Source organism: Thermobia domestica, chromosome 11 (genome assembly GCF_964235325.1).
Source record: "Thermobia domestica chromosome 11, izTheDome1.hap1.1, whole genome shotgun sequence".
Lineage (NCBI taxonomy): Eukaryota > Metazoa > Arthropoda > Insecta > Zygentoma > Lepismatidae > Thermobia > Thermobia domestica.
In genome coordinates this window covers 220,554,172-220,693,800 of record NC_137464.1, presented here as the reverse complement: position 1 = coordinate 220,693,800, position 139,629 = coordinate 220,554,172, and the positions used below count along the sequence as shown (strand labels likewise).

Here is a 139,629-nt window from a genome sequence, read left to right as displayed (position 1 = left end):
CATAAACATTCCCCCCTTCTACAAGATCCACAAATAAATCACTGGGCATAACCGTGGAACGCTGAACTCAAGCAAACAAACAAACAATACTTACTCCCCCTCCACTCTTTATTCTACATGCCATCTCTCCATTTGTCGATACAGTCCCCTTAGTGCTATGAAACTCTCTTCTTCCATGGTGAAATGGAAAAAGATTATGTAATTGCCGCTGTTTTACAAGAATATAAACCAAAAAAGTCAGTAGGAAACACATTATAAAATTTACTTTTTGAAGCTCGTTTTGGCACCCCTCTGACTCTGGCGCCCCGGGCAGTCGCCCGGGTTGTCCGGCCCTTGGTCCGCATCTGAAAGTATGGACGCATAATTAAGGTCTGCGGTCGTGAGGTTAACCTTCATGTTATGCCAGTGGTTTGACGTGTTTGAAATGTTCAGTAACTGATCGGTTAGTGAAGTAATTTCGACGGTTACTGATATTTAAAGTTTAGCTAAAACAAAGTTACCTAATCAAATACATTTGATATCGCGATGTCACAATTTGATTTTTCCTCACATAAAAAAGAGGAAACAATAGTAATAATAAAAACCCTTGCTCGTACTGAGCTCGAATTAATAAACTAATTCGTTGAGACTAGTTTTTCTGACCAACTGAGTTTCGATTTCTTACGCGAAAGAAGTCTGTTATATTACGAGGCATGCTTTTCATTATGATCGTCCTGTTAATTTATTCTTTCGATAGGTAATTTCCACTGTTTGCTTTATCTATATAAATAAATATATAGATTCATATATTAAGAGTCTTTGGGTAATGTGTGTAATAATTTCGCGACAAATATACTTGCTTAAATGTATTGTATGCTATGATTTGCCCTGATTGTCTGTTCATGTGGTGGTTGGAAAACACACGTCAAAACTGTTCGAAGTAATACGAACACGGCTTAAGAACAGTGACTGAGCTGAGTTATCACTCGATTGACCTTGAGGGCAAAAGGCACCAAAGGCTAGCTATAAGCGAAAGTTTAGCATGCATTTCTGTGGAGCTGTGTTTAGTATCACGGTTCTCTGGCAGACACGTTTGTTCTTAGGAGTATATTTTACAAACCTAATCTTTCGATAGAGCGCAATGGCAGATAATCAAAGGGAAGGAATTCTTGCCCTTGTTAGGTGGGTACCACCATGTGCAATAAAAATTTCGCGTCTCCTTGAAGTGATACTTTATCGAAAATAACTCTTTTTCCTTTATATATTCGAAGTTTCTGAGGGTTTCAAAATAAGGAAACATTACTGACAAACAAGGACGCATTTAGGGGTGGGTTCAGGGGGTCCAGACCACCTCTGAAATCCCAACTTTTCTGTAAATTTAACCTAATTTGGGGGGTCATTTTTAAAAATTTTATTATAATTTATCCTAATATTGAAGTCGGACCCCCCAGATAGCTTTGAACCCCTCCCGAAATAAATTGCTGCATACGTGTCTGCTGACAAATATATTTTCAATATATTCGTTAAATAATAAAATAAAATAACTAAATTAGGAGCAAAAAGCTTCAACACGGTCTAACTTTTGTCCATTGCCAAAATTCTTAGAAGGGATATTAATAGCAAAAACTCCTAGTCAATGCTGAACCTTGGAACTTCATCCCGAACACAAGCATATTTTCGAAATATACTCAGCCCTAGCCAGAAGGCATTGTAAGCGAGTTACGTTTGGCAACATCGCACGGAAACAAATGAATGCTGAATTGCATTCTAACCCGTTCCTACTACTATTACTACTACTACTTTTGCTACTACTACTTTTGCTATGGATCTGTATAGTACAAGGACCAATTTATTTTAATGAAAGAAGTTTAATGAAAATTTTTAAAAAATAATCGCTAAATCACTTTTTGAATATTATTTTTAACCTTTTTTAAGAAAGAAGTGTTATAAACTTTTTTAAAATAATAAAAATAACTCTCCTTAGGCAGGGTTTGAACTCACGCCAAAACCATTCTTCCTTACTAGCATGTTGCGCTAGGTCACTCAGCTACGGGAGCCGACAGCATTTTGCGTTTACTTTGTGCTATATTTACGCCATGACTCGGGACTCTCCCCCGAGATTTGATCATTGTGTACTCGGACTGGAATTGCCATTTGGAACAAACACTTTAATATGAAGCCAAAAATTCCTTTAAAATAGACGAAAACTTCGAAAGTTTTAAAGAATTTTAATATTTTTGCCTTTTCCCATAAGGAGGTCATAGCCTCCACACCGAAGAGCCCCCCGAGATTTGATCATTGACCACTCGGACTGAAATTCTCATTTGGAATCAAAACTTTAATATGAAGTAATAAATTAAACTTTTACATCAATTTGAACTGACTGGGTTCCGGTTAACCACATTATTATGTTTAGTTTAGTTAAGTGGTAATTTGTGACAGCTTCACATCATCAAAAGAATCCTTCACTTCACCGCCCCCCTCCCGAGGAGTCCGTGCTGGATGAGTCACTAGAATCAATAGACCCTTTTCCTACTCTTTTTGTCACCCTTTGTTGTCTAGGAACTCCCTCGAACAAATAAAGAAGCGGTAATATTACAATCAAGGGGCGCTATGTATTAGATACCTCTTTGTTACCTACCCCTAACCGCACAGGGCCATCTTCGGTAGAATAAAAAATGCTACGTGATATTCCAATCATGAAGGGGGAGAGGATGCTATAAATATATTTCTTATTCATTTTGTCTGCCCTGCTTATCAGAAATTACGTAACATTTTCCATGTTTGTCAGTAACGTTGTCCTTGTCTGTTGGGAGGGTATTGAAATGAGAGGGGCAAAAAAACGTCGTGCCGCCTCCCACATGGTTGCTCAAATTATTACTAAAGAAAGCAGTTTAAACTAAGATGTCTAAGGTTACTACATTAGGTAAGGATGGCATATTCAGGATTATTATTATTATTATTATTATTATTATTATTATTATTATTATTATTATTATTAAATATGAATGTGTTTGGAGAGCCGAAAATATGTGACAAGAATCATTACATGTAGAGCTTTAAGATGAATGGTCATAGGGGAGGAAAAGACAGGATTTTTCTATCTGACTCTCTAACTTAAAGATTATGTGCTGAAGGTAAGAAGCATCATCAATCTATAATTGGTTGATTTTACGTAGAATATCAGCTACTTCAGTTATCCTCCTTCGGGCTACTTACCTCATGTGGTAAATTCAAAACAATTTTAATTTAAAACAAATACATTGTAAAACTTATCCGTAATTAAACATCTAGGGAAAATTAAACATTTAATAGGGAAATCTGTTATCAAAATGTCCAAACAAGTAGATAGAAAATAATTTAATGATAAACATTGTGAAACTTTATAAAATTCTCCAAATTAGAATTAACGTTTAGTGGAAAACATTCGTTATACACCAGCGAGCATGTTGTGAGTAGTGAGCACAGAGAAAATAATTACGAAACTGTTTGCAAACTAAAATTAGGGACAGTAATGAAAGTTCAACAACGACATTTTTTCTTTTTTTGGTATTGTCATGATTTTTACACATATGTTACAATTTGATTCTTTCCCACATAAAAAATAAATAAAATAACCATAGTAATAAAAGTGACAATTGCAATTCTATGGGGTTCGAACAAGCTACCTGAGGTTTACAGGCTTGTTGCTTTAACTAACTGAGCTATTTGTATTCTTACGTCAACTAACCCTGTTCTATGGTAAAAATTATTTTTCATTACGATCGTGCTACCAATTCGTCCTTTTCCATAGGTAATTTCAACTATTTGCTCTATCTATACGTTAATACTTGGCATAGATTCATATATTTGGAGTTTGCAGATAATGCACGTAATAATACATATTAAAAATGTTTCGTTAAAAGTTTCGTTTGTAGATCTAATCCACATTTCTCTCAATGGCATAGATGTCGCTGTTTCGTGTTGAACTGCAGAATTCCCTCGTGTTCTTGAAAATTTCCCACTTTAGCAGAGTTGGTAATTCTCGTAATTTCGGTCGATTTAATGTTTTTCGCTTCTAATTTATTTATTTTAAGCTAATATCAAATACAAATATTAAAAACGGGTTTGTTATTAACGTTTCCTGCTGGAGAAACCTTCCGAAATTTCGAACATATAAAGAAAACGGAGACATTTTCAAAAAACTTCAAAATAAAGAGACGCGTCATTTATTTTGCTCATAGTAGTACATACTTGCTAATCGTTAATTACAAAATATCAAATATTAACACAATTTAAAGTAATTATGACATTATCTACATTGTAGTATCGTTGTTACTACTAATTAAGGATGAGAGTTTCATTTCTGTCAAATATACAATCCATAGAGTAAGCACTGATTCTGCTAAACTTCTATTTCAAGCCCTTCAGTTCTCTTTCAACTTGAGATTCAGCATCCCAGAAACTAGGTAAGAGACATGTGAAGCACATGTGCTCCACAAACTACTTTTAATGACATATTTGAATTCAGCTTGTCATAATGAAGGGGGAACATGTATCACACTTGTTAGGGGGACTCTCCCTCCCACACACATGGATCCCCGACCCACAATTGTAGTATCTTTACGCAAATGAAGAAGAATGGCAACGATTGGCGACAACAATAAGTCAATTTTCAAATTAAAAGGCCGATTTTTACTACGAAAGCCGAAAATCGCAAATGAACCACTGCCCCACCCAAATGTGGGGCTCCGCCGAAATTTGTTGTGTCGATCTTTATTCCATGAGCCTCCCTAACGATCTGCACAAACATTTTTGAAATCTGAGATTTACACTTCGGATACCCTCCTTGTCAGACGGAAGGGTCTCCAAGTGTTTCCAACCTACTTTTTTCCCCCCCGAAAGAACCGAAATGTTGAAGTATGGACTTTATTTTCTAAGAAATCAAAGAAGAGATGAAGAAAATATATGGTAGAAAACAGGGTACGCCCGGCTTCAAAGCCTCATAGTACGCTTCGCCACTGCCAAATATATTAGTTTAAAACAAAGATATAATTCATGTTTTATAAAATAAATGTTTCAAAATTTCTTATATGAAATTTTCCAGCGTAAAATAAATTGTTTTATTGTTCAACTTCACTTCCGATACTTTGTGTGTTCAATTACGGGAATTTCCCGAGTACTTGTTGCAAGACGGTTCTTTCCCGAAAATTAATTTAAAACAATTAACGAAGATATAATTCATATTTTATAAAATAAGTTTTTCAAAATGTCTTAAATGAAATTAAATATCTTCCAGCTTAATATAAATAGTTTTATTGTTGAAGTATTCACTTCCGATGCTTCGTGCGTTCAATTACGGGAATTTCACGAGCACTTCTTTCACGATGGGGTTTTCCCGAAAATGCAGCTTTCTTTACTGTACATTGAAACTTCCACTAGTACGGAAGTTTGAATTCAGTACCTGAAATAGTAAGCGCTACAAAATCTGCGAAACTCCGAGCATTAAGCTTCTTAAATTTGACAAGAATTTTTACGCTATTGCTGGTGTTGATTCTACAGAATACTTATTTGAAGAGCAGCAACAAATGACGGAAATAAACTGTTACTGTTGGAAAACCAAATTTTGAGCTCCTTCGTAGCTATGCGGTTAGCGTACGCGCCTTTGGCGTGGGAGGCCCGGGTTTGATTCCCGGCTGGAGCTTATGTAGTTTGGATTCCACGTTAATCAGTAGGTCCACGTCTCATATGGCCTCACTGCTGAAAGGGACGTTAAACTGAAAATCAACTGAACTCAAAACCAAATTTTACTGAAGAATACTTGTGTTACCGCCAAAGGTAAGAAATAATACTAATAGTTTTACTAACGGATTTACTGGTAGGACCGGCACCTATGACCTTAAACCCGTCAAACGTATTAGGGATAACGTCCCTCGTCGTTGGCGAGCACACTATTTACGGAAAGTATCATCTAAAATATAAAATTGCATATTTTACTTTAAATAGGCTATAGGCATAATCCATACATACTATAATTATCTACATACATACTATAATTTGTACTATAATTATCTCAAGCTAAGTTAAAAAAAGAAAAAAAAAAAACATCCAGTGCATTTAGAATTTTATAAAGTTATTATGTTGAATGCCGTTGTATACCTTAACCTGAAAGCGTCTAACTCGCGCAAGGACAGTCCAAAATCTGATAAATATCACTTTCCATGTGATCATCTTAGTTGTACCAATAATATACTAACAAAAAGCTAAAAAAAAAACCAGGTGGGTTTTAAGGTGATTTTTTTCAGGTGGGTCCAACCCGAAAAAAAACGCTAGGTTTTTTTTGGCTGTGCTCACTTGGGCAAACCCTGCCAAATTCTGTGTAATTTATCAATACTAACACTTACAAGAAATAAAAAATTCTGATAACGTGCACAGGCTACAATAGTTCCAATGAAAGAGGCTTTTACAATGTTTTCATGTATTCGAAATGAAAGGTAATAATAATTGTAAAATTCGTTAAGAACAGAGTGCCTTTTTCAGTACACAAGGCTTTTAAATACAGTCTGGATTTTCAATAACGATTATTAATTTTCAATAGTGTCCACGTTTGTATTTTCATCGGGATTGATTTTCTCATAATAGGAATTGGTACAACCACTGGCATTACAATGTCTACACAATGAGGTACATATCAGTCCTGTTTTCCTGCACTTACATACGCGTTCACATCCCATCTTGCAGTAATAAAGTTTTAATAAAGAATCTGGAGCTGGAGATTTCAGTATCATGATAGATTCCAAACACGTTTCAATCATCTGCCAACCCCAGGAAGTAGGGAATAGCTTGTTACCCTTCCAGAGTTGTACCCGATGGTATATCTGATATAAGTGCTGATGAGCTGCTGCACTGGTAGATGGTTGGTGGTTCCAACTGAATCTCACTGTTGACTAGACATTTCGTGATAGCTTTCATGAATGCTCAATAACGCCACTGAATTATGGTAACCACTGACCTTTTAGCACCGTACAAAGTAACAAGAAACAATTCACCATCAGCAGTGACAGATTAAGGAGTCGTATTCTCATCGATGAAAATGATAACTTGTTCTTGTAGGTCTTTGCATTTCTTCAGCAAATGGTATGTTTTTTCTTTCCTCGGCGGTAAGGAGCTGATGTTGTATCGCAGCCTGTGACAGCACGTAAAAATGGTAAATGCGTCCTCATGTCTCCAAGATTTTGTTATAATATTCTTGAACTGAAAACCTTAGAATGGACTTTTCCCCACCCAGGTTTAATGAATGTAACATCTATTTCCATACTTGCTAATGTGGCTAAAAGGTGCAAGCAGATCAATAATTTCCCCAATAATTGATACAGGATCTGGCTGTTTGATATTCAGATTGTGTGTACCGCAGTTTTGTTGCTGTACGACAATTTGGATATCCGCATTTCTCCAGAGGCTTCAAGAACACTGATGGCAGCAGCCGTGAGATGTTCAGAAAGTATAAAGGTAACCAATAAAGTTCTGTAGCTTTTTCACCCACCATGTTCGAAGATCGATATGTCACCTAAGACGTACCTGGAAGATCAAAAATAGTACCCATCAACATTGACGACCTTCTCTCAACGTTCAGGAAGGCCATTGATACCATCGCGGTAGAACTTGGTGGGCTGTGAAGTGAAGAAGGTATCAAGTGCATTTTGTACCTCTACCTACGTACTAGGGATTTGAACTGGCGTCCTCTAAGGTGATTGTCCAAGGAATGGAACAGGTGATAATTGGATGGTGCAATGTCCGCGGAGTATGCAATAGTGTTTCCCATCCAAGGCGTAGAATGGGGTCCCGGGTCATCCTAGCCTTAGCTTAGCGTTGTTCTGTAACAGGAGGATCCCTTTGCGATTTAGAAGTGCTGGCTCCAAAGTTTTCAGTTTTTCTTGAACACGGCACAACTGCAAACAGTACACAGTTGCATTGATATTTTGACCAACTGGTAGCAGTTCCCTATGCACTATGTCGCGAGCAGTTTACCAAACACACAGGAGGACCTTCTTCTGGTGCAATGCTGGTTTCGGCAGTTTTGGAACCGGCTAATGGGATGCTAACCAATGATGACGGCGCCCTGGAGCTTCGTATAGGATCCATTTCTCATCACATGTTAACACCCTGTCCAGAAATGGCTTCTTCCTTAGACGAGACAGCAAAGAAACACAGGTGTCTGCTCGCGTTCCTTTCTGAACAGAAGTCAAATCATGTGGAACCCATCGACCAACTTGCGGTGCTTCCCAAGTAGTGATGAGCAAATACAAGACCAAGACGAAGACTCGGGTGGTCTTGGTCTTGGTTTTGGTGTTGCACATCCAGTCTTGGTCTTGGTCTTGCGCTGGAACTCTTGGTCTTGGTCTTGGTCTTGCACACCCAGTATTGGTCTTGCCTTCAAGAGTCTTGCAAATCTTGCTTTTAAGAAATTTTATGCTTTTCATAGGGAAATTTTACTCTGGATATAAGGAATAATAAATTCTACAATGCGTTAATAGTAACGGAAGTACAACATACATTTCTCAATGTAATATAGTTCACTAGTATGATGATGGTGTACAACATAGGCGATGACCTTTTTTTTTTTTTTTTTTTTTCAATGGATGCCCACACTTCACTACTTATAAATAATAACGTTTCGTAATCTTTTTATAACGATATTGTGTATTCTACAGTACATGTAATTTTAAATATGATTTCTTGTATTTACGGGCAATAGGTGCTATTGAAATATGCACAAGCTAGTTAGAAGAAGAAGATAATATGTAAAGAAATTAAATTGATTTCTTTCTGATATTATTATTGATATCTTGTCGACAAGATAAGCTGATGATATGTGTTATTGGTTGTCATAGAAACGAAAAATATATAACAGAAGATCCAAAGGGGAGGTAAGATGGCTTGTGTTTATAAAACAATGGAGCATTGTGCTATTTAATTATTTCAATTTTAATTTCGTAAACAGTTTTATTTCTAGACACAATTTAGTTTATTACAAACTTTATATTATTTTACTTGGATATAGTATACGTAAGACCGTCTGAGTTCCAGAAGAAGCTGGACGCTCATACTTTCAGGGATTATTCATTGAGTATCTACGAACTTAGAAAGGGGGTAACAAACCCACTTTCATTTACTTATCCACTGATACGAAAATAAAAAAGAACGTACCTATTTGCCCTTGTACTTTATATGCTATAGCGCATTACATTATATGCAACAAGGATTTTGGTCTGCATCATGATATAAATTTAAAAATATTTAACATTTTTCGAATCGAAATCAACAAAATTTATTCTAGAAAGTAAAAATAGAATGTTAAGCACATATAATGAAGACAACGCAGTGATTTAATTTGGTAACGTATAAATATATAATATGAAGTATCCTCGCGCACGGAAGACAGGGGGTTCTCATGTATACTATTACCTTTTACTTTTCTTTATATGTCCTGCGCCTCTGCCTTCCCTTTTCTTTTAACAAAATAGTATTGAAAGAGAACTACTTGGAACAGGCCAATTCGTCCATGTTTGGAACGGGCCATCTTATACTATTATAATTTTATCAAAACGTTTCAAAACAAAACTAGTAAAGCAGTCAACTGGGCCTTAGTGCTGTGACTTTTTATAAAATCCCCCGTAAGGGAGATGAATAGAATAGAAGATCCATTTTGTATAATCAACATGTACAATATTTAAAAGGTGTAAATGTTTAATTCTTATGTAGTATAATAAAAAAGGGTAATATCAAGATGGAGTGTTTAAGTGGATTTTAGTAAAAAGTAGTAGACTAGATTATAATTATTCGAACTGTGGGCTAAAGTGTAACACAGAAAGTACAGAATAAGAACAGCGTTTACATTTTATTTTTAACAGACCCAATACTCCACTGGTTCCCAAACTGGGAAGTCTACCCCTGAGACGCATGAAAGAAAATCAGGACGGCACAGATTACTGAAATACTATCAATGTCAAAATTATTTTTACCTCTAAAGGCGTCAGTTTTGTTTTGTTTTCAATCTCGATTAGCTAATCTTTTTTATTGAACAAACTTCCAATTAAATATTGAGATTTTGTTTTACTGATTCCAATACGAAGCAGAAACATCGACATTACGCAAAAGGGATGAAAGAAAATTGGAGGATATCGAAATGTGGGCATGGAGAAAAAAGGAGAGAGCTGGGTTGAACGGGAAAATAATGAGGTGTTAGAAATAGTAGCAGTAGGGAAGAAAGGAATTTTAGATGTAATTAAGAGGAGGAACAGGGACTGGTTGGGATTGGCTGAGGAGAAACTGTATTATGAGGGACGTGCTAGACAATATGGTGGAAGGAAAGAGAGGGAGAGGCGAAGGAGACTGTAGTTGAAGAAAGATATTAAAACAAAAAATTGCTACGTCAAGATGAAAATACGTACTAACTGAGGACCACTGTACATCGAAGCTTCTCAGTTGCAGCAAGTGACCTGCCAATAATGGTAGAATGGCTATGATGATGATGATGATGATGATATGTTTAGCAACGTTGGCCAAAAAAGCGAGAAAAAATTAAAATAATATTGATTATAATCAAACGAGGTTTAAAGAAACCTGCAATATTTTGAGTTTGCTGCTGCTTTAATGGAAATAGTTCCTGCGGTTCGTTCTTATGCACTGATAATATTTTTTCAGTCCTGAAGTGTTTCTGTTTTTCATTTTCATTGTCACTTTACTCTGTTTTTTTTTTTTAACATAATTTGCATTATAGCATCACATAGAGTTCCCCACTTCCCGCAACAACTTCGAAGTACACATGAAATTTACTTTTTGCGCTTGCCACTTGCGTTTTTTATTTTGCAAATTTCTTATTGGGCGTTTGCAACGTTTCGTCAGCAGACTGCCTCAGGCAAAGCAACTGAAGGGTGAAAAAAAAAAAAATCTCAGGACGAGCTGATAAACTTTACCAGCTCGAAAGTCAAAGGTTAAAAGTTTACTCCATATAACACACACCTGTAGAATAGTGTTGGATTTCCCGAATCCTCATTGTTTAACTTTTTGCTTCCCAAAGAATGAATTTATAAAGAGAAAGAAAACAACAAACTTTGAACGTCAATTGGCTACACAGTTTCACCGCGAATGAAAATCCTGGAAATAATTTAAGCTCCTGTCCCTAGATGCCTTGCAAACTTTATACTAACAGATGGTTTCCTTGTAAATCCAATATGCTGCAATTAGAAGATTTAAAACTGTGGTTTCACGGTGAAACAACTGGGCCGGAAAGGGTTAAAAACGCAGGAATGCATCGTAATCCAGCACCGATGACACATTTCTTTGTGTGCAACAAGCTTTGATTAGAATGACACCTGTGTGGCTTGAAAACGAGTAACAACTACAGAAAACGCGAACAACCGATTCAGAAAACTACATACTGTAGCTACGTATATGTTACAGGGGCAGATCGACTCATATGGATTGCATAAACTACTGGAAACACATTCGCTCCAGCGGCATTTTTACTGAAGCCAAGAATTCAACTGAAAGATGTAATGATTTTTCCCCTTTTTACATTCTATGAAAGAATTCAAGTAGTACCAGTACTTCTGCAAGAGCCTTGGTCTTGCAGGTATGGTCTAGGTCTTGCATTGGGAATACCGGTTTTGGTCTTGGTCTTGCATGCAAGACTCTTGCAAAACTGCAAGACCAAGACTCTTGTGCTCATCACTTTTCGCAAGTTGATGAAGGTGTTGCCGAATGGTTTATCCACTCACACTATCAAGCTATATCAAGATTAGGAGTGTGCGGTGGCTCAGTGGTAGAGCGTTCACCTCCGGTGTTTGGGGTCCCTGGTTCGATCCCAGCTCGCGCCGTGTGGACTTTGTGGTGGACAAACACCGTGCTCGTGGGTTTTCTCGGGATTCTCCCGTTTCCTCCCACTTTCTTCATTCCACCATTTCACTCATGTCTCATAATCACCGTCTCCTTTAGCCTAACCGGCATAACCGTGGGACGTAAAACTTAAAGATTTCATGCTATATCAAGATTTCTTATTCTATTTTTTAGTCTTAGTAGTATTTTGTATACAATATATTCGCCCATTCTTTCAAAATATGGATTGCACATTACATGTTATCCTTCATTTTACTTCTGATGGCATGAAAATGATATTTTATGGATTCCAAAAATATTTGTATATAACCTGCTATTTTTTTTTTTTTTTTCATATTGATTCTACAAGGTAGCTATAAGAATAACCTTGTGGTCAAATGGCTAACGGGCATGTTTTCTGTGCATGTTGTCATCAGTTCAATTTTCGGTAGGTGTTTGCGTTCAATACACACTGGAGTAGTGGTTTCAACCTAATTTTAAACAGTAGCCCCCAACTAATATAGTTTTGGTGTTGAAGAGAGTTAAATCATCCTTATATTACACATATAGTCCACTGCCCGTATTAATGAAGCCAGTGGTCAAACTTCTAATATCTTCCGTTGAATGTATTCGTTTCTATTAGTTGTGAACTATCCCGTGATTATAATTTTGTACCGCTGCAACCATCAGCTAGATAATCCTTTCAGCAATTGCCTTGGCAGTGCGCCCGCACGAGTCACCCATCAGCAGCAATTGAGTTAACTGCAAGAGTCGGTTGTCACCTCTCCAGAATGAGATGTGAATGAACTATCCAATTCCTTTAGCTTTGCCGCTCTTTTTCTTTTCATCTCCTGGCTGGCTAGAACACGTTCGGTGCCAAAGCTTCCGGCAATTCCAGTAGCGGTAACAAATTAACGCACAAACAAGCACTTGTCCACCTTTTAGAAGATAGAAAAGACAAGGTTCTTTATGGTTACTTTGCAACCAACTACTGACCTTTCTCGTGGCTAAGCAAGCGGTTAGCGTACGCGCTATTGGCGTGGAAGACCTGAGTGCAATTCCCGGAGGAAGCTCATATGATTCAGATCCCACGCTAAACTGTAAGTCCACGTCTCATATATATATATATATATATATATATATATATATATATATATATATATATATATATATATATATATATATATATATATATGACCTCTCTGCTGAAAGGGACACGAAACTCAAAATCAAATCAACCAAGTGATCATTGAACACTGATTAAGAACAGTTTTCCCTTGTTCGACTTACTTGCGCCACCTTTCTCGCAGGTCAAACCATATCGTAGGGTTCTGTTCAATTATACCAATCAAAATTCAATGCTGCTTGTGTACACATTGTCGTTATCGTTTAAATAAAATGTTCAGATTTCTACACATTACGTATCTTCTTCGGTTTCAGCGCAAGGGGAAATAAACATACAATCTATTTTTAAGAAAGAAAAACATATTTTTCCCAACGTGAGACATATATCAATTGAAAGATCTCATTAAGCTGAACAAGATGATATACGAGGGCCATCCAGAAAGTAAAGAACGATTATGCGATCGCGTGTGCGGCGCGGCAGTTAGCTCCTTTTCACTTCAGTATGAGATGAGTCTCAATGCTGTGCGGTCACGCTACTTATTTTTGCAGCGATTCAAAATGGCGGCGCCAATCGAAATTTCCGCCATATGTGAAGTGGGGAGTGTCATTCATTTTCTGAACGCGCAAAACGTTAAGCTTATTGAAATTTATTGACAAATAAAGAATGTTTATGTTGATAATACAATGAACGAGTCATCAATGAGAAAATGGTGCATTATGTTTAATCAAGGAAGGATAGTAGTGCATTCTGAAGATCGGAGTGAAAGGCCATCACTTATTACGGAAGAACTGAAGGGAGAAAATGAAGAAAAAAATCCAGGAAAATCGATGTTTCACTTTGAGCACGTTGAATCTTTTCCACAAATTTCACGATCGCAAACGATGAAGAACTCAAGTAAGCAGTTATCAGTCAGGTTCAAATCTTTGGCAGCAGATGACTGTAACATCGGTATTGTAAATCTGATCCCATGTTATAACAAGTGTCTTGACAACTATAGCGATTACATAGAAAAGTAGAGTAAAGGTCCTGTGGCTTTGTAAATAAAGTTTTGTGCGGCTATCTTTTGATTTTATTTAACCATGCGGAAATGTTTTTTTTTTTACTTTCTGGGCGACCCTCGTAAGTGAGTGTAAATCCTCATGAATAATTTTCGAGAAAATAAAGAAAAAGCTATTTTTCTTGTACATGTTATATATATATATATATATATATATATATATATATATATATATATATATATATATATATATATATATATATATATATATATATACTGCATGATGACCGAGCCACCTTATACGTTGCAGGGAACGCGGTGGCTCAGTGGTAGAGCGTTCACCTCCGGTGTTTGAGGTCCCTGGTTCGACCCCAGCTCGCGCCATGTAGACTTTGTGGTGGACAAACACTGTGCTTGTGGGTTTTTCTCGGGGTTCTCCTGTTTCCTCCCACTTTCTTCGTTCCACCGTCGTCTTCATTCATTTCTCATCATCACTGTCTCGTTTAGCCTAACCGGCATAACCATGGGACGTAAAACTTAAAGATTTCATTTCATTTTTTTAATACGTTGTGATTGATACTGAAGTATACATTATCAAGCTTGTCGACCATACGATTATTTATCGTGATAGACGATAATTTAAGCCTTAACGCTATATATATACAAAAATAATACCCTTACGATAATAGGTGAATATACGATAATTTTAGAACGAACACACTTTTTTTGTTGTTGCTGTTTTGAATGTGCAAATAAATTGTAAATGTGCATTAAATTATTATAAAACACACACTCTGAGTTTTTTAACAGTCGTACTAGCTAAAATAAATCAATAACGATTTCAGAATTGGCAAATTGCAACTCTACATCCATTCTTTAAATTCAATTACGTTTTAGGTTCGATCCCAGCCCCCGCCAAGTGAACTTTGTGGTGGACAAACACCGTGCTCGTGGGTTTTCTCGGGGTTCTCCCGTTTCCTCCCACTTTCTTCATTCCACCATTTCACTCATCTCTCATCATCACCGTCTCCTTTAGCCTAACCGGCATAACCGTGGGACGTACAACTCGTAGATTTCATTTCATTTTTTTCAATTTCGTTTTACGAGGAGATGAAAACTTTTACTGTTGTTCAGAGTACTGTTAATAAGAATATATATATTTTTAAATGATGAGGGCAGTGACGCCGATTCCAAAACTGAAAATCACTAGATAAATTTATTATATATTATTCCTATTATTATTAGTATTATACTTGTTCCTGCAATGATCACGTGCATAACGAATATACCATAAGTTTTTGTAATATATGACAATTTTAAAGACGAAAATCGATAATTTTATTCTCTTACGTTGGCAACTCTGTACAAATAAACAAACTTTTCGTTGTGACACTACTAAGACGACAATACACAGTACGATTAATGAGATATAGTCTAAAATTTTCATTAACTCTTACGTTTTAAGTTTTAATGATAATGCCCCGCAAAAAATGAGACATCGACGTGAACAAAATTACATATTTGAAAATTAACTTATATGCGTAGTTTTCGAAAAATATAAAAAAGAACAAATTTTATGGTATTAAAAACAATAGCGTTTGTTATCAATATTTCTAATAATTGATAGTATTTATTATGTTAGAACAGATTGTTTATTTATTTATGTATTTATTTATATATTATTTATTTATTTATTTATATTTAAAAATGCACTGTTTACTAGCAGATTGTACAGGATGGCCCAAAAGTAGGTATACAGTACTGTACTGATCAACTTATTGCATTTCATATAATTTCTTATTGTTATCCATCAGGTACACTTAGTTTCTTTATTATTTGTTCTTAATGTGTTTTTACTTACATCTTAAGCTCGGAAGAGCCGAAACAAATAAACCCATAAACTAGAATGTTATACTTGATCAATGCAGGGGTGTATACCTACTTTTGGGTCACCCTGTATTTATTGTTGTTTGATTTTTCTAACAATGATACACACATATTCCTGACAGTGACTCCACACATTGATTGTAAGATATTTCTAACATGCAAGATATGAATTAATGGTGCAATCAATCTATAGTTCAACTGCAGCATTGTACTGAATAAAGTAGATGTTTTGAAATTGTATTCTCTATGAATTTCTTGTCTATATTTGAACAGTGCCATGTCTAAGTCATGATTCAGAATAACTTCTGTAAATATGCTCACCTACATACGTACGTGACTCGTTCGACTTAGTTATTGGATATTGTAATCAAAGTGTGATTATAGTGTTATGTATGGACATAACGAACGTGAATGTTATTTGTCCTTGAAAACACGTTTCAATATCGACCTCGTTACACACGATTTCTACATAGGATAATGAATATTCAAACAATTGACTTGGCTTCAAAGTTTACAATTTATGATGTCTTAAATCACAACAGTTTACTAAGACGGGGTATGCTATCTAATATTCAAGGGTGACACTGGAGATTCGCGTTCGATTCCCGTTGGGAGTTAATATGGTTCGGATCCCACTTTTAACTGTAGGTCCACGTCTCATATAGCCTGGGTGGTGAACGTGGCGCTAAAATCAACTCAATCAATCAATCGTAGCTTGGACTTTTTTTTAAAAGACACATTAAAGGTGCAGACCTCTCCTATTAATAGCTGTGTGCACCAACAAAGTTTAAATGAGTGTTCACTCAAATGCGTTCAACATTAAACTTTCAAGTTTAAACGTGGCTCCAGAACTTTTTTGCACTATTGAAAGTCGAAGTTTAGTACATTTCCTTTAAGTAAACTTCGGTCAATTTGTAAAATCGACTCTGATTGGTTGTCGTCTTTTGTCTCTAATTTTCGTTTAACAAAGTAACAAATGAAGAAAGCATACGGCGTGTCGGTCTTTTCGACTTTCGAGATTGTGTTCATAGAGTTCTAATTTCAGTGATCGTAATTGTGATGGAAAAAATAATGAAACCACGAGCAAGAAATTTTTCCGAACACGAGAAATGTATCATAATTTCATTAGTGGAAAAATACAAAGACATTATTGAATGTAAATAGACTGACTTGGATCAACGAAGTTTAAACCCCCAAATTCGGCCGTTCAAACTAAAACCAAGTTTATCCACCATTTGACCGAGACTTAACCTTGAACGTTGGTGCAACAGGCATTTTTACCGAGCTTGGTTATGACCCTCGTTCAACAGTTGAACTTCGTTGGTGCACAGGACCATTACTTGGTCATTCAATTGTGATTGGTGAACGTAGCTTGCATCAGCTCAGAAGAGTTTTGTCATAGGAAGCTAGATATATATTCAATTCTTGGAGAAGGTTATATTCTTGTATATCGAGTAATTTCGACCTTCATTTAATTTTCTATTTTAAAGAATTAATTACAAGGATAGTTGTATGTCGCATGCATCAAGAGAATTCATCCCATCTTGACCAAATTTGGCATGGAGCTAGACTCTGAATTGCTTAGTAAGTACCACATAATTATATTTTCCTGTACAAACATCTTGTTTTTGAGTTATTAGCCACAAAGTTGGGATTTCGATTTAGTCAAGGAGCTTATGTGGTTCAGATTCCATGTTAAGATGTAGGTCCACGTCTCATATAGCCTCGCTGCTGAAAGGCATGCTAAAACTCAAAATCACTCCCTCACTACATTCTAATGAAATTTGTATGGGATCACTAAGAAAGTATACTTTTTCAAACAAACAAACAAAAAAAAAAAATCATTAGAACTATGATGACGTTATGCGTGAATATAGACAACGGGATACGGACAAAATCTCGCGTGGGCAAAACTTCGCCGCCCAAAATCTCGCTTGGCCAAAACCTTGCGAAATGAAACCTTTCCTTAAAATTTATCCAATGAGTTTCTGAATATGCAGTTCCGTATTACAAATAATAATAATAATAATAATAATAATAATAATAATAATAATAATAATAATAATAATAATAATAATAATAATAATAATAATAAACAAGAAGGAGGATATACAAAATATCGTGAGCGTGAACTTTCTCGGGGTATTCCCGTTTCCTCCCACTTTCTTAATTCCATCATTTCCTTTATCCTGATTATCTACGTCTCTTTTAACCTACAAAACATAATCGGGGGACGTAAAAACCTCAGATATTATTTCATACTTTCATAAATATTATTGGATTTTGTTAGAATTTCCTAAGGTCACTGTCAAAGTGAAATAAAACCATTCCAGGTTCAAACCCCATATATGCTGAAACTTTGATCGAGACTAATCGAGTGGTTCAAGAGTTATTAAGTCACAAACGCAGCCACTTTCATTTTTATGTATTTCTATATGTCTCCCCCTTCCCGTCAAAGTGAAATGATGAAAACCATCCCAGGCTCTAACCTGATCTCTGTGGTATATTAGATCGAGATCGGTCTCGTGGTTCAAGAGTTATTAAGTTTTATTTATTTTTAAATATCTCCCTCCTCCTCTTCGTTGTGCCGTCAAAATGAAATTATAAAATATATATCCGAGGATCGAACCTCATCTATGTTGCAAATTTCATCGAGACTGGTCGGGTGGCTCAAGAAGTATGATGTCACAAACATAGTCATTTTCATTTTATATAGGATAGATTTTCAAAGCACGCGTTAGAATTTTTTCTTCTCATTATTTTAATACAATTATGTGTTATTACCAAATATATACATATAGCAATATATAGAGCATTCCACATCGAAGAAATCGTAATAACGACGTTTTATACTCCTTACGTATAATTTCTTCCCAGGCGAGATTACGTCCCGCGTATTTTAGTCCAGGCGAGATTCTGTATCCCGAGATTAGGACAGGATTGCGAGGTTTTGGCCAGGCAAGATTTTGGGACTCGAGGTTTTGGCCCGGCGAGATTTTGGGCGGCCAGGTTTTGGTCGGTGAGGTTCTAGCCGCGAGGTTTTGTACCCAAACCAGACACAACACATACACACACGAGCGAATAGTGCAATGATGCTTAGAAAACGAACTGCTACCTTAAGCCATATAGAATTAGCACATGAACGGCTAGCATCATCCTCGTTTCCTAATACAATGGTTGTGGGTTTGAATCTGCTGGAATAATGTCTTGAAAATGAACTATGACCTTAAGTGTTAGCCTCACTGGATAATGTGTTAGTCAGCATATGAACGGTTAGCACCTTCACTTCCTAATTAAATGGTTCCAGGTTTGAATCTCGCTACCGACCATTATAGTAGGAATTTTTCTAATATTTTGCTCAGTAATTCAAAGGAATGATGGAAAGGTGCCTTGAGAATGGGCTCTGACCTATTTCTCCCAGTTTCGTATTATTACTTTTATTGTAAAATGACTTTAGCATGTGGAACTTCGTTCAATAAATAAACAAATAAACATTTAATAACTCATTTTCTTGGTTCTTAGATCTAAATATAAGTTTGTTACTTTCCAGACAACAGCAATGCAGTCCAATGCAATGCAGGCAACAGAAAGTTCCAACGTTAAACTTGATCCTGTTGTGCAGAAGAGCATAATCTCATTTTATCCCTTACGAAGCAACGTCAAGAAAGAGAGAGGAAAAAGAGTATTTATAGCAGTGTTGAACACGGTTAATTATGTCTAGGGAATTACCTTCAATTATCAAGCCGTTCCAAGATAATAACAAGAGGTGATGTAGTTCGCTTTTCTTCTTGCTTCCCGTAAAATCCATTTTCAGAGCTACCTTGGATCCAGCATGATAAACTGGCGCCTCGTAGGCAAAACTCTTCAGGCAATTGTGTTATCCGAAAATAATCCTCTCTCTCATCTTTGTGCACGCGTGTGTCTCTTTCTTTACCATGGAGGAATGATAAATGAGGAGACATCCGAAGATATATTTGTTGGCCTTCTAACTTCTGACAGATGGATTATTTTGACTCTTGTGTGTTCTCTGGGCTTACAGTAAGTGCTGTTTTCTGCTTTTTTAAAGTTTGTTTTTAATCTTCATTACGACGAACTGAGGTGAGAAACTCTTTAGTACACCATCTGTCATCCTGTCGTGGAAACTTCACACAATATTTCCTTGGTAAATAAACATCTGTTATGGTATTTAAGCTTAAGTTTCAACGTTCATTACCAAGGATAACAAACTATGGCTCCGAACAAACAAAAAAATTAACTGTAAGAAACTCGAGATAATACTTCTCAAGACGTAACTATCTGAATTGAAACTTTAGCATCTGTTGGCTCCAGCCCATTCTCTTTCGAATGGAACTCAACGTAGTCCAGTATAGCCGACAAGAAGAATTTCTGCACCTGTCTCACGTCAGTGGACACATTTTTTTAAAATTTTTTTTTGTAAAGAAGTTTCCTTCATTTTTGGGTGACAAAAGGTCGTTCACTAGCACTACCTTTTCCTCGGATACCAAAAGTAAATGGAAGTTATGCAAGTAATGCCAACCCTTTCTCCAATCGAAAATAGAATGGCCAATGAAGAATGCTAAAACACAAAATTACCCAATCAACAGTCTTGGGAAGTAACGTAACGGAAGCAACGCGTTACTTTTTAAGTAACGTTTCCTAGTAACGCGTTACATTTTTTCAAAAGTAACGGTAACGCGTTACAAAGTTTAAGTAACGTACCTAGTTTGCGTTACTTTTTTCGCGTTACATTTCGGATCAGTAACTACAAAATACGTATATATTTTTTTTCAGAAACAAATATTTCTTTCCTGTAAGTGAATTTCTCAGAATGGAACAATGGAACATGAACTACTTATGTCAGTGACCGACAGTCACCGACACACAGAGAAACAGATAAGATCGTAATGCAACTTGCTGTTTTTGGAACATGAGGACAGCCCTGGGAAACCACATGTACTGATTGCAAGCACCTGGAAAATTTTGTCATAGATTTTGACAGCTCCAAATCAATACATTCAATGAGTGAACTACGAGTGCAACTGTACCGGTAGTCTATTTTACTTTGATTAGTGTTGATTAGGTGGAGAACGAAAATATTTTACCGTTCGAACATTTGAAAGAATACTTTTTCTTAAAAGCTGAGGATGGTGGTAGACAGAATTTAATAGTAAAGTGCCTGAAGAGCCCCGGCGGGAAATATTTATCAACAACTAGAGTGCCATAATTAACGATATACTGTACAGTAACGGGTTAATATGAATAAACTGTGACTGATGAGCAGGCCTACTTTATTACTAGAAAATAGTTTGTTGATTGTATGTAATATTGAAGTTCTTTCAGACCAGTTTTGCGTATCCTATAGTCCCGTTGATTATAGAGTTTGGAACAACTAGCTTTAAAAAGCATGTATTGATTTTAGAGTTACTGGCAAATTTTGATTCGCCCCCAGTTCATGGGTTCTCATTTTATTAGTTGTAGTTTAATGCTTCTCTATATTCTGTATTTTTAATTTTACATAACAATATTGTTATTATGTAATTAGTTTAGCAGAATAATAATAACCAGCCATTTTTTTCCTAATGCATTGGGATGGGCATGACTCGAGCTAAAACTCGACTCGAATTCAAGTCGAGTTTTGAGTCGAGCCACTGTTTCTGACATCGAGTTTCGAGTCGAGTCAGTTTGATAAATGGCTCGCTCGTTCAGCTCGTTTTAACTCGTTTTTATATCATGGCCTGATTACACTGGAAAGTGAAAGCCATGAGAAATGTAAGCAGTAATATGGAATACTTTTAGTATTGCTCACGAAAGGGGACACTGCTCGCATCGATAAACGAGACCACAACAAATTTTTGTAACGAGCTCAGTTCGGCTTGGCTCAATTGAGGCAATGGCTCGAGCAGGCTCGCTTGGAGTGAACCATCGGCTTGAGCCAGCTTGGTTGGGATGAGTATCTGCTTGGTTCGGCTCAACTGAGCGAGGGCTCTAGCGGGCTTGGTTGGTGAGCTGTTGGCTCGCCTCATTTCTCGGTTCGGCTCAATAGTAAATGAACTGTGAGCCGAGGTACTCGAGTCGTTGACAATTCTAAACCCAGGCCGAGCAGTTTTGAACATATTTGGCCAACCCTTTATAACTTTTAACAATGTTTGGCTCGAGCCCGAATACTCAACCTAGACCCTCAACCCAAATTCAGAAGTTCGTGAACAATGTCCTTGACTCCTAGACTGCACGACTACCGAGGTTGGCAATCAACTAGTTTTTTAGTATTCAAATACAAACCGCCTATCTTTCATGTTTATAGACAGTGTTGTTATAATAAGTAAATATAATAATAATAATAATAATAATAATAATAATAATAATAATAATAATAATAATAATAATAATAATAATAATAATAATAATGGTAGTACTAGTAGTACGGAAAATTGAAGTAATAAGATTTTTGACATATTTCGGACCTAAAAGTAACGCGTTACTTTCGAAGTAGGGTAACAGTTACTTTTTTTGGGAAGTAACCGTTAGTAACGCGTTACATTTAAGAAAAAGTAAAGTAACTTGTAACTCTTTACATTTTTACAAGTAACTTACCCAACACTGCCAATCAAGATGTCCGAAACAATTCCCAGATTCCATCAAATATTACTTCTGGACTCTAGTGGAGTATGTGCGCCCCGCAGTTCGTTTAAAACATTGTGTCAATCATGGGCGGCGATTAGGGGGGCAAGAGGGGGCAGTCGCCCCCCCCCACTTTTTTGAAGTGACCACTTAACTCTTAAATTATATCATCTATTTTTCGGTGATAGGCTAGAATCTTCATTGTTCGATTTAAAAAAGTACCAAAAAAGCTTTTTACTTCTGTTTTTTTTTCTCAAGCCCGTAGGCATTGTAGAACACGTTGCATATGCGTTTACGCCTTTCTGTGTCGAGATGCAGAGTGTGATGACGTCATAACTAAAAAAAAAATTTATTACCTTTTTATTACTTTTTACAGGGCTTACTTTTGCACCTAGAAGATTGAAATTTTGCACACACATTCAGTGCACCCCTTAATATTTTCTAGATTCTTTTCAGATTTCTGCGATAAAACAGTAGGTCCAGAGAGGCAAAAAGGTAAATAATAATAATAATAATAATAATAATAAATAAATAAATAAATAAATAAATAAATAAATAAATCTTTTTAACAAAGATCCTTGTTTTCGCGATTTTCGCTCCTCAGATACATGGAGACATGTGAATGGTACCGTTTGAAAGGCTGTTCTGTTCTAAAAAGCATGATCCTAGTATAAATAGGGATGTCTCAGGGAATTTTTACCTGAGATCCTTTTTTATACAGGAATCTGGAGTATTGTAGAGATATTATTTTTGATGGGCTTACTTTTGCACCTAGAAGATTGAAATTTTGTACACACATTTAGTACAACCTTTAGTACTTTTCAGATTGGTTTCAGATCTCTGCGTTAAAACAGAGAGGCAAAAAAGTACAAAGAAGGAATATTTTTAAAATCCATTTTTTCATGATTTTCCCACCTCAGGTATGTACATGATGGAGACATGTGAGTGGTACCGTTTGAAAGTATGTTCTATTCTGAAGGGGATGATGTACGAACAATAATCATAGGATAAATAAGAATGTCTCAGGAAAATTTTATATTACATCCGGGTCATCTGGGGCATTGTGGGAATGTTCTTAGCTCATTGGTAAACATTTTCCCGCACTTAGTTTTCAAGATAGAAGCTTGAAATTTTTATACACATTTAGTACACCCCTTCGTATTTTTCAGTTGATTTTGAGATCTGTGTGTTAACAAAGGGGATCAAAGTTTGAAATAAATCAGAAAAAAATCCAGATTTCCCTCAAAATTTCTCGCCTTAGGGACATGATAGGAAAACATAAATAGAATCGTTTGAAATATTGTTTTATTCTGAAGAGAATGAGGTACTAACCATGCTCCTAGGATAAATAGGGATGATGCTGTAGCTGATTGACTGAAATTCAATAATTTACCTTTAAAAAGTCATAATTTAAAATGGTTAATGTATATAGTTTCATTTGGAAATGTAAAGTTTTTGCATATATTACTGGTTCATAGAAAAAAATGGCACCATATAATATTTGTCGTTGCATAAGTGTGTATTGGTTATTTGTCTTTCCGTGGAGTTAGGACAGCTACAGGAATTGCGTTTTAATTGCAATTCAAAGGAATTAATATTACTATTGCGTCGTAGCATATGCTTGTAGTATTTACTGTCTTTCATTTTCTAAGAGTAATAACATACATTTAATGGCAAGTGTGAAATTAAAAATATAAGTTGTTCATTAATCTCCAGTTTCAATATAACTCCTACAAAACAAACCTCATTATTCATTAGTTTCTATTTATTTGTTTTACAAATATGTTGTTAAATAATCCGATCACACAATTTTCCAGACAGAATTTTAAGATGTTCATGAGCAAGGAATCAAGCGTTAGTACCTATGTGTGTTGCTCTTGTCAATTTACTTAATTAAATATGAAACACGATATTCAGTATTTTAACTAAAAAATATAGTATCCTATTAGTTATAGAACCTTTCGTCAAACAAAGTGTTAGAGACAACCAGAAACACTAACATTGATATACACATATTCAGATCATATCTTGCCCCCCCCCCCCACTTTTAACGTCCAATCGCCGCCACTGATGTCAATATATCTCAGATGCTTGTGCAAAGGGGTGTTAAGTTACAAAACTTCATCTTTCACTCAGTTCCAGAAAAGTATCATTGGAAAGAGAAAAAAAGTTCTACTCGTGTGCATAAAAGTTTCAGTGAAAATTCAAAATTGGAAAACTGAATTGCAGAACATTACAAGTCCACCGGAGTACTTTTGTAATTTGAGAAGAAAGACAAGAAGATTATTCTTTGCATGCTATTCTGTATATAGCTGAAATTATTTTGTATTTTTTTAAAAAAGGTTTTGATTTGGATTTACGTATTATGCAAGTTAATAGCCATTAAAACACATATGCTAACAAAAAAAAAAAAAAAAAACGCAAAATACGAAAAAAAAAGAGTGGACTTGGAATGTTATGTAATTCGAACTTCAATTGTACCAAAGCTACAAACTTGTATATTTTGAGGCAGGGCAATGCCATGGGGAAAGGGGGAGCGAGCGGGGCGACGGCTCCGGGCGCCGAAGTAAGGGGGGCGAAAATTCGGGAGAAAAAGGGAAATGGAGGCGCTGATTTTCCACGGCACGGCCCTGTTTTGAGGTATCTCAAAAAATCATCAATATGCTAAAATTTTCAATTCAATTTTTCACAAAACGTTTATTTTTCACTTAACATCTTTTGGACAAGCACTCAATATATCTGGTGTATGCTGCCCTTCTTGATGTGACTTTATCGGCAGGGGCGGTGTACTCTAGAGCAAGAAATCCTGGGCAGATTAGATTAATTCACCCACTTTGGAATAAAATCCGCACAATATTTTTAGAATGAAAGTTTGCCCCAACTAATAAGTTACTGAGTGGTGAATAGACTAACACTTTTGCCAGAAGTTTGCAAATGAATTACAATAATGCATTCGTATGTACTTAATTAAAATGTATTTCATATGTACACTATATGTAACTAACGGGTAAACTTACTGCAAACTCGCCGCGGCCGTAATACTGCAAATTATGGATATATTAAAATATCACAGACAAGTGATCCCAGGCTTAAGCTAGAATGTATATACATTCATACACCTACATCCAGATATGTATGCAAGATTGAAGCCCATTTTATCCAGTGTATACCTGAGCGTCAAGAAGGGGTGGCTATAGCCAATATAGCCCCCTTGGATCCGCCCCTGTATATATATATATATAACAGTAGTACTATGCTAACATCGGAGACTCAATAAATAGCACTTTTGGAAAAGATCGATTAACGTTGCGTTCCAAAACCCGTAAACACCATTTTACATACTCAACAAACAGAATTAAAGATACTAAAATTAGCAAAGGATTAAAATTAGCATCTCCCAAAACTGAACTAATAGAGAAACACAAACAAAACTATTACTGTTTTCTACAAGTCCTGACGATGCACTATCCATTGCACTAGATTTTGTCGTTAGTGCTTTCTGGGGAACTATCGTGAAGTTAGCCCTCCTATTTTTTTTTCTTTTTGCTCCTAGCATCCAAACTATTGAAGCATTAACGTTCGGATTTGGCGCTCTAAGAAGTATTAACAATTGCACTAGAAGAGATCATTAGTGCTTTTGAATTTGGCGGAAGTTTAACTCAACGAAAAATTCCCAATGTTTTTCTTACGTGAGTTTTGTCACATACAATTTGCCATATCTACACTAATAATGAAGCACTAACGAAACTATTAGTGTTTACTAGAAGCACCAACAATGCTCTAGGTTTCATTGTTAGTGCTTTCTTGGGGGCTAACTTGACATTTGTCGTTTCAAAGTTTCTTGCTTCTAGCGTCCAAACTATTGCAGCACTAATGTTTTGAGTTAATGCTCAAGGAAGCACTAACGATTGCACTATAAGACATCGTTAGTGCTCTTGAATTTGGCCTGAATTTGTCAAAAAAAAATCCAAATATATTTGTATGGAGATTTCGTGACATATAATAGGACATATCTACACTAGTAATGATGCAATAACGAAAGTATTAGTATTTTCTAGAAGCACTAACGATACACTATCATACATTACGTTAGTTTTCATCGTTAGTGCTTCCTGGGGGGCTAACTTCACGTTTGTCTTTCAAAGTTTTTTGCTTCTGGTGTCCAAACTATTGCAGCACTAATGTTAAGAGTTACTGCTCTAGGAAGCACTAACGATTGTATTGAAGATATCATTAGCGCTTTTGAATTTGTCGGGAATTTGACCCAATGAAAAGTTCCCCATATATTTACGGGGGTTTCGTAACGAGAGGTGACCACTTTGACCTAACCTCATTTAACCTCACTCTCAAAAACTCATTTCCACCTCACGCTCACAAACTCATTTCGACCTCACGCTCACTTCACCGGTCTGACCTCACGCTCACATCACCAGTCTAACCTCACGCTTACATAACCAGTCTGACCTCACGCTCACATCACCAGTCTGACTTCACGCTGACTCAACCTCACGCACACATCACTAGTCTGACCTCACGCTCACTCAACCTCACGCTCATATACCAGCCTCACACCACGCTCACCACACCAGTCTGACCTCACGCTCACTTCGTGAGGTTAAGGTCGAGTGATCGTAAGTTTCGAACTCGTGAGCGCCGACCTCATGAGTTTGGACACCTTTGTTCGTGACATATAAGGGGCACATCTACACTAATAGTAAAGCACTAACGAAACTATTAGTATTTTCTGGAAGCACTAGTGATGCACTAACGATTGCATTAGGTTTAATCGTTAGTGCTTTCTGGGGGGGGGCTAAAGTGAAGTTGGCCTCCCCCAAAGTTTTTGGCTTCTAGCGTCCAAACTATTGCAGCACTAATGTTTCAACTTGGTATTCTAAGAAGCAGTAACGAAGCACTAACGATTGCATCAGAAGATATAATTAGCGCTTTTGAATTTGGCGGGAATTTTACCCAATGAAAATTCCTTACGTATTCCTTACGGGCTTTTCGTGACATGTAATTGGCGATAGGCACACTAATAGTGAAGCACTAACAAAACTATTAGTGTTTTCTGGAACCACTAACGATGCACTAACGATTGTACTAGGTTTAATCGTTAGTGCTTTCTGGGGAGGGGGCTAACGTGAAGTTGGCACCCTCCAAAGTTTTTTGCTTCTAGCGTCCAAACTATTGAAGCACTAATGTTGGGAGTTGGTGTTCTACGAAGCACTCACGAAGCGCTAACGATTGCACTAGAATATATAATTAGCACTTTTGAATTTGGCGGGAATTTGACAAAATGAAAAATTCCCCATGTATTCCTTATGGGCTTTTCATGACATGTAATTGGCCATAGGCACACTAATAGTGAAGCACTAACGAAACTATTAGTGTCTCGTGGAAGGCACTAACGATTGCACTAGGTTTAATCCTTAGTGCTTTCTGGGGGGCTAACGTGAAGTTGCCTCCCCCAAAGTTTTTTGATTCTAGCGTCCAAACTATTGAAACACTAATGTTGGGAGTTGGTGTTCTAAGAAGCACTAACGATCGCACTAGAAGATATAACTAGCGCTTTTGAATTTGGCGGGAATTTGACAAAATGAAAAATTCCCCATGTATTCCTTATGGGCTTTTCGTGACATGTAATTGGCCATAGGCACACTAATAGTGAAGCACTGACGAAACTATTAGTGTCTTGTGGAAGCACTAACGATTGGACTAGGTTCGGGGGGGGGTAACGTGAAGTTGGCCCCCAAAGTTTTTTGCTTCTAGCGTCCAAACTATTGAAGCACTAATGTTGGGAGTTGGTGTTCTAGGAAGCACTAACGAAGCACTAACGATTGCACTAGAAGATATAATTAGCACTTTTGAATTTGGCGGGAATTTGACAAAATGAAAAAATTGTCCATGTATTCCTTATGGTCTCTTCGTGACATGTAATTGGCCATAGGCACACTTATAGTAAAGCACTAACGAAACTATTAGTGTTTTCTGGAAGCACTAGTGATGCACTAAAGATTGCACTAGGTTTAATCCTTAATGCTTTCTGGAGGGGGGGGCTAATGTGAAGTTGCCCCCGGCAAAGTTTTTTTGGTTCTAACGTCCAAACTGTTGAAGCACTAATCCTGGGAGTTGGTGTTCTAGGAAGCACTAACGAAGCACTAACGATTGCACTAGAAGATATAATTAGCACTTTTGAATTTGGCGGGAATTTGAGAAAATGAAAAATTCCCCATGTATTCCTTATGGGCTCTTCGTGACATGTAATTGGCCATAGGGAAACTAATAGTGAAGCACTATCGAAACTATAAGTGTTCTCTGGAAGCACTAATGATGCACTAACGATTGCACTAGGTTTAATCGTTAGTGCTTTCTGTGGGGGGCTAACGTGAAGTTGGTCTCCCCAAAGTTTTTGCTTCTAGCGTCCAAACTATTGAAGCACTAATGTTGGAAGTTGGTGTTCTAAGAAGCACTGACGAAGCACTAACGATTGCACTAGAAGATATAATTAGCGCTTTTGAATTTCGCGGGAATTTGACAAAATGAAAAATTCCCCATGTATTCCTTATAGGCTCTTCGTGACATGTAATTGGCCATAGGGAAACTAATAGTGAAGCACTATCGAAACTATAAGTGTTCTCTGGAAGCACTAATGATGCACTAACGATTGGACTAGGTTTAATCGTTAGTGCTTTCTGCGGGGCTAACGTAAAGTTGCCCCCCCCAAAGTTTTTAGCTTCTAGCGTCCAAACTATTGAAACACTAATGTTGGAGGTTGGTGTTCTGAGAAGCACTAACCATTGCACTAAAGGAGATCATTAGCGCTTTTTAATTTGGCGGGAATTTGACCCAATTAAAAATTTCCCATGTATTCCTTATGGGAGTTTGGCCATATAACTGGCCATAACTACACTAATTGTGAAGCACTAACGAAACTACTCGTGTTTTCTGGAAGCACTAACGATGCACTAACGATTGCACTAGTTTTAATCGTTAGTGCTTTCTGGGGGGGCTAACGTGAAGTTGGCCGCCCCCAAAGTTTTTTGCTTCTAGCGTCCAAACTATTGAAGCACTAATTGGGGGTTGGTTTTCTAAGAAGCACTAACGATTGCACTAGGAGAGATCATTAGTGCTCCAATGGGTGGGGGGGGGGGTAAACTTCTCGGACGTTCGTCACTGGAAGTGTGGTAAGAGGATAGCCAATCACCGCGCTCAGCCAATACCATCTAGATTTGAGATCTCAAATCTAGGTGGTGTTGGCTCAGCGAGCCACAAATAACCAAGCTGCCAACTCCCCATAAACGTCACTACAACTTTTCGCGGGAAGCCAACGACGTTATACCTTCTGACTATAGTACGTATAAATTAAAGAATCAGGGTGCATGATGGCTCAGAGAAAGAGTGCTCATCTCTGATGCGAGGAATCCTTGGTTCGATCCCAGGCATGCGAGTTTGTGGTAGTCACATCGTGCCCTTGTGTTTTCTGGAGTTCTCACGCAATTTCACATTCTCATTTCATTAATTCCTTTCACGATAATTCCCTTTCTTTATTCATCCGCGCAGTGGCGGATCTAGAAGGTAAAAACTGGGGGGGGGGGGCAGCCAGTACCGAGACTATGATAGGTATAAATAAACTTTCAAAAAACATATAAATAATAGCTTAAATTATTTTGTCACTGAAAAGACTGGGGGGATAGGTCCCCCGACCCTGGCCTAGATCCGCCACTGCATCCGCGTCCTTTAGGCTACAAGGCATAACCATGGGATCAGTTGCGTATTTCGGGGGTATCGGGCTCAAGCCCCTCCCTCCTCGAAATAAACTTGATAGTTTTTCGCATTCCATGTACAACATTAATCCTTCTTACCTTTTCTAAGAATTTCGCTGACTTTCCGTTTTGTTATGCTCGTTGTTCAGAAATAATACTGTATTTGTTAAATTTCATTCCAGGTAAGAACTGTGTTTTTTTTTTCTTTCTTTCGTCCATTCTACTCTTCTGTTTTTTTTTCTTTCTTAATTGTTACTTTCTTTCATTTCTCCTATTATACTTTCGACCGTTGTTAGCTGTGATTCAAGTCGGTTGTCATCAGCAACATCAAATCCAACAGCGCAAATCTGTCTTCAAAATTTGGGGGAGGGGGGACGGGTAAGACTGTTTCCATACATATATATAGTTATATATATATTAGCGATGTTCAAAATATTTATGAAATTGGAAAACAATGCTGTGGAGGATCTGGGGAGCAGAGTTGTCTTCAACAGTGGGTGGCGGACAGTTTGAGGCTTATTCTGGAGAGGGGGGGGGGAAAGATCAGACTCATATTACGGTAGATGAATCTGACTTCTGAGGTGAGCCTGTTGTATATTATATATCAGGCGATGGATGAAGTGACAGTCAGACACAAATCATCACATTTCTCCCCCCCCCAAAAAAAAAAACACATTTCAAATCGGATTATTGGGGGGACATTCCCCCTCATCTCCCCTGAGATTTGCGCCAGTGACCAAAACTAAGAGGGGCTGATAAACGAAACTGGTGTTGCATACCAACTTGCACGGGTATCAATATAACGGGGGTTCAGTTATTATAGCAAAGGAATATTTACATCATTTAGTTATAAAGAAAGATAAATGTTTGAATTAAAGAAAATCAAGAAGGGGGGGGATAAGTAGCCCGGAAAATTAGGTTGACCAAGAGGATGCTTCCTTTTTCTTCTATGAATGGAGTAAAAGGTTAGATTCACCGCTAAATTTTTGTGTATATCATATCGTCACATGAAAACCAGAGGAACGTAGCTCCGGAAATACGGTTTTTGTTTTCTTCATGTTTGGACATAATTTTGAAAGCCCCATTTGGTGTAAATGGAACGTAATGCCATCTGTTCTCCTTGTCGATTATCTGTTGTAATGTAGCTCAAGTACCATTTTATTAAAAGCACATCTTTGTAAGAAAATAATAGTTTTGTTCTTTCGCCTGTAAACCTACGAAAATGGAGTTACGTTCCTCTGGTTCCCATGCGACGATATCCATAAGATTCACTAGTCTGCAATTCTTGCCATTAAAACTTCAACTTATGTATAAATTAAAACATATTTAATTATCAAATTCAGGTGGGCAATTGTTCCCCTGCTTCCCCGTGTTGTGCATAACCCCCGAAACAAAATCCTAAATATGCTACTGCATGGGGTGCAAAACTAAAACATATAATTTTTAATTGAATTTAGCATTTAATTTAAATCTGATTAGCATTTTGGACAGTATCGAGTAGTTTTAAAGGCAAAGAATCCTGAGCGTTTTAACAAAGTTTTCATAAAGTGGATTTACTTTTTTTTTTTTTTAACTACACATAAAGGTGGAGATCTTGATGCTTTTTGTTACAATTTAAACTAAAAGGTAGAGTCGTTGATATAAAGTTGAATAGTAGTGGGAGATAAGGTCAGTCCGTCAGGTGCTTGTGTCGCTCTCAGCATGTGACCTTACCTAATGAAGATGTCAGTAAAGTGAGCGGTTTTCGTGCTGGTGCGGAAGTGAAAATCAACTAAATGAGAATGCCACTTGTTTTGACAGCTGCATTGCAGTGATCGTGATTACATTAAGGGAAACGATTTTCTGTGTTGTCAAAGGATGTGAATACACACATTCATTCCATTTATAGACTCTCAGGCAACAGAATTACTTAACAAGAATTCATTTTATGCATATCTATGCTCTTTACGAACGTCATTAAATCGAAAAAACGAAAGAAAGAGAGTGAGTTACAAAGCGTTCGTTTATCGCTAAAAGCCAGAATGGAATTTTCAGTGATAAATCAAGTTGAGTGAGTAATCTAAATGGCAGAGAATGTTTACTTTCGTGAATTTAACAATCCAAAACACTTTCAGAAATGTGATCTTCAGCGTACGTGATAGTTCGTAGCTGCTGATTGACACCCATGTATTTTTATATATTTTACAAATAGTAACATTTTAGCTTAGGAATCGGTGTCGGCATGCTACAAATATAAGGATAAGAAAAAAAAAAGTTAATATGTTATTGGTATGAAACAGTACCGGATCTAGAAATTTCGCCCCCCTTCCCGCGCAAGAAAATTTGAAAGGGCCCCTCTATATTCAATACTTTTTTTAATAGTACATTTTAATGAAATATTCCTAGTGTTCTATTTACTATGGAATAGAGATTCAAATATTTACGTTCTACAAGAAATTCTTCCTCCTCAACTTCATTTCCGCAAACTCCCGTATAAGATCTCTCTTTCAATGGCCGAAGCCCTTTCATGATTGATTGCCAATATTCTCAAGTCCTCAGTCTCTGCTGTGTCATTGAACACCTTAAATAACTCTTGATTCTCTTTAAGACTGAGAATGACTTTTCAGCGGAAGCCACAATCACGGGTAAAGTCAGGTATAAAGCAAGAATAGTCAAAACTTCAGGATAACTTGGAACAACAGTATTAAACGACAAATAGGAATACCGGCAATTCAAGAACAGTTTTGATCTATGAAATATGGTTTGTAAGTCCAGTGCGAAGGAAAAATTAATTCCAATGGGAGCGACAGACCAATGTCTTGCTGGTACTTCTTTTGTAGTTTTTCAGCCTTAACTAAAATTTCTTCTTCTGCACAAGTACTATCGAGAATATGATTGATAATTCATCAAGAATTGTCTGTAACGACGTAAAACGGTTCTCCATTTCACTGTACGCGATATCTAAAAGTCTATTGTAAACATTATCCCTGAAGCAAGCCTCTGCGTCCAAAAACCGATTATCTTTAACCGGTTCATCGAATTGTTTTTCAACTTTTGGGTTGCCTTTCTGCTACGAACACAGGGTTAGCCTTCCACTTCGCAGCAACAGCTATGGCCTTTTGTTTTATTTGATGACATTTTTCTCTCATCAAAGTGAGACAAGAATCAAACAAGAGTGCGTAAAGCTTTCTCAAGATCAATTTGTTTAGTTCGGAGAAGTTGTGATGCGATGTTCAGTTGTGAAAATATTTTGGACAGCACCACAATCAGAAACACAAAATCGAAGGAATCCATGAGTCTCGCCAATCGCTCTGCTTCTGATACCTCTTTAGCCTTCTTACTTGTCAGTGAAAGTTTTCACAGAGTTTTCATTACATCAGCATATCTCAAACTCATAGCTACAATGGACTGATATCGTGAGGCCCATCTGATTGGATTGAGTCTGATTCTCCTGTCAATAATGACAGAATATCACACCTATTTATACTTTGGCCAAAAACTACATACAAATCCTGGAGCGTTGTGAAGTAACTGGCAAGTCCTTTTGCACCTTTGACGGCATCATTATGACAAGGTCTAATGGTTATGTAACGCGCAGTGAATATACATAGCTGGTTCCTCAATTTCTTGGTCTTTTCTGAACACCTGAGTAAGCACCACTTATCACAGCAGCGCCATCATATCCCTACCCTCTGCATTATTATTATTATTATTATTATTATTATTATTATTATTATTATTATTATTATTATTATTATTATTATTATTTATTTATTTATTTATTTATTTACAGACAATCCCAATTCCTCAAAATGACAACACTAGAGTTACAAGTCCGGATGCAGTTGGATTTCTTACCAGTAAAAATTATAAAAACACTTTTTCAATCTCGACCTGTCTAGAAACTTCGTTTTCTAAGCTATCGTTTATTTCTGTAAAATTTACATAGCGAATAATGAAATTCATTTAGTCTTTGATAAATCTTGAGTCGTATCAATAATTAATAAGAAAAACGGCACTCTTTTAATTTCCTTCAACAAATTAGCTTCTAAGTTTGAAGACAGACAATGGATGATGTAATTTTGAATATCATGGCTGACAATAAGATACTTAATCAGGCCTTTGGGTAGATTGCCATTGTAGGATCATATTTAGCTAACAACTGTACGAGGGACAAAAAATTTCCATCGTAGCTTCCATCATGCTCTTTACTGCCTCTAAATGCTAATGTGTTTTTGCTAATGTGAGTGTAATATCGAAAAGCATCTCCAGAACCTGGGCCCAAAACTTTGCTTCAAATTTCCTTTCACTCTCCAGTGAATCATCAATGGTTTAATCCATTTTCCATTTACCAAAAACCAAACATGCTCAAATGTGATTTCGAAATTTACTGTTACTTTATTTTTATTTTATTTTTTATTTTTATTTATTTATTTTATAATCATTGTCAGTCTCTGTTCCCTGTTGCCCATCCACTTTTACTTTCACCACCAGAGAATAACCAACATGGCAAGCAATATGAATAAGCCAGTTTCTTTGAAAAATTCAGCCATTTTACCTGCAATGGTTGCCCCGCTTTTGTAATTGTTTTGTAAAACACAGAGGAAAATTTTTTATTCTTCTCATTTTTTGGAAATGGACCATTTGGATGACAGGATTCAGACTTGACAATATAATGCTTAATATTGTCAGATAAATTAACATTTTCATAATGACCTTTATCAGTTGGATTCTCTTGCTTCAGCAAATAGGCAATAAAATCTTCTTCAGAATTTGTAATTAAACTATTGTGTTAAAGTAATTAAACTGTTCTGAAAATATCATTCTTTTTTAAGTGTTTTAAAAATTAGTATTTACAGGAAAGATGCAGGGGAACCTTTAAAATCCTTTGGGCCTCATAGGGTCCGGGCCCCCTCGCACCGCGTGGTCTTGCGGTTTATAGATCCGGCACTGGTATGAAATATTATCATTTTGTTAGGTTGTTGTGAATGAAGTGTCCACTTTTGATGCCTAATGAGAAATCACCTCAGCAACACAGCACAGGGATGGAGTAAAGTCACGCATCTAATGTCACAAACTCAATACACATCTAGCAAACAGGCTGGGGTGCCTCAACTGGATCAGAAGAGCCAGTACATTATTCAACAGAAGCGTACAAATGTGCAGCATGGAAAACACAATTACAAGTGATTTTTCTTTACGAATTCAAACCAGGGGCGTAAATAAGGGCCACGCAGACCCCGCATTGCGGGAGGCCTCAAGTCATCAAGGGCCCCCAAATCGTGAAGTTGGATGTGGAGAAGGGGCCCCACTCCACGCTGTCTGCGGGGAGGCCCCCAAACCTTTAATTACGCCACTGTTTCAAACCGAAACATTTTATACAACAAACTGAAAAAAAACATTAACAGTGAATTAGGCCAAACATGCAAAATGAACGCATCATTTACCGTTGGGTTGCCAAATTTCGTTCCGGTGACAGCAATATGGAAAATGGGCACCGTGGGCACCGACTAACATGTTCGCTTGAGCTCCTCAGGAACACTGTTGAAGCGGGCCCTCGGAAACGTGTTAGTGCCATTGCAGACTCCTACTAGGCATACACCATACCCTCAGCGACGAAGGACGAAAGGTCAATGGGACGAGCGCGTCCCAACTCCCGGCTATACAAAAAAGATGTTGCCTGCTAAAAATGTCTCTGCTCCTTTTGTCACTGCATACTAGTGTCGTTCAGCGGCTGGTGAAAAAGATTCATGAATCGCACATAAATTGACATCGGCTAACAAGAATCGCTATCTGAAGGTGTTAGTTCACTAAGTAAGGAATAGACCTAAACAGAAGTTTCTTTTCTTTTTTCTTTTTCTTTTTCTTTTTGCATCGAATTGTCACTTCAGATGAAAAATGGATCTACTATGACAGTCATAAACAGTATGGACACCATCCAGGACAGTTTCTTAAACTACTTCTCTACGTAGATGGTGTTGCTGCTGGTGGTCTATGATTGGAATGATTCACAATGTCTTGCTCGGGCGAGGTGAAACCATTAATGCAGCTCGTTACAATGCTAAACTCTATGAAATGCACCACAAATGTTCCGCAAGCACCCAACAATGGTCAACAGACATGGTGTTCTCATGCTTAAAACCATATGTCTCTTAAAGGACATTGCAGTCTCTCCATGAATTGAAGTATGTCACCCACCGTATTCCGCCAAAATCTCTCTGACTGACTACTACTTCTTCTTGAAAGGAGATACATTCCTAGATGATCGGGTGGTGTAACGTATGGTCAGAAATTCATCGTACTCCCGATGTTTTTTTTTTTCTCGCCACGGGATCTAATCCTTGGCTGAGCGAAGGCAAAAGCATGTGGTTGAAGACGACACCTACCGGTATCTTGATTAACCAGGTATGTAGTATTTTATTTTTTTAGCGTTTGGAAGTGACGCACCTGGAGTGAATATTTCATTTGCATCAACCTATAGTCGTGTCGCTGTTTAAAGCGTCCTCCAATCACATAGCATTACCGTCTAAAGTAGAAGACAGCGTCAGACAGCTCGCGTGTTGTTGACTATTGATAACTTCATGTCCCTGAAACCATTTGACTGTTGCCATGTCACCCCAATAAGCCAAAGGCGTACAGCCATTACCCTAATAGCATGTTGGTTTGAATAAAGTCTTTTACTATATTTGATTTTAACATGCTAGACTTTCCGAACACTGTTCACCTGCTGCAGGCTTTTTGAAAGAGTTATCCACAAATGTCGTAATTTGATTTTCACTCGCTAGATTTTACTTGCCTCGGAGGCTTGCTGCAACTTTGTAGCAAGTGTGTCAGTTCTGATTTCTACCAACAGGTGGCATAAAAGTCTAATCTTAGAAATCTCCCCGCCAGGCCGCCATTTGTAGTAGGTGCGAAGTGTGTGAAGCATTAAAACAAGTGGATAATTAAGATAATTACGTAAGTATCCAGTATGTAGAGATAACTTATATTTTAAACGTGTATTGTTTGACAAAGTTGTTGAGAAAAATACTGTGTGTATGTTCGTATACAGTAAAGTGCTTGCTGCAGGCTAGCTATGATAACTTCCACACACTTGCAGTAGACTTGCAATGCAAGTACATACGTGTAGAAGACTTACTACACCCACTTGCTGAAGACTTGCTGTATACTTGCAATGTAAGTATATACTTGCAGAAGACTTACTACAGCTTGCTGCAGACTTGCAGTGGAAGTGCAATCCTTGCAGAGCAAGTGGTATCCTTGCAGAGACTTGGTTTCAACCTACACAAACTTGCTGCCAACTTGTTGTGCACTTACAGTGCAAGTGATATGCTTGCAGAGACCTGCTGTATACTTGCAATGTAAGTATATACTTGCAGAAGACTTACTACAGCTTGCTGTAGACTTGTTGGGGACTTGCAGTGGAAGTGCAATCCTTGCAGAGCAAGTGGTATCCTTGCAGAGACTTGCTTTCAACCTACACAAACTTGCTGCCAACTTGTTGTGCACTTACAGTGCAAGTGATATGTTTGCAGAGACTTGCATCAAACCTGCACTAACTTGCTGCCCACTTGCTGTAAACTTGTAGTGCAAGTGGAAACGTGCAGTACGCTTGCTGTGCAGGTAAATCCCTTGCAGAAACTTGCTTTGCAAACTTACCATATACTTGCACTGGAGGCGTGCTGCAAGTTCGAAGAGCGTCAACTAGGAAGTTTGCACTAAACTTGCAGACTTGTATCACAAGTCTGCTGCAAGTTTGCCAGACTTGAATTGCAAGTCATTTTTGCTATCTGGGTACTGATTTTTCAAGTTATGAAGTGTGCAATAAATGGCAACATAGCACTAATTCCACGAGCTTCCAACTCAACAAAGGTAAACAAATGGATTGGCCAGGCCGGGAGTAACAGCGACAAAAATATAACAACAATTCATGTAACACAAAGACATCCCTTGAACGTCCGAGAGATACCAGTCCCGAAATATTGGGATGTGCAGATGTCCTCTTATATCCCGGAAACGTCTTGTGGGAATTTCTGGGCTTTGTAGGCAGTTATGATTTCAGGAGGTGCCCCGGGGCGTTTCTTCGATCGTGCTCAACCTGGAATACCAGTATTTTCGCAATCTACTACTTTTAGACACCCACTTTCCTCGAAGATAAATGTTCTAGAACCATGAACATACCATGATCATATTTTGCTATGTGAGAAGAAAGGCGATGATTTTCGGTTGATACATACTCGGATTAATCTTTAAATCAAATTAATAAATTCTCTCGAAATGTATTCTATTTCACAAAAATTTTTTAAATATTACAGTGTTTCTCAACCAAGGCGAACATTTTGTAAGTTGGCAATTTTCAAAATTTGTGCTTTGAATTTTTATACCTCTTAAAATAACACTAGAATAGCCAGGTAAGATTTTAGAATCGTTACCGTCAATTGAAGAGATTATACCGGTATATAAATGATGAAACTTCTACTTACTTCTTACGGTTTTACAATAAATAAATAAATAAATGATATAACGTTCTACAGGTATGCTTTGTAGGCTAAAGGAGACGGATGATTAATAAAAAGTGAATGATCATGAAATAATTGGTAGAGTGAGAATGTGGGAGAACCCCAAAAAAACTCCAGATAAAATGTTCTTCACAACTTCGTGTGGACGGAAATCAGATAAGGGATCCATCACACCGGAGCTGCGCGCTCTGCTGTTTAGCGGCAGTTTCCCCCCTGCTTCTACAGAAGTTATGACCGAATTTTGAATCATATAAACCTTCTTTAATGCTTCAATTTTTAAGCGATGCTACGTCAGTGGAGATGACAAAGTTAGCCTTAAAAATAGTCTCACACCTTTGATTGATTGTTTTGAGTTTAATGTCCCTTTCCAGTACCGAGGCTACATGAAGAGTGGACCTACCGATTGTAGTGACATTCACATTCCCAATCTGTCATCCGCCATTTTCACCCCTGATTGCCGAGTAACCCGGTGACCCTCGAATCCTTACCGTGACCGAAGAATCGCGAATCCTCAACTTTTATTTCAAGAAGGAAGTCTACTTGGGATCAATACAATCTACCATCGCTTTCTTGTGCATAAACTTCGTGTCACTTCCGTGAATTCTTCTTAAGGAAGTTAATTTCCTGAAAAGCAAACCAAACACCTTTCCGTGGTGTACACTGTGACATTTCTTCTTCTTCTTCTTTTTATTATTATTATTATTTGAAAATACATGGATCAATGGTAGAGCGTTCACCTCTGGTGCGTGGGGTCTCTGGTTTGATCCCAGCTCGCCCCAAGTGGGCTTTGTGGTGGACAAACATCGTATTCGTGGGTTTTCTCGGGATTCTCCCGTTTCCTTCCACTTTATTTATTCCACCATTACATTTATTTCTCATTATTATCGTCTCCTTTAGCCTAGCCGGCATAACCGTCGGCCGTAAAGCTAGAAGATTTCATTTTATTTTGGAAAGGAGTTAATTTGGGGTATTAAGTCACGTAGAATAAAATGACAATAGTATTTGAAACTGAATATTTGCAATTATAATATGCAATCACAGGAATTTGTATGCATGTAGTAATTTTCTTTGCTTAAATGAATTTGATTTTGTTTATTACACTACTCGCATTAATGCTGTAAAGCTGATGTGATTTCGACTGCTTTCAGGTCAGACCAGGTCCCAGGTCAGGTCGGGTCTGAGAAGCAAGATCCAGACCCAGGTGAACCGTACAGAAAATCGTGATCCAAGTGACCTGGTGACCAGTGACATCACTAGTGAATACGAAAAGGTTGAAAATCGCTGGATTATGACACATGACTTGTTGAAAAATTACAAATAAAATCTACCAATGTTCTATCATGCCGAAACGATCAAATTCTCTCCTTGCATGTGGAAGACCAAGTTTTGATTCACAATGGTAATTTAGGTGATTCGATCTCACGTTAAATTGTAGATCCTCCATCTCAACTGAAAAGAAACTCTAATCTCCAGTTAATCAACAGAAATTCATATTCTAGAGGTGTACACGGTACCACGGTTATTTTAACGTTCAGCAGTCTATATACATTTTAAAAAAAATCACTTGTACAGTGTAGATGAGAGATGAGTATTTTGTATTGGGCTCATTAAGGCAGGGCCTACGAAATTTGCCGCCCCATTAAATGGTATCATTTGCTGTCCCCTTTCTTCAGAAAGAACAAATCTTAAAAGCTACGATTTTAAGCATGATACCCCATCATGAACAACGAAGGGGAGAGAAAGGCACTCGCACTCAGAAAGGCCTAAACACTACAAATATAATGTTTTTGTGTCTATTTTTTCTTTAAATAATAATCTATTATGTTAGTGAAACATAAAGTAAACACACCTGCAGAGGAAAGTTAATAGTCTTTTTATAGAATTCAATATCGAGATTTAATCTCAATATATCAGTTTGCAATTCCAGTACAACTAGCTCTTTTATCTTTATTTGTTGATTTTCCTTGTACATCTATTGAAAAGTTTTTTTTTTTTAATCAACTTGTTTCTGCCTTCAATGATAAGGAACTTCCCCATGCCGTAAACGTCGCCAACACCTAGTGGCCCACTTGCGGGTAAATATCGATCGTCGATATAGCGACGCGTCGAAGGATTGCCGCTTGTGTCCCCCTGGCAGCAGGGTTTCGTCGAGTCGAAACAGATATCTCGAGACGGGGTGTTGAAGTTATCACCGCGTAGCAGAGAGGACTTCGTTTTGGTCCGCGCTCCTTCGATTCGTCGCGGAGAATCGCGAAGGGACCAACACGAACTATCGCCAGTCATGTGCATACGGTTATTATTATATATTACTTTTTCCTGACGAATTGTTTTTAATGTGAGCTCCGGGGTCAAGAATAACCTCTGCCTCAACATCATGAAGTGAAAAATCTTGAGATAAGTGCGATAATTGTATAAATTTAGATGGCAACTGTCGTCGATCATTAGAGTTGTTGTTGAGTTGTTCTTGAGTTTAACGTCCCATTCAGCAGCGAGGCTATATGAGACGTGGACCTACTGATTAACGCTGAATCTGAACCACATGAGCTCCCGCCGGGAATCGAACCGTCGATCATTAGAAACTGAGTATGGGAGAACTATGAAATAAAGTAAATAGACACGAGTAATTTTGTTATAAAATTACATGGCGAACGCATTTTGTCTTATCCCAAACAGTTATCGTCTAATATACGTGGTTCAAGGAGCACTCTGATTGACCAAATTAAAAAGATCTCAACGATTTATCCCTTTACAAACGACGTTTCCTTCGTCGCCTCCATGGCGAAGTCGGAAGAACACCCGCCTAATAATCATAAGGTTGCTGGTTCGAGCCCCCTCCAGGGTACTTTTTTAAAAGTGGTTTTTAGACTCACCTTAATGTAAACAAATTACATATATAGGCGATTTAACGTATTTTGGGGGAGTAATTTTGTGGTTCATTGGCGTTTTGTCGCGTCTCTGCCGCTGATGGTACAATTTTCAAAACGGAAGAGGGGACACCGCGGATCGTTGCTGCGGGCCTGCCAATTTTTGGCGAGATATCGCTAGTTGCCCATCGGTGGTCCACCGACGCTTACGTCATGGGGTTGTTTGTTAACATAGGAACTTTCCGCCCCTCGAACATGTTGCACATATGATAGAGCCGGCCCTGCATTTGGGCTCACCAACTTTCTTGGGGCCGTAGCTAGAGGGTGACCGGAGAAGCTTATAACCCCCGAAATTTTCAGTTGTTTGTTAAGATAAGTATGTTTTTTTTGGGGGGGGGGTGATAAGCGATCAGGATGAACCTCCGATCCAAAATGATTTTAGCTCTCTGCTTTCTTAGTGTTTTGGCTAACGAACCTGGTTGGGACACGTGCTCACCTGGGATCGAAATCATTACCTCCAGTGGATGTTTACGTTTACTACCCTCTGGAGAGGACAGGCTCAGTCGGTCTTGCGAGTTTTGAGACCTTTGATAGGGATATGATTTTCTGGCCTCTTTACGCTTCATAAGTGCACCTCTTCAGTTTTTGTTGTTGAATTTCTGAATCTTTTGTTAGAGAATTAAGTGATATGAAACTTTTCAAAGCATATTCCGTTGTATTAGATTTCTTGTCGCCTCTCAAAGAACAAAGGAGGCGAGGACTAAGAAGGAGGGGGGGGGAGGTAATGATACAGGTGACTAAGACAGGCCATGAATTACTTCCGCTCTATCATGTTCATTCATCTTTATTATATTTCGACTTCCCGTCAACCACAGGCCGATCGTAATTTCCTTCATTCTGCTCTGGTCGTGGCGCCCTCTCTAATGCTCTTAAGTCTTCGGTGCGAGAACACGAGGTCCACGTGCTGGCTCTCCCATCACTTCCCAACCAACCACCGACAGTCAAAACCTTTTTTTTTTTTTAAAAAAAAAAAAAAGTTCTACTGGAACTTAATCAATAATATTATGAACCCTAGGCACGATTTGGATTGCATCTGGGTCGCTGAAGTTGAATTAACACAGATACAAACGGTATAATTATAAAAAGAAAGAAAGAAAAGGAAATGCTTTAACTCAACCATGATCTTAGGGAGCTGGGACATGTAAAATGACCTCTGTTATTTTACAATGAACTATACTGAACGATCAACACTGCTTTTAATATCTGAAATGAAGCAAAAACATGGTTCGCTTCCGAAACGTTATGCTGTACCCTAAATTTTCCTGCTTACTTCTGGCCTGAACTTAAACTCGTATCCCCAAAATTCTTATCGAAACTAGGCACGAAAGGAAGATATTTTAGACCAGTGTTTCTCAACCTTTTTTGACTGACGACACACTTGTTTGATATTATTATTATTTTAATAATAATATCTCTTATAATAGTGAAACAAATTAGTATTTTATAATGACTCGATATAGCGCTGAGCATTATTGCTACCGCTGGAGGTGGACTTTTACAATCTGTCCCGATTTTAACGGTCTTGATATATATATATATATATATATATATATATATATATATATATATATATATATATACAAGGTCTGTATGATAAGTAATGAGACTCGCCGCGCCGCGGCGCGCGTGTCGCTGGAGCGGGTTTGTCGGTGATGGAGGATGTAGGGGGGGTCCGAGCAAAGCAACGCACCGCGCGTCAGTTGGCTCCGAGCCTTAGTGGAGCGCGGACAAGCCTTGGACAAAGCCCTTGTGAACATTCTTGTCACGGCGGAAAATCAACAAACATGGAGGGTTCCATCGAACAGCGTTATGCGATCAAATTTTGCGTTCGCCTGGGGAAAACGGCTACTCAGACGCTTTCTCTCATCACGGAGGCCTACAAAGAGGAAGCCCTATCCAAAGCCCAGGTGTTTCGTTGGCACAGTGCGTTCCGGAACGGCCGGGAAAGCGTTGAGGATCTGGAGAGGGCTGGACGCCCGACAACAGTGACTACGGACGAAACTGTGGCAAAAGTGAGGGATCTCCTGAACTCAGACCGTCGATTATCGTTGAGATTGATTGCTGATGAACTCGATATGAACCACACAACAGTGCACAAGATTGTGACGGAACAATTGGGAATGAGAAAAATCTGTGCGAAACTGGTGCCGCGAGTGTTGACTGACGAACAAAAGCAACGACGTGTTGATTGTTGTCAGGAACTGTTGAACCTCATGAACAGTGACCCTAACTTTGAAGATGACGTCATAACAGGTGACGAGTCGTGGGTGTTCCAGTACGACCCTGAAACGAAACGTCAAAGCGCGGAGTGGCACACTCCTGCGTCCCCGCGCCCCAAGAAGGCCAGAATGTCAAAGTCAAAGGTGAAAACAATGTTGATTGTTTTTTTTGACAATGTGGGGGTGGTCCACAAGGAGTTTGTACCCCAAGGACAAGCCGTCAACGCCGCCTTCTACAAACAAGTCCTTGAGAGACTGCACAGGAGCGTCAAGCGGAAAAGACCGGCGATCGCTAGCCGGTGGAAGTTGCATCACGACAATGCCCCTGCCCACACCGCCTTCTTAGTGACCTCCTTTTTGACCCGGATTGGGGTGGAAGTCCTTCCACAACCACCCTACAGCCCAGATGTGAGCCCGGCCGACTTCTTCCTCTTCCCGAAGCTGAAGCCACGCTTGAAAGGAACCCGTTTTGCAGACGTCACAGCCATCCAAGCAGCCGTGACCACATTTCTAAAGGACATGCCGGCTGCTGACTTCCAGGGGGCGTTTGCAGCGTGGAAACATCGATTGCAGAAGTGCATCGACGCAAGAGGAGAGTACTTCGAAAGCTTTTAAGTCCCTGTACAGATCAGATCAATAAAACAATGTTTCCAGACCTGGTCTCATTACTTATCATACAAACCCTGTATATATATATATATATATATAACCTGTTTATACCTCTACTTTCAAATAGGAATTACTTATAGTTTTTCTCTCACATTACTGGGCTTTCTTTCTTTTTGTTTTTTTGAAGACATCAGTACAGTGGACCTCCCGGCAAGAGAATGCTCAGGTCCGTCTATAGAGGTCTATGTCCTTTCTAATGTTACATAGACTTCCAAAACACACATATTGTTATATCGAACTCAAATGTTTGTACACAGAACACACCGCACACGCAAATAATGATTTTTTTTTTCTGAACACAGTCTGCCTTCACTGTTTTGTTCACTTGCCACAACTCAAATGTCACTGCTGCAGTGTTGTCAGATTCCCGACTTCCATTCCGCGGATACGAAATTTCCCGATCTGGTTCAATATTTCCCGCCGAAAGGAAAATATATAGCCTGTAAAAGCAGACCGAACCGACTGTTATTTCTTTTTTTGTTCGCAGTGCTTCCTACCAGGCCCGTATCCAGGGAGGGTCTAGGGGGGTCCGGACCCCCCTAAATTTTTTCGGGCCCCCTAAAATTTTCACGGTAGGCTTGCAAATGAACTATAATATGGTGATGAACTATATTATTTTTGGATCGGCCCCCCCCTAACTTCAGCCGCCCCTACATTTTTGGGCTGGCTGCCGGCCTGCTTCCTACACGTTAAGCTTCCGATAGCCGAAAAAAGGTAAGGGTGGAAGAACATTGCCGACTAATACAAAACTGAAAAGCATGTTCATTCGACCTATTAGAAGGCCAGGGTGAAGGGCCCCCTTGGAAGTGTCGAGGCCACCCGCATTGCGGAGTTTCACGCCATAGTAGTTACACCGCTGCATCAGTAACAATGCTCACTTTTTAAAACAAGTAGCGGTGTCACAGTGTGCAACAAGGGAGATAATTTCGTTCATCACAGTGTACTCAGCTTGAAAATAAAAAAAATTGATTTTTCACTTTCCCTTACCCTTCATTCTCCACCTGGCGCCTATCCAGAAATTATTGGAAAGGGTCCAGTTTTTTTGGCGGGGGGGGGGGGCAGGCCGGTAGCCTGCCCAAAAATATAGGGAGGGGCGATCCAACCATATTATAGTTCATTTGCAAGCCTATCGTAAAAATTTTAGGGGGTTGTAATGCCCTTTGTCGTACCGGACTACACAGTATGGTAATTTATATAAAGATTTTATTATACAAACCTTTCTGAAACTATTCTGCTGTTGTATGCATTTTACAAATAGACGTCTAGTGATGTTATGTTGGATCCAGTTTCTTTGCAGTACAACAACACACAACACAGTTGTTAGATCTTATAGTTTTCACAATTTGATTCAGTTGTTCTAGTTGTAGGCTCGGTTCTACAATGGATCACGTTGAACGTTTCCTAGCATGAACTGAGCCGAAGTTTGGCCCATGGCAACGATCGCCATCCCACTTGCGGAAAAATTCCTAAAGGTCACAGTGATGAGAACTATTTCTTGGAGAAGTAAAATTTGAACAGAGTATTATATTATGCAAGACTAAACAGAAAATGAAATCTACGAATTAAATTTGACATATGTAAAGTAAGTATCATTTAGATTAAGTACATATACCAGGTAAGTACAATTTTCCTTATTTATTACCTGTTTCCAAATTATTACATTCAGCACATTACTATGGCCGATGAATACATAGATTACTAAAAAATGTTGATATATATATATATATATATATATATATATATATATATATATATATATATATATATATATATACAGTGTGCGAATTGAAAAATTTTCCCAGGGGGGGATGAATTTCACCCAGTCCTCCCACACACACACACACACACACACACACACACACACCCACACACACACATATATATATATATATATATATATATATATATATATATATATATATATATATATATATATATATATATATATATATATATATATATATATATATATATATACTAACAAGTACAAAACAGTTGAGATGTGAGATCTTTCATAAATTTTCACTCAAGTAATATTTAGGTTAGCTACGCAAAGTAAGAATTGTTCCCTTTTTCTATCTTATCTTTATGTCCATTTAAAAATACTCGAGAGGGGGAAAAAGTTATCCCTGCCAGGGATAAAATTTTTCTTCTGCAGGGTGGGAAAGATTTTTGTCGGGGGGGGGGGAAATCCCTGGCATCCCCCCCGCCAATTCGCACCCTGTATATATATATATATATATATATATATATATATATATATATATATATATATTAATGAATCTCTCCTCTTTATTTAGGTATGCCACGGTCTACATCTCTTCCCATCGGATCTAATGCAATATGAGGTGGTAAGTATATCATTTCTTTTCTCTCTTTCTTCTTTATAATATTTATATATTTTTCTTACCGTATTTTATTTATTTATTCATTCTTACTTATTTTACTTTATATCTATATTATTATTATTACCATTATCTATATATATTTCTTTTCCCATTCGTTGATTAATCTAATATATATATATATATATATATATATATATATATATATATATATATATATATATATATATATATATATATATTCTTTCTTTCAGATCCATAGCTTGCACCTTGACATATTTATATTCCGACCATAAACAAGAGATGCATATATATACCTACATTATTCAATTGGAGATAATTCCCAAAATAAATTGTTAATTGATGTTCCATGTCCATAGTTTGACTTAAATTATCAATCATTATACATATATATATCCATAGGTTAGCACTTGTCATGAAATCTATGTATAAGAATTACGAAATAGACACTGAATTTTATTTATACTTAAAATTTAGAAGAATTTGTTTTAAAGTTTGTAATATTGTTTACCTCATTGTTTACATGGTGATTGATATTGAGGGAGAGAAAGTCTCCCCGAATCTGCTTTTATTTATCGCTGCATTTCTCTGAGAACTTGTATATATAATTTCAACTATAAATTCGCACTTACTGCAAGCATGTCAGCGCAGAAACGAAAGAAAATAACTCAGCTGTTTACTTACGGCAGTGGTATGCCTGAAAACTATTACAACCCACTACAAAACATAGAGGAACATTGCACACTGAACACACATTGTTAGTGCGGCTTTCAATCTTTTCAAAAGAACAATTTACACAGTGCTTTGATCAAGCAGAACCCTAGTTCTTGTGGTGGAACTACACCTTCACATCTTCTTATATATTTACAGTTTTAGATAATGCCCTCTTCCTACTGGAATACTGGCCAATCAGTCCAAATGGAGTAAATATCACCTCTTTTCATGTCCTGGTCAGCTAGAAAGGTCTTGGGCATATTTCTCTTGCTCTTACGTAGTGTCCCACATCCTTTTACCTTCTTTTCTTGTAACATATATTGTGGAGCAGGTGAATTAAAGGAATTATCAACATTCCCTTTGCAACAAAAACCTCAGGCTGATTTTGTTACTTGCAGAACAACAGATTCACCAAGTCCTACCTCTGGATTACTATCATGTTTCTTCCCTGTGTACAGATCATATTCAAAGAGGTAACCAGTTTTAGAATCGCACCTACAATACATTTTGAAGCCCCTCTTTTAGGTTGTTTTTTACATATTGATTCATAATATTATGACCATGTGTTCATCTTTGGTCTGAGTTTTAGTTGGATTCATAGCATTTTGGCAACTTTTATTTTATTTAGATGAGTTATTATAGGACTGATTTAATTAGCACAATCATACGACGCTGTTTTCTGTTTTCTAGCTGAGTTTCGTTATTAGAAGAATGTTAATGTTTCCGAATTTCTTCAAATCGATGTAGTGGCATTACCTAAGCAACATATGGAATAAGCAAATCAGGCTTACTTGATCAATAGTTTCTAATTTTTGGCAGTGCATAATAATTCATTAAACGTTAATTCCAAGAAAGGCTTTCAACTCAGGACTGTTTATGATAAATGCCACATCGTGTTGTTGAGCGTATCCCACATTCTTCAGCCGTTTAACCAAAATATTAAAATTTATGACCGACAAGAAAATATCAATAAGTATGGGGACAGTGACTCTCTTCTACATCGAGAATTAAAATTTTTCCAAAATCGAAATTATTATCGGAGAAACGTCTAGGCTTATACTGACATTTCCACTTGAAATAAGGACAACCTAACTTTTAGCATCTGAGGTATTTGACCATTTCTCAGTTTCCTGCTCCGCTGGGGTAGGTAGGCTTGTTGCTTCCACATTCGAGCTTCGATTTGAGTGAGCGATAATAGGATTTTTTTATAATGTGTCACTCCTTCAATATATTCTGCCAGGAACAATCTATCCTCTTCGAGCAGGTGAAAATTTTATTCATTGTTACTATTCTTAGCATGTAAAACTTGAATGATTTCCCCATCCTTGACAACAAACTCACGTAATGTTAACATCCCTGAAAGGAGATAAAAAATGTGAGCTTGGGACATATTCAAGTTCAAACTGGAGATCTTGGAGAAATCCCTGTTTCAAGTAGTGTTTAGGACAAGATAAATATTTTGGGAAGAGCGATGATCCCTTTTTCAATAAATGGATTGTTTCAAAAGTAAATGACCTAAAAAGCCTAAAATATCACAGTGAGGTACCCTTGAAGTACATAGGGACACGGATGTCCAACATACTTTTTGCTCTATAGTTTGTACATTTTTTCATGAATTTGATGAAATGCCACATAAATATATTAAATAATTCTTAACCCTCGCAGGACCAAGCGTCAACCCGTTTCGCTGTGGACCAACGGGGGATTAAAAAATATCAACTGTATTATTGCACTTAAATGCGATTTTATTGTTGTGAAATTTAGTATAATTAACAAATACACCTTTTCATATAATATTTATGATTGTCCACATGGGTATTTAGGCTTATTTGTATGTAACGGTATGCTGAGTATTATTCAATAAAATTAATTGGAAGGATGATACCATACATAGCTTTCATATATTATTATGTGAAGCTAATACTAAATTTATAATCTTGGCAATGTTTACATCACACTAATTTTGAGTTCTTGAACAATCTACACCACTGTTCATATGCTATTGATGTAAGTAACTTTGTAGTGCGGGACTTTTCACGGAGTATTCAATCGGAGTTTTCAGTGTCGAGCTGACAATTCTCACAAATGTTTACTTTCTTACTATGTTTCCCACAAACCAATCTGATGCATTTGGTACACACGATTTTGTTTTAGGAAGCTTGTTTTGTTTTTCACGTTTCGTTCTCGCCTGGGAGTTGCATACATGACACCTACCTTTGACTGTTGTTGCAGACCGTGCAATGTCCTGACGATGTGTGGTGATTTTTCTCTTCAGTACGTTTTCCGTTGAGAAAACAATATTACGCTGCATACCCCTAACATTTTTGGTGCGTTCTTCAATGTTTGGCTTGATGAGTTCAATTCCCAGTTCTTGAAGAAACAAGCGCCTTCTATTACTTTTTGTTTTATTCCAATCAGGAAAGTTCATTGTGTACAAGGTATATGCGTTTATACAAGCGATGTCAATAAGCGTAAAAAAGACGGATAGTGGCCATCTCAGTGTACTTCTCTTGGTGCTGTATTTACGTGCCATTTGGTCGATTGTATCGACACCACCTTTTGTTGCGTTATAGAATAAATTTATGTCTGATTTGTTCTTTCCCTCAGTATCTGATATCTTGTCATCATTATGTTGAGTTGACAGTAGTAATAAGTTTTTTCGGTTTTTCCTTAGCTACATAGGACACTATTGTTACCGGAGGCTTTCCACTGTTGGGATCAGTGAATGCAAACATATTAGAATGTAGTTCCCTATTGTTGATGGATTTCAGTTCCTCAGGAATGTGTTTCCTATTGCTTTGTAATGTTCCTACTAATGTAAGACCATAGTCAATGTACAAATCTTCAGCCAATTCTACAGACGTGTAGTATCTGTCTGTATTGACATTCCTACCTGTATTCTTTATAGGAGTGACAAGTCGTTTCAGTACTTCTTTTGGTCCTCTTGAGGCAGTTGTTGTGCCCTCTTCCTTACCGGCATACACTTCCATATTATAAACGTATCGGTATCACAGTCAGCTAACATCCTGATGAGTATACCGTATTTGCCAGGTTTCTCTTTCATAAAAACTTTGAACTTACAATTACCGCGGAAAAGGGAAAGCATTTCATCAATAACTGTATTAGTTCCAAGTTTACAATACTTCGGAAACGTGTCGTTCAGAAGGTTGAACACTTTGCGTAAAGGTGCAAATTTGTCCTTAGCTTTCCTTTGCTCTCTCGTAGCCTTGTTATCAAACCGAAGAATTTTGAGGAGAGAACGAAATCTGTTCCGACTCATGCTTGCAATGTATACAGATCGTCCTAAATCCTCAGACCACAAATCGTAATAGTCTAAGTTAGTGTCATCATTTGCTCCCATCAGAATAAGCACTCCTATAAGTGCAAGCGCTTCACTTTCATTGGTGGGGTCAATATTTTCTCTAGATGCTTCTTCATTGGTATGTTTCACGATTTCTGATAGAATTTCGTCTGTGAAAAATTTCAGAAAAGATTCACGAATATTGTTTACAATACCGCCTGGCTTTAGTCCAGGTCGTTCACGTATAATATTTTGCTTTGTTCTTCGTATACAAGGTGGTGGTTTATCAACGTACACTCTACCAGATTTGCTTATGTACTTTGTAGAAACATACGTTCCCTTACTATCGTTCACATTCGGATTATCACTCCATTTTGATATTACCGATTCCGAGTCACTGGAATGGTAAACTTCATCGTCACAATCATAAATGTTTTCGATGTCACTTACATGGTTCTCGGTCTCACATCTTCTTCTAAACCACTTAACTCAGTTTCACTCACATCAGAAGAAAGTTCCTCCGCTATTTTTTTTCCGACAAATATCTACTCATTATTATTTTGTAAAAGAAACACAACGCACTGAAAATTATACAAAGACTGTTCACAGACTGTACAACTGTCTTCAAAGGAGTATCACCCTTGTACTGCTAATGGCGAAGATGTAGACAGTCATTTGTCTACTATATGAACACAGTAGCCAGCTAAAAGCAGAAATTAAAAAAAAAAAAAAAAATCAAAATTCAAGGTACTTAATTGGACCAAGCGGGGTTATTTTGTGTCCACCGTCGAATTTTGCTTTTATTATTAACCAACGAAACAGAGGCGAAAGATTTGTCCCATCGAAACAATTATTTTAGATACTTACTGACACAAAATAAAAATATGGAGAAGGGGCTCACAAATATTGAACATCAAAACAAAGATATTCAAAAGTGTGGACATTTTATAGCCCCCTTGGTCCTTTGAGGGTTAATAATCCTAAATCCACTTACCGTAGCTAGAAAAATCTACTGGAAACTAGAAATAAATTAGAGATACGAGGCCAGAAGAACACCATGAAAAGCTACTACTTTCCATTGTATCGAAAACGATGTAAAATTCAATGTTGGCTACACAATTCTTGCTATTTATCAGTTTCTCCTTGATAATTACAAAAATGTCGTTAGGAATGATCATTTAAGTATTATAAGAGACCTATAGTAAAAATTATAAATGGGACAAATATGTCCCATGTACGTCAAGGGGTTAGGAGAATAACGTAACCAATGGAGAAGTCGTCGTCATTAAACCGACATCTCTTGCGAGCTTTCATATTTCTAATTGATTAGTGTTCTCGCCCCTGATGTGGCAAATCTGGGTCTGGATTAATAGTAGTTCGGGTCTCAGCTTAAACTGAAGTTATATAAGTCATATATAGAAGGCTGATCGGGTTATATCTGACCGATTTCCAAAGTGGTGCTCTTCTGAAACCCGTGACGCCATCACCGGTTGTGTTTTATCAAGCCACCAGCATTATCGATTATCGCCCGGTATCACGATTTCCACAGCAACAAACTACACTGGAGCATAAGCATATAAAAACCATCCCATCCCATCCTTGTAGGTTTTTCATAGGTCAGTTGTTTCCATAGAGTATCGATATTGTAAGCGTTTTATCTGTTCAAATGTGCAGAAATACACTTGGTTAGCGTCAGGGTTTTTTACAGGAATGCCATGGAAGGGAATATACTGTCTCATGATTCATCGCTCATGTCATGATAAAACGAAGGAAAGATAATCTGATAGTATGACTGTTTTTTTTATTATTTTTTTTATTTTATTTTATTTATTATTATTATTATTTTTTTTTTTACGTGGATTTGCATCTGGTCCTTTCCGATAGACTGAGGTCATCTTCACATTTCTGTCCATCTTGTGTACCTCCAACTTCCCCCCTTACCGTATCAGACGACATACTCATGATTCCCTAAGGAAAACACCGGTACGTTTCTTGCCAGAAATGTGACGGTACCATTACGCGTGAGATAAAGGTCGGTCTCATCTAACGTGACACCCGCCGTCTTTCATTTCATTCCGCTAAATGCCTTTCGTACATTTGCGGAGATCTTCTTAGTTCAACAATGTGGTTTCGGGCAAGTTGTGAACCCGGCCCTTACGTATGCTCCGCACATCAAGACGGCGACGAATAAGATGGTAACTCTGAGAGTTAAATTATTTTCACGGCAACACTATTCAGTTGTACGAAAAATGTGCGTGGAAATGTGCCATGATGCCCATTTCCCCTAACGATTCATATCGGCGACATTTCATTAGCAGCAACACCTCACTTTTGCACCTGCAAGCTGAGACATCACACCTATAATGACGCCGGTTTCATGGTTCAGGTGCAAGTACACAAATGACAACAACATTGCCAAATCAGTCGGATATAAACAGATCAATCTTCTGTAGACTAAGTATTGGAAAGATTAGCTGAACTCTACTTGTCCCTTCCTTCCTCACAAAATGTCTTTTATCAATGATTATTAGCACTATAACTTGTTTATCTATGTTCTTTAATATAATGGGACTGTCTGTTAAACATTCATTTATACTTGACGAATGTTAATGAAACTGGCAGAAAGAGATGCGAAATTAGGAGACATATTTTCAGTCACCAATTAGATGAAAATACCTGCTTTACCTACACAATGAAAATGAAATTTTGGTCATAATCTTATATTTATCTCTAACATAAAGATAGCAATCACTTTAAAACTACGAATAACTCTTTTATGTTTTTATTGTCATTTAAAACAAATTATATTTTCATGCCAAACAGCTCAAAAAACAGCCGTCAGATGAAACTGATCTATGTCTATATGAATACATAACAAAATAAGTCTGTAATTTTATATGCGTCCTGTTTCATAACATAAAAATACTAATTATAATGATTTCACATATGAAAATGACGCATATAAAATATTAACATTGTAACAACCTTTGTCGTCAAACTTTAAAATAACATTTTACAATAAAAGTCGTAATAAAGAAAATACTAACTGGAGAAGACAATCTATTATAGTACTTTTAAACAATAAAGGGGAAATACAGAAGTAATATACTCCTCTGGTTTCATGGTAGATGTTCCCCTAGTTTCCAATGTGAATACACAAAACTTAGCTATATAATCGTTATCAAGATTTGGTCCATTATAAAGCCAATAAGAACGAAGTCCATTATTCGTTGATTCCATACAAAAATAATCTTTTCATTGTTTAACAGCGACAATCGTATCAAGCATGGTATTACTAGACTTAAAATAGTATATAGTTCATTTCGAAACACGAAGTCCTCATTACATATGGTAACTAACTTCCGAAGGAACTTTCTCATTGGGAAGAAAATTGTAATATATCAAATAATTCACACTTAAGAACCGTTCTTTATGTTTTAGTGCGTAAGTAGAGTATTAAGGAAATGCTGCCTGGTAAATATTAGGAATATCTCCTGGTATTGAAGACGTTATGTTTTGAAATGTACTATACATGTAGAATATTCATGGTTGAAAAATCAACTCATAAAACACAAAGCACAACATGACTATTACAAGACAATAATAATAATAATAAAATTGCACCATAATAATAAAGTAAATAACGAAATGTCACATTTATGGTAACCAACGAAACGTTTGACGTTACATTATGCGAAGTAACTTATATTTTCAACTATAGCAGGAAAAAAAATGATGAATTTAGGGAAGTTTTGTTTCATAAAGCTATCTTTGAAGAAAAAGAAAATCTCTTTTTGACTACTTGCATACTACATTTTAAATCTGTTCCACACGGCTACACAAACAAAAGAATTATGCAAAATTATGAATGAATTTTTACACCATTGTCGCAAAGAAATGCCCAACAAGCAACCTCGACTTTGAAACAATTATACACGTGTATGCTCGTACTAATTACATTCCAAAGAATACATCCAAATTCCATAGGTAAGATAGAAAAAAAACTAAATTATCAAGTTCACATCTAGAGAGAAAAAGAAAGAAAAAAAATACTATCTGAGCACGTGATGTGTAATCCGCACATTTATTTTTATCTAACTTAAAAAATGCGGCCACTTTTCAATACAAGTATTGTGCCCTTCCACGTGTATACTGGATCAATAACGAGTATCTATTCCCACCCCTGATTGGAATAGAGTTTGGGCCTTTATGCACACAAAAGGAACACGTTAATCATTCAATAACCTAAGGGCACGAAAACCATTGTTACATCTGAAAGGTTGACTAAGAGACAGACCTTATTTACCATTAAAAAAAAAAAAAAAAAAAAAATGAATTTCATTAACTTCTGAATATCTTATTAGACAAATTACAACGTTTGTATACAAATATACAAAATATCCTCATATCAAATGCAACACAAAACAAAAGATGTAGAGATTAAAGTTTTGTGGATATATTAAGCAATAAATAAATTAAGCACTAAAAATAAAAATATATCGTAACCATTTCATAACGTGAAGAGAAAAAAAAATAAACGAAAAAGTAATTTAAAAAAATAAAAAAGACCTATTTCTACCAGGCCTTGTTTTCATATTGTTAAACTACACACAACAACACACTGAGCAAGGCTGTGTGATAATATACGCATATATAAAAACACACAATCCCGTAAGTTTCAACACAATAACTGTGTCTTCTTCACACTTCCACAGAGAAGGAGTGGAAATCTGATGAAGACAGAGTTATTGTGTTGAAACTATCATGTGATTGTGTGTTCATATATATATATATATATATTATCACATAGCTTTGCTCAGTGTGTTGTTGTGTATAGTTCAAAAAATATATATTCCTAGCTTATTCTAAATTAGAGCTATAAATTTGTTGTTGTTATATTAGAACTGTGGTTTAGATCAGTGCTATTCAACGGGGAATACGCGAAGATGTTTTCTTGGGTACGTAATGCTGCTTTTGGGGGTCTGCTGGAAATGTCTGTTGACAGTTCACTGTAAATAAAATTCGATAACCTGTCAATTTGTGACTTTTGTATTTATGCTCGAAAAGAATACAATGAAATTAGTGACAGTGCTATCTCACAACTTCTTCCATTTCCATCAACATACTTGTGTGAACAGGGTTTCTCCGTTTTAACATCAATAAAAACGAAGCACAAAAATCGTTTGAATCCAGAATCAGCTCTGATTCTGGCATTCTCGAAGATTTGACCAAGAATCGAGGAGTTGGCGTCGCCGGAAACAATTCAGTCATCTCATTAACAGGTTAGTTCTAAAGTTACTTTTGGTTTTTGAATTTCTAATATTGTCCTCAGTGTATGAATTATCGAGGAGGATGAGGGGAAAATCCTTCTCAGTAGAACCGGATGTCTCCCATATGTTTTGAAATTTCCCATGTTCATTTTTTTCGGATGTGCATTTTACCCAGGGGCAGATCCAGGACGGACTTCTAGTGTGTGTGTGTGTGTGGGGGGGTTGTAATACTGCTACTTAAAACTACTTTTAAGAACTCCAATATCTGGGATGGGTTATATTTATATATAACATAAGAAAGTTTCCTCTTCTGGGGGGGGGGGGGCGATCGTCCCCTGGATCTGCCACTGATTTTAGCCCCCTGTCTTTTGATTGGTACATTGATTGTCCTTTTGTTGAATCTCTATTTGATTCCCTTTTTAATCAACAGAACATGTGTATTAAGTTTAAGAAGTAATTTGGCTTAAATTTCTTTTAAACAGTTTCAGGGGTACATAATTGGATGGCGAACTGTGTCTAGGGGTACGCGAGAAAAAAAAGTTTGAATAGCACTGGTTTAGATAAGTATAATTTCAATAGACGAAATTCACAAAGTGAATTATATCTCTTGACAAGTTCAACTGAACTACTGATTCACTGTATCAATGTATATATAAATAATGTAATATTAAAGACATTGGGAGAATTACTGAACAAAGATATTGAGTTTCAATTCCATACCGAAGTTACCGTTTAGGTATTCAAGTATAGACTTGGTAGTGCAGATTTCTGTAGTTTAACACTATAGATGCAATCTTGTTTAAGCAGTTTTAGTTACTAAAAAAAACCCCATGTTAAACTAAGAAAAATAAAGATGTACATGTGCAGAGACATGTATGTGGTAAATTTCATGTCGAAAGAGCTGTAAATAAAAATAAAATAACGAAAAAAAACTTTCCTCGTCCATTTAGCAACATTTTGCTGTACTCATTCTAATTTTCGTATTTATATTTTTTTTTTCTATGAAAGTTACCACACATATACATTTCCCGATTATACTCATAGTAACAGTATTAAAAGTATCCTGCGATATCATTATCCAATTATATTCGCACAACAAGACTTATAGATATGCGACAATCATTTTGGACATGAATGTACATATAAAAAAAAAAAAAAAAAAAAAAAAAAAAAAAAAAAAAAAAAAAAAAAAAAAACTCACTGGCTTTAAGACTCGGTCAATGTCCCTCAAAAAGTCCCCTAGAACCCGCAGGTAAAATAATTGAAATACCTGGAAAACCTCAGTCATAATGGTCAACTTGAGTAAGATTCGAAATTACGTTGCCTTTCTCATTAACGACTTATATGCAAACAATGTTAGGTATATCCCTATGCAAACTGGAGGTCACAATTTTATAGCGTTATTACAAACATAAATGATTCAGGAGTTTAAGTATAATTGAATCAGTAGTTTTGAAAAGTCATGAGTCAGAAAATGACGATTTTGCTTTAGTCCAACTTTTTATTTATTTATTTTGTAACATCAATTGTTCACAACACGTTGATCATTTTGTACAGTGACACGAAAACTCTACTTTCTCAAACAGAGGTCTATCATTTTATATCTATCAGAATTTTCAAAAATTAAAGTTTTTTTTTTTTTTTTTTCCGGTGTTCTCATAACTTTACTTATCTGACTCATGACCTTTTCAAAACTACTGAGTCGGTTCTTCTCCGGATCTCAATATAGTTTTCCCACTATTTTTATTTTATGAAGTAAATACAATTTCAATAAACACTCTACATTACTTAATGTGATTAAAAAGAAATAAAATTTATAAACTTCGGTTCTGCGTTGCAACTTAACAGAGGCGGATGAGATTAAGAAAAACTTTAGAAAAATATGAGAAAGAAGAATGAAAAATAAAACGATTTAATGGTGCTAAATATCTGCATCATTTTTATTTCTTAGCTCATTGACTTATGTGGGAAATAATTTTTCTGTTTTCTTTGAAAGGGATTGGAATTTTAACGGTTTGATTTTATTGATTTCTTCTACAAATGTATGTAAACGTCTCTTACTTAGTGAAAACTAAATTATATTACATACATATAATTTTAATACTTAATAATCAAATTTACTGAAAATAATGCCTGGTGGTCTGCAATATTAATGCCATTTGCCTGAAATTGATATCACTCATAGAGCAAATCTTCATACAGAAATTGCAATTGTTTATTTTAGATCAATTAGAAAGGATAGTGCATCAACAAAGGAGAGTCTAAAGAGGGATGCACAGCTGCAAATATCCATGGTCGGCTCCGAAACGTGTATCGGGAGGCCGTACTGGACGAAGACAATGGTCGAAGGTGGGTAAATAAGTTTAAATAAGGTGAAATACTAATAGAAAACAAAACACGTAGTGGAAGGCTAGAGAATGTACTGACTGATGACAACCATCAATGATTTCAGGACATGATTCGTATAGACCGCCGAATCACGATCCACAACAATGATGCGACCCTGAACTACGGATATACTATCGTGCAGAAAGGTGGAAGCTTGTCTAAAACACTTCGTCATATTTATCACAGATATTTTTTGTCTTGTGACTGAGATGAAGCTCGGGCATGCTAATACGACCCAACATTAAGAAGAGGCAATTTATGGATTGTTCATACGACAAGTCACCTAGGGCTAAAATGCTCACTTCAGAGGTACTCCGCCAAGGTTATGACTGTTTTCTGGGATGCATGCTGAGTGCAATGGTGATTCTTTTAAATAAAACTATTTTGCAAGCAAAAGACCAGTGTACGTATATGTGTAGTTTGATCGTTTTACTCCTGTTAATGAAAGCATAATGAACAAACAGGCATTGCTTTCAGTACAGTTCTAGTAATTTAAGTAATATTAATTTACATGTAATACAAATCAATTTTCAAAGAGAAAAATACTTTTAACGAAACTTGAACAATAAATTATTACAGTTCCAGTTCATTTCAAAGAAAATAGAAAAATAATTCTCAAACTAAATCAATGGGTTAAAAGACAACGATGGAATAGGTACTAAGCATCACTGGTAACCACGTTTATGCCTTAGAGACTAAAAGACAATGGATGCTAAATGAAAATAAATGAATTGGAGGGACGAGAACATAAGACAGGACGGAAAAATAAAGAAACCCCAAAAATGTGATGTTCACTGCACAACTCATTTCACCTGAAAGATACATGATCCTTCACTACTGAGATATCAGGTCATTATTCTTGAATTAAATATATGTCCAGTGCGATTCGTATGGGCTTCTGTATCTGGAATAAACTCGAACACTTTGGGCAGAACCCTCAGAAGTAAATTAAAATTTAATCAATAACAAACTTTAGTTACTTGTACCTAAAAAGATATTCTCGATTTTAATGACTAACCTCAAAATTAAGTATTTCACAAAATGTAAATCAAGGTAATGCTACGTCAAAGAATATGGTTCATTCAATTCGTTACAACTGTACATTCAAAAAAAAAAACGATAATTTGGATTCAACCTGTACAGAAACAATGGTTAAAGATACTAATTGTAACCATAAAGCGTTACAGTACAATACTATTCCCATTTTCAATACGGATCCCTTCAGAAAACTAACGTTGATGGAAAAATGCACACTTACAATCTTACGTTTCATCATTACCTTTAGTCCATAGAAACTGAACGCTTAATGTTTTAAGTGTGCGCAGATTTTAAACTTGCAGGTCAGAAGATACCAAGGTTTTCAAGGCACATCATCAATATTTCCTGTCATTTTGTCAAGTGAGACCTGTATCAATGTTTCATTACTTATTACTTACCAAGTTTACAAGATACTTATTAGTACACCGGAATAGGAGTTATAGAAGTACAAGGAAAATATTGTTGAATCATTGATACTGGAGATGCATAAGTTACAGTGTACGGAAAAGGCTAAGAGACAGTTTGTCCAGCAACGTTCGTTTTTTGAAAGGATCCGTGAGGAGGATGGCAATAACGTTTTGTCGAAACATTTATGGGTAGAATTGTAATCTGGGTGTTTTAGGGAACCAAAACTTTAGTAAGTATATTTCATATTAATCTTTTCAAATCATTTAGGAATGGCTGAAAGTTGCTCGGATGTTCGCACGTATCTGCAATACAGTATATGCGTATCTTATATATTATACAAAATAATTTCAGTTTGTCCGTCACGCTACTTCCTACAATGTTATACAAACTGCAAAACATTTACGTTACGGGATGCATAAACATCTAGGAGAAATATTTAGATATTTTAAATACAAAAGCCGAAGCCTTGGGGAAAGAAGAACTACAAATACAGTATATATATAAAGGTTCCAAATATTGCAAGTAGCTGCCTTCATGCACAGATTGGTAATATTTTAGAAAAAGCCTTTTATCATTGTTTTAACCGAAAATTGATATAATACTATGTAGATGTAAAGGAGTACTATTTTTTAATAAATATATTATGGCTAAATATTCAGTTTGTTCGTTTTATACAATTATATTATTTTAATGATGTATTTTTCCCTCACAAAAGAGATCCATGTAACACTAATTAATGATTCTATAGATCATGATTGGAGTAAATAACTAATAGTGAGAATTCTCAATAACATACATTAATTAACCCGATTCTTTTTTACGCAACAATAAGCAAATGCATTTGATGAATCCATTACGAAACCATTTACAGGGTACGTTGCGAATAAATATAACCCCACAAAATATACGTGTTAAACCCCACTGAGAAAACTCACTAATATATTCCGCTGCAGATAAACGACCAAACTAGGACCATTTTATAGGACCAAACTAGGGATTATATATCTCCCTTAGTGTGCACGGCAGGTACTTACTTTATGATTTCCGGTTTCTCTTTCATGTTAACTTCACAAAAAGAATGACATTTTACTCAAAAAAACAGAAAATTCATCCAAAGTTCGCAATATGTACATTCCATCTGTGGATGTTATTAAATCTCTTAGCAGTACTATATGAAAAACACAGCCTCTATTATTCTGATCACTTACACAAACCTTCAGTCAACTCGATTTTTTTATCACAATTATTTCGCCAATTTGGCGTTAACTCATTCATAGCTTCCAACACAAGTATACTGGCACACGGTATTAGTTTTATTTCTGTTTACACTTAATATCACAAAGATCAATTATCACCAAAAACAGGGAAAGTGTTCATTGCATGCTCCCGTATTTTCTGTTTCTGGAGTCACTCCTCGAAGACCATACACTGTCTTCTTCAATGTTCATAGGAGCTCCTTTGAAGGCGTTTCCCACTGCTTCCCTTAACCTTTCATAAAATGTCTTTTGTTCTAGTTCACTATCTTGGCCAAAGTCAAAATCAGCTACTTCAACAGTAAACCTTAAAATAACACAATAATAATATTAATAGTAAAATAAAATAAAATAACATTTTAGTATTCAACTCACAACGTGATCTATCAAAAATACTGATCTGTTTTTACATAGTGTGAAAAATTTCGTGGAAGACTTACTTTTTCTCTAGAAAGAGTGTGTGTGCCACCTGTTAACCCCTACACAAAATTGTATATTCGGCATTTAATTTAGAAGCTCTTCAACTGAATTTTGAAACAACTGGAAGCTTCCGGATTATCGACTGACTTATTAGTTAATGTATTTAACTTCCTTTTCTCCAACTGACTTACAGTAATTTTGTTAGTTTTATGCATTCCTCTTCAGAAGTTCGAACTTGCAGCATACATGTAAAATCAAGTGAAACACAGCGAAACTTATACAGCTGAACTTATTAAAATTGATTGCATCAAAATTAATTAAAGAACGCAACGAACATCTAAACTATCAAGAGTATTCCCATTATATATCATTTCACTAAGATATACTACTTTCTATCTTTAGTTTAATGTCCCACCATTATGCCCTTTAGACTCAGGGAGATGGGTGATTAAGGCAAGTGAATGATAACGGAAGATTTGGTGAAATGAGACTGTGGGAGGAAACGGAAGTATCTTGAGAAAACACACAGAGATAATGACGTCCACCACAAACTTACTCAGTCGGGGATCGAACCAGAGACCCCACGCACCAGGAGTAAGCGCCCTGGCACTGAATCGCCTACCTGCTACTTTCTAGAGAACAATATTAAAGGATGGACAGCAGTTTTACGTTAAAAAAAAATAGGACAATTATTAGGTTACAAATATAGTTTGACAATAATGATAAAAGAAAACAAGTGGTTACACATTTGAAATTACTTCGATTACAATTCTATCACAATTTACTTTTCTAATTCACAAACTAGCCAATATTTTTTCTTATTGCATTGTACCCTTTCTCAGCTCAGAACCGAGAAGGAAGCAGTTCTTATATTAATAATTTAGCTACCTAAATTAATAAAATGAAGTATAAATACTGGAATACCGTACTTCCCATACTTCAGTCACTTTAAATACATCAGTTTACTGCAGATCAAATAGAATTGATCAATGTCACATTTTTACTCCTCCACTACCACCACCACCACCACCACCATTATTATTATTATTATTATTATTATTATTATTATTATTATTATTATTATTATTATTATTATTATTATTATTATTATTATTATTATTATTATTTTTATTATTATTATTAATATTAATAATAATAATAATAATAATAATAATCCGGTATTAGTATTCGAAATTTCTATGACGAAAGGTGTTTCTACATATAAATGCCATGGCAAGATGTTCAAACACGGAAGGTTCATTATTAAGAGGAACTTAGCATGAGACAAAACAGTGTTACGTGAAGCTAACCTAAGTAGGCCAACTCTGGTGCAAAGGAAAACGTAAGGAATCGATTAACATTGGCATCTTTAAATTGGAAGTGTGCAATACCAAGAAGAGTTACAAAATTTCAAATGTAAACTAAGCTCACAAAAGAAGTATTAAGTTTATGACAAGGAACTACCTGCATATCTTTGATACTATTTAGAAGTAGTATGTGCGTCACTATTAGGAATATGCGTGTGACTTGGAAATATGCGCGTCACTGTTAGGAGTATGTGTCACTGTTAGGAGTATGTGTGTCACTGTTAGGAGAATGTGTGAACTGTTAGGAGTATGTCTGTCACTGTTACAACTACGTGTATGATAGGAATATGCGTGTCACTGTTAGGAGTATGTGTGAACTGTTAGGAATATGTCTGTCACTGTTTGGAGCATGTGTGAACTGTTAGGAGTATGCCTGTCACTGTTACAACTACGCGTACGATAGGAGTATGTCTGACACTGTTAGGAGTATGTGTATGTCACTGTTATGAGTAATCAAACAACAATAGATACAATCTACTGCTTAATAATGCTTATTTTCATATACAAGAAATAAAGAAAGAAGACCTATTAACTTCATTAGACTGACAACGAATGACACAATTGTTTAGAGCCGTAAAATTAGTTTTTTCGATTTTCTCGAAATTTACGCATGAGAGTTTATCATCAAGCATGTCGTTTTCTTCAGCTTGATATGATCCTTCGATAACTATGTGTATTATCTTTGGATAATATTATGGTTAAGCAAAACATTTAAGAACAGATTACAGTTTCGGACTATGTATCATTACCACACTATATATTGTATTTTGCTAGTGTCGTAATTAAAAGCTTGATTAGTGTACACTTAAATACAAGTTTCATCTCATTATCACGTGGGCACAGTACAATACAAATTTTCAGATTTAAACAATATTCGATTATCCAACGATTTTCTTGAATACCATGCATAAGCATTTACTCTCACCCATATAATTTTGTTCAGCTTAACAGAATCTATAAATCAGTTTTATCATTTCTGTTAATTATGTTGTACAATTTATCTATCTTATTTTAGCTTGGCGAGTTGAAATCTGAAGTTTGACTATTGTCTTTTAAATGAAACTTTAATTAAGCTATTTGAAAAATTGTAACGTATTTTAAGGAACTGACTGTTTTCATTTGAGTCTTGATTTTAAGTTATTTTAAATTTAACAACTTTATATATTTTAAAATTCTGATAAGGGCTTCTACACTTGACAACTTTAATACAATTAGGAACTGAAATAAAAATTTATTATTATTATTATTATTATTGTACATGTTAATCTATTGTAACAGGTTATATATTGATATTTTACGAAGTACTGTAATCTCCGGTCGTCCAAGAGCGTCTCACAGCATTCAAATAAAGCTATATTGTTTAAGAACGCCTTTCGTTTTTCACTATTCAAAGTTAGCAATGTCTGTAATGAACAGAGGTTGATTCACTTATATTGAGCAGAATTTGAATGTGCCACTTACCTACGAAATGCCATATTTCCATCACCGGTTGTGTTCGATTTGTAAGCCACCTCTACTGATTACTGCCTGGTATCAGAGTTTCCATTGTAGGAGAATGTTTGCAGCTACGGGTATTACATCCCACTCATTTTTAGAGTTTTAAAAGACAGGAGACGGTGCAGACTCGACGATGGGACAGCCACAGCTTGAGGAGCCCAAAAGCACAACAGTCCACTGAGCTGATATCTGGACTCTTGATAGGGATGTCAGAGAAGGAAACTGCCGAAATTCCAGTTTCTTGTTCCATACGGCGATAGAATTTCAGAGATATTTTTCAACATGTGGCTACATGCCTTGTCTTGGTGCAGTTCAACCCAAATCACTTCTTCTCTGTTCAACACTTACATTTTAGACAGGATATGAGTTTGGCAGTATACAGCATTGATTCTGATGTTTCGCTCCACCTTCGGAGACGTCGTTTTCCCTTGTACGGGAAAGCAACCACAATCATGAATCCTTTTGGGAAATTCTCTGTGCACTGGAAGAAGAGCGTGCTTCGGTCCTTGGCGTCAACAGTTCTGAACGTAATAGCATGAATTTTACCATAGTAAATCCATGCCTCATCAAGGATAAAACAAACTCCCACCGTTCACAAGTGAGACGAGGTTCATACAGCCTCCTGTAATCCCTTTTTCGCTCAGCCTTATGATAAGGTTTCAAGGTGAGGCGTAAATTCCTGTGAATGGCGTGGTTGATTGTCGCCTACGATATGGGATTTGCTGGCCGCTATATGTGTGGGATTTTCGGAGATTGCCATACACCGAATCACACACAACAGCGGCGGGGCTCTCTTTACAGGAAGCCTGTTTCCCACTGCTCGCATTGGTATGGTGGGCACAGAACTCTGTGCTCCATATTTTCATATAATACGATTGACAGTGGCACGACATACACGAAAATTAATGCACTTTACACATTTCTAGGATGCGTGACGCCGTGAGTCGGAAAGGGTCATAATGAACTCCTTCCAGCATCTATTCAGTTTCGGCGACATCAGACTAAGATCGACCACACTGCTCTACTGTGTTACTAATGAGATGCTGTTGCTTGCCTCATGACAATCTCACGGCAATGGGTTGCGCACGCGCGGTACGATTGCACAAGAACTTCGGCTCAACATAAATATCAAATCAACCTTTGTAATAAGTCAATTTTGATACTTACCTCTTTCTGCTCTGAATATAATAAGCCATTCCAAATACTATTGAAATAACAGCAAAAGCACTGCACGTAACTGGGACTACAATGACCGACAATTGCGGTTTCTTCACGACTGCAAAAAAAGAAATAAGAATATTTAAAAAGATCAAGAGAAAAGCATAAATTATCATCTGACCTTGTATTTTATTTATCTTTGAAGAAACTACAGCGACCGATAGCGGTAGCGATTTTCGTACTTTAGAAAAAACGTGCTCCCATCAAGGATCTTATAAAATAGAGGATCTGCCCTTACAACAAAATATTGAAGCCATACGTCACAGTTTCGCCACCCCTACTCTGCCCACTCCGCCCAATAGGATCGCAATGTTTTGAGCCAACAATCATTGCAGAAACGAGAGTAGCCAATCAAACGTGCCGATGCTCAGTTGCTTTTTGGCTTTACCGATTTAATACGATGAAGATACATACGGGCAGATCCTCTATTTATAACATCCTTGGCTCCCACCTTCTTCTGTTCCGTGCATGGTACATTTGTACTACTACATCCACATCTGAAGTTACATTCATATGAACACCCACAAATAAAATGCGACAGGACCTCATTAAAGAGTTTGGTTTATCAAAATCCCTTATACATTTACCCTTGTCAGTGTGCCCGCCCGGGAGGAAAAAAAAAAGTTTCTAGAACCATTTCATGAATCTCCAGTAAATTCGGTCAGGTTAGAAACCGAATTCACGAATGGAGGCGATATGCAAATCGGTACATTGATCACTATGCAGCAAAAACGACAAGAGGTAGAGATAAGAGAATTTCTGCAATCGATTAAACGTCCAAAGAATATACTTTTTCTCCATCCTAAACTTTCTACTAAAACCAGAAGTAGTAGAAATTTTCTACAACTTCCGGTTTTAATATTGACCTACTTAGAGAAAAAAAAATGATAAGAGAAAGTAGTGTTTTGATATCGATTTAGCATTCTAGGAATAGGTACCATTTCTTCTAACCTCCTATTCAAACCGGGAGTGGTAAATCCACTACTTTCGGTTTTCTCCAATCCATTAAGCGTCCCCAGAAAATACATTTAATTTCCATCCTTAAGTTTCTACTAAAACTGGAAGTGGTACAAATCAACTACAACTTCTGGTTTCAGAGAGAGAGACGAGATATCAAGAAGCACTAGATTTTTAGAATCGATTTAAAGTTCTAAGAATATATACCACCTTCTTTCTTAGCCCCAACTTAAATCGGAAGTGGCAGAAATAAACCATTTCCGGTTTGTGCACTGATCGCTACAGAATAAAAAATGTAATAGATAGAACGGTTTTCTGTAATCAATTAAGTGTTTCAAAAACATATTCCATCTCACCTCTGATCTCTCTAAGATGAGATGTGGCAGAAGATCAACTACTTCCAGCTATGGTGATCTCTATACAGTAAACACAGTAGTAGATGACGAAAGCGGTTTGTCTCAAAAGTATATTCCATCTATAGTATAATATATCTACTAAAACCGGAAGTGGTAGAAACCTTGTACTTCTGGTTTCACTAGTAATTTAAAAAAAATCACGCCATATAAACCAAACTCCTTCATGTGGTGTACACGTGATATTGCTACTTGGTCGTTGAAACTAATCATATTTTCTGCACATGTTTATCATGCTGCGGCAGGATTTCTCCTACCTGTCGTTGGAAAAGTTTTGGAAAAAATTATGTATAACAGGGTAATTAAATTTTTATTGAAAGAAAATGTTATCTCAACAAAACAACATGGCTTCCTTAAAGGTCGATCTGCAAACACGGCAATATTTAATTTCATTGAGAAAGTAAGAAATATTGTAGATAAAGAAAACTGTATAGGAATCTTTCTTGATTTGTCTAAAGCTTTCGATACAGTACAACACAGTTTACTTTTGAACAAACTGGATAACTGTGGAATACGTGGTAAAGCAAAGGACTGGTTTGGTTCGTACTTAAAAAATCGTAGGCAGGTCGTAGAAATAACACATAAGAATAATAACATTGTAGAAAGCTATTTATCAGATGAATTATATAAAACACGGAATTCCACACGGATCTCTTCTAGGGCCATTGCTCTTCCTTTTATATATTAATGATTTTGAAAAAAGCATATCTTCGGCAGATGTTACCCTTTTCGCTGACGATACCATTCTGCTAGTAAGTGGAAAAAATGAAAAATTATTGGAACAGAATGCTAGGCAAACACTAAATGAAGTATCTCTTTGGATGAAGAACAATAATCTTTTTGTTAATGTTGAAAAATCCATTGCTATAAATTTTCATAACAAGTGCAGTAAACCAACATACCCTAACGTATATCTGAACCAAAATAAAATTAACTATACAACACTCTGTTCGTTTTTAGGTCTTACTATAGATCATAACCTGATATGGGAATTTCATATAGAGTCAGTTATTAATAAATTAAATAGAATATGTTATGCACTAAGGATTATTAGAAAGAAGGTAAATTTAAAATTGGCTAAAACCTTGTACCATTCGTGTTTTAACTCTATCTTGCAATATGGTATCATGTTCTGGGGAAATTCAAGTCAGAGATTTAATGTTTTCAAAATTCAGAAGAAAGCCACAAGAATACTTTGTGATAAGAAGCCAAACTTTTCTTGTAGACATTTGTTTAAGGAGGTCAATATACTTCCTCTGGATAGTTTATATTTGTATCGTCTCTTTTTGTATTTGAAAGAACACTCATCAGCATTCGTAACAAATAAGGATGTACATAATCATAATACGCGAAATAAGAATGATTTTCATTTGTTTAATCACCGGTCAGCAATGTATCAAAAAAGTGTAAGTTATGGTGGTGTTAAGTTGTACAATTCGCGGCAAAAAACCTGCAACATGAGGATGTAAGTTTATTGTGAAACTACGCCTAACATCACAGGGAATGAATATAACGTCTAAGTGGAACGAATCACGCCAGGATAAACCTCGGTCTCCTCCCGTGCACACTTATTTTGGAGCAAAAGATTTTGTCATTTCACAATAAACTTATATGCTCATGTTGCAGGTTTTTTGCCGCGGATTGTACAACATATTGCCTATTGATATAAAGTATGAAGAAAATACGAAAAGGTTCAGACAAAAGTTAAAATTATTTCTATTAGAAAATTCTTGTTATACGATTGAGGAGTACGTAAATATCATGACAAGGTAATATTACTTTTACTCATGTAAATTTTTTGTACATATGACGCATGTTACACTTACTTGAGGACATTCCTCGTACTTGTAAGTTCATGCAAAAGAAATAAATACAATACAATACAATACAATATGGTTTGCGAGAGGAATAAATGGGAGTCGCGAAAGGAGGCGGAAAAACAAATAAAAATAATTACGATTTAGTAGCGGAAAAAATATTTTAAAGATTATTTTGAACTTCTTAAGTGTTATTTCTATTCCTACAACACAGGCTTACACACAAATACAAATATAAGCAAGCAATAAGCAGCAGCAGTCAAAAAGCTTATTATCTAGTTATATCATAAATACTGTTACAAAGTTTGGAGTGGCGCTGTAGGCATCCGGAGTGGCAGTGCTGCCTTCTGTGTATAAGGAAGATGCATGTAGTGTGTGTTTGACTGTTCATGACATATGTTGATATTGTACTGAGTTCTGATGGAGTGGGGCGATTACGAAAATCATGTGGCAGTAGTTGCACTACACAAGGTCGGGAAGACAGAAGGTGAGATTTTCAACCTCCTGAAACCCCTGCAAATCAGCAAGAGATTCATGTATCGCGCCATACAGCGATACACCGAGACTGGAACGGCAGCTCACCGCACAAGGAGTGGCAGACCACGAACGGTGCGAACCCCACAGGTCCAGAAAGCAATCGCAGCAAGAATTCGAAGAAATCCTGTTCGAACACAAAGTGTGATGGCTGCTGAGATGAACATCAGCAGAAACCCCATGTCTCGTGTGCTCAGGAGTGACCTACATCTACGAGCGTATAAGAGGCGGACTGGTCACTTTCTCACCCAAACATTAATGTCGCAGAGGGTCCTTAAATCAAAGAGACTGTTGCGGCGTTACGCCAACAATCTGCACAGAAAGATTCTGTTTACTGACGAAAAGGTGTTCACAATTGAGCAGGCCTACAACGCCCAAAATGACCGTGCGTATGCCACGTCATCTATTGCAGCTGCTGAGGCAGCTCCAAGGTTTCAGAGGGCACATCATCCTGCCTCAGTGATGGTTTGGTGGGGAGTGAGCTACTCAGGCACAACTCAGCTTCATTTTTGCGAACAAGGTGTTACAGGACACAGTGCTAACACCTATAGTGAAACCACTGTCTGCTACCATGTTCCCTTCCATGGAGAAAGGTGGGCCTTCCAGTAGGATTCTGCTCCAGTCCACAAAGCGAAAACAACCCAGGACTGGCTGGCACAGAACGTCCCCGACTTCATTTCTACCGCTGATTGGCCTTCTAGCAGCCCGGACCTTAACCCGTTAGACTACAAACTTTGGGCAGTCCTTCAGGCAAAGGTCTGCCATAAACGGCATCCATCTGTCGACAGTCTGAAACAATCCTTGACCCGAGCAGCGAACAATTTTCCCATGGACGTGGTGCGTAATGCCATTGACCAGTGGCCGGACAGACTTCGTGCCTGCATCAAGATCAAGGGGGGACATTTCGAAACATAATTCGTGCGTCAGGTGTACAACATATCAATATAAAACATGACCAAAATAAATTGCTTTGGTGTTAATACTCTCTGTACTATTCACATTCAAACTTGTGACAGTATCTATGATATAACTAGGTACAAAATCGACATTACTTATGGAGGTTGTGGCAAGCGGATGCGATAAAAAAAGTGTGTGTATGTGTGTGTGGAGGGGTGGGTGGGGGGGTCGTGTTATGAAACATGTTGACAAACCTTGCTCTACGGGTTAATATTTTAAAAATAAAATTCTACAGTTAACTTTGTACTGGTTTCTTTATAGTCATGTAACATATTTACGACGTTAAACAATAATCTTACTTTAATTAACATGAAAAAGGTAGTATTTTTCTGGCATTTTATTTCCATACCGATATATACGCCAAACAACATAAAACAATTTCGAACATTATCAACAAAACTATTTTCAACGTGAGCAACTATACTATAATTATTTCTGCTACGTTTCTTAGCTTGCTTATTTAGTTTTGTACATCGCTTAGAGTCTACTGTCCTAGTACAGAGATTCTCAAATTGCATCGTTGAAGATGTGTTTAGAGCCAATGTCTACTAGTTGGCAGGAACTTATTGAGAACAGGTGATTACTTGAGCTCTTCATAGTTTTACTGAAATACTCTACTGCATTCTACTCTATTGCATGATACTGACAGACAATGAAAATCTAATTGAGAACACACTCCGAAAAAACTGTTTTACAATTATGCTTATGATTAATATTATGTTTATTGTATATTATATAGTACTAACACAGGAATGTAATAATATAACATTATTTAGGAATATATGTTGTAAATTAATGGAAAGTTGTGAAAGGTAAAAGAGAGGAATACGGTTATCAACGTTTGTTTGTTGAAGTCTAGCAGATCTTTTCAGCACCGAAGTTACGTAGGACGTAACTCTACAGTTTAAGGTAGAATCCAAACCCAAGTAATATTTCAAATTTCAGTGCTATCCCACCGAAAATCGAACCTGAGATTGCGTATACCAAAGACGCGCACGCTAATAACTAAACCAGCAGGAAGGCCACATAGAGTTATAGAGTTTGCTAACTTCTGAGCTAGGAGAATGCCAGAAAGCATGAGTCCATGTGTGTCTTCAGGGTTAATGTTATTGCTAATCATAAGAAGAAGAAAGGGACGTTACAGTTACTGATTTATCGTTAGGTAATACTTTTGGTAGTTATATTATGGTGTAGCTGTATGAAAAAGCCAAAAATATTGTAATTATGGTGGGTAAATTCCTAACTTCTAAGTGTAATATTAACAGATGCTCATGTATAGGAAATAAAGTGGCTCTTGGAAACTTGTACATTTCCTTTTGGCCTAAGTTCAGTATAACTACTGGTCTGCTAATTATACTGTTTAACAAACAGTTACACGACATTGGTTACTTGAAGATCTCGATACATCATCCTATTATTATGTTCAGTATCTCATTGTTATTCAATAACTAACAATGGCAGCCGAATCCAAGGATTACTATTTCCAGAATTATTGCGGTGCAGCCATTAGAATTTTAAATTGAAAGGAATTTGTCACACGACAGTTTTGTATCTAGAATTTAGAAAAAGAATCTGTATGCTGAAGTACATACTAACAATAATATATTATAATCAGTTTTCAAGCACGTCGATCAAAATGTTCGACAAATGTACGAATTGTTTCAGACAACGTGACAAAGGTTTCTGTCTTTCTGGCTACCGTCATTGTTACAGGTATAAGGTCCGAGATTACTATGCACGTGTTTGTGTTAAGACAAACCATAATAACACATTGTTCATAAACAGGATAAGAAGTGATTGTCAGTGAGCAAACTTCACATCGCATGGGAAACTTTTGGAGATTTCTATTTGGAAAACGAACTCTTTCTCAAATGGATATGACTAATTATGGACCTGAGCTTCAACAAGAACCTCAACATGTTCAGTTTACTCTCGTGGAGGTAAGACTTCTGAAAATAATGGGACATACGAACAACTCTGTAGCCAGTGTTGGTCGAAAATGGTGTAAGAGAACAAAATGGAAGTACTGTGGGACAGTGGAAACCTGAATGAAGGGAAATATGCCAACAGCGTAAAAACTACCTTACCGATGGTTACTAGAACAACACTGTTCAACAAATCTTGGCCAACCACCTAGCTTCAAAAGGTCATATTCTTACAAGCGTACATAGAACATTTTAATGCTTTGGTTCAAAATAAAGACCCTAACCTTTTGTCTTCCAAGTAACATTATTCTGTTACTTTCATGTAAGTCAAATGTCTCCAAGTATCAATTTTTTTTTTTTTTTTTTTTTTTTTTTTTTTTTTTTTAATCTTGAAGTTAATTTGTAGATATCTTATTATTTTCCATTTCATGCTTTGCAAGGCCACGTTTCTGGTTTCTTCTAAATACATGCCTAAATACAAACCACATAACGCTTTTATTTCATTGCTCTTTCTTTGTCTCATTGTTCAAGGGAGAAAATGTTGCTTGTTCATCCTGACACTAAAATTTTCCAATGCTCCTATATTTATTCTTTTGGCGGCAGAATGTATTTTTTGTGAGTAAACTCATCCCGTACCAAAACGAGTGTTATCAGCTTTGTCAATCAGCCTCGGTGTATCATTCGCTGTAGGAGTGGAAGTGTCGCCTCAGAGGGGCTGAGAAATTTAAAAAAAAATCAATTGTTTAATACAAAAAAAAAAAAAAAAAAAAAAAAAAAAGGATTTGCTCTTTTGTCTCTAAAATACTATGCAGACGACACACACGAAATATCCACGAAAATGTTCCTTGTGAAGTTCCCGTAAGATTCTATTTGTATTACTGTCATATGATCAGTACAGTTTGACTACAGGCTTATAGCCCTGAAATCTCGTAAAACGATACGCCACTGACTTAAGCCAGATTTTCAGCAAATTGTGTATTATTTTCAAACGCGTGTCAGTTAGTCCTGAACTGGCATTTGAAACAAAAAGCAGGATACGCAAAATAGAAAAGATATGACAATTTTTATAATGAACATTTTCGTGTGTGTCGGCTGTAAAGTCTCATGGGAATATGAGGGAAAATTCTATCTTTTTAAATAAAGAAAGTTAATTTTTTTTAAAATTTAGCAATCTCTCTGAGGAGAACACATCTTCTGAAAGTCTGTTCTATTTTGTGTGCATCATGCTTCTTGTTTCAAATGTCTTCGCCAATTAGGGACTGACTTACAGACGTCTGAAAGTAACTACGCAATTTGGCAAAAATAAGCCCTGCAGTGCCTGCCTTACATTCTGAAAGGGGGTAATTGTTCGAACAACAACAATATTAGTTTGATTTAACGATACACAAAAAGTGAAAATGTGGATGACTGGAACGGAAAACAAACCCCGGATCTTCCATCTAACATACCGATGCGTTAACCACTACACCACACAGTCCGCTTCCCAGAACAGCCACACACTCTCTCATTCTTGAAGTCGGTGCTCTTTACTTAGACCACATGGTTTGTACAATCTAGATATTGTGCTTGGACAATTCAATGTCCCTATCCATCAATTTAATTTAATTCCGATTGTGGGTATGGCTGTCCAAAGAACGGTACTGTAGTGGTTAACGCATCAGTGCAGTACGTTGCAGACTATAGTTCGATTCTCAGATAAGTCGTCATCAATACATACATTAGTTTGAATCCAATTACATGAGAAAAAGGTTTCCTCAAAGTAACACAAATAACATCACTTTCTCTTTATCTGAAACAAACTTATTTTATGAAAAATGTTTTAATACGGAAAGTGGTTGAGGAGGAACAAAAATACACTACTTGATTAATCAAAATAGTCACCATATGCAATTACACACCTTTGTCATCGTTCAGCCAACAATGGGATTCCGCGGCAAAACAAGTCGGGACTCTGTAATGCGAAGACGACCTCAAAACTGCACCGCTCGTTATCAGGGAAGGTCTTCCTTTTCAAGAAGTGATCGAGGTACCGGAAGATGTGGTAGTCAAGAGGGAGAGACAATAACAGAATATGGTGAGTCACACTGTAACTCATGGGGAGTCTCAACCGTCCTTTGAGCGACATGTGGGCACGAATTGTCGCCCAACATGTGGACTCTTCGATTGATAGGATGCTTCCGGACCAGTTTAGGCTGCATTTTATGGAGTTCAAGACTGTAATGATCCACAGTGATGGATTTGTCTTGACGAAGAAAGATATGATGGATCCCAGCAATCATAACAGCAGCAACACATTCCGTGGATAGAGGAGTGGTTTGGAACACCTGTTCTGAACGTTGATCACAACCCAATACTGTCTTGACCATTTACAATTGTCGTAGGAGATACATATTTTTCAACAGAAGTAACAGTCTGATGCAGGAAATCTTTCAAGTAATTCCATGCACCCAACAAGCTGCACACCTCCAGACGGTGATACTTGTAGGTCGGTGTCAACTTATGTGTCCTACCTTTCCCCCTTTCCGATTGCACGGAGCCGCCGAACGACAGTTGTATGGTGTATGCGTAACTCATCTACAATTGCATGAAGCCACCGAACGACACTTGTATGTGGTGTATGTGTAATTCATCTACAATTGCACGAAACCGCCGAACGACAGTGGCATGGTGTATAACTTGTCTAACAATTGCACGAAGCCGCCAAACGACAGTAGTATGGTGTATGTGTAACTTATCTACAATTACACGGAGCTGACGAACGACAGGAGTATAGTTTATGTCTAACTCGTCTGTAATGGTATGAACACTTCCTTAAGGGTCGCTTCCTCGAGGAGCTCATTTGAACATGATATTGGTCAATCCCCACGGGGCTCGTTTTCCAATGCTGCGTTACCGGAACGAAATTTGACGAACAATGGTGAATGAAGCGTTCTCTCACCATTTCTCAAATGCATTTTTATTTATTATTACTTTTTCAGTTTGAATTCGTATAGAAAAATCACTCGCAACTGTATGTTCTCCATGATGCACTTTCATATGAATCTGTCCAATAACGCACTGCCTTCTGATTGTACAGATACTCCAGCCTATTTGATGAATGTGTACTGAGTTTGTGTCGTAAGACGCGTGACCTTAGTCCATTCCTATGTTGTGTTGCTGAGGTGAGTTTCCCTCACTAGACGTGAAAGCGGACATTTCATTCGCATAAACATATATTTTTTTTTTCGCACAAACTTATCTTATTATCTTTATTTACTTACCTTCATATACATTAATTACCACACTTTGAACTTTGGAGCTGACATCGTTCGTTAAAAAATATACGTAAGTGTATGTTGATGCTTCACGGAAGTACCACATGAAGGGGAATTCACAATCATTGGATACTATTGGCTCATTATTACACGTTTCATTACCTGAAAAAAGAAAGTTAATGTAAGGAAAATTATACTACAATCGCAGCACAGTCCATTTAACCAATACTAACATTCATGAACGAAATTAGTAAAATGTCCATCTCCATGACCAATGCGAAGCCGAATTGATTCATGGAAATAGTATGCTAATCTGTACTAGAGGGGGCCTATCGACTCAGCTCAAGGACGACTATTAAACCCTGCACGTACAAATATTAAAAACATTGCAATCCATTGACTAAAATAATTATGCAATTTTTCTTAAATGTAAAAACAAACACTGACTTATTACAAGTCAGTGAACTGAAGTTTTAATACATTCCGTTCACATGCTTTCCTAAAATGCATTGATTATTTGAAAATCGTTACTCATTGGAAAAAGAGCAATATTCACCACTATGCAGTGATTATTTCCTTTTACTATTATTTTCGCCCTAATCCTATAGTCTTCTATGGTGACAATTGATGTAAACCAGTATTGCATCATTTCCGATCCGTGAAAAGATGACAGTAGAAAAAAGCCTCAATCACAGTGAAGGAAAATAAAGAAACGCAGTGATGAGTATTCTTCTTCTTTTTACCGAAACGTAACGCACCAAATGCCAACTTCAACAACTCATTACATTTCTATTTACACACTGGCAAGTGTAATCACATAAGCAAGTTGGAACCCGTTTATTTATTTATTTATTATTATTATTATTATTATTTATGGCACAGACTAGAAGTGGAACTTTCTATTAATCTACGGAAAACGTCTTATTTGTCACTATAGCACACATACCTACAATTCTGGATAAATTCATGTTTAAAAATACATTCTATATAGTGAAACACTTAGCTAATGGTAATGGCAGAGCCACTCCTTTTGAACCAGTTGGCGAAATATAATAATATATTAGGGCGACTAATATGTTTGCCGAGTGAAATTTGTTTAAATTCCATATATATAAAAGCATTTTCTTTCTAAATTTATTTATTTATTTATTTTCAGTTTGGGTAGTTCCTGAAGTAATTTTGAAAGCAGATAATTTGTGGTAAATACGAGCAATTTGATTCCAATCTACGTGTACATATAAAATGGATCACTTGTCTTGAAATGCCGTTGTAACACTAAAACTAACAGACACAAAACTCTGCAATTTTGTAGGATGGAAATATCGAAAGGGGGACACTGTTTAACATACTTTGCGATACCACTGTATTAACAGTGTTGTCAACCAAACTTTTTTTCAAGTAACACTGCGTCAAATTATTACATATTTCAATCAACAAACCAAAAGCGCCACAATATCACAAACATCCACATTTTGGAGGTCTCTCCAGCACAAATAGCGCAACTGAGTCGGACGGGGCAATTTACATCCAAAGCATTAAAGATTCATCCTATAAATTGGGTTTAGAACATGTCACATTAAATAAAATGCGTATTCTAAGGGGAAGAGAGTTCATAATTTGTCAAAAACAGAGTAACCCAGGACCCACTCAAGTTAGGAAGACGAAACTCGCAAAACAAACTCATCAAGAATGAATGAGAAAACGTGTCCCAACGTTTATGAAAATTCCGTTTTTGAGGGGAGGGGCAATTTCTATATTTTTTTTCAACACACATACACACACAAAAAATGGTATTGAGGTTATTTTATCATCACGGAAAACAGTAGAATTGCTTGAAAAAAAAAAAATTTAAACATGGTTAGCACTTGCGTCAAGCCGGGTTTTTATTAAGTCACTTTCCTTAAAATATTCTGCTAATAGAAGGAAAATAGGCGGAGAATCGAACAGAGACGAAGAGGTGTGCTGTTTACTGCATTATTTCACTTCTTTTTATCAAAGAAATTATGACTCTCGTCTACTGGAAGAAAGTAAGTTTGTGTGTGTTTTCCTTCTCAGTTGGGACAGGGAGAGAGACAAAATTTGGTCGACTCTGAAAAATCTTACTCAAAATACAAATTCAAGACGGCTTACCTGTTATATTATATACTTCATGTTTCAACTCCTTACAAAAAGTAAATGGTGGTGATCCATCACAACTAATTTTTAGATCTAACATATCTCCATGTTTTAACCAGTTGGTTCCACTAACAGTAATATTACTCAGCGGCACTAGGGAACAAATGAAAGTAAATAGTTAGATTTGTAAACAACTAGGCTACTTAAATTAAATAAATAAAACTAATGTTCCATCAATGTTGTGTTTCATTTGAACTGACGTTTCAGAGACAACTGGCAGTCTTTATCATCAGAGTTGGACTATTGGAAAATGTTCTACAAATTGTACTATAATTTTAGTTGTTACATGCTATAATTTTGTTTCTCAATCGTACGAACTCAAAATTTCATGAACATGAATTTTCACTCACTCAGACTATCAATGCTATGAACTCGCCTACATACATGGTAACAAAATATCCGACTACGTGACAAAGTCCACTGGTCACCAATATAACAGATTATGAGAAAAAGCGGAAAGGCTATTACTCACAGCAAAAAATATGTATGAGTGATTCCATTTCAAATCGTCCAGGGTGGTCCACACGACTGTCTCAGATTTAGTTTATTTTTTAAAATAAGAAACTACATACAAAATTATTAGACCCATATTTTTTCTTTTTGCTGAAAAAAATTTTTTCTTCGATATACAGCCTTCCAAAATGGCTGCTCTCCTCCCGGATTGCTCGGAAAACTGAAAAACATGTCAAATTAAAAATTTTATTGTAGAAAAACGAGTGTACTTGGTAACATAATCGCAATAGCAGGAAGAGTATAAAGTTGTATGTTTCGGTGGAGGGCCAAAATTCGTCTATTGGTCCAATAGGAATCGCGTAATTCACTCGCAATGTTGCCAACTTTGGTGAAATTTTTGATAACTTTAAACATTTTTTCTGTCCTGACGAGCACTATCAACCATCTGCTTCTAGCATCGAAATCTACTCTATAAGGTCTCTTGAAAATGTAAAGGACTTATGTTTCTGATTATTACATCTCACGTTATAGCATGATGAAAAGCTGAAAATTTCATTAAGACGCCATGTCTGGACGCTATTTTCTCAAAAAAAAAAAAAAAAAAAAAAAAAAAAAAAAAAAAAAAAAAAAAAAAAAAAAAAAAAATGAATTTTTTACATGTATTGGAGAAGTACCTAATAATTTAATATCCGTTAACCGTTCATGCGGCTGCAGTCCCTAACATTCGCAATTAATTATTGAAATTTCGATTTTTGTACTTGAAATGTAAATATTTCCTATGGGCATTTAGATCCTATACACAAGGCGAATTGAAAAGGAGTATGAAAATTTTGAGAGATGAATCCTGACATTAAATCCAGTAGAAAAGTCCCTATAAACATGAGTCGAATTCCGCTTCGTTTTCGAGTTACAGGGTTTCCAACTCGGGACAATGGAAAATAAAATATATATTTCGCGTTAAATCAGAAACTGTGTGTTAAAGCTTTGATAAAGTTTAGAAAGTCGATTTGTATCAATATGAGGATTTTTACGTGCGTTGCAATTCGGTTGGCAGTGTTGCCAACTTGGTAGAACTTTTATTTGTTTCCAAATGACACTTCGCTAAAACAAGAAAAAAAAAAAAAAAGTTGGGATTCATACCATTCCCTTAACAATATACCTAATAAGTAGCTTATTGAATAACCATTATTTACATTCTACCTTTAGAGATTGGATAGATACTGCGCTCCGTGAAAGGAGATTGATTAGATATCGAAGGTAATTATTCAGTTCCATGTAAATGTGGCCTAATATACACTGGAGAAACGAGTCATATTACGAATATATAACATACATATGCTATTAAATCAACCCAAAAAATCAGCATTAGCACATTACGTATTAGAAGAAAAACAAAGTTTTGTTTGGAACGAGACAAAGGTTTTAAATTAAGTGAATTTTGAAAAACGTTATTACAATAAAAGACGAAGAAAAATAAATAAATAAATAAATAAATAATAATAATAATAATAATAATAATAATACGATAAGAAAACGATTATACATAACTGAAAAATAAAATTAAAACAATGAAAAATTAAAATTATACCATAACCTTCATTAAATTAGTGGAACTCTGATGATAAAGATGCTAAAGCTAACCTTTGAAACATCTGGATGGAACACGATGAATTTCTGGTAACAAAAACGAATTAACTTGAGCTGATTAAGAACGGTATTAAAATTACACGTTAATATGTAGTATTTGATTACATTAATATTTAAATGTTTATACTTTATATTGTATTTTATTTCTTTTTACGGCATCAGAAAATTATATAATCGATCTACATCAAAATTTAATACATTTGGAACATTATATTGATTTCTAAAATTTTTAAATTTCTACTGGGTCTAATTTTCTATTAACCCTAGGAACACCAAGGTATTTTTGGGTTACATGGAACACCAAAGGGGGGAGGGGGACTCTGAGGTCCACAGCATAAAGGTCATTATTTCTCACGGAAAATAATTTATCTTGTCTGATATGAACTTGGGATGTCTAAGACATCATATATTTTTATTCTCTATTATTAACTGGTTTCTAAGTACAATGTTGCCAACTATATGTGTGTAATTGTTTAAGTTACCATTTTTTATTTATGTCAGTAACTATGACCTATTTATTTTATTTGTTTGTGTAGAAAAACAGTCAAACAGATCAATAGCGACTTAGGACAGTGTAGTATGTGTACAAAGACGGCTTCTAAAATAATTTTGGTGATGGGGCAGTAAAGTGGGGTAAAATGGGGAAGAGTGGGGTATACTTCAGTATTCCAATGAATTCAGGATTAATCTTTTATAATTCCATCCCGTTTATCCTTGGAATGGCGAAATTCTTTTAAATTTTGCTTCCGCGAAAAGATAGACAGTGTGAGGGACATTCATTAGACACTATAGGGGATGTCACCAGAGAAGCAGTGTTGCCAACTCAACATAAGTTACAATTTTTCTAGTAGCACAATGTCAGGATTTTGCGCCTATGGAATGCACATGTAAAATGTAAGCAAACAAGCTTCGACCTGTCAGTCAGTTTTGTAAACTAACACCACTACAACATCATGAATATTATAAGGGATTCATTGCAAGAAACGTACCACTGCTTCCATTTGTTCCATTTGCTTTATGAAATAAAATGTTCAAATCACTATCTTTTGCATCCAAATCTGACAGGGTTATTTCCACCTTGCTGTATTCGAACTCACTACCTTCTATGTCAGATTCATTTAAAAGTTCTTTAAGTTCTTTCTCAATTGAACTTTGGCGAAGAGCATGATTTGCCATTGTTCCAATCCTGCTGCAGATTCCCACATACAGTCACAGAATAACGAACTGACAATTTCCTATGAAATATGTCTCTTCAGTTAGTGTTGCAGGATGCTGCTTGTAGATTCTATGATTAAAAATACCTGATAACACCAGAGGTGCAGCAGCATAGTTCTTTCCAATCACTATTGAAACTTGACACTCTCTCTCTTTATATATATATATATATATATATATATATATATATATATATATATATATATATATATATATATATATATATATATATATATATATATGTGTGTGTGTGTGTGTATGATTATAATATACAGTGTTAGCAGGTTACAAGGAATAAACTAATGTGCAGTTGGCGACACTGTACCAAAATAATACATCAGGATGACCCTGCATGTTGTAATACCAAGATTGTTTCAAAGGAAAATTAAATAAATAGCCAAAACATTGGAATGTAGTAGTAGCGTGTGCAGTGAAAACCCCTTAGTTCTACCAAGGAAGGGGGAAGGGGGGCTCTGAGGCCCACAGCACTTCATTTATAAATAGAGAAAACAAAACACTAAAAACTAAGCAAGTACGTTTTATGATGAATGGGATCAAGCTTGACAATACCAATTTTTTTTATGCAATTAGAAATGTTACAAAATGTAACAAAACTAATTTGTGGGCCTCCGAGCCCCCCCCCCCCCCCCGGTGTTCCTAGGGATAACAAAATGCCGTATACACTGTATACTACGTATACTACTGTTTCAATCAAAACAACAGGGTATTACTAACAGAAGGTCACCATAGGTAGGACCTCTTACGGTTAAAACTTCCATTGTTGGCAGAGAAAATATCAATTCAAGATTATTTTACACCACAGCTTTTCCTTAAGCTTACTCCTACTTTTTAATTTTAGTATATACAATGAAGATGATGAAAAATTCAGAGAGTACGACAGATATCATCTGGAAAGTGCTATCACATAAACTACATAGGTAATAAATATTTTCATGATCTTATCTTTGGTATAATCTTAAATTTGAGTGCCCAACAATTATGATGCCGTAGCCTGTGCACTCAAATTTCTAGCTTATAAGAAAAGGTTTAGAAAAAGTTATAGTTTATATAACAGCATTTTGTAGATACTATACGTGGCTCACTTTTTACATTTTGAATATTCTTCATTCTTTTAAATTATTTTCTGATTTTTTTTTTTTTTTTTTTTTTTTAAAGTGGGGCGAGCTTAGCGAAACGCTTCAAGTTTTCCGATATAAAGAGTTTCTTTTACCTTACTTTAAAATCTTTTTTTCCCTTCATGACTGTATATAAAACTACATGAACTGATTGACATAAAATAAAGAGGTACTTTGGTTGACGTGTAAAGTTGAAATTCGGCAGGATTGTAGCTTCTCGGGACTACCCAACAGAAAAATTGCCAAAAGTGAATATTTCTAACTTTTAGGAGGGTTTAAAGGGGGGATGAAGAAATTCCCCATGCTATTTAAATGGGTTTTAACTTATAACCTCATATTTTAGGTACTTGGAATTGGAACAACAACTTGAAATTCGGCATGCTTGTACATTTTCTATAGGATTATTTAACAAAATCATTAAAAATAAAATTTCCAACTTTAGAGTGTTTTTTCGCAGCACTGAAAAATCTTTCTCACGTAATTTATATGGGACATCATCTACGCCCCAAAATGTTCAGATACTTCAGGTAGGATTAAAATAATGAAATTTAGCATGATTGTAGCCTTCCGGGACTAACTCACAGGGAAATTGTCAAAAGTGAATATTTTTAGTTTTTAAGGGGTATAAAGGGAGGATGAAGAAATTCCCATGTTATTTAAATGGGCATTTCCTTGGGATACGAAATCTTATCTTTTAGGTAGTTAAAATAGGAAAAGAAACTTGAAAATCGGTACAATTGTGGGTTTAAGATGTGCGAGGCCGTAGGCAGAACAAAAGTGGTGTTCGGGGCTAAAGCCTCCAGGTGGCCAAATTCAAGAAATATTAACAGCAATTGCAAGAAATTCACTGTTGATGCAAATACTGGCACACAAGAGATGCGAGGTCGTACGCTGAGCAAACACTGATGTCTCGCGGCTCGCCCCCAGCCAGCAGAACGCTAGTCTTCTATATAAAACTACATGTTTTGAGACGTCTATTTCTTAAAATTTCTACACTACAAACACTAGTTCTAAGCTCCTAATACAGCGTACCTGGATAATTGATAGTTCACTGATTTCACAATTATCTTAAACAACATAGGTAAAGATTTGGAACTAAATTTACAACAAAGCGAGTGGTTACTGAGTTATGTTTTCAACGTACTTACCTCTTCCAGTAATTTTTTTAAAGAAATAACCATACGTTTTATTTGGATCCGCGGGAATAACACTGGAATTAAGGCATGGAGATGGGATATCAGTATAGGTATTACTGATCCTGTCAGGGTTATTCCACAAAGCATTCACGTCGTTCGACGGTTCTTCCGTAGAACTGGTGGTGGGAGTTTCTGGTGTAGTTCTAGTTCTGTTACTAGATATCGCAGTGACATTTAACGGAGCTTCCGTAGATTCTGAAGAGTTTCCAAAGGATGCCACCACCAGTGTCTCAACATCGTAGTCTTTGTCTTCTTTAGTGAAGTTGAAAAGAAAAGAATGATTTAAAGACTGTCCATAATACACGCAGTCAACAAACCAGTAGGATATAACTTGAGCACCACTACTCTGAAGGTACATTAAATCAGGCTTATGCAGTTCAATAAGTACTTCAGATTCCTCAGTGACAGATACATATGGTTTCTTTCTTTTCACACCACCTTGTTTTATTGCCAAATCACCATTCAATCGTTCTGCAATAAAAGAAACAGCCGGAGTCAGTATTTCAATTCAAAAAGAGTGTCTGGAATTCATAATTTTGAGAGTCTCTGTAGAAAATATACATATACTAGAAAGAATACCCGATAATGATACTAGTAAAAAAGTATTCATGCTTAGGTAAATTTCTAACTGCGCTTTTTATACTAATTTTATGATACTGATTCCAACGGAACTATTTTAAAACTTATCCGTACCATAGCGTTATGAGAGAATTGATCTCAAAGTTGGGGTCTCAACTGTTGAGAGCGTGAAATAAAAATGTCTTCGTTTATATTCATAGCCAGTACTAAACATTGAGGACTGCGCCCGTAGATACTCGGGACGTCCCGCTTCCACGGGAATAAACGTGTGTGTGCGTGGCAAAAACCTATTTCAACTGCCTACTGTGGTTTTTCTAAGATGCATACTTAATATTTAGCAAAGATAAAGGCATTTGAACTTAGCATTCCGGCATTATATATATATATTTATTTAATACAAATTAATTGAAAGGATTCTGTCTCCTCTTTCTTCGGTGTGTATTATTACGCTCTGCAGTTAAACTTATGACATGATGGAGGGATTTTCGCTCTGAAAAATTACATAACTCGAATAAAATATATTTTAAAATGAAAATCTATACCATTTCATTTCATACTTCGAGTTATGTATGAAAGAATATGCTAAAATGTTCCTCCCGAAAAATGTCCACCACAAATTCACGTATTCTGGGATCGAACCAGGGACCTTTCTCATCAAAAATAAGCGCTTTACTGCTTACGAGGAAGGCTTATAAACCGTGCTAGCTGAATTTTGATGAAAATTAGTGACAAGATTCAGTTTGAGTTGCTAAGTAACGTAGTAATAGTCACTCGATGCGCAAATGCTTCGTTGAGCTGCTACATCGACGCCATATTGAAATCCAGTAGGCAATGTGGAAGAATACCCTTTTACCACAAAAATTAAAAAAAAAAAAAAAAAAAAAAAAAAAAAAAAAAATTGGTAGATCTGACTTCACCACTGTAAACCGGGATAGAGCATCTATATGTGGGAATACTTCCAGTGCATGATCGCCATCTTGAAAGGCGCCATATTAAATCGTGGTCAAATATGATAAATGGCAAGGGGGTCATGTGGGGTATCAAATAGCACTGGAATTTACTCCTGAATCCATTTCCGTAACCAAAGTTTACATATCTGTTTTCACTTTAGAGTTAAGAGCTCTCTCACCCACAGAAACATATAAAAACTGTGTTATGAAATGCGGTCGTGCGAGCTGTTGCAAGGTTTCAATTAATGCAGAAGTAGTCATTTGATGTACAATAGCCACTATACCAATCAGATCTTGAGCCTAGTGAGAGAAATTGTTAATTAAATTGAAATGCCTGTAGTGCAAAATGGAATAGCAGCACTGTAACAAATTATACCTATTTCGAATCTCTCTCTCTCTCTCTAATGTGTGTGTGTTGCGATCATGCATAGCATTTAAATGCTGCAAAATAAGTTAGGTACAACGGCACATATGACTTACAAGCATATGTCTTGAAGTTGTTAGAAAATTAATAGAAAAATAATAGAAAATTTATTAGAAAAATAATATAAACTGGTGAACATAAGCAAATATTAGTCTAACCTACTAACCTTTTGCTCTTCAGTTGTGATGATGGAAATCTATAACGAAATGATTAGCATACAGCATCGTGGAGCAGTACGAATACTTAACGAATGCACTTTCGTCACATTCTTCATGACCACAGACTATTTTCTACTTGCAACATAGTCTCCAGAACATTTGTAAATGGACCAACTCTTGCTCCTATGACGTACCCACATTTCTGCTATGCATATGCAAGCATGTCCTTTAGAACTGGCGCACAAAATTGATGATACACAACAGAATGCATTTTCATTATGAAAATTCTGTCATATAACTTGTTCAGTGTACCACAAACAATGAATTTGTGTCGAAAATAATCCTCAAGTCTCCGAATTACCAGCTTATACTGACTGAAAAAAGTATACATCAAGAGGCTGAATAAATTTGGTCTTTGGGAGTATAACTTCAGCATGAATGTTTTTCCCATGCAACAATTCTCGCACGTCTTCACCCGTCTGTCATCTCCACGAGTCAAACAACAGCGGGGAATCTTCTTTCACATCAGGAATAAACATGTCTTTTAGCCACCGTTTGATGTGTTCGCGAGTGAGTTTACCTGATTTGCTTGCATCAATAACAATGTTGAAAGATGTCTGTTTAGCTAACTGTTGTTTCACTTTGGGTCCGAACACGCCTTTAGGCTCCTGGAAACATACATACACACACACACACACACACACATATATATATATATATATATATATATATATATATATATATATATATATATATATATATATAGAGTGTGTGTGTGTGTGTGTAGGTGTGTGCGTGTGCCTAGCCGTGCTGAGGAAATGTGAATTTAGATGGTGTATGCATGGGACACTGATGCCAATAACTGACCAACTACTGTAGTATGTTTCTCACCCATTTCTGACAGAGTTCTACCAGAGGTCATTTCGTACTCAAACTTAGACTGATCATGATCAGTATTAAAGACGCATTCACTGTTGTGCGGTTTCTCATGTATTATTTTATTAATTTTAATCACAAAATTTTGGGCATTAACAAGTAATTCACCTTCGTTTTCATCATCTTTCTTCGTTACAAATTGAGTAATCCTTCGTGAGCGAATCCTGTGCTCTTTTTTAAAATTTGTTCATGAAACTACGACAAGCACGCAACGGACAGTTCAATTTCCTCGTTGTCAGTAACATGCATGATTTGAAATGATAGTCATGGATCGTAAGTCCTTTAGTGCGATAAATGTTTAATGTCTTTAGTACTTCGTATTTTAGTAGTGACATGATATGAGAGCGAGGAGGTTTGTTATGGAACTTCAAAGCCTTATACACAAATGCCGTATTGCACTTGAATTTCTTCGCTGCAGCTGCAACAGTGTTGCGTTTTCCATTCCTTTTCAATAATGCAACGTGCTCCTGAATTTGTTTGTATTTGTTGACGACAGCTTCTGATACACGTACAGATTTTGTCACCTCATACTCGCTCGTAGAAGGCTCCTGTCACTAATTGATGGACTAGTTACCTGTTCCAAATCCATTTCATTTGTCGAATCTTCATGTTCACTCTCTGTGTCAGTGTCTACATCTAATGTGTCACTAACTGTTAGAGAAACGTCACCATTATATTTGCTTGCTATCATTGCAAGCAATGTATCTGCAAATGTCTTATCTTCTACCCCATTCTAACTCACGACACTATATTTTTCCACCACTACTTGATTTAAAATGTTGACTCCGCTTATCGGATTAATTGTTCGCATTTTATGCACGGAATGAATGTTTTACTGGTCCAACAAATGAGTTCGTACCGAACGTCACACGCCTGCCCGCACCAAAATTGCTGTACTACTACCGTTTGTCATTCGAGGACAGACACCATACACCTCACTGCACACCCATGTTGCAATTGCTGTAGAAAAGCACTCTAAACTCTGCGTGCTATGTCTTAAAACCTTAAAAAATAATCTAAAGTTAAGAGAAGAAATAAGTCTACTTTGTCGGTTTTTAATAATACGGAGTACAATATTGGGGATATTCACATTCCCATAGAGTATTTCAAACACAAAAAAAGAGCCATACATATCATCGTGAGTGTTAAAGCAAATGAATAAACATGTCCCAAAATGACTTTCTTGAGTTGTCAAATACGTAATTTAAATAACAAATAAATCCTCGGACTTTAAGGACCATCTGTTACAATTAGTTACTTATCACAGTTTCGATACGAAAACTGGTCATGCCCTTATTATAAGTGAGGTTTTATCGTTGAAGGTGGAAAGATGCAGATATTTAATTATTTAATATTGAAGGAAAAAACAAGAAAGAAGCTTGTTGTATGGATTGCAACTTGGTACTGAATCTTTTAATAATCTTTATTGCCATCTATTCTTAGCAGGTGTGTATGCATTCTCTTATCACTAATAGCACAACAGATACCAGAAAAGCGAATTCTAAGTTTACAGGTGTATCTTCTTCTAAGAATAGTCTGTGAACTGATAATTTAAATTCCCTTCTTTGTTCAATGCGTCAGCGATAAACTGATTCTATTTAGACAAACTGACAATAAATACATGCAAGTATATTAACTTCGTAATATGCACGGTAAATTATAAGTTGTCAAGTATGAGTATTGGAAATGAACGCAATATTCTGCAACAATGAGGGTCTTTGCGTAAGGTTTCAAGATCGGAGAAGAAACCTTAACACATTATTATGGACCATGTAAAATTAACTAAATAGATTTTTGGTTTGGTTCAGTTTAACGTCCCACACCTATGCCTGCTACGCTAATATGGAGACACGGACTTGCTGATTATAGTGGAATCCGAATCATTTTGGTCGTTCAACTAATATGCACCAGTTTAGGCCTATATCATTTTTCTAATATATATTCGAACAATTCCTTTGGCATTCTCTGCTCGTCAGTACGATTAAACATGTGTTTCTTTGACCAGCAGTCTATTCCATTCCGCTTCAAAATAGGTATAATTTGTAGCATGCTTGCTATTCCATTTTTCACTACAGGTATTTCAATTTAACTAACGATTTCTCTCACTAGGCACAAGACCTGATTGATATAATGGATATTGTACATCAAGGGACTACTACTGCATTAGTTAAAACCCTGCAACTGCTCGCTCGACCGCTTTTCATAACACAAATCTAACTCGGACAGTTTTTATATGTTCCTGTAAGTGACAGAGCTCTTAATTCTGAAGTGAAAACAGATATGTAAACTTTGGTTGCGGAAATGGATTCAAGAATAAATTCCAGTGCTATTTGATACCCCACATGGCCCCTTGCCATTTATCATATGAGACCACGATTCAATGTGGCGTCTTTCAAGATTGCAATCATGCACTGGAGGTACTCCTAGATATAGATGTTCTATCTCGGTTTACAATAATGAAATCAGATCTACCAAAAGCTTTTTCATTTTTGTGGTAAAAGGGTATTCTTCTACATTGCCTACTGGATTTCAATATGGCGTCGGTGTAGCAGCTCAACGAAGCATTTGCGCATCGAGTGACTATTACTACGTTACTTAGCAGCTCGAACTGAATCTTGTCACTAATTTTCATCAAAATTCAACTCTCACGGTTTATGGACCTTCCTCGTTAGCCACTGAACTCCACTCTTCAATTGTAGTTAACACGTTCGCTCCTGGATCTGATTTTGGTCGGATTTGAATTGAAGAATATAAAGGATTTTAGGATTTTAGATTTTTGGGCTTTCGGCATCTAAGACCATTTAGCCCGTCACGTTTTGAGGGATGACGTCCCTTGGCGAGCACACAATCCGTGGAAAGGAAAGGATGAAAGGATTGGGGAAGGAAGGAAGCGGCCTGGGACCTATAAGTTAGATACCACCCCGGCATCTGCGTGGTGTGAATGAGGAAAACCTCATTCAGGGTGGCTGGCCTAAAAAAGCGTTGTACACTTTTCCGACCGAGTGGCCCCACCGGGAATCGAACCCGGGACCGTTCGCACCGAAGGCGAGAGCGTTAGCGACTACGCTACGCGGGGCCACTTGAAGAGTATTAAAATATCATATGTAACTCAAGTGAGATTTGACATGTATGGAGATTTTGTGTTTTAAAAATCACATTAGATGGTTTAGTTCGTCTTAGTTCTCAGATATATGTTCTTTCGACTAAGCAGCCATGCGTTTCAATGTTATTCCTTTTCTTTAAGATCTGTTTACTAAATATTCGTCATGTGTCGTTCCGTGGCGCCTCGTGGGCAAAGAAGTTAGAATGGTGTATAAACATTGCATATTAATCGAAGAAGTTACTGAAATTATTTAGCACGGGCAAGATTTGCGCAATGAACTGATACCAGCAAATACATGGCGTGCACACAGCTCATTAAGATCGAGTGTTGTATCCATTTATTGGAAAACATGCAATGGCCCGAACACTCTTTTTATATGTCTTACAGAGCGCCGCTTTCAATTCTTTCTGCCTCTATCAACACAAAAATAACACCCTCAAGATTCATGAAGATTCTCCCGCAACTTTCTTCAAAGTTATAAAATGACAGCACCTCCTTTAGCTCCCTCACCAGCTCTTTCTGACTTTTCGGATATTTCACACATACCAACCCTACCTTCGCATTGGAGGCATCTCAAGAAAGTTAGGACAAAAGACTTCCATTTTGTCTTGATGGCAAAATTAAGGCATACAGGTTGTTCTAAAGAGACAAAACCCTCACACGAGGGTGCAGGGTGCCTAATGCAAGATATCACATACTCAAATCATACTAGATTATCATCAAAAGCTATGTACAGATTTTCACATTTTTACGATTTGTACTACACGAATATCGTATAATCTATTTCAAGTGAGAGAGGTTCGAATTGACTTGTGATAGACACTTAAAAATGAGTGGTTTGTGCATTTAAATATTTTGTATAACTGCTGGTAGTGACAACGCTAATATCATCATATCACGAGTCAATATTCAACTCGACTTATGCAGTACTGTATTTACATCTATACGTGCTATTATTGCTTTTATTTGGTTATTCTTAAAAAATACGAATTGGAAGTGGTGTTTATCAAATGTTGGTGTACTGGATATATGCTCCGATTATACTGGTAATCATTAAATGTCTAAATTGCAAAAGTCCAATCTCACATACAATTAAACACGTTAATTATTTTACTAATGTAGATGGAAATATTGTAGCATTACACTTATTCGTTTCTTCCTGAAAACCTCTGGTAACTTGTAAAAGAGATGAAGAGATGGAATAATGCAGCTGGTATTGGGAATCCTTTTTTGTTCTTGAGCCCAGATGTACGAATCCGATTAGCTTGTTTATTGGGGTGTAGTGTTTGAGAAAAGAGCATCATTTTCTACAATTAACACATTTAATAAACGCTAGTATAATTGGAGCATATTTCCAGTGCACCAACATTTGATATTTCTACTTGGTAACTGTTTCAATAGGAATATTTTATACATAACTTGGAAGTGTCGAATGAAATTGTAGAGGATTTCACTATAAAAAGTTGTCATGGCGATTACCGATGCCCATTAACATCTACAATTTTCCATATGATTCGAAAGACACACCATGTACAGAGATACTAAGGTCTGCATATAGTCAGCGATTGTTTTATATGTCTTTATTAAATGACATCTGAACGACATCTCGCATGCTTCTACTCGGACGTAGTTCTCTTTTTGTTAAATATTAGTTTGTAACATACAGAAGGCCATTCCGCATATGTTTGACTAAACGGGATTTCTTCCTCTCTGAGCGCACAATAAACTCGCCCTACCCTGGTCAGGCGCGTATATCAGTGCAATTGTGTGAGTTGGGAAAGTGTGTTTGTGTTTTCACCTGGGCCGAAAATTCCACCCAAACAAGCCGCTGTCGGGAGATGTACATTGTATAACTTTTCCAATCGTTTGTTTTTTGCTGGGCTGAAAATGCTACTAGAACTGAGTCGCTTGTGAGAGGGTTCTGTTGTATCTGTAACTCTTTATGACAAAGTTTAGTGCTTCAATGTTCAGGAAACAGTGTAAAAGCATTGTTTGTGACATTAGTTTGAATTTAACCAAGAATATGATCGGTAAGTATAATGATTCCGTGGGCCCAGCGTTCACTAAATGGGTTCAAACATGCAAAGAAGTTTTTTTCTGATAGGGTTTATAATGGTTGCCAGCTACTGTCACCGAGACAAACTGAAGATTCGAAGTGGAGAAAAAGAACTGAAAAATCAACTCCCAGTATTAGCAGATAGTCTGAGGACGATCTTTGACGAAGAGCTGCTAGAAATGTACAAAAACGAGATCAATAGTTTGCATCCATCAAGACTTCAAGATCGTCCTTTGCAACCTATCAAAAGAGGTTATTGGAATACAGACCATACCTTTCAACGAGATAACTGCAGTCTCCAGATGCATGTCCAATGGTTTTTTGTGGATTTAAAGTACTTAAGTGGGTCTTGAGCACAAGACTGTGACAACTATGAAGGGATTCAGGAAAGCTGCAAACGAGGAATGGAACGAAATTCCGCTCGTATTTCTCTAACGGAGCCTTCTGCAATAGAAACTACGTTGCCAGACCATCGTTCGGAACAGGGATAAACACATCGAGCATTGTCGCATTGGGCGCCATGGATTTATTAGTCACAGATGTAAACATGAAAATATTTATGATGATGATGAAAAAGCTAAAAAATAATATGAACCAAATCAAGACAATACATACGGTCTCGTTCAATATAACACTAAAATAGTGTTTTAAAAGAACATTAAACGTCAAATGACAACTGCTGTGGCTGGTGAAATACCAAGGTAAACCAGGATTCATTTCCTCTAACAATGCGGAACCAAACAGGTTTATTTTAATAAGTACTAAAAGTTAACGTAATACTGCTCGGCAGAAGTTGGTTTATTAGGACGCGTGCTTATTACATGGTATGCTTAGCTTACGAATCTTTTCTATACCTAGTAACGGTTGTAAAATGGAGTATTAATGAAACAATGTGAAGTATTTTAATGGTTTGCGAAGCGAATTAGGGCAACTTAGTTTTCAGACATAATTATGTGTAGATGTACACGGTTTAAAAGAAATGCAGTACTACATTTGTATGATATCTAGATACCGTCTTAACTGTTTTCTTCCACCTTCTTATTTCACAAAATATACTATAATAATTACGTATTTATCACTTTTTAGTGTGTGTGTGTGTACTAAGTACCTCTGACATGCCATTAATTTGTGAAAAACTTACGTGTTAGAGTAAATGTTCTAATGGAACTGGCCTTTTCCCATGGAAAGACTTCCATCCTATATACTTTCACTTCTACATCAAATGTGCCAGGAGAAATATCACTATTTTCTGGAAATGTCACATTCCAGTAGTTTACAATGCTCTCAACCTCACTCTGAAATTAAAAAATGGAAAATGTCACAATCAATATAATCTAACTTCAAATTGTTTTTTTTTTTTTTTTAAATTATACCACAGATATTTAATGATTCATGCAATCCGAACACAGTCAAAGATCGCCAACACTTACTTGTACTGTAGAAAATGTACTTCAAATAGAATACAGTAGAAAGCGTAGGATTGTAGAATAAGCAACACTTTTAGAATGATTGATATTTTAATTAAGATATGTACTGTGTTCCGTTCAAATTTTCCAAATTTTATTCGATCGCAGAGCAAAATATAAGTAAAAATATTAAGCAAAATATTACGTAAATATAAAAATTAAAGAAAAAAAATCTTAAATATATGTATGTGTAAGCAATAATAATGTATATTATATATAGGGTGAACATGAAAGAGGTGCAAGAACTCCGAGAGGTGATTCGTGACATCAAATATTTGTGGAACACGCTGTGCGTATCTTTCTATCCCGTTTCAATTGTCAGGATTCGAGTTTCGATTCCAAACTAGCATCCCTGTCACTCGTACACGACGCGGAATTCAATATGCAAGAGGACTTTTTGTCTTCTTTTGATGCCACGAATCACCTCCCGGCGTAGTGCACATCTTTCCGTTTCACCCTGTATATATACTACATAGTATATAGTATACATATATACATATTTAAATAATAATACTGTATATATACAGAGTGTATAATTTATCTTGAAACACTCCTGTAACTTTTAAATTAACAGAAAAAATGTTTGAAATTTTGCAGGATGCCAATATCGGCTGTGGGAGATTACTATACATTCCAATACCACCTGACCAACTTAACAACCCAACATAAAGTTCTATTTTTTCAAATGACACGGCGTCGTGTTATTACGTATCTCATATCCACAATGAAAACCTATAATACCTCATTAATTGAGAAAAATCGGAAAGGCTATTACTCACCGCAAAAAATATGTAGCAGAATTTTCTTCTACATGCAACAGGTAGCGCTTTCGGAAGCTGCTACTTCCTTCATCAGCCTGTGGTGAGTGAGTTTCTATTCCCGTGAGTTTTAATGTTTGACAGAAGATTTGTTTTTTACATATCCTAACTTTTTTTAACCATCCTTCATGTTTTTTTAAATCCTTTTTGAAGTCTACCACAGGCTGATGAAGGAAGTAGCAGCTTCCGAAATCGCTATCTGTTGCATGTAGAAGGACATTATGCTACATATTTTTTGCGGTGAGTAATAGCCTTTCCGATTTTTCTCATTGAATATGATCTCCGCTTGCAATAGAGTGATACCTTATTAATTATTCAGAGAAACAAACTAAGAGGGTTATAGTATTAAAAGCATCCAGACTCTGGAATCTTCTATATTATGTATTTCCAACAGTATATAGAAAGAAAATTAGGGAGGATTAAAAACGTGAATCTTTTCAAAGAGCTTTGTATCGAAAATGTGCTTTGATAAGTATCAACATTCAATCATACTCACACATGGTTTTCAATAGGCGTAAAGTTCATAACGCTGTTTACAGCAATTTGATATATCAAACTGTGCCGGAGGTATGAAAAACATTAAGGCAAGAGTTTGTGATAGCTGTAATTACACAACTTTAAGCAGTCTTGCGAAGTTGTACAGTGTTCATTATATCTCAGTAACGCTTTAAGATATCGATAATTGATTTATTATAAATGACTCTATGATCTTTACGTTTATTGAAAACGAGCTACATGTTTGGTTGTGATACTTATCTAAGGAGTTTCTGATTTAAAATATTAAGGAAAAAAAGTCAATTTTTCTCTCCCTTGTTAACTTAATTTTTGATTATTAAAAAATCGTCATATAATATTCAGCAATAAGGCTCTTTCTGATATGAATTGCAATGTCCATCTTGCTTACGCTGTTACTACTGCACGGTCTCGAAAATTTGAATGTTAGTGGATGCTTATAATACTATAGCATACGGTACTTAGTTTGTAACACTGAATAGTAAGTGTGGTACTGTACGTTTTCCTTCACTATATTAGATTTGAAATTGTAATAATCTGACGTTACGCCATTTGAAAAACATACATTTTGTTGGGTTGGCAACGCTTTTAATTTGGTTGTGTTGCAGAGTACGTCAAATATCCCCCTCCCGATGTTTGCAAAATTTCAGCGATGTTTTACTTCTTAGTTTAGAAGTTTCAAGGGCTTTTTAAGTTAAGGATCTACCCTATATATACAGGGTGTCTTAAAAGTCCCCTAACATAGGGTAACTGTTATTATCAGAGTTACAACAAAATGTCAGAGGAAAAACCATCTCCAAATATATGTTTTCAATCTAAAGTGAAGGAATTTTTTAAATCGAAAAAGCCGTTTGGCCCGCCCGCTTTATGCGTCCAATGTTAAATGAAAATGCAACGTTGCCATTTACCTGGACTCACAACATAAGTAAATGAAGTTACTGTTTGAAATGGAGGCTGGCCATCGACATGTTAGCGTAAAAGACATTAATTTCATTTACTTAAGTTGTGGGTCCAGGTAAATGGCAACGTTGCATTTTTATTCAACATTGTGCGCAGAAAGAGGGTATATTCCAAACGGCTCGACCGATTTACAAAATTCCTTCACTTTAGATTAAAAACATCATATTTGGAGATGGTTTTCCCTCTTACATTTTGTGTAACTCTGATAATAACAAAGTTACCCTATATCAGGGGACTTTTGAGACTATATATATAAAATTGTCTTTTCATCTTGACAGAACGCTGAAGACCTCACATTTCAGCTGACGTTCTTAAACGAAAACTACTCCTTTAACATAGTCAAACATATAGATCCTTTTAATGAATCCGGTTTGTAACTAGTTTATGGATTATTGGCGAAGCCAGAGTATGCTGAAATGATTTAATACAAATTCAATGAACTAGGCACTAAAAGTAAGAAATTTTGTTATAATTAAAAAAAAAAAAAAAAAAAAAAAGTATAGACCTATGATAGACATTATTCAAGAACAGAGCATGTCAGTCTTCTTGTGCGTCTTGGTGACAATGGCAAATGACCGTCTTTTTGTACTGGTGGTAACAACATTTGGCTCATTAATAGTCACGCATGGCCATAATGCCCTATTGAGCTTTACTGCTGCTAAGAAAAGTTGGATTAGTTTGTAATTCTTCTATAATTTATTCAATATGTACCCAATAACATCCATAAGTAAATATGCAAGCTGGTTGAAAGCCACGGCAACGATGCTAAAATTCGAAGCCTCATGTTGCGAAACTGACTTTGTTTCACCAGATATATGATTTTTGAAAGTATAAAAGAGACACAGGATCTTTCTTAAATTCATGACATGCAAAAGTCCAGCCAGAGCGCACAATTCTAATCGTTTATTTATTTCCGGTTATTTACTTCCCATCAACTCCTCAAACAAAGTCTAACATACAGAATATCCGTTTAATGAGTCTGGTTTATAATTACGTTATCGATTACTGAAGAAGACAACAGAGTATGTTGAAATTAGTTAACCTTTAGATTCATTTGGGATTTTTTCTGCGTTATTACATTTGGGGTGTCATTTTGACCCCTTGACTTTTTTCATGTTTTTTCGAACATTGTTTTGTAATTATTGTTTGAAACATACTGCTAGGACCATAATCAATATTTTCAAGCAATATTTTGTTAATTATTTCCCATTTAGATACAAGGGCTCCATCTTTGTATTGACAATAAGTGAATACTGTACCTAGATCTCATAAACATTAAATCTCGCTTATACTTTCAAAAAATATAACTTTATTATTAATTTTTCATAGCAAATTGCTATTTTTGCATACTTTGATATACACTGCAACACTTATATAACAGGTGAACTCTGCATCTTTTCTGTACAAGGATTTCAAACTTGTCGCTCCCATATCCACGTACAATGTTATTCCTGCTCATCTAAAATAAGATCCTGCAAAATTTCATCGTTTGTGAGACCACTCATCTTTCACCAAACTGTGTCGACCACATAACAATAACCTATCAGACCAGACGAACTCCTTAGGCATCAGTTCTCTGACGTAATAAAAATCTCCCACCAATTAGATGATAATCTGGCCTGTTTCTTACACTTTTTCTTCTTCTTCTTGTGCTTATAAAAGACGACGTAGTAACCGCCTTAAATATGAAACCCTGTACAAAATTCCACCAAAAAAGAACAAAATTGAAGAAATGGTCAAATTAACACCACAAATGAAAATATGTAGTACATGTAATAACTACATTCCTACACCATTATTATAAATAAAATTATTAAATAAAAAAAATAAAATAATAATGCAGAACCTACTGCAAGATGTCAAAAAGAACCAGTAAGATTTTTTAAAAATAATACACTTAAAATACAATAAAAAGTACATGTGGGGTCAATTTGACCCCCGAAAGGTCATCTAAAGGTTAATAAAAATTAATTGAACTGGAAGCTAAGGGGACGAGACTCTACTCATTCCATTTACTAGTCTACACACCATATTATTGGACTGACCATAGAATTAACGACAAAGAGACCATGTGTGCTTCACAATTTTATAACGTCTAGATATAAAACGCCTCAGTGAGCTTTTGAAATGCAAGACCCTAGCTTACATTTCAGAAGCTAGATCACTGGCAAAATCATGGGACTTTAACAGTAATCATGGGACTCCTTTTCTGCCTTTCTATCTTCTCTTAGTTGTTTCTGATAAGGGGTTCATGAAGATACACCTAGCTGTTTCATAGCACTAATCCAGAAATATTTTTTCTGTTGTGCTCTCTCTGTTTTTATTGAAATGACGAAAAAGTAGTATTTGGTTTAGAACGTTTAAACTGGAAAACAACTGGATCTGCATAGCATTTGGTTAAAATATGAGTAAAATAGAAATTTGTGTGAAATTAAAATATTCGTTTTTGTTATAAAAACAAAGGTTCACTTAGTGTACTGTGTAATTCCAATCCCTGTTTCTCGATGAACGGCAGTATGAATTCAGCTCTTAATTAAAAAAAAAAAAAAAAAAAAAATCATATAAAAATATTCAAAACAAGTTACCAGTTTAGATAATCCGTCCAATGACAAAGTTAGTACATTTTAAATATCAATCTGTCTGTCTGTCTAAATAGATATAATTGCCTTTAAATCTTCGTAAAAGCTACTTAAATAAAATGTTTTCGAATAAAAGGTCGGGAATACACCATTTCCTTGTAAAATGGGAACATGGTCTAGTGGCTAGAGCGCATGAGAATTTAATGCAGTGGCCCCGGGTTCGATTCCCGGTAGAGTATTGGAATTTGAACACATTACGTTAGTTCGGATTCCACTTTATACTGCAGGTTCATGTCCCATATAGCGTCAATGCTGACAAGAGACATTCAATACATACACACAACGTATTTCTTCTTTGTTGTGTCAAAAAATACATCGCGGGTGTTTGATGTGTAACGTTTGTGTTGTTGTGACAAAAAAAGAATTTGGAAAAGTATTATTTCACTTTTCTTAACTTCGACTTCGGTCCTAAAAGTGAATTTATGAAAAGAGTGCTAGTAGCAACTGCATTTAGGTAGGCAGGTGAAAATCGCCGAAGATTTTCATATCTGAGCTAGATCACTGAAAAAAAAGTAATAATAATTAAAACAAGAAAAAGCAACGAGCAAAGAAATAGAAAGATGCTTAATGTACTACCATGAGCAAAATAAATGACGCGTCTCTTTATTTTGAAGTTTTTTGAAAATATCTCCGTTTTCTTTATATGTTCGAAATTTCGGAAGGTTTCCCCAGCAGGACAGGTTAATAACAAACCCGTTTTTAATATTTGTGTTAGATATTAGCTTAAAATAAAGAAATTAGAAGCAAAAAACATTAAATCGACAGAAATCTCGAGAATTACAACTCTGCTAAAGTGGGAAATTTTCAAGAACGCGAGGGAATTCTGCAGTTCAACACGAAGCAGCGACATCTATGTCATTGAGAGGAGCGTGGATTAGATCTACAAACGAAAATTTTAACGAAATATTTCTAGTATGTCTTATTATATGCATTATCAGCGAACTCCAAATATATGAATCTATGCTAAGTATTAACGTATAGATAGTGCAAATAGTGGAAATTACCTATGGAAAAAGACGAATTGTTAGCCCAATCGTAATGAAAAATCGTCTTTACTGTAGAACAGGTTCAGCTTACGTAAGAGAGCAAATAGCTCAGTTATGTAAAGCAACGAGTTTGTATACCGAAGGTAGATGGTTCGAATCCCGTGGAAGTACTGTTGTCATTTTTATCACTAAGGTTATTTTATTTATTTTTTATTTGGGAAAGAATCAAATTGTAACATATGTGTAAAACTCATGACGATACCAAAAAAAAAAAAAAAAAAAAATATCGTCGCATTTGCATTAGTGTGTCTAATTTTTGTTTGCAAACAGATTCGTAATTATTTCCCCTGTGCTCACTGATGCATAACGAATGTTTTCCAGTAAATGTTAATTCTAATTTGGAGAATTTTATAGTTTCACAATGTTTCTCACTACATAGTCTTCTATCTACGTGTTGGGGGCCGCGGTGGCTCAGTGGTAGAGCGTTCACCTCTGGTGCATGGGGTCCCGGGTTCAAACCCTGCTCCCGCCAAGTGAACTTTGTGGTGGACAAACACCGTGTGCGTGGGTTTACTCGGGGTTCTCCCGTTTCCTCCCACTTTCTTCATTCCACCATTTCATTCATTTCTCATAATCACCGTCTCCTTTAGCCTAACCGGCATAACCGTGGGACGTAAAACTCAAAGATTTCATTTCATTTTTCTATCTACGTGTTTGGATATTTTGATAACAGATTTCCCTATTAAATGTTTAATTTTCTCTATAAATATTTGTCTTAAATTGAAATTGTTTTGAATTTACTACATAAGCAAAGTTGCCCGAAGGAGGGGAGCTCAAGTAATAGATATTCTACGTAAAAGCAACCTATTGTAGAATGATGATGCTTCTTACCTTCAGCACATAATCTTAACGTTAGAGAGTCAGAGAGAGAAAAATCCTGGTTTTTCCTCCTCTATGACCACCCATCTTAAACCTCTACATATCATTGTTCGTCTCACATAATTTCGGCTCTCCAAAGACATTCATATTTATTATTATTATTATTATTATTATTATTATTATTAATGAATATGCCTACATAATCAAATACATTTGATATCGCGATGTCACAATTTGATTTTTCCTCACATAAAAAAGATAAAAACAATAGTAATAAAAACCCTTACTCGTACTGGGCTCCTAACTAACTAACAACCTAATTCTTACAGACTAGTTGCTCTGACCAACTGAAGTTCGATTTCTTACGCGAAAGAAGTCTGTTATATTAAGAGGCATGCTTTTCATTATCAAAACTGTTCGAAGTAATACGAACATGGCTTAAGAACAGAGACGGAACTGAATTACCACTCGATTGACCTTGAGGGCAAATCACCAAAGCGTAGCTATAAAAGTTCAGCATGCATTTCTCTGGAGTTGTGTTCAGTATTCCTATCTGCCAGTCATGCTTGTTCGTAGGAGTAATATGTTACAAACCTAACCTTTCGATAGAGCACAATGACAGAGAATAAAAATTAATGAATTCTTGCCCTTGTGAACTTGGGATACCACCATGTGCAATAAAACTGTCGCGTCTTCTGAAGTAATATTTTATCGAAAATAACTCGTTTTCCTTTATATATCCGAAGTTTTTGAGGGTTTCAAAATGAGGAAACGTTACTGACAAACAAGGACGCATTTAGGGGTGGGTCCAGGTGGTCCGGACTCCCCTCTGAAATCCCAACTTCTCTGTAAATTTAGCCTAAATTTAAGGATTATCTTTTAAATTTTATTATAATTTATCCTAATATTGAAGTCGGACTTCTCCCGAAATAAATTACTGCATACGTGCCTGCTGACAATTTTCAATATATTCCTTAAATAAGTAAAATAACTAAATTAGGAGCAAAAAGCTTCAACACGGGCTAACTTTTCTCCACTGCCAATATTGTTAGAAGGGATATTAATAGCAAAAACTGCTAGGCAATGCTGAACCTTGGAACTTCACTCCGAACAGCAAGCTTATTATTGAGAACTACATATGAAACATTTTATCAAAACTTATCTAGCTTTTACCTGGCATGAAATTATTATATACACCAAAATTCACTCTCCTAAAATGTGTATCTAAACATTGCTCTACGTATCTAGAAGCAATGAAAATTATTTATCGAAATATGTGAGCAGGGAATTCTAACAGCCAGCCATTTTATTTAAATCGTAGTAAACCCTGTAACCGGGCGTTAACGTGAAGACAAAGCTTGGTCCATTGGTAAAGTGTTGGAAGAATATAAACTCATTGTTCGTAGGTTCGAATCTATCCACTCACCATAACATTTTGTTCTTATGTGTAACGATGAAATAAGAAAGAAAAATGTATAACCGTTAAGACAAAACTTCAACCAAGTCTGAAGAGAACAATACTAAAATAGTAATACAATGACGTCAACCAAAAATTATTTCATGTAGCGTTTGGACGAAATTACAGCTGTTAACAATTGCAGAAATAAAAACAGGCTGTAATGCAGTCTAGACTTCTGAATGCGTTTACTTCCTGAAAACTTCCGTCTCGTCATTGGTATGCCGTTAATCATTGTAAAACCTTTCAATTGGAAGTGAAATGACACAAACTAAAACAGTTTTAAATCAATAAATGTCTATGTGTAAAAGTAGGTGTCTTTTATCTGTAGTTCTAAGTTCCTTTTACTTTGAAGTGACAAATGAGAGAAGAAAGTATGGTGTTCGAAAAAAAAAAAATCAAATTTGAGATTTAAACGAATTTACACGTATTATAGCCCCTAACACCGAAAAAGTTATTTTTCGATACATGTCCATCAGTTCGTCCGTCCGTTCGCTACACTTTTCTGTGCACTCGCCTAGAAGCCATACCGTTCAACTTATCTGCACCAAATTTTAGTTTAAGATTTTCATAGTATTTCCTATAGTTTTTTTTTTTTTCATTTCCCTCCTACTCCCAAAACAAGGGTAGTTTCCTGTACGATGAAAATAAAAAAAAAAAAGATATTTTCTCATAACTGGCTCTAACGATCTTGTTTTCTTTCTTTTTTATAAATCAATATTTAATTAGCAACCCTATTTTGTGGTATAAGGCATTTATCTGAGAAAAATCTACAAGGGGTAGTTTATACTAAGGGGGCGAGTTTTTTCTCAGTGATTTTCTCAAAATGGACTCAAATGTTTTCGTTCATATTTCATAAATAAAGATTTCATTAATAACTTATCAATATGGCATAACTCGTTTGTCCTAAAAAAATGCGAGGGGTAGTTTATTCTTGGTGGAGTGTTGTCTGGGCGATTTTCTCAAAAACGACTCAAAAGAGTTTATTCATATTTCAAAAATAAATATTTCGTTAATAACCGAACAATATGGCAAAACTCGTTTGTCCTGAAAAAATATGCGAGGGGTAGTTTACTCTTGGGGGTGTTTTTCCTCCACGGTTTTCTCAAAAATGAGTCAAGCAATTTTGTTCGTACTCAGAAATAAATATTTCATTAAAAACCTAGTAATATGGAATAACTCGCTTACCCTGAAAGAATCCTCAAGAGATAGTTTATTCGGGGAGTTATTTTTCCCTCACGATTTTCTCAAAAATTACTCGGACAATTTTATTGATAATTCATAAATAAGTATTTCATTAATAACCCTATATTTTAGTATAAGTCATTTCTATGAAAAACAATTACAACGGATAGTTTATTTTTGGGGTCAAGGTTTTTTCCCCGACAATTTTCTCGAACGACAGGCGATTTTGTTCAAATTTCGCAAATAAATATTTCATTAATAACCAAAAGTATATCTTAACTCATTGTTCGAAACAATTCACAAGAGGTAGGTTACTCCTGTCGTGTTCTTTTTGAACGACTTTCCCAAAGTGACTCATTTGATTTTTTTCATATTTCATAAACAATGATTGCATTAATTGGTCTATTATATGTCTAATGAAAATGTGCTCAAAGTGTGAGTTAGTTTTGTAGTATGGATTTTCTTCAATCGAAGTTTTTTATTCGATAATCTGACATTCGATGTATTTGAATAATACGATAATTTTATTCGTATTATCCAAATACACACTTCAGTAACAACTGCGGGCTAACACAGTTAAGAAATTGAATTGAAAAAGTTTAGTGCGGTGGCCCTGTAATTGAATATTTTTTGAGAAACTCCCTAGCTTTTTGTGGTAAACTCAGGCTTTTCTTTTTCGAGCGACAAAAGAGAGAAGAAAATATAGTGATTGTGAAAATAATATCAAATTCAGATTTCAACGGATTTACATGTTTCATGGCGTCTACATACCGAAAATGTGACTTTTCGACACCCGTCCTTCCGGTCCGTCCGTTCGGCACACTTTTATATGCACTCGCCTAGAGGCCATACCGTTCAACTTATCTACACCAAATTTTAAACTTAGGGTTTACTTAGTATTCTTACAGGAGCTTTTCCATTTTTTCCTACCACCTAAAATAAGTGTGGTTTACAAACAGCCGAAAATCGAAAAACGCTATTTTCTCAAAAATGGTTTTAACAATTTTGTTTATTTTTCATTAATCAATATTTAATTAACAACCCTATATTGCAGTATCAGATATTTCTCTTAGAAAAATTTACGAGGGGTAGTTTATTCTTGGAGGTGACTTTTTCTCGACGATTTTCTCAGAAAAGACCCTGGCGAATTTTGTACACACTTCATAAATAAATATTTGACCTTACAACATGGTATAAGTCAATTGACCTGAAAAATATATGAGTAGTAGTTTATTCTTGGACTTGAATTTATTCCCAGTGAGTTTCTCAAACACGACCAGTTGGCAACCCTGTATCTCGACAACGAAGCTGAATTCGAAAACTCCAAGAGGACCATTTGTCTCCTTTTGATGTCTCAAATCACCTCCCGAAGTTTGTGGACATCTTTCAGGTTCACCCTTAATGAAGCTTCTTTTCGAAAAGTTAACTATTAACTTTAGGCATTGTTTATCTTTTTTAAAACACAAATGTCGTTATTAATTTTAAGGCAGAGAACTACTTCTGAGAGAATAGATCTTGAAAAATAATTTTAAAACTTAGACTTTTGTTTTCGAGACATTCCAGACAAGACGAGACATTTTACAAGCTATCTCGTGTCCAAAACATTTGCCTCGTATTATCTTCGATGTCACAAAGCGCGTCTTGTCTCTTTCTCGAGACATGTCTTATCTCGTGCGCATTCGTTAACACTTGGGAAGGATTATCTTTCTACGCAAAGCATTGTTTTTATAATGGTTGCATATTTATGATAATTGCTGTCCACATAAATTACAGTCCTTTCAGTTGAATTAATTTTTATTATTATTATTATTGAAATTGCAATATCTAGTTTAACGTTGGACGATTATGCACCTACGCTAAGGGAGAATGATGATGAATGAAATGGTGAAATGAAGAAAGTGGGAGGAAAATGGAAAATCTTAAGAAAACACATACCCATGCACACGGTATTTGTCCACCTCAAATTTCACTTGGCACGAAGTGGAATCAAGCCACGGACCCCCTGCACAAAAGGTCCCTGCAATGCTTTATTATTATTATTATTATTATTATTATTAATAATAATAATAATAATAATAATAATAATAATAATAATAATAATAATAATAATAATAATAATAATAATTGAAGCGAGCTTAACGAGTTTCAACCGTACGACTCAACCAACGTTTGGGTGCCTGTTCGTTCGTCTGCTCCTCTCATAAAAGACATTTCATTTTAATGAAACTAGTAAGTGCCTTCTTTTAGCTCTGAGCAATCTCCCAGTCCTTTCCTCCCAATTCCCAAACTTCTCTTTCCCCATGGAGGGCGTAACCCTCGGGCGGGTAGCTAGCCTTGGCTAGCAAAAAAAAAAAAAAAAAAAGCTCTGCGAAGTAACTATTGCTTGGAATATGAATCTGCAAAACATAAGAGGTAAAATTAACCAAATGGTGCAAGTTTCCACTTATATATACAAAACAATTTTGCAATATCAACTACGTGAATCTTGTCCCATAAAGAAGCCGAAACCCCTACACCGAAGAGCCCTCCGAGATTTGATCGTTGTCCACACGGACTGAAATTGTCATTTGAAGCCAAGACTTTAATATGAAGCCAATAATTTCTTTAAAATAGACGGGAAATTCGGAAGTTATAAGCATTTTCATATTTTTGCCTTTTCCCATAAGGGAGCCGTAGCCCCCTATACTGAAGACCCCCCCTCGGAGATTTGATCATTGTCCACTCGGACTGAATTTGTCATTTGGAACCAAAACTTTAATATGAAGCCAAAAATTAAACTTTTACATCAATTTAAACTGACTGGGTTCCGGTTCCCCCCACTATTGTTTAGTTTAGTTAAGTGGTAATTTGTGACAGCTTCACATCATCAAAAGAATGTTTCACTTCCCCTCCCCTCCCCCAGGAGTTCGTGCTGGATCCACCACTGGAATCAATAGACACTCTTCCTATTCTTTTTGTCACCCTTGATTGTGTAGGGGCTCCCTCGTACAAATAAAGAAGCGGTAATATTACAATCAAGGGGCGCTATATATTAGGTATTTTTTTAGTTACCTACCCCTAACCGCACAGGGCCATCTTTCGTAGAATAAAAAATATTACGTGATATTCCAATCATGAAAGGGGAGAGGATGCTGTAAATATATTTCTTATTCATTTTGTCTGTCCTGTCTGTTGGAAGGCTACTGAAATGAGAGGGGCAAAATAAAAAGTCGTACCCCTCCTACATGGTTGCTCAAATAAGTACTAAAGAAAGCATTTTAAACTAAGATACTTAAGATTTAAACTAGGAAACTAAGATATCCTACATTATGTAAGGATGGCATATTCAGGATTATTATTATTATTATTATTATTATTATTATTATTATTATTATTATTTGAATGTTTTTGGAGCACCGAAATTTTGTGAGACGAACAATGATATGTAGAGGTTTAAGATGGGTGGTCATAGAGGAGGAAAAACCAGGATTTTTCTCTGTCTGACTCTCTAACGTAAAGATTATGTGCTGAAGGTAAGAAGCATCATCATTTTACAATAGGTTGCTTTTACGTAGAATATCAATTACTTGAGTTCTCCTCCTTCGGTCTACTTACCTTATGTAGTAAATTCAAAACAATTTCAATTCAATACAAATACATTGTAAAACTTTTCCGTAATTAAACATCTAGGGAAAATTAAACATTTAATAGGGAAATCTGTTATCAAAATATCCAAACACGTAGATAGAAGACTATCTAGTGAGAAATATTGTGAAACTTTATAAAATTCTCCAAATTAGAATTAACATTTACTGGGAAACATTCGTTATGCGCCAGCGAGCATATGGTGAGCAGTGAGCACAGGGGAAATAATTACGAAACTGTTTGCAAACAAAATTAGGGACGCTAATGCAAGTGCGACAACAGCATTTTTTCTTTTTTTGGTATCGTCATGAGTTTTACACATACGTTACAATTTGATTCTTTCCCAAATAAAAAAATAAAAAAAATAACCGTAGTGTAGTGATAAAAATGATAACGGCAATTCCACGGGATCGAACCCGCTACCTTCAGCATACAGACTCGTTGCTTTAACTAACTGAGCTATTTGTTTCTTTACGTGAACTGAGCCTGTTCCGGTAAAGACGATATTTCATTACGATCGTCCTACTAATTCGTCCTTTTCCATAGATAATTTCCACTATTTGCTCTATCTTTATGTTAGTACTTAGCATATATTCATATATTTGGAGTTTGCAGATAATGCATATAATAAGACATACTAGAAATATTCGTTAAAAGTTTAGTTTGTAGATTTAATCCACATTTCTCTCAATGACATAGATGTCGCTGCTTCGTGTTGAATTGCAGAATTCCCTCGTGTTCTTGAAAATTTCCCACTTTAGCAGAGTTGGTAATTCTCGAGATTTCTGTCGATTTAATGTTTTTTGCTTCTAATTTCTTTATTTTAAGCTAATATCTAACACAAATATTAAAAACGGGTTTGTTATTAACCTGTCCTGCTGGGGAAACCTTCCGAAATTTCGAACATATAAAGAAAACGGAGATATTTTCAAAAAACTTCAAAATAAAGAGACGCGTCATTTATTTTGCTCATGGTAGTACATAGACGAGTACTGATAGAAAATATCTGTGGGTTTAATCTGCTGGAACTTCACCATGGATCAAACTTAGAAGAGTATTTATTCCAACTAAAAAACTTTAAAATTTATACTAGAAAATAATAATAATAATAATAATAATAATAATAATAATAATAATAATAATAATAATAATACTCACCTCATAGTCATTTCCTAAAGCATGCTCTTTCCACTTAAACCTATATCGTCCCTCAGGTGGGTGCTCTCCGGAAGACCTGCGTAGCTCTGCTCTGAATGTGATAGTTGCTCCTACTACTATTGGTCCATTATCGGATATATCGACATAATAATCTTCTACAAGTACAAGAGATAAACAAGTTACGAGGCATTCCTGGTTTCGTTTAAATCCTCATTAAATTCATTCTGTTCCAAGTTGTACTGAAATTGGTGGCTCACGTTCAGACACTATTTTACACGAAAATAATAATAATAATAAACTTTAATTGTTAAAGAAAATATGGGATTTTATGGAAACCGTTCGGCAATTTAATACCGTTGGGCTATTTTAAATAATCATCCCAATTCCAAAGTTTAGTGACTCACGTTTGTTTAGTCACAATGACATGCAACTTATGTTAAATGAAAGAAAAACTCAAAAAGTTTATTTTTTTTTTAACCTACAAATCTGTATAAACAATTACAATCTTTTAAAATTTTCTGACTTGTGAATGAACCATAAAATGTGTTTGGCCAAGGAAATAAATGCCAATTTATATTAAAAGATAAATAAATGATGTATTTGCTAATCATATGTTAAAATGACGCCAGAAATTATATATTAAAAAAAAATATATTTTTCATCAACGTAATTTTTCTATCCAACTACAAATAACGTGAAAACTAACAGAGAAGAAAGATCCTGAAATAAACTTATAATACATAATAGAGGATGAGTCAGAAGTCCCTTACCACCGTTTATAAAATGAAATGTAGATAACCGGAATTGGTAATTGTAGGGACACGTTAGGCTGAGAGCGAGTCTTTATGGTGCGTGTCAGAGAATGGCCGCCACCTTGCTGTCCGCCATTTTGAATCTTCGCTCAAAAGATTTAAATGGGAAGAGGATCATGCGATATACGAAAGAGGGTTAGAATTTTAAAAGAAGCTCCACAATGTAATCAGATATACGCAGCAACGTCTCAGGTGTGATTTGTGCACATACATTGCTCCAAATGATTCCATAATCTTTTCGCCATATGCCACTGCCTTTAGGTGACCCCACAAGGAAAAGTTCAATGGTGATAAATCAGGTGATTTCACTGGGCCACGTCGACCAATCCATCTACAGGGAAATTGTTCATCCAGATTCTGACGAACCTACAGTCCATAATAAAGCTGCGTTTCACCACTTTGGCAAAATAAGGGAAAGCGCCATCCGGGACCACACCGAGGGAAGAATGAGTTGTTCTAACATGTCCAAGTAGCGCTCTGCAGTTAAGATGTCAGGGATAACAAATGGGCCAATGATACATTTCATTCAGGTCCCTACCCACACGATCATTTTCCCTGCTCCAACCATATTACACGGATCTGTCTATTTTAGGTTTTCTGGAGACCAGTAGCGTAGATTTTTGTTTATCCCTCCAGTCCAAATTTGCTTCCTCGGTACGTAAAATTTGTATTGCAAAGTTGGGGTCCTGCCGCAATTGTTCCACTGTCCATTCATACAACTGCACTCCCGGATCTGAGTCATCCTCAGAAAGACGTTACTGCAGCTGCAGCTTGTAAGGATGTCTGCCACTTATGCATCTGTAACAGTTTGCAAATGTAGGTTTGGCTGACGTGGCATTCCAGTGATAATCGGCGTGTGCTGTGCTGTGCTTTCGTCAGTGGCAGTTTTGGGCCCCACCTATCGTGGCCTGTTCTCAACTGTACTCAGTTCTTCGAACTTGGTCATTAACTATGTCATTGTAACGTGCGAAACTACAGCATGTTGAGGATGCTTTTCACTGAAATCACCAGATACAACACGGGCATTTCTACCACCTTACATCTTGACGATCTCAAATACAGTCGGCTTTGGCTAATGACACAGTCCACAAAATAGACTTTTTTTTTTCTTCCTAAAGGCTTATTTCGTAGTTTCTACCACTCATCTTTTTTCCTTCCTGTTAATATTAAAAAGAATACCCATTAAATGAAAGATAAATTCAAAGCTATTACTGTTATGTTAAATCTACTTACACCATTGAGTTTCTCTTAAAATTCCAGTCCTGTTTCATGTATCACATGATCCCTTTCCTATTTCAACTTCTAAAGCGAGTTTCAACATGATGCCGTTCACCTGACACGTACAATAAAGAGTCCCCATCGGGCTAATGTGCCCTTATTACCAATTCCGACTACCTACACTGGCTTTCATTTTACAAGGGATGGCAAGGGATTTCCGACTCATCATGTATAAGAGCTTTCAAACAGCGTCATCATTGCTCTATCTTAAAAACTAAGGAAGATATCGGTGTAAAATGTATTGACTCGCAATCTGATAAGATTCCACATGCCGACAATGAGTCTACTTTTGAATGAAAGTTAACTGCAGACTGAAGTTCATTTCTGCGATTATTCTGTCACTCAGTGCGTAACTACACTATATTTTAAAAACATTTATATATACGAGCACACTCACGGGAAGGATCTTGGACGTTCGAATGCTGTCGAAATTAAAATTCTTTTCATTACTATTATTTTCAAAATTTTCACACGTAATTATGTATAGTTTATATTGGCTGTTTCTGCGGATCCCACCCATTCTTAAAGACCCTACCCCCTCTCCAAAATAAATTTTCAAAAATAAATAAATAAATACTTGTCTATATTCCTACAATATTGTTTCGTGCACGATTAAATAACTTAAATGTTAAATTTTATTAAATAGAAGTAAATTATAGATAAGTTCACCACAGAAAAAAAAAAAAAAAAACTATGCGATAGCCTCTTACGAGCCTCCAATCTGCGATAGGCTAAGTACGAGCCTATGCGTTATACTTTAACAAGCTCCCAGTATTCACTTTTGTCTCACAGCTATCTAAATTTCTTCTTATTTCTAAAACAAGCCAAAGCTGAATACCTCTTTCAACCGGGAGGTGAAATCATCACAGTGTAAAAAAGAAAAAGTCACAAGGCTGCTTCGACTAGCTTCTAACCCCCCTCCTCCATCTTTTCCTTTAACTAACCAAGGGAGAAAAAGTGAAGTAAAACAAATGAAACTTTGTGATTTTCCCAAACATTTTTTTTTAATACAGTTATGAGAATACCAATCACTCAGTTCCGTAAGAACCTAGGAAATTCTTAGTTAATTAGTTAACCAGACTCAATCTGTAAATTAAACTCTCATCATATTTCCTCTTATAAAATATATTTATTCCAAATAATAATAATAATACAGGGTGAGTCAAAAGTCCTTGGACACCTGCGTAAGTTTCAAAATCGACGGAAAAAGTAAAAAAGTGATTATGAGAACAGAGGTTTGATGAGGGGCCACAACTTTTGGAGTGTGTCATTCATGGCCGCCATCTTGAAATCCGCCATTTTGGATTCAGGTCATTTTTTTTTTAAATGGGAAGGGGGGTGTATGACACATCAAATAACACTAAGCTTGAGCTCAGGAATTTAGTGGTGTAATTTGTTTTTTTTTTTTTTCTATCTTGTACAGTTTAGAAGTTATTAATGTTCAAAGGTGGAAAATTACCTTCATACTGACCCAGTGCTCTCTTTATTCAGGTGATCTAAAATGGGTCTGACACGTGAACAGAAGATCGAAATCATCCTTATATCAGGGGAACGCAGCTACCGAACAATAGCAGCTGACTACAACAGACGGCACCCAGACAGAAAACCGGTATCGCACAGCACGGTGGCTCACATGATCACCAAATTCCGGGAGACGGGCTCTGTTCAAGATAGGGCATGTACTGGGCGACCAAAGACTGCCACCAATGAGGAAACTGCAACGGCGGTTGATCCGTCGTTTGTGAAAAGTCCTAAACGAAGTACCCGTCAAGTGTCCCTAGCATGTGCAATAAGCCAATCCTCCGTTGTCCGGATATTGCACGCCAATCAGTGGCATCCTTACAAGCTGCACATGCAACATAAACTGAACGAGGATGATCCTGATCGCCGGTTGGAGTTCTGCATGCGGGCTACTGAACAACACGAACTGGATCCTGCGTTTGCCAAGGGCATACTGTTCAGCGACGAGGCGTATTTTACTTTGAACGGGGAGGTTAATCGACATAATTGTCGATACTGGTGTGACGCAAATCCGAACTGAATTGATCCGAGTCGAGAACATAGTCCAGCGAAGGTGATGGTGTGGTGTGGCATATGGGACACCCGCATGATTGGGCCATTTTCATTTACAACACCTTAACTGCACCACAGTATCTGATGCTGCTGCAGGACCTTGTTTCCTGCCACACTGAACGCTGACGGCATTTTCCCATCTTATTTTCAGCACGATGGAGACCCTCCACACAATGGACTTTGTGTCCGTGAACGGTTGGATGCACAACTGCCAGGGAAGTGGATTGGTCGCCGTGGTCCCGTGGAGTGGCCGCCCAGATCCCCTGCCTTAACGCTTCTTGATTTTTATCTATGGGGACATCTTAAGCAGATAGTGTATGCTGAGACAATCCGTGATTTGAGACACCTGGAGGAACGCATCCAACAAGCCTGTGACCAAATTTCAGGAGACATTCTCCTCCGTGTACAGTCAGAGTGGTTGCGGCGACTACAGTTGTGCATTGCACGGGATGGACAACACGTAGAACATGTGTTGTAGCATTCAGTGTCAAGGTACTTTCCCACCTTTGAACACTAATAACTTCTAAACTGTACAAGATTTAAAAAAAAAAAAAAAAAAAACAACACTAAATTTCTGAGCTCAAGCTAGTGTTATTTGATGTGTCATACACCCCCCCTTTCCCATTTAGAAAAAAATTACTTGAATCCAAAATGGTGGATTTCAAGATGGCGGCCATGAATGACCTCTGTTCAAACCTCTGTTCCCATCACCACTTTTTACTTTTACCGTCGATTTTCAAACTTATGCAGGCGTCCAAGGACTTTTGACTCACCCTGTAATAATCTAAATGAAGTTCTCCTTTAAATAGACTTTGTAAAAGGATGCTTTCGTCTCTCCCAGAACAGAGAAGGACTTTCTAAAAATCTCTATCTTAATACCCCAAATTCATAGAGAATTAGTAACCTAGACTAAATGCTCAATTTTTTCTGTCATTATCTTAAGAAATAAGAGTCATCTAACTTTATTTTAAAATTTCCAAAATCCCACTAGGAAGCTCTTCCCTCTTACAAGCTGTGGTGTAGACTAAATTAACATTTAAAGATGTCTCCCTTATTTGCCCAGTGCTTGGCCTACGGCTATACACAAATAGTTCAGTAACAGACCATTCTTTGAAAATGATTCTATCTAAAGTATCTTTACTGGGATTTTAGAGGTTGCCAAGGTCAGAGGAAAAGACACCGAAAGAGAGGTCTTCAGGATCAGCACTATGATCTTAGAGGTATTTAAGGTTAGTTTAAATTGGTCTAAGCCTCTAGCATTCTACAGCAGGAACCACTAAATAAAACTATCAGCCACGCCATAAGTGACCTGACGTCAGCAGGACTCGAACCGGAGCCCTCTTGAACAAAGATACAGGAACCTAGTCACTGGTCTCGAACTGAAGCCTAAAACATCTACAAATAAATAAATAAATATAAAAAAAAGTGTTCCTTATATTTCCTAACTAAAATTTTTTAAATGAAATGCGAGCTTCTCTAATCTAAATGGATGCATAATTTATTTTCTATAAAAATTAAGAGAAAACAAAAACAATAAGGAAAGATTAAAATTCTCTTTAACCTAACCCTCATGGACTTTCTTGTCTAGTTTCTACCTTTATAAACAAATTTTTCCTATCTCCTAACACAAAGAAAAGCCATTTCTTAGATTGTACTACCCAGGGGACCATTCCCATCCCTTGAACGGAACCAAACCACAGAAAGAGACAACCTGCCTCTCTCAATTACTAAAGAAAACGGTTCCCCTTGCAATGTTAAAAGCAGTTGCCAACCACTTTTATGATAAATTCTCTTCTCTGACCCAAATAGAAGAGTACTGGAGGAACTAAAAGAAAACGTATATGGGCCCCTGTCTTCTCTCTGCCGTAACCTACAGGCTGGTAAACGGAGCATTACTTCCATCTGACATAAGATACTCTTAAAGAGGAAAAAAGCTATTTTTCTTAAGTACTGAAAGTATATAGACGAATATGCATAAAAGTTAATACACAAATATACAAGATAAATACAAAATATGTAATAATAATAATAATAATAATAATAATAATAATAATAATAATAATAATAATAATAATAATAATAATAATAATAATAATAATAATATACCCTAGTACCAGCTCTGGCTTTTCTATCCAAGTAATAATATATAAATGTACACTCATGTCCAAAATTATTGTCGCATGTCTATAAATATGTCGCATGTCTATAAATTGTAGGAATATAATTTGATAACGAATTTGCCCGGTATTTCTTATAATGTTAATATGTGTATAATCGGCAAAGACATGTGTGTGGCAAATTTCATGTCAAAAGAGCAATAAATAAGAACAATAAAACGAAAATAAAACTTTTTTTTTTGTCCATTTTGCAACATTTTGTTTTACTCTTTCTAATATCCGTATTTATAATTCTTTTTCTGTGAAATTTACGGCAAATATACATTTCACGATTATACACATAATATCAGTATTAAAAGTACCCTGCAAAATCATTATCAAATTATATTCTTACAAGAATACAATTATAGATATGCGACAATCATTTTGGACATGAGTGTACATGTATACATATTTAATATATATGTTAATGTAATAACATCTTACCAGTAATTTATGATTACAGTTATTTGACATATTTAAACCAGCAACTGGCTCAAAAGGATTTGCTTGCACCTGCAAAATATGGAATTTGGAAAATAGTGTTTCCACATCTGATACTAACATAATGCTCCAAAAGATGGATATAAAGGAAATATGCAGGTGGATTTGTGCAGATGTTGAACACTTGCCAAGAATGGTTCCTATTCATCACGTGGAAGCTTCTTAGGACAGAAAAAATGTTCTGTTCTACCTAGTGTTCTAGTAATTATACTGTACTAGTATATTTGGTACAAAAAAAGCAATCTTTACAATGCAACCCCAGAGCTTATTTCAAGGATTTCGGAATTGCTTCAGAATCATCTGTAGCAGTGTTAAGTGTGTTGAAGAATATATTGTTCAGTTACTAAAGAAAAGTACGAATTGTAAGGAGAATTGATTGTTTTAACAGAAATAAAATGCTATCTTTCTGAACTTTTGATATCCTAATTAAACGTAAGTCTCAAACTTGCATCTCAAACCGTATGAGGGTACATCTTAATGCAAGTTTAAACAAAATATATCTTTTATTATTATTATTTTATAGATTACAGTTAATGGATCAAGAATTTTGACAATGTACTGATTTAATCATTTCATATCGTGTACGGGACTTAGGAAGAAAACCTGAATCCATTAAACATTCAATACTCACAATTTTTAGTTCAGAATTGTACATATCGTGTTAATATATATCACAGCCATTTTGCCGCAACTGAACGTTCGTTCTCATTAAGACTTGACACGAGCCGGATTTTCATCTGTCAATTTAACCAAAATGCATACCCTACGGAGGGAGGGTACATTTGAGAAATCAACAAAAGTGATTAAAAAAAAAAAATAGTACCGTATTTTATTTTCTTCAACCATGATTGTAAAATACTTGAGCTGAGATTATGGCTATGGAAACACAATGTTGTTTGAAAATAACTTTTGTTTTTCCCCTTGTGCATATGCAAGCACACTGTTTGGACGAGCGCTGGGATCATTTGGACCCCCTAAAGCTGAATTTAAAGTGAACAAGTGAATAACGGAACTATGCCTACAAAACACTTGTTTTCCGCACCATTTAACAGAATGATACCGTATTACTTGATATTTGAATTATAATTCAGACACAATCACAATATTTTGTAGTATTACAGTCACGGTGAGTTTCCATGTATATTTGCCTGCTCAAATCGTCTCCAACCAACTCCCTTTGTACTCAAGAAGAAAATTTACTCTAACCGCATTCATAAATAAATCAAGCCATAAACGAGTTTGCATCAACATTTCTCATTTTGCTAATATGAATCAATAATAATAATATTATTACTAACAAAAACACTAAAGTACTTACTTAATACTAATTCAATATATTAAATACGGAGCTATGAAGATCAAACAACGCTGAGTTTAACGTCCCTTTCAGGAGCGAGGCTATATGGGACGGAACCTACTGATTAACGTGAAATCCGAATCACATGAGCTCCCGCCGAGAATCGAACCTGGGCCTCCCACGCAAAAAGCACGTACGCTAACCGCTTAGCCATGGAGGAGCTCAGATCAAACAACGTGTTGACTAAATTTGTACATTACTGTCTCAACAAAAACGGCTGGAACAAAATAACATTGCTTTTTTTTTTCTAGCAGGTTAATCGGAAGAGAACACTCTCAACTAGACTTTACTGAAATATCCCTCTCATGTAACAAAGAAACATGCGAGCTACTTCAATCATGTTCCGTTTCCTTTCACGTCGCCTGAGGCCCTGAGGGTGATTTGGATGCGTCGATTTTCTTTTCTCTGCATTACTTCTAAACCCATGTCCCTGCAGGTATTTAATATAACCTCTGCATTACTTCTACTATTCTCTGTCTGACACTATCAATAACAAGGGAGAATTGATGCTCTACCATGATACGTTGACATGAAGATCATGTGAAATGAAATACAGGTGGCGGAAAAGAAAAAAGGTGCAAAGGCATATACAAGGAGTATAAAGAAACACACAGTTCGTTAATAAAATAGTGGCCAGGAAACACATCAGCATACCTACGGTGATAGCTCTTGTGCTAATATACAGTAAGTGAAATACAATACACACTGATATATGAATCTTTCTTTAAGCGAAAAAAATAACTTTTAACTCATTTTTATTAATAGTAGTAGTAGTATGCACCTTATTGTAAATCTGTGCAAAGTTTGGGGTAAGAACAATGTATTATTATGAAAGAATATAACGTACTGGTTTACTTTTGATTCATCATTAGACCCCTAAAAGGTTTCCGCAGAGCGACATGAAAATATCTTAATTGGCATAGATAAAATTCAAGGGGCATACAAGAATTGTTGAAAATTTACAATGGGTTAACTGCTGTATCGCCGGCCCAATTGGTGAATTTATTTAAGTTTGTGAGGAAGAATGAGTGAAAGTCAGGTAAGGGGAATAGTAAAAGTTAAGAAAATGGTTGTATTTCTTGGTTGTTTTTAATGTTATAAGCGGCACTGTATGTAGAGGCAGATGGACTATTTCGCGGAGAGGTACACTTATTTTACTATACTTATCCATAGATTGTAAAAGGGGCAAGAAAAATTTGAGCAAGTCTTTAATTTGCCCATTTCATGTCGAGAACAGAACCCAACTAACCCCTGCGGGGCTTCTAACCAGTTCCTACTACGGTACTACTACTACTACTACTACTACTTATGGATCTGTATAGTAAAACTACACGCCTAATAACGTAATCTAATGTAACGTAATGTAATCCACCCAAATATAAAAATACAGTACATTTTGGTACTCTTTTCGATTTTCAAATTCGTCCGGCGATACAGCAGTAATACCTTTACAATTCTTTTATGATGTGCATCTAAATACGGTTTCTGGACGTGCGGCATATAAACTATAGTGCAAGAAACAAACCAACACGTGCTAGGTGGCCACTAAAAAGCACCAATGTTATCTAACCAAGTCAGGGCAGGGTAAAGCCGGTGGGCCCGTGCAATAGTGCGCCCGAAGCAAGCAAGTACATCAGCCACGGTGGGCAGTGTAAAGACGTGGTTGGCAATGATATGAGTTTCAATAGCACCTGTCATCGTTTCATACTAATAACGCAAAATACTGTTTCTGTACGCTGTGTAGAAATATGTCGCCGCTGTAAAGTAGCATCTAATAGAGTAATCTTTGATATCCACTCACTTATTTGGTAATAGTATACATGAGAACGCCGTGATCTGCGTTTCTTCTGTGTTCTATTACCACTTCTACATACCATAAAATTTCAACGTAGTGCAATAGTAAGAAGTATCCATGTGCACAAGACATGCGATATGCGTTAAATCCCCCCCCCTCCACACACACATAGTCATAGATAAATTACAAGGGCACTACACACGCAGATATAAAGTACAGGTACGTTCTTTTTTATTTTCGCATCAGTCGATAAGTAAATCAAAATCACTTTGTTACCCCCTTGGTAAGTTCGTAGATACTCAATGAATAATCCCTAAAAGTATGAGCGTCCAGTTCCTTCGGGAACTGACGCGGCTTTACGTATACTATATCCTAGATATTTTGTAAAGTAAGTAACACACTGTAAATCTTACATGTGCAAGATTGGGGGAGATACTAAATATCAGACAATTATTTTACACGGGAAGGTTATGGAACACAGGTCCACCCATATGGGTTAGTTGCAAGGTTGGTTCTTTTCTGTATCAAAGTTTAACATTAAATTCAGATAGTACTGAAGAGTGAGCGTTAGCGAGTAAAGGCGGGTTAGAGCCCGCAGGGGGCGTTGTTTCCTGTTCTTATTACAGCTCAATTTGAAGGAGGACCTGTGTTCTAGAACCTTACCCACGTTGTGATGACTCACTTAAAAAATAATTGGGCTTATTCAGAGTCGTTCTGACGCGTGATTAGTGTCATACTAGATATCGACTAACATGTTTCCTGCAGTAGTCAAGCCTTTAGAATAACGATAATCATGTGTCTAAACAACTCTGCATAAGGCGGAATAGAACTATGCACTCACCTGTGAGGAAGGCAGAAACAAATCCAAAACAAAATGCGAATCTCAAATAGGCTTCCATTGTTTTATCTTCTAAACTGCATGATTAAAAAAAAAAATCCATTAACACGTTGAATTCTGTTTCAACACTACTGTACAACTTTGCATTAAAATCTTGCTTTTTCTACCTACAGGTATTTTTTTTTTTTTTTTTTTTTTAATATCCTTAATCTTAAGTAATCAGCTGTATTTCTGTCATACAGTATTAAGACAGCGGCATTTTATTCCATGTTTACTACCTTTTCTCTGTGTATTTCTCAAACGTTACATTCATTGATGCTCTATGTGTTTATAGTTAACTTTATGTTACTGTTAAGAAACTTTACTTGTACTTTTTAAATCGCCACATTTCACAATCTCAACACACTCATTGTCACGCACAAAATACTTGTATACAAGACACACTGACAACCATAATGCTATCTTAACCATAGTTGCCAATTCACTCTGTACAAATACGCTAACAGTAGTATATAAAATAACAAAAAGATTAAAAAGGAAAATACAATACAGACCACATTGTAACAGTTTACACAATCGCAACACAAAATTTTGCATTTAATTTTCGAAAATTGATATAACACTTACAATTTCTTATTCCAGCTTTTGTGTTATTCCAGTCCGCAAAATCTTCTGAATACTAAAATGGAATGAGGCTCTTCGTCGGACGTTGGCTGATCAATCATTTTTCATTATTTCTATCTTGGGCATATATTACTTATTTACAACACTACAAATAGAGCAAACTCGTAATAATTTTATTCAGTCAAGACAGCTAACGTTATCTAAGTCTGCCATACGTCCCGTAAAAAACGGGACAGTCCCGATTTTGGGACCGAGTGCCCCGCTGCCCCGAAAGTTCAGTCGAGACAGGCAAATGTCCCGTATTTTAATCTCGTCCCATTTCTGCTATCAATATCAGCTTATTCGAAAAGTGAAAAATAAAAGATTCTGACATTGGCTGGGGATCTTGTAATTAGCGAATGAACAATAAGCTGTTACATGTAGCAGCTTCGAGCAAGTTATCACATTAGTCTCTCAGATTTGATAGCGGGCAAGCCAATAGATTCACAACGCAGAGTTGCAGTTGTCCGTTAGCAGTCAACTGGATCTGTAATTTTGAATAAAGTGCTCGAGCTGAGCTGTCTTTGATAATACATTACAAATGAAGTGTTCCAATCTTGTATCAGTAAGAATACCTAAACTGAAGTTCACGTTTTCTTCCAATTTGAAGAAGTACCCAACTGAAAGCAACGAAGTTGAACTATAAAGTTGGCTCCAAATATATTTGCAATCAGTGCCGTAACAAAATCCTTCGGGGCCCCGGTACAAGAGGATATTTGGGGGCTCCTCACAAGAGAACATATTTTTCAATATAATAGTAAAAGCAGCAAACAAAATGTTAAACATACATACACACACGTACACATACACAGAAATACTGTCCTTCAAAGTCATCTTAAATAATGGAAAAGCATAAGAGAGAAAGGGTATATTTACATACTACAGCATTTCATAATTTACAATGACTTTAGAGACCGTTTAAAAAGTACAGTACCATATCCATCGTGCAAAGTAAGTGGACTGTCTTTTCAATATTAGTCAAAATGAAAAAAAGGTATTAATCACAAACATTTTTAAAGAGAAAACAATAAATAAATAAATAAATAAAAGAAATCATGTTATTCGTAGTGTAACATAGTTATACACACGTTATTTACAGAATAGAACATCATGATTAAAAAATAAAAAAAGATAATATCAAGGATGTTGCACAACTGCTGAAACAATTTCAAAATAAACTCATTGTAATGGATTCAAATATTCAAACGTGCAAAGTATCATACAATAAAACAAACATTTAAAGTCTTTCATATAGCTTTTTCTCCTAGCTTTAGCATCCACAAAATCTGAAACAATCTTCTCTATGTTTAATCTTGAAGTTTCTTTTCGTTCTACGTTTAATATCAACATTTGTTAACCTTTTTTGTGAGGTACTACTTCTTAAATGGTTCTTTACGAGCTTTACTGTCGAGAACGAGCGTTCAGCAGAAGCCACACTTACTGGTATTGTTAGAAAAATTACACACGCGGTAAGTATATCAGGAAACGATCTGTATTATAATCTCAGGATACAAATATTTGTCATGAAAAATCTGAGCTTACGTCACAACTGTACTTTGTAGCAAAGTCATATCCAAATTTCTGAAGGTATTCTTCAACAAGATGCAGACAACAAGCTTACTGGAATGAGGAAAAGCTAGTGAGCACTTCAGTCATTATATGGAAACGGGTGGTAAGTCGTGACACAATACAATCCAGAATATGATTTAAAAAAAAAAAGTGACACGAAATGTATCTTTCGATACATCTAGTCTACTATATGTAGCCAGTTCATTAAAATATTTCTTTGCAAACCTTTTGTGTTCCTCTTGAAATGTTTCTGAAATACTTAATTTTTGAGCACAGGTCTTTTGTGGATTTTACAAGTTCGTCATACTTTCCACTAAGATCTTTCATTTGCTGAAGTGATTTCTTCAGATTTTTCTCTGCTATTTGCAGATTAATATTAGAAGATTGCAAACTTGTGGAAGTTACATACATGGACATTAGGATCATTTCCCAAATGACTAGCATCAACACAAATTCAAATGTCTCAATCTTCTTTAATGCCTCAACTGCTCTCAACTCATCTGGTTTCTCACGTGTCAGACAAATCGCGGTAAGGGACTTTTGAACATCAGCAATTATTTCTTTCATGCAGTTAACCGCAGTATGTTTTGTTTTCCACCTAGTTATACACGATTTTTAGTTTCCTTCTTCAATTTTGAAGCCATTTCATCACCAAAAGCTAAAAGTGATCATCTAGTAGTACTAGAACTGAAAGAAAGGAAAATATTTTGAAGAGCATCAAAAAAGTTGCAAATGTATGTGGAGACTTTTGCAGCATCTTCAATAACAAGATTCAGATTATGCGCACAGCAATGAACGTACGGAGCATTTCGAGTAGTATTACTAATTATTGCCTATAAACCACTATAAACTTCGCTCATTACTGATACTCCATCATATCCCTGCCCTCTGCACCTTTGCATCTCGATTTGGTTGCTGAGTAAAATTTCACGAACGAGATGTTTATAGTTCTCATGCTTGTCTAATTTAATACATAAAATCCTGTGACAGGCCACGCTGCCCCATCAGCATTTGGATACGTGTTGTTTGCGCAAGTTTTGCATTTCGCTCACTTCGAGCGGTGTGACTGAGCGCTCCGCTCAGTAACCTTCTGAACTCTATCTTAGCTGTCTAAACTTGACTGGCAACATTGACAACACATGATCAGGGAGCAGCAGGTTGAATCGACAGCAGGAGGAGCAGGTTGAATCGACAGCAGTGTAAGAAGAGGAGCAGGTGGCAGGCAGCTGGAGAAGAATAGAAGAGAAATGCAGCTGAAAAATAATTTTAAGTGAATTAATAGAACAAGAATTGTTAAAGGACTTGTTTTGTTTTAACCTGCCGGTGAAGGTAAGAAAACCGAATGTGCTCAAAGAATAACAAGTAAGCCGTATTCATAAAGAAGCAATACACTGCAAGTAAACGCCGCATGTCACTATTAAGGGTGTCATATTTACAACACTTGTATTATACTTAGTTTGCATGCGTCATAGTAAAAGAAGGAAGATTTGAGCAATTGAATTTAACGTGAATTCACGTACTAATGACAACGAAAAGGATTGAAACAAGTGATATGTGTATACGGTATACGACACATTAAAGCATGCTTTGCACTCGTAACCTTATAGAATTCTTTTGATATTACCGTAAAAACATATGCGCATATAAAAAGTAAATCTATAATATTCATACATTATTTATGTAAGCCGATATAATATTATTCATTTCAAATACCTCACTCATAACCTAATCTATTTTATTGGATACTGCATATCAGTGCTACAAAAAGTAAACATAAAGTTTCTTGCGCCAGTCAATATTAGTAGAGGTTAATTATTTGTATATACTCTAAAGGATTAGTAAATATAGAACGTCGTGCATATAATGAGCGCACAATATGAACGCATTACTTTGCATTGAATTCTTTTAGTCTTAAGCTCAAGTATGAAACATATATCCACAAAAAGCGCTTGAAAGAAAATCAATCTATATTTGATATAGGCCTATATAATAGCGGAATATTACTTCAAATTATAGCTATAAAAATATCTAACAACCACAGTAGTAATATAACATTGTTACGTAACTATTATTTCTGAAAACTGTGCTAGCTAACATATTTATTTGTGAAGAATGTTTGAAATATCAGTAATAAGTTGAATTCAATTTAAATAAAAGTTCGCCAGTCGCGACTATCAAGTGTCAGTTAGTTAGTCACTTTGCATTCAAATTAGTATTTCACTAGTGAATCATCTGTTCAGGCAAAGACAGAACTGAAGATAGAAACAATTATACCAAGCGGCAAGTATAATGTAATAGTTTAGTGCATCCGTAAAAAGGAAATAATTAAAAATAAATAATAAATATAAAAATAAATAAGAGATCAAACTTCTCTAAAACAATTCTTTCTGGACTTATGAAATAACATAATTTGCTACTGTCGTCTGGACTTTCATTTATTCTGATAAGACTTAGAAATATAGTAGAGAAACCTTATTGCATGTATTATTATTATTTTGTTGTATATAGTATTTTGTGTTTCATTGTTCTAAATATCATGTTTATTTTAATTACTTGTCAATCTCAGTTTTATATTGAACGGTATCAATAATTAAAGTGAGTGACGTTACCAAGTCATTATTGAAGTGACTATTTACATTCATTATCTGTTGTGTATATGAATACTATTTTGTGATAGAATGTGATATTATAGAAACAAATATAGTAAATAAATACATGTGGTTTTTGATAACAAGTTTATGCAAGTGTATTCTGAAACTTCAGAGTCTAGATTGCATCATCTCTCTACGTCCACGCTACGTCTGACAACTTCGTGAATTACAACATTGTGGATATTTGTATTGAAGTCTCGAATGGTAAGTTGTCGATACGATCCAAGAGTGTTGTAGTATTAATATTGGTATTCTTATTTGAGTTCACTATTTCTTGATACACTGTTTTCGGAGCGTGCGCTCCTGCTACCGAGATTCCAGATAACGGGAGGTTATTAAAGATTTGTTTCATATTTTAACCACTAATACCCTCCACAGTTACCGTCACCGTCACATTTTAGATTATGAGACTCAAACGCTTTTGAAGAATAGTGGCAATTAAGAGTGAATTTCCTGAACTACTAGTGGCGTAGTTTACTTCGTCGTAAAAAAAAGTAAACATGGGTGGAAATCGGCGTAATCGACAAAGAGACAGTGCAAGTGCAAGTGAATCTGGTGGTGCGGTCATGTCAGACTCAGATAAAGTAGTGTGTTGTGAGGATTCAGCTAGAGATGAGTATCATGTACAATGTTGTCTGTGTGATCGCTGGTATCACCGCGTGTGTAGTCAAATGACGGAGGAAGAATGGGATGCTCAAAATGAACTCGAGGATGATGCACCTATTGAAGCATTATGGAAGTGCGGACAGTGCAAACCACGTAAGGTGATGGAGATGGGAGAACGAAGTTTGTCTTTGGATGCAATGGAGCAGATGCTTATCCGAATGTTTGAGAAGTATAATGAAAAGGGACAATGCGAGTTGAGATCGAAGATCAAGGAAGATTTTCAGATTGAGATGAAGGTCATTCAGGAGGATTTACGGGATAGTAGAGAGCAATTGGAGAACAAGATTGAAGAAGTTAGCAAGAAGTGTGACAGGACGAGCGCCGTGTTAACTCAACAGGTAAATGAATTGTCACGAAAGATGGATGGAACTCAGCAGGAGATTCAAGATTTGAAGAATACTGTCTGTAAACTCGAGGAAGTGGCAATACTAACAGAGAAGAAGGTGAGTCAGCAATTTGAAGAAGTAAATAGAAGAATCGATCAGGTATCGAAGAGCTGTGTGGCAGGTATGGCACAATGTCAGGACAGGATGCAGGATGAGATTACAGAAGTGAAGCATGAGGTGTTGCAGATGACTACGACGCAGATAGAAGATCGTATAGCCAAAGAACAGTTAAAAGTCATGCAGAAGACTGATGAATGTAGAAAGGTGATAGAAGAGGTTTCAGGAAGAATGATTAGAGCCAACGCGGTGATGAATAATCAACTGCAAGACTGTCGCGCGGAAGTGAGTCAATCGAAGGCTGCCATGTGGCAAAACACTTCGGAACTGTGGAAAGTACAAGAGAAGTTAGCTTGTCAGGAGGTAGCAATCGCGTCACTTCAACAAAGGATAGAGGAGGAATGGCGAAGACATAGTTCAGGCGTAGAAGAGGAAACAGAAGTGAAGCGACCATACTATCCTGCTCAATCTCCAAGCTTGGATGGAAGGCGCAATAGAAGTGATTCCAGTGGTACCTGCTGTGGAAGAAGTGCCCTCAATAGTACGGCGGCTTCTCGGAGCAAGGAACCTGAGGTGCACCCAAGTTATCGAAGAAGACGAAGGAGACGGATCAAGACCAGTTCGTCTGATGAGAGCGGGTATTCAGAAGAAGATGGATGGTCCCCGAAGACGGAAAGAAGAAGGAACCGACAAAGAAGACAGCTTCCTTCTAACGGTAACGAGAATGGAAACGCCAGAAGATTAACGAACCGTCGCGGAGTCTATTCGGAAGCAGCTCAGGACTACAGGGAGGAAATGGAAAAGGAAGAAGACGAAAAGGAACTGAAATTGCGATTGACGGATATAAAATCGTTCACGCACTATCCACCAGAGAGAGGTGATTTGTCAGCTCAAGCATTTATCATACAATTTGAGCGAGAGTGTGCTCTAATGGGGGTGCGACCTAGTCAGGCGCTTAAGGTATTACCGTTCATACTAAGAGACGCAGTGTTGTCATGGTATTATTCAAATGTGAATAAGTTCCTCACGTATGCCGACTTTAAGCAAATGTTCTTAAGGCATTATCATTCAGAAGATGTGACATGTGCTAAGCTAACGCGCCTTAAGACTGTGCCATTCAACCCTAAGGTTGACGGGAGTGTTGAACGTTTTGTTACGAATCGATTTTGTCAGATTAGGGACTTGGATTCACAGAGCAGTGAAGTCCAGATTTGCAACACTATCATAACTTTGCTACCAGTTCAGTATCAGAGACAGTTGGTTTCAACACGAGGCCAGGAGTTAGCAGAAATTCTTGAAACAGTCCGACGACTTGAACTGATTCACGACACATGGGAAGCAAGACGGAAGACAGGAAGAGATGGCGCTAGAAGATGGGAGGACGGTGAAGAGGTGATTACTCGTAAAGCTAAGGTAGGAGCTATATCGAAGGACCAGGAGGATAACAAGACAGAGCCTGCGAATAGAAGAGAAGAATCACCGTACGAAGGACGAGATGGTGCAAGAGGACGCGGGAACTATCGACGCGGCAGACGAGGTGGTCGTGCACGTTCTTGGAGAGGAAGAAGACGGCCAGAAAGGAAGTGGTCCACACACGAAGAATATGAAAGAGATGACCCGAGATCCTCCCAAGAGGATATGCAGCACCGTTGGGATCCTCGGGGAAGTCCAGATTCAAAAAACTAAATGAAGTATCCACCTCGCGGGTCGGAGGTAGGTACGATTTGTGTTGTGAGAAGACCCATGAGAAAAGTGTAAGTGAGGATATACCTGAGGAAGTGTATAGTGGTGTATATAGTCCTTTATGTGTACATGAGTATGAGTGTAGGAATGAGACGAATATTTTTCGAGTTAAATTTCAATGTATAGCTGGACAAGAGTGGGAGTATAACACAGATTGTGAGAATATTGACGATGTGAAGACTGACTTTGAACGAATAAAAGAATGGTCTGGTGTCATACGAGTAAGTGTGTTGGATGAAGTTGTACAAGCACTTGTTGATAGCGGTGCTGAGGTGACGTTGTGTAGTTTAGAGTTATGGAGAAAGGTTACAAAGATTATATCACGTCCGAAATTGAAACCAGCACCCCACGTAGTTCTTCTAGATTATAGTGGAACCAGGAAGAAAATGGTGAAAGGAGAAGTATATCTTCCTGTGACAATTCAAGGAATACAGACGGATGTTCGAGCTTTTGTGGTCAACGGGCTCAACCAAGATCTTCTACTAGGCCGTGATTACATGAGCAAGTTTCAAGTCAGAATGAATTTTGGAAATGGCATGGTAATCGTTCAAACTGGGGAACAAGAAGTCGTAGTACCCATGGTTCAAGCGAAGGAGGAAGAAAATACGTGTAATAATATGATTAATGAGTTGAGTGTGGATGACCATCTTCCTGAAAACGTCGTAGGAGAATGGAGTGAATGCGAATGCCATCCGGAGGAAGTATGCGGCTCACAGGTATGTGGATGCGATTATGAAGATCTGAAAGAAGTTTTAAATCAGTGGAACAGCGTATTGATGCAACAAGAAGATTCGTATAATGAAGCTAGGTCAAGGCAAAGAGAAGATTGCAACCTGAGACGAATTACGCTGGCACAAATAAAGGATCAAGCTCTTGTGGAATCTTTGTATGACCCGCTTGTTCAGGAGATTCAATGTTCGGCTTGCTGTCCAAAGAGAGTGGAAGTCATGGAAGTCAGGGAAGAAGCGACTGAAAAGAGTCTGTACGCTACCCTAGAAGAAGTGAGAGAAGTGGTGCAGAAAACTTCTATTGCTCCGGAACACAAGGAAATGTTGTTCAATGTGCTGATGAAGAGAAGAAAAGTTTTCGCCCATTTCCCAGGAAAATGTAACAAGTTTAAGTACACCATCCAGGTTACCACTGAAGATCCAATTGTGAAACGACCTTACCCAATTCCACTGTGTTATCGAGATAAGGCAAGGGAGCAGATCCATAAATGGTTGCGTCAAGGTATCATTGAGCCTGCAGTGTCAAAACATCATCATCCCCTGGTAATAGTCAGAAAGAAGAACTCTGATGAGGTTCGAGTCTGTCTTGATTTGGTTCAACTTAATAAATTCGTATCTTTGACAAATCTGAAGGTCGAACGCCTCGATGACCTCTTTGCAAGATTTAATGGGATGACCTGTGCAACGTCCCTTGACCTGGTGCATTCCTACTGCCAGATCGAGTTAACTGAAGATTGTAGGGATCTTGTAGCATTCTCTTTTGAAGGCCAGATGTATCGTCATTGCAGAGTACCCTTTGGTTACAAGAATGGTGGAGCTTGTTTAATGGCTGCGTTGCAGAGAGTGTTGGGAGTTGCTATTCTTGAAAAGATCTTACTGTATATAGATGACATTTTAATTCCAGGGACTGATCCAGTAGCTCATATCGAGTTGTTAGATCAAGTATTGTGCAAGTTAGAGGAAGCAAACATGACAGTCAATTTAAAGAAATGCACATTTATGGTATCTGAGGCAAATTTCTTAGGTTTTGTGGTAACACCGGTAGGAATAGCGAAAAATCCAGAGTACGTGGATCTGGTAAAGTCATTGCCAAGGCCAACAACTATAAAAACATTGCAAAGGACCTTAGGATTTTTTCAGTGGTGCTCCAAGTTTATACATGATTTTGCTCGTAAGTCAGCACCTTTATACCAGCTGCTTAAACAAGGGAAGAAATGGACCTGGTTGCCTGAACATACGAATTGTTTCGAGGAAATAAAACATGAGATCTGTAAAAATATACTTTTGGTGCATCCAGATATGTCAAAAGACTTCATTATCATAGTTGACGGCTCGACTATTGGGACTGCTGCTATTTTGACACAAGAGTATGAAGATGGAAAACGAGTTATTGGTTTCACTGGACACATACTTAAGCCTTGTGAATCTCGCTATACCATTACTGAGATAGAGATGTTGGGTGTTGTAAAAGCTATAAGAAAATGGCGTAATCTATTGATAGGGCATCATGTGATCGTACAAACTGACCATCAAGCTTTAGTGCATTTTAAGAGCATAAAATATTGGAATACCAGGCTGTATCGCTGGTGTATTGAAATGCAAGATGTGGAGTTGGAAATCCAATACATACCTGGAGTAACCAACGTAGCAGCGGATACTTTGTCTCGTATCACCGTATGCCAATCACCTAGAATTGTTACAATTTTCAATTTTCATGTCCTTCCAGGAGATTTAGCAAATATGACCAGTGAGGATTGGAAGCAATACCAACGTGAAGATCCAAGATTAATGAAGTATATTGATGCTCTGGAGCAAGATCAGACCAATGTACCAGAAATAAGTTGGGGTAAATCTGTACGTCTGTATTATAAGATCCAACAAGGTGTGCTGTTAAAACGTGATTTTCATTTGAAAGATAAATGGAGGATAGTTGTACCCAAAAGTTTAGTAAAGAGAGTACTGAGATGTTACCATGATGACAGGGGTCATTTTGGATATGCGAAGACACACACGATGCTTCTGGAAAATTTCGTTTGGGAAGACATGTATACTGACGTGCGACAATACATCCGCAATTGTGTATTGTGTATGAGACACAAAGCTGATCTTCATCCTCTCTCAAGGAAGTTACAGTCAGTCACAGTTTCGAGAGCCCGAGAGTTACTATCAGTTGATGTAGTAGGGAAACTTCCAACCAGCAAGTCAAACATGGCATATGTATGCACGTGCATGGATGTGTTTACCAGGCATTTAGTAGCGTACCCAATGAGACGAGCTACAACTGCTGCAATTCTGAGGTGCCTGGATTTGTATTTTATGCATTTAGGTATTCCGGACGCCATTATATGTGACAACGGTCCGTGTTTTGTATCTAGTAAGTTCCTAGGGTCAATGGCTAGTAAGGGAGTTAAAGTGTATCACACCACACCATACCATCCTCAAGCAAATCCCGTGGAGAGGATGCATAGAGAAATGAACAGGCTTTGGAGGTTGTATTGTGCTGGACAACATGTGGATTGGAGTAAGCACTTATGGAGTATCGTTATGTTACTGAATTATACTATTGTGGAGAATCTGAACGTTGCTCCAGTCCAAGCACATCTAAACGTGAAAGATGTAACGCCTGTGATGAAACGACTGTTCCATGAGGAGACTGATGAAGACGGGAATTCGTGGGACAACCGGCTACTTATGATTGCACACCGTAAGAAGTCTCAAATAGCGAAGAAGAATCAACGTACCAACGAAAAAATGACATCGGATCGGCATGCTAATGTAGGCGATCTTATATTCCTCAGGGCACATCCCATCAGTGATGCAACAGCACAGCAGATAAAAAAGATGTTTGATCTGTACTCAGGACCGTACTTATGTGTTCGTAAGCCAAGTCTTAAGGTTGTGGAGCTGATTGATCCGAACAGTGGAAAATCTATAGGACACCGATCCGAACATCAGTGTAAATTGTGGAAGCCCACTAAGGAAGAATATTGGAAATGGCGGAAGAAGGCAGAGGAACATTGTGCCAGTCAACTTTTGAAGGACTTGCCTGATGAATACTGTGAATAGATTGCGGGCTGTACATATTTCAAAATATTGTGTATATATGTATATAAGTGTGTCAGGTTTCATTTGTGTGTGTATTATTTTGTTCTTATAAGTATCTGTGGAACTAAGTGAAAGTTAATCTGTGAATGCTTAGTGACGGCGCAGGGATCAACCTATTCGGAAGCCATATGTGACAGGCCACGCTGCCCCATCAGCATTTGGATACGTGTTGTTTGCGCAAGTTTTGCATTTCGCTCACTTCGAGCGGTGTGACTGAGCGCTCCGCTCAGTAACCTTCTGAACTCTATCTTAGCTGTCTAAACTTGACTGGCAACATTGACAACACATGATCAGGGAGCAGCAGGTTGAATCGACAGCAGGAGGAGCAGGTTGAATCGACAGCAGTGTAAGAAGAGGAGCAGGTGGCAGGCAGCTGGAGAAGAATAGAAGAGAAATGCAGCTGAAAAATAATTTTAAGTGAATTAATAGAACAAGAATTGTTAAAGGACTTGTTTTGTTTTAACCTGCCGGTGAAGGTAAGAAAACCGAATGTGCTCAAAGAATAACAAGTAAGCCGTATTCATAAAGAAGCAATACACTGCAAGTAAACGCCGCATGTCACTATTAAGGGTGTCATATTTACAACACTTGTATTATACTTAGTTTGCATGCGTCATAGTAAAAGAAGGAAGATTTGAGCAATTGAATTTAACGTGAATTCACGTACTAATGACAACGAAAAGGATTGAAACAAGTGATATGTGTATACGGTATACGACACATTAAAGCATGCTTTGCACTCGTAACCTTATAGAATTCTTTTGATATTACCGTAAAAACATATGCGCATATAAAAAGTAAATCTACAATATTGATACATTATTTATGTAAGCCGATATAATATTATTCATTTCAAATACCTCACTCATAACCTAATCTATTTTATTGGATACTGCATATCAGTGCTACAAAAAGTAAACATAAAGTTTCTTGCGCCAGTCAATATTAGTAGAGGTTAATTATTTGTATATACTCTAAAGGATTAGTAAATATAGAACGTCGTGCATATAATGAGCGCACAATATGAACGCATTACTTTGCATTGAATTCTTTTAGTCTTAAGCTCAAGTATGAAACATATATCCACAAAAAGCGCTTGAAAGAAAATCAATCTATATTTGATATAGGCCTATATAATAGCGGAATATTACTTCAAATTATAGCTATAAAAATATCTAACAACCACAGTAGTAATATAACATTGTTACGTAACTATTATTTCTGAAAACTGTGCTAGCTAACATATTTATTTGTGAAGAATGTTTGAAATATCAGTAATAAGTTGAATTCAATTTAAATAAAAGTTCGCCAGTCGCGACTATCAAGTGTCAGTTAGTTAGTCACTTTGCATTCAAATTAGTATTTCACTAGTGAATCATCTGTTCAGGCAAAGACAGAACTGAAGATAGAAACAATTATACCAAGCGGCAAGTATAATGTAATAGTTTAGTGCATCCGTAAAAAGGAAATAATTAAAAATAAATAATAAATATAAAAATAAATAAGAGATCAAACTTCTCTGAAACAATTCTTTCTGGACTTATGAAATAACATAATTTGCTACTGTCGTCTGGACTTTCATTTATTCTGATAAGACTTAGAAATATAGTAGAGAAACCTTATTGCATGTATTATTATTATTTTGTTGTATATAGTATTTTGTGTTTCATTGTTCTAAATATCATGTTTATTTTAATTACTTGTCAATCTCAGTTTTATATTGAACGGTATCAATAATTAAAGTGAGTGACGTTACCAAGTCATTATTGAAGTGACTATTTACATTCATTATCTGTTGTGTATATGAATACTATTTTGTGATAGAATGTGATATTATAGAAACAAATATAGTAAATAAATACATGTGGTTTTTGATAACAAGTTTATGCAAGTGTATTCTGAAACTTCAGAGTCTAGATTGCATCATCTCTCTACGTCCACGCTACGTCTGACAACTTCGTGAATTACAACATTGTGGATATTTGTATTGAAGTCTCGAATGGTAAGTTGTCGATACGATCCAAGAGTGTTGTAGTATTAATATTGGTATTCTTATTTGAGTTCACTATTTCTTGATACACTGTTTTCGGAGCGTGCGCTCCTGCTACCGAGATTCCAGATAACGGGAGGTTATTAAAGATTTGTTTCATATTTTAACCACTAATACACTCCACAGTTACCGTCACCGTCACAATCCTACGAAACTTTCTTTAATTTCTAATTTCGCTTCTTCATAGTTCACAACATCGTAGCGAAGAATGCCACTAACATGATCAGTTTTTTATGTCCAATGTTGAATCAACGATTATTTAAAATAACTGAGATTTTCAAACATCTTCAAAAATAATGTATCTCAAATTGCTAGACAGAATGTCAATGAGTTCGTTCTGAATTACGGAACTCAGATATTTAACTGTCTGTTACTGTAGTAGTATGTTCAAAACCGGATCAAATTCTGCGAATAACTTCACTGTTCGCAGAAAATTTTCTTCTGTAAACTCGTCTTCTCATTTTTTTTACCTTCATTTCCTCTCAAAGTTGTGTTTCCAGGTGTTAAAGAAAATATTATTTTAATGAGACGCACCAAAACTTCTCTCCAAAACGCACTTTCTTTTAAAATTTGATTCTCGAAACTCTCATCAATTGTTTCATTTATCATTCAACTAACTCTGACCTATATAACATCCATGTGAATCACACTTCCGTCATGAACAGTTATTTTGTAACGGTGACGGTAAGGGTGGAGGGTATTAGTGGTTAAAATATGAAATAAAATTTTAATAACCTTTCGTTATTCGGAATCTCGGTAGCTGGAGCGCACGCTCAGAAAACAAAGTGCATTAAGAAGTAATGAACTCAAATAAGAATACTAATATTAATATTACAACACTCTTGGGTTATAATCGACAACTTACCATTTGGTCCTTCAATATAAATCTCCACAATGTTGTGATTCACGAAGTTGTCAGACGTTGCGTGGACGTAGAGAGATGATGCAATTTAGACTCTGAAGTTTCAGAATATACTTGCGTAAACTTGTTATTAAAAACCATACGTATTTATGTACTATATTTGTTTTTATAATACCATATTCTATTACAAAATAGTATTTACATACACAACAGATAATGCTCACCACAAATGAACAATCTTTTGACGTAAATTGTAGCTTCAATAATGACTTGGTAACGTTACTCACTTTAATTATTGATACCGTTCAACATAAAACTGTGATTGACAAGCAATTAAAAGAAACGTGATATTTAGAGCAAGGAAACACAAAATATTATATGCAATAAAAATAATAATAATACATGCAATAAGGTTTTTTTTACTACATTTTTAAAAGTCTTTTTCAGAATAAATGAAAGTCCAGACGACAGTAGCAAATTATATTATTTTAAATGTTTAGCAAGAAGTTTGATCTCTTATTTATATTTGTATTTATTATTCATTTATTATTTTTAATTATTTCCTTTTTACGGATGTACTGAACTATTATATTATACTTGCCACTTGATATAATTGTTTCTATCTTCCGTTCTGTCTTTGCCCGAACAGATGATTCACTAGTGAAATACTAATTTGAATGCGGTGACTAACTAATTGACACTTGATAGTCGTGACTGGCAAACTTTTATTTAGGTTGAATTCAACTTAGTATTGATACTTCAAACATTCTTTACAGATAAATAGGTTAGTTAGCACAGTTTTCACAGTTTTTAAAAATAACAGTTACGTAACGATGTTATATTACTACTGTGGTTATTAGATATTTTATAGCTATAATTTGAAGTAATATTCCGCTATTATATAGGCCTATATCAAATATAGAGTGATTTTCTTTCAAGCGCTTTTTATGGGTATATGTTTTAAACTTGAGCTTAAGGTTAAAAGAATTTAATGCAAAGTTATGCGTTCATATTGTGCGCTCATTATATACACGACGTTTTATATTTACTGATCCTCTAGAGTGTATACAAATTATTAACTTCTACTAATATTGACTGGCGCAAGAAACTTTATATTTACTTTTTGTAGCACTGATATGCAGTATCCAATAAAATAGGTTAGGTTATGAGTGAAGTATTTGAAATAAATATTATTATATTGGTTTACATAAATAATGTATCTATATTGCAGTTTTACTTTTTATATGCGCATATGTTATTACGGTAATATCAAAAGAATTCTATAAGGTTACGAGTGCAAAGCATGCTTTAGTGTGTCGTATACCGTATACACATATTACTTGTTTTAATTCTTTTCGTTGACATTAGTACGTGACATGCGATGTTTACTTGCAGTGGCTGGCTTCTTCACGAATACGGCTTACTTGTTATTTTCGAGCACATTCAGTTTTCTTACCTTTACCGGCACGTTAAAACAAAACAAGTCCTTAAACGCTTTTTACTCTATGTTTTTAATTCTTCATTGCTACATTCTTCTTTTATTATTCTCCTTGAACCTGCCCACTTGGTGTCGATTCACACTGCTGCTCTTGGTCATGTCTTGACAATGTTGCCAGTCAAGTTTAGACAACATTGTTGGTGTTCAGAAGGTTACTGAGCGGAGCGCAGAACTCGCGAAAACGCAGAACTCGCGAAAACAACACGTACCCAAATGCTGATGGGGCAGCGTGTCCTGTCACATATGGCGTCCGAATAGGTTGATCCCTGCGCCGTCACTAAGCATTCACAGACTAACTTTCACTTAGTTCCACATATACTTATAAGAACAAGATAATACACAAACAAATGAAACCTGACATATACACTTATATACATATATACACAATATTTTGAAATATGTACAGCCCGCAATCTATTCGCAGTATTCATCAGGCAAATTCTTTAAATGTTGACTGGTGCAATGTTCCTCTGCCTTCTTCCGCCATTTTCAGTATTCTTCTTTAGTGGGCTTCCACAATTTACATTGATTTTCGGATCGGTGTTCTATTGATTTCCCATTGTTTGGATCAATTAGCTCCACAACCTTAAGACTTGGCTTACGAACATATAAATACGGTCCTGAGTACAGATCGAACATCTTTTTTATTTGCTGTGCTGCTGCATTACTGATGGGATGTGCCCTGAGGAATATAAGATTACCTACATTAGCGTGTTGATCCGATATCATTTTTTTGTTGGTACGTTGATTTTTCTTCGCCATCTGAGACTTCTTACGGTGTGCAATTATAAGTAGCCGATTGTCCCACGAATTCCTGTTTTTATCAGTTTCCTTTTGGAACAGTCGTTTTATTACAGGCGTTACATCTTTTACGTTTAGATGTGCTTGGACTGGAGCAACGTTCAGATTTTTTACAATAGTTTAATATAGTAACATAACGATATTTCACAAGTGTTTACTTTAATTCACATGTTGTCCAGCACAATACAAACTTTAAAGCTTATTTATTTTTTATGCATTCTTTCCACGGGATTTGCTTGAGGATGGTATGGTGTGGTGTGATACACTTTAATTCCTTTACTAGCCATTGAGCCTAGGAACTTACTAGATATAAAACATGGATCGTTGTTACATATAATGGCGTCTGGAATGCCTAAATGCATAAAATACAAATTTAGGCACCTCAGAATTGCAGCAGTCCCAATAGTCGAGCCGTCAACTATGATAATAAAGATTTTTTTGTCATATTTGGATGCACCAAAAGTATATTTTTACAGATCTCATGTTTTATTTCCTCGAAACAATTTGTACAGGCAACCAGGTCCATTTTTTTCTTGTTTAAGCAGCTGGTATAAAGGTGCTGACTTATGAGCAAAATCATGTATAAACTTGGAGCACTACTGAAAAAATCCTAAGGTCCGTTGCAATGTTTTAATAGTTGTTGGCCTTGGCAATGACTTTACCAGATTCACGTACTTTGGATTTTTCGCTATTCCTACCGATGTTACCACAAAACTTAAGAAATTTGCTTTAGATACCATAAATGTGCATTTTTTAAATTGACTGTTCTATTTGCTTTTTTTAACTTATACAATACTTTGTCTAACAACTCAATATGAGCTACTGGATCAGTTCCGGGAATTAAAATATCATCTATATACAGTAAGATTTTTTCAAGAATAGCAACTAACAAACGCTTTTTGCAACGCTGCCATTAAACAAGCTCCACCATTTTTGTAACCAAAGGGTATTCTGCAATGCCGATACATCTGGCCTTCAAAAGAGAATGCTACAAGATCCCTACAATTTTCAGTTAACTCGATCTGGCAGTAGGAATGCACCAGGTCGAGGGACGTTGTACAGGTCATCCTATTAAATCTTGCAAAGAGGTCATTGAGGCGTTTGACCTTCAGATTTGTTAAAGGTACGAATTTATTAAGTTGGACCAGATCAAGACAGACTTTAACCTTATCTGAGTTCTTCTTTCTGACTATTACCAGGGGATTGTGATGTTTTGACACTGCAGGCTCAATGATACCTTGACGCAATCATTTTTGGATCTGCTCCCTCGCCTTATCTCGATAACACAGTGGAATTGGGTAAGGTCGTTTCACAATTGGATCTTCAGTAGAAACTTGGATTGTATACTTAAACTTGTTACATTTTCCTGGGAAATGGGCGAAAACTTTTCTTTTTTTTATCAGAACATTGAACAACATTTCCTTGTGTTCCGGAGCAATAGGAGTTTTCTGCATCACTTCTCTTACTTCTTCTAGTGTAGCGTAGAGACTCTCTTCAGTCGCTTTTTCCCTGACTTCCATGACTTCCACTCTCTTTGGACAGCAAGCCGAACATTGAATCTCCTGAACAAGCGGGTCATACAAAGATTCCACAAGAGCTTGATCCTTTATTTGTGCCAGCGTAACTCGTCTCAGGTTGCAATCTTCTCTTTGCCTTGACCTAGCTTTATTATACGAATCTTCTTGTTGAATTAATACGCTGTTCCACTGATTTAAAACTTCTTTCAGATCTTTATAATCGCATCCACATACCTGTGAGCCTCATACTTCCTCCGGATGGCATTTGCATTCACTCCATTCTTCTATGACGTTTACAGGGAGATGGTAATTCACACTCAACTCATTAATCATATTATTACATGTATTTTCTTCCTCCTTTGCTTCAACCATGGGCACTATGACTTCTTGCTCCCCAGTTTGAATGGTTACCATGCCATTTCCAAAATTCATTCTGACGTGAAACTTGCTCATGTAATCACGACCCAGTAGATCTTGGTTGAGCCTGTCGACCACAAAAGCTCGAACATCCGTCTGTATTTCTTTAATTGTCACGGGAAGATATACTTCTCCTTTCACCATTTTCTTCCTGGTTCCACTATAATCTAGAAGAACTACGTGGGGTGCTGGTTTCAATTTCGGATGTGATATAATCTTCGTAGCTTTTCTCCATAACTCTACACTACACAACGTTACCTCAGCACCGCTATCAACAAGTGCTTGTACAACTTTATTCAACACACTTACTCGTATGATACCAGACCATTCTTTTATTCGTTCAAAGTCAGTCTTCACGTCATCAATATTCTCACAATCTGTGTTATACTCCCACTCTTGTCCAGCTATACATTGAAATTTAACTCGAAAAATATTTACCGCGTTCCTACACTCATACTCACGTACACACAAAGGACTATATACACCACTATACACTTCCTCAGGTATATCCTCACTTACACTTTTCTCATGGGTCTTCTCACAACACAAATCGTACCTACCTCCGACCCGCGAGGTGGATACTTCATTTAGTTTTTTGAATCTGGACTTTCCCGAGGATCCAAACGGTGTTGAATATCCTCTTGTGAGGATCTCGGGTCATCTCTTTCATATTCTTCGTGTGTGTACCATTTCCTTCCTGGTCGTCTATTTCCCCTCCAAGAACGTGCACGACCACCTCGTCTGCCGCGTCGATAGTTCCCGTGTCCTCGTGCACCATCTCGTCCTTCGTACGGTGATTCTTCTCTTGTGTTCGCAGGCTGTCTTGTTATTCTCCTGGTCCTTCGATATAGCTCCTACTTTAGCTTTACGAGTAATCACCTCTTCACCGTCGTTTCATCTTCTAGCGCCATCTCTTCCTGTCTTCCGTCTTGCTTCCCATGTGTCGTGAATCAGTTCAAGTCGTCGGACCGTTTCAAGAATTTCTGCTAACTCCTGGCCTCGTGTTGTAACCAACTGTCTTTGATACTGAACTGGTAGCAAGGTTATGATAGTGTTGCAAATCTGGGCTTCACTGCTCTGTGAATCCAAGTCCCTAATCTGACAAAATCGATTCGTAACAAAACGTTCAACACTCCCGTCAACCTTAGGGTTGAATGGTACAGTCTTAAGGCGCGTTAGCCTAGCACCTGTCACGTCTTCTGAATGATAATGTCTTAAGAACATTTGCTTGAAGTCGGCATACGTGAGGAACTTGTTCACATTGGAATAATACCATGATAGCACTGCGTCTCTTAGTACGAACGTTAATACCTTAAGCGTCTAACTAGGTCGCACCCCCATTAGAGCACACTCTCGTTCAAACTGTATGATAAATGCTTGAGCTGACAAATCACCCCTCTCTGGTGGATAGTGCGTGAACGATTTTATATCAGTTAATCGCAATTTCAATTCCTCTTCGTCTTCTTCCTTTTCCATTTCCTCCCTATAGTCCTGAGCTGCTTCCGGATAGGCTCCGCGACGGGTCGTTAGTCTTCTGGCGTCTCCATTCTCGTTGCCATTACAAGGAAGCTGTCTTTGTCGGTTCCTTCTTCTTTCTGTCTTCGGGGATCATCCATCTTCTTCTGAATACCCGCTCTCATCAGACGAACTGGTCTTGATCGGTCTCCTTCGTCTTCTCCGATAACTTGGGTGCACCTCAGGTTCCTTGCTCCGAGAAGCCGCCGTACTATTGAGGGCACTTCTTCCACAGCAGGTACCACTGGAATCACTTTTATTGCGCCGTCCATCTAAGCTTGGAGATTGAGCAGGATTGTATGGCCGCTTTACTTCTGTTTCCTCTTCTACGCCTGCACAATGTTTTCGCCATTCCTCCTCGATCCTTTGTTGAAGTGACGCGATTGCTATCTCCTGAGAAGCCAACTTTTCTTCTACTTTCCACAGTTCCGAAGTGTTTTGCCACATGACAGCCTTCAACTGACTCACTTCCGCGCGACACTCTTGCATTTGATTATTCATCACCGCGTTGGCTCTAATCATTCTTCCAGAAACCTCTTCTATCACCTTTCTACATTCATCAGTCTTCTGCATGACTTTTAAGTGTTCTTTGGCTAAACGATCTTCTATCTGTGTCGTAGTCATCTGCAACACCTCATGCTTCACATCTGCAATCTCATCCTGCATCCTGTCCTGACATTGTGCCATATCTGCTACACAGCTCTTCGATACCTGATCGATTCTTCTATTTACTTCTTCAAATTGCTGACTCACCTTTTTCTCTGTTAGAATTGCCACTTCCTCGAGTTTACAGACAGTATTCTTCAAATCTTGAATCTCCTGCTGAGTTCCGTCCATCTTTCGTGACAATTCATTTACCTGTTGAGTTAACGAGGCGTTCGTAATGTCACACTTCTTGCTAACTTCTTAAATCTTGTTCTCCAATTGCTCTCTACTATTCCGTAAATCCTCTTGAATAACCTTCATCTTCATTTGAAAATCTTCCTTGATTTTTGACCTCAACTCACATTGTCCCTTTTCATTATACTTCTCAAACATACGGATAAGCATCTGCTCCATCGCATCCAAAGACAGACTTCGTCCTCCCTTCTCCATCACCTTATGTGGTTTGCACTGTCCACACTTCCATAATGCTTCAACGGGTGCATCATCCTCAAGTTCATTTGAGCATTCCATTGTTCTTCTGTCATTTGACTACACACGCGGTGATACCAACGATCGCACAGACAACATTGTACATGAT

General features: G+C 36.5%; 1 protein-coding gene across 1 annotated transcript; it reads right to left on the bottom strand.

Annotated features, from left to right (window-relative positions):
- Nucleotides 1-53,683: 53,683 nt before the first annotated feature.
- On the bottom strand, nucleotides 53,684-118,625 carry LOC145664764 (uncharacterized). The gene is made up of 8 exons (XM_081731707.1): nucleotides 118,162-118,625; nucleotides 107,346-107,500; nucleotides 92,803-92,956; nucleotides 83,408-83,926; nucleotides 77,764-77,901; nucleotides 75,640-75,795; nucleotides 65,726-65,834; nucleotides 53,684-61,581 (listed from the first exon to the last, which is right to left on the bottom strand). Exons 1-8 carry the CDS (start codon nucleotides 118,217-118,219, stop codon nucleotides 61,395-61,397), a joined length of 1,476 nt encoding a protein of 491 aa, XP_081587833.1. The 5' UTR covers nucleotides 118,220-118,625; the 3' UTR covers nucleotides 53,684-61,394.
- Between the last annotated feature and the right edge of the window lie 21,004 nt (nucleotides 118,626-139,629).

Bases quoted from the DNA above. Each gene is read 5' to 3' on its own strand.
- LOC145664764 (XM_081731707.1), bottom strand. From the start codon at position 118,219: ATGGAAGCCTATTTGAGATTCGCATTTTGTTTTGGATTTGTTTCTGCC. The intron at 75,796-77,763 runs GTAAGCCGTCTT...TTCTTTTTTCAG, and splicing joins TGAAGTATATAATATAACAG to GTAATGAAACGTGTAATAAT. The intron at 65,835-75,639 runs GTAAGTAAATAA...CTTTTTTTGCAG, and splicing joins GGTAATTAATGTATATGAAG to TCGTGAAGAAACCGCAATTG.